A 141609-nucleotide genomic window follows, 5' to 3' on the forward strand; every position below is an offset into this window, starting at 1 on the left:
CCTGATCTTATCTTTCTGTGATTTTTTAGCAATAGTAATATTTATTTAACACATTAAACATGTTTCACACATAAACGTACTAGATGATAAAATCTATCTCCTCTGTCTGGTTAAGGCACATGGTGACTGCCCACATAACTGTTAACCTAGACTGATACATTACTTACTTACTTACTTACCTACTTTTTCGGCGCTTCAACCGCTTTACGGTCTTGGCCTGCCCCGAGAGTGTTCGAATCCTCTCACGGTTTCGCGCCTTCGTCTGCCATTCCGTTATACCCGCCTTAATGGCAGATGCCTCCACGCCGTCGCGGCAGGTTCTTTGAGGTGAAATAATTTCTAAGGCTGTAGAATGAGCGGTTGGCACCCAGCATTCTTGCGCACAATTCAGCTTCTATACTATTGCAGTTACTTTGACCCTAAATAGGTGAATTTAGGAGCGACTTCAAAAGTGCGTTCACCTATCTGTACGTCACGCCTACGTAAGTTTGGATTTGTTTTTGGTAGGGGCGATGATGTGGCCACCATAAGTATGGACTTTGTCTCGTTTCTCTGCAATCCAAAGTTTTCTGCCGCCCGCTCAACCTTTCGTAGGCTTCTGCTACATAGGAGAGTCGCAGACCAATGATGTCTATATCATCAGCGTATATCAGGATCTGGGTTGACTAATATAATATGGTTCCCGAAGTCTCCACCCTCGACTTCCGAATAGCCCTCTCTAGCGCTAAGTTGAATAGGAGACGGACAATCCCGTCCCCCTGACGCAGATCTTTGGTGGTATCAAAAGACCCTGAGAGTTTTCCACCTTCACCTGGCAAGTGACGTTGGTCATAGTCATTGTTTATTAATATGCTTATTGATTAATTTAATTTTAATTATTCTGATCAGTTTGGCAGGTATTCAACACCGTAATAGTTGTTGCAGTCCAAACAGTCTCCCATCTTGTATATGGGGTAGATGATGCCGAGGTTCCAATCACAAGGCATCGATTCGATCGAGGTTATCTTAGGTGTAACGTTGTTTTGGTGACCGTACGCCTCTCTGGTTTGCTCGAGTTTCCACATGTTTTGCTCCCAGATGATGTGCAATCGTTGTGACCGATGATCGTTGGGATAGTCAATTAGAGTAGACTGTTTAATCTCCCAACCCCGCTCAGCATCTACAGGGGGCCTCAACTCGTCTTACCGCCTGGGGTCCCCGATACCCTAAAGCTGCCATTGTCTACATCTACGGCCAAAAAACATCTCAATAGCTCGAATTATCAAATAGCCTAAAACAATTTTAAAGAACCAATCGGTGTTTTTTTTTATGGAGCAATGACCTAGAAACAAGTAGTCTGCACATTTATTTTGTTTATTTATGTCATTAATACGGTACGTATAAAGTCGTATTTTCAGCCCAATAATGCAGATTTACATTAATTGCCTCCATGCGACGTGCCTTATACCTGGCATATTCGGCTGATCTGTACATCTATTGTACCAAATAAAATTAAATAAAGTAAAATCATTGTGTGACCCTGAAAGCGAGCTAGCCAATGCCAGCTGAAGCAAGATTACGATTGAAACAACGACATCAAGCCATCATTCCGTATTTATGTTGAACAATGTTTCCAAAATCACTTCAAACAACTTTCTAATAATGAATTCCTGCTTTTCCGCTTTCCTATTGACCTTCAGTGAAATCTCACGCGCGAAACCTTCTTAAAACTCACGCGCGAAAAAAACTGCAACAATTCTTGAAACCATTGCCCATTTTCTCATTACCGGGGAACTTATTTCATGCACGACTCAACCGACGACTCAATTACAATTTTCCTTCTTGCTCAAACCCTCCCCCCTCGCCCTTCCCTCCTCTATCAAGTAAATTTTATTTCCGGTACACATTTTCAATTATTTTTTTGTTTCTGTATGTGAACCGTCACTATCCAATCTTCTGGCATAAAAAAAGTCAAACTACCTTTTGTGTATGGCTCGAACGGGGAGCGGTGAGAGTGGACATGGAATATTTTTTAATTCTCCTGTCTGTCGAAAAAAAATCCACAAAAATACCCTCCATCCTTAATGAAAGGAATCGATTGATTTGTAAGAAATTGGTTATTGCCGGATGCTTTCTTTTTTTTTTCTTTTCAATCTATATTAGCATTTGTCTTTTGTTTCTGCCGTCTGCTTAAGCGGCAATGCACACACAAAGAGACACACACACACTTGGACGAGTGTTAAAGTATTGTGCGTGTTGTAAAAGTGTTTTGTGTGTTTTAACACGAATTGAAGTAAGCCTGCAACCAGAGGCGAATTTATCCATCCCTTAACAGAACAAATTAGGGCCCTTAGATTCCTTAAAAATAATATTAAATGAATATTTATTTACAAATACCAAATAGGGTAAACGTACCTATAGTGGTGCTAGTACCAATAGTGGTGATATTGCACTAAAATGCGTCTCATACGATAAATTAACAGTAGTTAAGTTATCTAAGATAGTGTGAAATGTTCTCTAGCCTTTTACAAAGGATTTAAAAATGAAATGGGGCCATTCCGTTTCTTAGTGATCGAAAAATCCCTTACTTTGTGAAAGGTATCAACATTTTTCTAAAATCCTTAGGATTTCATAACGATACTCATATTTTTGTTAACGTTCTAAATGATCTCATAACAACGCAGTTATTAGTTTTTTAACATAATTGTTATCAAATGATATTGCTATAGTCAAAATCATTGGCTTTTGATCATATTTACGTATTTTTAAGTGTTTTTTACAATAGTGCCATTATAGGTACACCAAACAGGCATGTTCCTATAATGGTTATAGTTATAAAATCAATAAAAACAGGTCGTTTTAGATTTTTTCGAGAGTATTTTTGACATTTCGTACTGTTTTCACTAAAATAAGCAACAAAAATGAGTTTTCTGTAAGTAATTTACCTAACAAAGGCCAAAATTCGCTTTTTCTACTGAGTGAAAAATCGACTTCAAATCAAGCAAACTCTTCTGGGTATGGGTTGACGACAGGTGTTATTCAGTACTTTAGTCAATATTTTCATCAACCAAACTCATACATTTTTTAAGATCAAACTACGAAAGAAATCATTATCAACGCAGTAATCCTTGCTGTTCACACTAAAACAGCTTTAAACCTAAGTTATATTGATATTATACACTGTTTTGATGCATCTTTGTTTACCACTACTATAGGAACACAATACGACCACTATAGGAACCATACCACCATTATAGGTACAACGAATCAGTCACAAAAATATGTATTTTTTCGTAAATTTGATGTATTTCATGGTAAAAATGGTTGTGATTACGAAGATAAAACATATTCCAAATGTTATGTGTTAAAATATTCAGAAATTGTCCTTGCTGACACTTTAAATCCATTAAAACACCTCGGTACCACCACAAATTGCACCACTATTGGTACATTTACCCTATATAATCCTGAATTCGTTAAGGATTTATTTTCTTGAATTATTTTATATTATTTTAATGGTATTTAAAAATATTTTTCTTGTAACCAGGCTTGCATAATTTGTTTATTTTTAGATTGTCAATTATCCGTGTTTCCAGTCTTGATTTTTTCTCAACACCGTAATTAAATATTAGCCAGTGTTTGGATTAAGAAAATTTTCCTTAAAAGTCTTTCGGTACAAATACGCGTTTGATCATCTTTCTTAGCTAAAAGTATTTTATATATAAATGAACCAAACAATGAAAAGATAAACTGTTGTTAATAAGACTCCAGGCCAAATTTCAGTACTGATCCAGCTGGTATACCTTGATAAATTTGACCACTATAAAAATCTGAAGATTTTGCAGTTCATTTGTTCTGAAGATTCTGAAAAATCTGAAGATATTGCATCAATCACTTGAGAGGTGAAAGCCACTGCACATAGTTTGTATGATTTCCTGTTTCACAGATACAAAAAATTGCGCGAAATCCAAATGTACGACAATGATTATTCTGTACTTGTGTACTTGTTGTTACGGTTACGGTGTAAACTTGTCATACTTGCCATCGAGACCATCGACAAAGCTTTTAGAAAAATTGACCTATGTCAAGTTTGTCTAGGTCTTCAAAAATTATCTTCAAAGTTCGTTACATCTTTTGGTAGCTATAAACATAAGTTTATAACATATTCCACACACTTACTTGTAAAAATGTACTACTTTCAGATAGATTTAGTTTTCTGTTCGTATGTGCATGAATAAAAAAGCAAAAATCAATCGCTCAGAAAAGCGAACAGATCGAGGTTTATGTAGAGGCCCTCTTTAGGTCGGCTCTCCCGCGACTCAGTCCACTTATAGTAAAATCCACCTCTACGTGTAACTCAAGTGCCGTATTTCTGGTTTTATGTATTACAATACGAGTGCTTCCAGGATTGTTATTATGTCTCGCGAATGTGGTCCGTGTTGCAATATCAAGATGTAATGCTAATCCATAGCCCTTCTCCAAGAAGCATACCGAAAGATGAAACCATGGGGAAAGGCAAATCTTTCGAACATTTCCCCTCCTTGTAAAACAAAAAAAACACACACACGTAACATAATTCTTATCTGACCATGGCTGCTTCAGAAACTATTCAAATAAATTCCATCACGTGACATCGCCAAGTTGTCCATCTTGTGCGGCAGTAGACGAGACACCGGCCAACGTACTATTCGAATGTCGGAGATTTGAAGAGAAGCAACTGTGAACCAGGCAAATCTGGTGCAACTTATGCTCAAGAATGCTGAACCGTGGAGGGCAGTTGAGAACATCTTTTTTATCTTCAATTAGGCCACTGTGCCCGTTGAACTAAATAATAATAATAATGCGAATGGTTTTGAGTAAACTTGATCGTTAGTCGCGGGAGGCGCAGCTGACGGGGCTAGCTTAATAGTGAAATGGCTGTGCATTAATATACTTACGCGTGAACATTTACAGAACTTTCAAAAACATGAGCTGAAATAGCCTGTGTGTGTGTGTCGCTGCACTGCTCCTCTTGTGATGTTATACCGAAAGGTGAGTTTGTGGGAGAGTGAGTCTGTGGGTGCGAAAGAGTCAAGGAAAGTTGTTTACTGGAATCCCATGTTCCTAGGTTCTTCTGGGTTCTTCCCCTGGGTGTCGTACGAAAATTTGTCTCTCCTTGTAAAAAAAGTATGTGTATTAATGTATATATATACACACACATACACATCCAAACAGTAGAAAGAAACATTTCACTCTTTCTCCTTGCCTATTGTGCCTCCTTGCGCACACGTATGTGCGTGCGCTCGTCTATGTGTGTAATTAAGCTTACGCCAAAATTTTCAAATTTTCCAGAGAATATACATATCCTGTAATTTATCGCTAACGACGATGTATGTGTGTATCTTTATGTTTGCCGTAAACTATAACGAAGATTACCTTCCAGCTGATTCCCGATCGCACTGGTTTGGGCCTGAAGGATACGCAGTAAAGGAGCAAGCACGAAGGAGTAAATATAAACTGACCACAGCCGGTGCTTAAGGTTTTGCTACCCAACCGCCCCCAAAAAACACAACTGTAGCATCACGATTGTCTGCGACGTCTTGCCCCATAGGCGAACCTCTAGGGCAAATATGTCAAACATACGAAAACTTTCAATCCGGCCCGCAAAGAACTTTGGCAGTGATTTGAATGAAAAATATACTGTAAATTATAAGTTAAGAAAAAAGGGGTTTACTAATATTTATCCACTAAGGAAGAAGGTTTCAACATTCTGTCTTTATAGTTCAATTAATAAACTGTGAAGTAAGTTACATATTGTTGCTTGTTTGGGCAGGTATCCGCGAAGATGGCATGTAGCATGTGTTTAGTAGTTGTTTCTTGACGGCACCCTAAAGTTGGACTCCCCATATTTTCACCCATTATCTGATTTTGAGGCTTTCTGGGAAGTTCGGAAAGCATGTATCGGAATACCATTTTTTTTATTCATTGATGAGAGTACTCTTTTAGCTATAGTTTTGCAAAAATCAGGCTGATTTATTTAAAAATCTTAACAAAAAACAAGCATTTTAAAATGGCATGAATTGTATGACGTGGACTGTAAGTTGGTAGTCTCTTTTGTTTAACAAAATGGCCACATAGCCAGTCAATATTTGCCGATGTAGTTCAAAAATGTCGAATTATCGTTATTAGTCGGTAGCGTTTTGAGAATGCAGCATTTGTAATTCGTGTCTCGTTGCGCGAAGACGATAAACGAGGTTTAAAGAACTGTCCAAGTAGCCTCAAAGTCTGCATATATTTGGTGCATTGAATATGAATTACTAAATTTTCGAGTCAGGACAACCTTTACTAAAGTAAAGAATCAGTAAATTTCATGAACTGCTTTGGTTATAATAATGTTATTTCCATGATTCCTTATTTCTACTCAATGAAATATGTATGATAGACAATATTTTATTAATAGCTTTATTGGAGGCTACAAAAAAATATAGATAGGATTCTAGGTCGAAGAATAAGTCCTAAATGATTTTGCCCGATGGAAGACACCCACCTCCGTCCCCTCAACAGCGGCCCGCGGGAACATTTTTATCCCTAATCCGGCCTGCGATCCGAAACGAGTTTGACATCACTGCTCTAGGGACTGAAACGAAAAGGTAAGAAACAAAAAAGGGTAACTGTATACCAAGGAAGAATGGTGGAATGAGCTGGGAGGGGCGACAATGTTTACATGCCATTCTCGTTCACGACTCTGTCCGTGTGGATCTAGGCGTGGGAAAAGGTAGCAAATGGCGAATGGAGACGCCGTGGGTACGGTGCGCATTGTGAATGTTTGGCGCGTGGTTGTGGTTTGTTCCCGTTTCTCTTTTGGTGGTCGGTCAATTTTGAAATAGAATTCATACCACCGTACTACAGTGGAAGTGAGGAAAAGAGGGCTACCGTGAATGGTAGGGAAGAAAGCATGGCCCCGTCCTCGATTCGGCGGGTTGACGAATAAACAATTTTTAACGTCGTGAATGAAGTGCCTTCGTTCCGTTACATTTAGGCAACACTAGCGACGCTGTTTCCTGACCCACCGCAAACCCAGGACTGAAAGTTGCGCCAGTTAAATTTAGACCCCCTGCTTTGCCAAACACACTGCTGGCCATACACTCCCACGCGACTCTTGCAAACGCGTGCGAGCGCCCAACCAGGATGTTGCGGCACTGTGGAGTTCACCTTTCACGAAGCTAATTTTGTTTCTTATCTACTTTATCTAAAACTCTCTTTTCACGGGAGCAACTCAACACAACGGATGTTTTATTCTATTTCTAGTTTGAATACAAAATTTCGTCTCAGCTTTCTAAGTATGCTTACTTTTGCTACATTTTTACGTGACATTCCGCTGAGCATAGCTTTATGGGTTGTGTTCGTCCGTCACGTTGGGCGTGTATGCAGTCCCATGGGACCGACTAATCGTTGCGTATACATCGTGACATGCTTCTTTTGGCAAAGGGAGGAAAGATTTGAGAAGGAAAAGGGGTTAGTAACTTCCTCTCTAACTTTAAACCTGTCGTTCCAGTGATGTTTTTGCAAACTTTTTAAGGCATCTAACGCGGAGTCTGTATATTTCACTGAAAACAAAAAAAAATAAACAAACAAAAACGAACAACGGCTGTGTAGGCCGTCTGCCAGTTGCTTTTAGGTGAGTGAGTGTTTGTGTGTATGTGCTGTGAAAGTTTGCCACCTGTCGGAAGGATTAATTTTAATTTGCAAAACTCTCTCCCCATCCTGGTGTGGCCCGTATATTAAGTAAAACCTGCCAAAGCACTTGGTGAAAGAGTTCGCAGCCCATGATATAAAAGACAAGAGAAGAAGAGAGAGAGTAAGAGATAGAGGGAGAGAGAGAGAGAGTGAGAGAGAGAGAGAGAGAGAGAGAGTGAGAGAGAAAGAGAATACCAGAGCTGCCAGAGGGTCCAGAGCAGCCAGGTAAATCACAAGGAAGAAACGAATCATTGTTAAATTGAATTTCCAAGAAAGGGAGCGACAACAAAAGGGTCCTGCGTCTCGATTCCAAAGCATTTCTCTTCTCGGCCCTCCTTTTGCTGTTCAATTCGACCCCGTTTTCCTCTTAACCCTTTGACTTTGGGGGATTGCAAGAGCTCACCCTGGACCGAATTAGGAGGAGGGGTGCGAAAGCAAAGCAAAACCGAAACCATGCTTCATATGTCAGCCAAGCCGTAAATAATTAATCGCGTAACAAAGTCAACGAGCCGCTGAGCGGATAATAATTGAGCTTCACAGGAAGGACGTACCTCCCGGACCACCAAAACGCAAGAAGTTGGTTGAGGGTAGCTGAAAAGGTGAACTGAACCGCGTAAGCTGATCATTTATTCAATCAGCAGCCTACTGCTGCTTGTGCTGCTGCTGCTGCTGCTATACTACTCGAGAGTTTTTCCCTGGTCGACGTTGAATTGAGGAATAAGATATGAAGGAAAGAAGAAGTGAAGTGAAAGTTGGTGTGAAAAACGAAAATACCAAAGAAAGACATGAAGCCCTCATAGACGAGAATTGTTTGATTAATATTTTTGTGTTTGTCAAATTCTTAATAGTGTAGTGGGTATGACGTGATATTCCTAATTACGTTTATTTTATGTGTGTACTACCAGAATTGTTTTGTTGAAAAGATATAGCATGAGGTAAATTTAATAGAAATTTATAAACATAAAATAAATTGTCATTTTGCTGTTACAGTTGACTGTTTAAAATTGACGGTGATAAACAATGGAAATGGCTTACACATAGAGAATTAATCAATCATAAATAAATCACTAAAACACCGAGATTGATCAAGAGCAATCGATTTTTTTTTAAATACAAAAAAGCTATTCAAAACAAAAAGTGACAAAAAAAAACGGTACAACTCTAGTAAATTGAGCAACAAAGGAAAATGATAAATGAATAAACGTATGAAAAATAAGTTCGATTTCGGAAAAGAAAGAGAAAATGAATAAATATAATTTGCACGTTACAAATCGACGGAAGAGAACCGAAATCATGATAATTCAATTCGATAACGCAAACGAATAGAAAGGGAAAAAGATGGTTAAAGATTGAACCGCGCTGCGCTGATTCCACGAAAGATTTCAATTTACTCGCAGATTTTATTTAATTTTCACGTAGCCAGCAGCATCGGCAAATTAACCATAATAACAGCCGTTCCCCTACCCTGCCCAAACCAGCAGCCGAACAACAAGGAAACAAAAAAAGAAGAACAAGACATGCTTCCTTCCGGAACCGTCTATTCCGGGAACGTTTAAACCCTTCTCAAAGAGGCTTGCTCCAGACTCCTCTCCTTCGTCCAGGATTCTGACATTTACCGAGCAGCCCACTGACCTTGGCTCAAGAGCGCACTTTAGAGCGGTCTGACGGACTCGCTCATAAATTGAACGCAGCGCACAGTTATCTGCTTATCCCGTTGATTTGTGCCCCGAACCACCCCTCCCCCTTCCTCACACGCATACAAACAAACACATACCGCCCATCAGTTGGCTTATCAGAGGTTGCTTTCGTATTAGCGCATTAAGTGTGTTGCCTGGACGCCAAAGCGCGTTGGAAGTGCTTTTCCGTGTTGGGTGCGAGACCCTTTGAGATGGCCGGCGCTTGTGGACGCTCACCTTGGCCGCAGGGCACCGTTTGGTTCATAAACGCATGAGCAAGTAAACCCAAATCCTCTTCCGCCTCAATCAAAGACGTGCGTTAGGTGAGAGCGGGTTTTTTTAACATTATTCATCCTGATTGTCACAGCGCTCGGTTGGGCTTTTTCCCTCTTCTTTTCCGCGACTGCCTAAAAATGGTCAAATGTCTTTGAACTAGTAGCCGGAGGGAAGGAAAGGGAGAGGCCGAGAATAACAGCAAAGCAAGGAAAAGGATAACTTTCAATGCGTCACCTCGGTGTGGCGCACGTTGTCGGAACCATTCTTGCTTTCGCCGTACTGCCGTCATCTCATGAAATATGCAACACATGGCCCACACACACACGGCGCAGAACACTCGTAGGCAGCAAAACTTGGGAAAGAAAAGCCCGATAAATTGTGACACACATACAGCCGCGCAAAAACGTGATACGGCGAGTGTTAGATTTTCATCGGTTATTTCCCTGCCACACGGTGTTTTGCATCCCCTCCCCCTGGTTAGCGAATGGGGAAAGGGGCAGTAACGGTTTTTCGCACAAGTGTTCGAGACCTGTTGGATGGGGTTTCTTAACCGAAAAAAACAAAAACCCTTCAGAAGCAACCCCAAGGAATGTTAATTTTCCTCCCGTCATCTCACTTTTCCGCCATATCACCATCTTTTCGTTCCCTTCGTCTGACTTTCTGTAACGTATCGATGACGGCGCTTGTTTCATCGATAAAGGCTTAACCGAAGCAATCTGGCCGGTGTGTAAGAAATCCTAGAGGAGAAAAACAGTTGAGCATAACTTCAAAAAAAACAACAAAAAAAAAATAAAACGTGAAAAATGCTAAATCCGTGCAAACGCAAAGCAGCGTTCCGAGTTTTGAATCTCCATTGTTATAGACTTTGCTTTGCGAAGTTATTTAAGCTATTTTTCAAACTTCGTGGCGTTGGTGGCTGTTCCTCACAGTGTTGTTTCATGTCCACTTTTGGTTTGCTTGTTCTACATAAACATAAATATAAACATAAACATAAACCATCTCACAGTGGCTTATTTTCACTTTTAATGAGGATGTCTACTCGCGTGGCGATAATACTCTTTGCGCTAATTAAAACGGCACGGAATCAATGCCTCCTTGTCCAGCGCAGTATCAATGGCGCCTTGTTGACAGCGCTGGCGCTATAAACAGGAAAATGGAAGCGCAAAGTCAATTGTTGGCATATTGTGCATGCATCCGAGGCCTTGCTGCGGCATGCCATCTGGTTGTCTCGGCTGGTTAACGAGGCTCTGGACGGATTTTTAAAACACAATTATCTGATGCCCACAAATCCACGGCGCCGCAATGTGGTTGGAATAAGGCTGAAAAAAGAAAATTGGTAAGTACCGAGCAAACGCACTCCACACGGATCAGTAAAGTGTGCTGGTAAACAGTGTGTGTGGGTAGTGATTAAACGAGCGCTATTTGTGCCCACAGAAAGAAAACACAAAAAAATATTGTAAATTTTAACAAAAGAAAAAAAACAGAAATTCTCACATACACAATATTGCACAGCAAACACGCTTGAAGTACATGTTGAGATAACAGGCAAGAGTAAAAAAAGGAACTGAGGCGAACTGTAAATAACCAAACAGCACATATGCAGGGTTTGCCAAGTCATAAGCAATACGTCACTCGAGTTAAATCCCAACTCAACTTTGCCAATCGTGTGTTTAATGATCCGATGCGTTGCTTGTTTGCATCAGCTGTAAAATAAACACCCGTAACAAGCTCAGGAAAGGATTTATTTTATTTCAAATATATATACAGCCTATTTCTACCAAATTGATTGATTAACTAAGTGGTTGAAAGAAGTTGGACGATGTAGATCGTCCGACACACCAACTGACACCAACAATAGATAAAGATGCATTTGGATTGAATATGCGAAATTTCACAGAGCATTTCATTTAATGCAGGTTCGCTCGGCATATGCCATACCTTTAGGCGGATATTTTCTTGTATCAGTTATAGCAATAAAACCGCCGCACGACGAAATTAATTGATCAATCTGTCGGTAAGCGGTGTAAGACCCACCCCTGTAACCGTGAAGCGAACCAACATGAATAGATAACGGTTCGCTTTCGCTGCTAGGCGATAATGCTGGTGCAAATTGGATTATGGCCAGAAACCCAGCGCTGGTTCATCAAATTACATGCCAACCTTTCTGATCGTTACAGCCACCCACGCACACATCGGCACACAATCGCAGGTAGTTATACCAGTTGATTATGCGCTGCAGAAAGAACATGCACACCAGCCGCTAACCGATTTTCCTACATCCCTTTCGCGTGGACACTTTCTGCTGTTCATTGTTCGCAGGTGTGTGTGTGTGTGTGTGTGTGTGTGTGTGTGTGTGTGTGTGTTTTTCGTCTCATTGTTGTCCCCACATCCTCTGTGCATGTGAATCCATTTATTTTTATGCTCCCTTGGCGGGATGCACGATGCCGCCAGGCTTCAATTTTCCCGCGTGCGGTTAATCATTCAGCACACTGAGTTACCCGAGTACTCGCCACATAAGCCATCAGCGTCATCATCATCTTCACATCAAGCGCTCATAGTGTACCCGGCAGGATGTGGTGGAGGTGGAGGGGTGGAGAGGAGGGAGTTTCCGTCACACCACTCACCTCAAAACCCTCCCGCTCCCACCCACCCCTGAAGCCGTTCAACTTTCTTTTTACTTCCCAGCTCTCAGCCGAAGGGTCCCAGAGTGGTTTTGGCCTTAAGGCTATGGGTAATTGGCATACCGTACACTGCGAGCACGGTTGGTTGATGGAGATGAGGAGGGGGGAGGGGTCTAGCGACGCGTGGAAGCGTGCGAAAATTATGTTCTATTTATACACAATAATCGTAAAAAAGCACAAAAAGATGAGTATCGTTCCGCACAAATCCAATCCGATCCTGGCTTTGCAGCGGGCCCGTCCCCGTCCGTTACGTTCGGAAGGGAGCAAGGAGGGAAGGGAGGGAACGGGGGCTGAAGGTCGTAATACGCGGCTAGCGTCTGAAGAAACTCATCAAACGCACAACACACGGTGCGACTATCCACCTTTAGTGTGTCATTGCCTCGTCGGGACCGTTGCGCGTACCTTTACATTTTGCTTTGCGTTTGTGTCTCGCTCTCTTTATTGCAAACACCCCATGGTAGCTTATCCTCCACTTCGCTGTTGGGGGAGGGAGGGTGTAGAGTGTAAGACGCTAGTTTTGCACCGAGCAGCAGCAAAGGCCCCTCAGTCGCGTCAGCACCATCGATTTCTGGGGGAAAGGATTTTGGTTTTTTGTTTTGTGTTGCTTCTCTGTTCCGTTCTTGGTTGCTGTTACTTTGCAACCGAGAGCCAATCAAGCCGAAACCCAGTCGGAAGCGATGGCACAGATTAGTGTGCCGTAAAGTTTTCGCCCATTTCGAGTTCCGTCAGCTGGTGCCTGCCGTCGGGGTGGGTTTTTAATGGATGTGTACACGGATAAGGCACCGCAATTGCTGGCGGGAGACGCGAGAGCTGAGGAAATTCGCGCCAGATCGGGGCGTACATTTCTTAATTCCATTTCGCGCTTCGCAGCGCATCGAAACGTTGCCGCCGGGTGCTGGGGACGAAACGGAAATTCATTGGTTGGCGACGACGAGCGCAAGTTTCGTCAAAGATAGCCCCCTTCGAGCAGATAATGAAGTCACGCAGGCTGGCCTACTCAATCCAAATGTCGAACCCCCGACCCGGTATGTCAGGATGGCTTGCGTTGGGCGTCGCTGCTGACATCGATTACCAATGTTGTGTATCGCTGAGTCAGTACAGACAGCCAGTGTGAGTAACCTTCGCAATACGGGGACCACGGGCAGAGCGTCGGACATGGTACGGGAAGAGTCAACGGCACTGTCCTCCGTCGGGTTTTGCAAGAGACAGGACAGGACCTACATAAAGATGGATGTTTTAGAATGCAGTGAAAAAAAGTGTAATATCCACTCCGGTGATCCCTGACGACAGCGGAACATGAATTTCAAGCATAGCCTCTATTTCTAGTTATTCTCGCGCATCCAACTTCCGACCGGTGGAAATTGTTTACCCGTTAACCAATCAGAACAGATTGCAGCTCGGAACAAGACGAAGCAATTCTACGCCGGGTAAATTCTCGAAATTCATTCGGATCAGGAGAAATCAAGGAACAGCGGGACATAACAACAAATCTTAATTCGTTTCAAAGGAAAATAAAATGTAATTATTTTCCACCCTGGCAGTGGGTGAACGTATGCAACAATTCTGCCGCTTGCCGCGCACGCTAGACAAATGTGTCATAAATGGTGTTACGCGATAATATTACTCTGCGGTCGGTCGGTTGGAGCGAACCAAGCTGGAGGCAATGCTATTTATTGCCATTAGACATGCACGCACCAAGTGCGGCGTAAGACATCGTGATTTTTCGGTATACATTTACTGCGAAGAAAAAACCTTTTGCCACGCTTGCCCCGATGTGAGCCGATTCACAACCGGAGAAAACATACAAACCAGTGGAACAAACCTGCGGCAGTGATGGTGTGCTCTGGGCCACCAAAGTGTCAGATTTATAGGAATTTTTCCCCGTGCAAATCTATATTTATCTGCACACGCTCTCTCCCACACGCGCACGTTTGCTGCTGGCACGGTTACTTGCCAGCTTCCCGATCACTTCTACCCGCTCTGCACCGTCGGTTAAGATTATTGTTTTGGCATGAAACGGGTGCGCCTTGCGATTATACATTCGCGGGGTGAATATTTCATCGGAAACGACACGTAACGCGACAAATGGCGTATCATTGGTGCCGAAGAAAAATAAACAGAATTTAGAATAAAGAAGAAGAAAAAAAACAACCTGAGAAGAGAAAAGTATACTTCTAAACCAACTAAAACGGTGAACGAATCACGACCAGGCAGAACCGCCTACGAATTTACTAGGTTGCTAGGTTTGGTACAATGCTTTTCCCCTGCGCGCACATTACCTGAACTTTCCTCAGTTACGTAACACGAATATTGAATACTTTTTGCACCACCTCTATTGACTAAACGCACCGGTCAGCGCACCTGCAACTGCGTACATTTTTGTTTAAGCATAGCTTTATCCTATACGTCACAAGCATTACGTCATTAATGGATGTCCCCTTCGGCACTGTGTACAGTAAAGATGAAAAAGCAAACAACACTGTGTCCCAAACAATGGAAATGATTTTTTTCGTCTCCCTTTCCCCTTCCTACCCACCTGTGCGTTGACAGTGCGAACTGTCGCACACAAAGAACAATTTTGTCACCAATTGTCAGTATAATGCTGTTACCGGTTACGCTGTCAAACATTAAAACTAATAGGTAAACCTGCTTACGGATGAGGGAGAGAAAAATAAGATTATAATTGGTTTTGCCCGAGTATTACATGCTTTGGTTTGTTGTTGGCCGTACCACGAAATGAAGAAAAACAGCGTGCCGTCGGATGTCATCCTGTTGACACACGATGGTAAAATGTTAAAATGTTTAAATAAAGGCAAACAAAAGCAGGAGGAAAAATGGGCAAACTTCTCAGCGTTGTCTAAAACACGGCCACTTGTGTGAGTGAGTGCGTGTGTTGCAGCCAGGTTCCTCTATGAACGGGCGGTTACTATCACTTTTCTGTGACAGCTTTCGTTTACAATACAATTCACACGTAACATCAAAGCAAGAAAGGCACACTCAAGCGCATACCCACATACCGCGCATTCAATGGTATCGTCTTCGGGCGCCTGTAGTCATGGCGATGATCGGAACCTAAGGCACTTACTGTGTACAGGGGATATTAAAGCAAAGCCCACCAAAACACCAGATACTGGCGCAGTAACGCGGTACAGCAGAACATTCACCACTCTGTAAATAGTATTAGCGAGCCCTAGACGGTCTGGAAAAGGGTAGTAATGCTGACACACCACAAGCAGCAAACCAGAAAAACAGAGCTGTTCTATTTTGCAATGAAAAGATCAACGTGGAAAAGCAATACGCCGCATTCCACCAGCTCAAAATAATGACAGAAAGGGTGGGGAAGGGTACTGGATAGAAAACATCGTAATGAAACGATAATGTCGCTAGTCACAGATTCCATGTTTTTCATTCCCGGCCGACACGCTGATGAATATTAACGATTAATGAAAGGGAAAACGCCAGGGAGTTTTTCGACTGAAGGAGGTGAGGGTGCGTAAGGGTATCGGGTAGCTCAAGGGCAAAAAGAAATAAATGTGCCATTCCCCTCACCCGCTGGAGCGCTTCATAACCAACCAATCGAACACACCAGCGTCCCACGCGTCGCTCGCCGTAACCCATGCGACGCGACGAGAAAATTTCACTTAATGCTTTTTGGCAGCATTTCAGCCCCTGGCAAGGGGGACGGCGAGACAACTGGCCGCAACTGGAGGGGGGAAAAGCCCGGTTTTTCATGAATTTATTTATTATCTGCACGATTTTCCTTTCCGTATCTGGTGGCACGGCAGGCATGGTTTAGACATTTTACTTCACCTCCAAAATATGTCGATTAAATGGAGATTGTTTCGTGGCATGAAGAGAATCATGGGAGTGGGCAAAATGAAGGGAATGCGAAAACGTAGCATAATATAGAAGATGCTAAAAGTAGTCCAGATGTGCCGATAAGCGTGTTGTGCCGAGTGTCCGAGGTTTTTACTATGGCTACGTGCGAATACGCGCCATTACCCCCGCCATTCCCTGGTTAACAGATATTCATTCCTTCTTTTGCAGATTATCTTTTCTCTTTTACTAGCGTATATTTAGTACCCAGCGCGGGCTATTTGTTACCTTTAAAATGCTTACTTTTCTTCCATCTCTTGCAGAATTTTGCTGAATTTCACCAGGGCATCTATCTTTTCATCGTGTTTCATGTATGCAGTTCCGTGCCGTGACCAGGATTTGCCGATAGTAATACATGTTAAAGACTCTTCAGCTGCGTGTCTGGGACTTACATTACCCAGCCTCAGACCCATAGTTCCTTGCGCTTATTCGGCCAATGATATCACCCACCATTCATTTTGATAAACTGGCCAATTTCGTTCCTAGCTCGCCAGTGCTAGATAAAAGGGAATTTATCGCCAGCGCTGAAGGATTTGAGTGCCTTAATCCACCCTTGCCCTCTTGCTCTCTTCCTGTTTTTCTCTCTCTCTCTCTTTCTCTCTCTCTCTCTCTCTCTATCTCTCTTTCCCTCTCCCTCTCTCTCTCTCTCTCCCTCTCTCTCTCTCTCTCTCTCTTTTTTTCTCTCTCACACACACCCTCTTTGTACCTTGAATTGGGCATATTTATTGCTGTTAAATTCATTGAAAATGCGTAAAGACCGGCCTAATCAACGAGCGACTCCGTGTGGGCATAAACAAATCCCACTGAACCCTCCACCCCCACTCCTCCCCCCCAAACAAGGCAAAACAGTGGGCAAATATTATAGGTCTGCATCCTGCAAGCCCAAGCGGGCGCGTATAAAACTCAACAGCGGTTGGGGATGGGCTAAATTGGCAATGAAGATACCTATCACCCGAAGCCCGAAAGCTCATCCATTTTGCGCTTCAGATAGGCTCAAGAGCGCCTCTACTGCTGCCTCTAAAATGCGCGTTTCCCTGCAGCGTTTCCGAACGTTTTGCTGTTCGCGCTCCACCGTGGCCTTGTGGCGTCGAGCCACAAGTTTCTTTCTTAAAGTGCAAAAAGAAAATGAAACGACCCAAAACAACAACCCTAACCCGAAGGTAAAAAACAGAAACAGCGAAAGGCAACAAGGAAATGGAGCAACAACAACGGGAGAACGACCAAAACGACCTGTTTAATGACGTTGCCTATTAAGCAGGCTTTATAAAGTGAGCCAGTTGTTGTATTTTTTTTTTTTTTTGCTGTAAAACAGAACAGGACGAATAAAACAAAAAAAAAGACAAACCAACGTGCCGGGAAGATTTTATGAAGCCCTCACCCTCGCCGCGATACTTTCGCGGTTTCCCTCCCACCTCGGTAATGAGAAAAATATGAGCAAAAGGAATAAAACCACTTCCCGTGCCTTTTTTTGCGTTGGGATCCTTAATAACGCCTTAATGCAGGCTGCATACGGTGTAATTGTAATGTATGATGGAGGGCCGGGGGAGGCAAAAGTTTTTCAATGTCACATTACGGTTAGGGTGTCTTTGCTCGTGCGGTGAAGGTAAAGAGATGGTGGCAAGAGTTTGTATTAACATCGATATTCTCCTGCATCCTTTCACTTCCGCTCCCGCAGGCTGCCTGCTTTACACTTTACATTATGCGAAGGCCCGCACAGTTGCACAGGCTCCAACGCACACACGCACCGTAATTGTTGCGCCCTGAATCCATGCCGTAGAGTGCTAGCCGCTAAGGAGCACTCGATCTCTGGTGTGCTGAAGTGTGTCTCCGCCGATGGGGCCGGATAATGCTCGAGCGATGCTAAATTGATTAATTGTACGCTCGCTGGCGGAATTCGTTACGCGGGCCGATCTTTTTGGTTAGAACGGATGGGCGTGTATGTTTGCGCACGTGCTGGGTAGATTCTGTGACGCTCGGATTACCTATGCGAAGATGGCAGGCGGATCAAAGGAGCGTGCTAGAGAGCAGTACGTGCCTGCACGTTCTGCGCTAGGAGGAAATATTTAGGCAGATTTAGGTAGTGAAAAACTGTATACCTTTTTGCGGCATAGAGAGTGTTGTGTTTACCACGAGTGTAGGGTGTGAATTTAAACGCAATGAACGCGCGAAACATTGTAAACCATCGCCCTGACACGGTAAGTAGAAAAGGCGGGCACGGGCCGTGACATGCAGAAATATAAATCTCATTTCCACGCTAAACTAGTTAACAAATGCTGTATATGCTTGTTCTGGTTCATCCTACAGTCACCCCTTGTAGGCTAATCGGTCACACACCCCCGCATTCTTGCTGCGCGCCCACAAACTTAATAATTGTGTATATTTTGTCTCGCAGTTTTCCAATGCTGGAGCAATGTATTTGGCTTTCAGCACACGGGAACCAATGGTTCAACAAACTTAGCAAAAGCAGACGCGAAGAAAATTCTGCTACTGTAGGTATTCAAGAGGATGCTTTTAGCTTTGGTTTGCCTTTCCCTTTATTAATAGCATTTTCTAAGAATGTAATGTACCTTCAACGTGTTTGTTAATTCTTGCCACAATTTATTGACTGCTGCAAGGGCAATATTGCGAAACACTTTTCTGCTGCTGGAAATGAGCTAAACCTCAAAAAATTGTGTACAACTTTCAGACAACCTCCTTTATTAGCAAACATCATTGATAAAAGTTTTGAAATTATTCAACCTAAACGCTCTACCTAAACAAAACAACTTTAAACAATTCCAATTAAAGCGCTCCACGTTAATTTAGTCCGAAATCAAGAACTGCTGCTCGCTGATAATTGTCAAGCGACGCCGAGAATCAACCACCGCACGCATACTCCCATACATGCACATCAACACAACCAACAACGAATGACTGAATCAATTACTGCCCACAAGCGTGTTTTTATTGTCGGTTGGGTTTTAGCACAAACCACGATCAAACCAGTGCCGACCAACAGGCGCACTCGGGCCACTCGGGCGGTATTTTGTGCTAACAATAAAAAGCTATGGTATACCGTGCGTTCTGCAGATTGCATACCGGGCGCGGCGCAATCGTCGCTCCAATCTCAACACCCTCGTCCGGCACGTGTAAAGAAAGAGAAAGCATCAAACCGAAGGTGCATGAGTGGTGGCTGGTGCAATATTTTGTAGCATAAGATTCCAGACGAAGGACTAGTGATGGGAGCTCGGGATTGGATTCGTGTATCCACTCTAACATTCTTAATCCGGATCCGACTCCGAAATAAATAAGGGTTCGAATCCGGCTGTTCCGAACGAATACAAATCCAAGTCAATCCAGATTACTCCGATCGAATCCGAATAGCTCCTATTGAATCTGAATCATTTTATTACCGTGCTTAATTCGTAGAGCAAAATACTTACGCTACAAAAGCAAGGTTGTAAGCAACCATAGCTCTTATTCAACATTGCACAGCGGAGCAAGACCGTCAAGAAAGTCAAAAAATGTCTCTCGGATCAAGAAATTATCGTGTTTGTTACTAAGTAAAATAGTAAGTTAAGAAAAATCTGAAACATTATAACTCTATCATTTCAACTTTAGAAGTTACGACTGGTCAAAGTTGAAAAATCTTTCCAAACAACGTTTGGATGGGTTTTCCCCCATTATGGTACTATTTTCGCATAATTAGTTTAGGTGTGAATATTTGTAGTAGGTGGACGTTTAATATATAATTGTAAAATAAATTTAATAAATAAATAATAAAGGTAATAAATTTTATATACCTTTAATGAAAAATAAAACCACAATTTACGTTTGTTGTTTTAGCACTTCATTTTATTACATACTACAAAAGTTCGCACTAAAAACAACACATTTGGACTTAGTTAATAAAATAAAAAATAAGTACTTTTCTATGTCTTCCTTTTTTCTTCAAACCTCATTTTACTTGTAAGCTGTCAAAAGCTGTGGAGTTGAAAACGTTGCGTTAAACAGATCAATCAATTGCCAGTATTGATTTTATTCAAATATTTTTATTTATTCAAAAATGTCAATGGAGATAAAGTAGTTGCCTAAATAATTATTTTCTTTTCCTTTTAAATAACGATTTTTTAAGGTAGGGTTCTATGAGCACTTGGAAAATTGAAGATACCTATTTTAAACTACATGAATTATTAGTTGTTTTGGAGTTTTTTGTTGGATATCTTAAATGTTTTTTTTTTTATTCAAAACAATACAATAGTTCTCAAATATAAAACCAATTTTTTTCATCAATTGTATTCACCGTTTGCAACATGTGTATGTGACAATGTACAGCAAAGGGATACTGGATTTTCACGTTCAAGCTACGTAATGCAAAATTAAATTAATTAAATTTAACAAACGTATTACTAAAGGACGTCTGTAGGAGATTAACATTCATTTGGTCAAAAGCCTCTGATATTTTTAAAATTAGTGCAGACTAATAAGCTTGAGTGCGCAAAGCTAATGACAATAACAGGCAAAACACAAAAGTAAATTTTATGTTGATATTGGTATGATTCAAAATGTCAATAGTGTTGAGCTGCCATTGATTGTCAACCTCACGCCATTGATACCATTGGTTGTTATCCCACCCACTGCCAGTCCAAAACTCACGAAGTCATACAACAATCGAAAAAAGTGCGTTCACTCCACGTCCAGATAGCTCAGATCAGATAGCGGAGCTGAGAGTTTTTCTGCGCTTATCGACAGGTGGAGTAAGTCAGATAGTGTCTTCAGTTTAATTGCTCCTTTTCTTTCCTTCTTATTTGACAATATTGAAGGTTCTCCTCGGCTTCGGCCGTGGTAGTGGGCAGGATTTTTGTGTTTAGTGTACCGCCCTAAGAAGCATGTGTGTCACAAGTGTGAGGTGTATTGATAGGTAGAACACGCATGCATTATTGATCTACTTGTTCATGAAGACGAGAATTTCAATACTAAGAATTGGTCAATAGATTACTGTTACCACTTGAAGGTGTTCCGTATGGTTGTGATGCATATAATTCCTATATAACTGTCCCGGTCCCTATATACCTTTCTTGATCTGGAACCAATTATTTCTCTTTTCATACAAGAAATATGAAATAGGGCCTCCCGGATAACGAGTGAGTCATTGGAACGGATTAAATTCGATATGAGGGGTTCCACTGTATATGTTTTTCTTGTTTCAGTTCAAACATTGTGAACATAAGATTTTTTTCGCAAAGTCAGATTTACACAATTTACCCAAGAACTTAAACAGCCCTTCCCACTCCTCTTAACGCCCCCCCCCCCCCCACCATCATTCCAGAGTGGACCCGGATTCGAATTCGAAAGCAGCTGGATTCGAATCTATTCAAATCCGGCTGCAGGCCCGTTTTGTCCATCACTCCAAGATAGGCAAAGCGCGTCAGGCGTGTGTACATGTCGCGTGAAAACAACAGGAAGTTACAATTTCATCACTATTGAATTTAACCATTTCTACATTGACTCGCTCGCGTGATTCGTTGCGAGCCAAGCGTGGGACAAAAAAGGTTACGCCACTATTTACGCGCCCACACATTCCGAGGTTCGTGACGAAGCGGTATTTGGCGAGCTTCGCCGTTTCGGGCAAAAGCGTACGGGGGATTGCGTGCGATACCGCGGGGAGAATGGCATCGTTGAACCCCATCGGGTGTGTTTTCGCACACACACACACACACACACACACACACACACACACACACACACACACACACACACGTGCGCTGAGAAGTCCCCCACTAGAAAAAGGTCTCATGCACAGCAGAAAGCGATAGCGAAGACGAAGCAAAGGACAAAGCAGCGGGGAAAGTCACCGTCCTAAACTATGCGAAGGGTGAAGGGTGTCTTCTAAACCCCAGTGTCCTTCAATGTCCTTGCGGTTGGGTAAGTGAATTTTCACACATTAACACACACACATACACACACATACACTGCATCGATAATCATTCTGCCGGAAAAAAAGATTACACCCTTCAACGGGAGAGGTGCCAAAGGGCAACTGGAAAAGAAAATCCTTGGAATTTATTCTCAAGCACCCGGTCAATCATCGGAACGGGCGCCAGGATGCGTCGAAGCTTGAGGACAGGGAGGCGTGGCTTGGCTTACATCGATTACAGAACGCACTTCGTTTTTTTCGCCCGGCACGGTTGAGTGGTTGTTTACGACGAGCCGTTTTCCTTCCCAACGCTGCTGACGTCCACGGTTGGGTCCGTTTTGGCAATGCACTCCAGTTCGGCTCTTGCCGTGCGCCATTCCTGTCGTTCGGGATCCTACCAAACAGGGAAAGGGAAGGATGCAGGGAGGGGTAAAATTATGTGCTATCATTATGTCCTTTTCCCGGGCGGTGGGATGTTTTTTTTTTTCAATCTCTGCCGAACTTACCGATAAGACGCCGAGCGCATGTAGAGTGGCGAGTGCGGACCCCAGCTCCAGCAGCAGCTTGGCACGGAAGGTGCTGTAACCGGGCTCGAGCCGATCGGCCACCGCCAGCAAATCGCGGCACAGCTCCACCGTTCGCCGAGAGGCAGCTTCTGAGGGCGGTGCTGCAAGAAAGTGAAAGTGAGTTCAGCAAGATGCGGCCCGGTTTTTGATGCCTCGCGACAGCGTGCGTCCTTGGCTACCTTTGGCTGGGCGGGCGCTGCCTAGCAGCTGCGTTAGCGCATACTTCGCCTGCAGCATGTACGCGTTCCAGGGGTGCAGGGTGGTAGCGTGGCGGGCGAGAAACTCCTCGTAACCGGACGGTTCGGTGCGATCGAGCGCGAGCAGCTCCTGTTGCATTCGTTCGCAGCGCGCCACGTACTGGTCCGGCCGCTCCTGGTACGCGCAGCGTCGGTTCTGGCAGCGCCAAACGGTCCGGTAGTTGGTCGGTTCCGCCGCCAGCACAAGACTCGGCGTCCGGCGACAGTTGGGGCATCGGAATCCACCCGCGCTCGTGCCGTACTCCGTCGGATCCGCGCACCGCTCACAGCAGCAGTCGAAACACTTTGCCTGCCGAAGGGCAAGCCGGCGCTGAACCGTCCCGAGCAAGGGTTGCGTGTAGGACGCGTGGATGACACCACCGGCCGGGATGTCGACCGTCGCCACCAGCACCATATGCAGCTGGTCGTCAAAATAGTGCTTCGTGTTCGGGCGACAGTCGTGCGACAGCATCGCACCGAGCGGGTACAGCCCGCGCACCTTCACATGCTGCTCCGGCAGCCGAATCTCGTAGCAGTTCGTGTCCAGGATGGCACTCAGCTGCAGCACCGTCTGCTCACTGTACTGCTGCAGTCGCAGCACCTGGCGCAGGAACGGCACCAGGTTCGAGCGCAACACGCCGTACAGCGGACTAGCCAACCGTTCGTCCAGATGCGACTCGAACCCCTGCACCGTTGCATACCGCTCGGGCGCGATCCGTTCGAGCAGCAGCACGCGTAGCGGCACTATCACGCAGTAGGCCGATTCGCGCTGCTCGGGATTGGACGGGTTGGGCCGGATGTTGGGGCGGTAGCCGCTGCCCGCCAGCACACTGCACTCCGGCCGGTGCTGGACCGCCTCCTCGCAGCTCGGCCCGCAAAGCGGCCAACCGCACCGGGAACATTCGTGAAAGCGGCCGAGCCCGCGGGTCGCATCCCAACCGGTCATCAGATTGCGGTTGCAGCCGAGACAGAGCGGCACGTTCGCTATCTTCGGCCCGACCGCGTACGGCTCATCTCGGTAGATGATTTCACCCTGCTTGATGTGTCTCGTCGCCACTAGATGGCGCCCAAGCCGATCATTGCGTACAACCTGAAGAAAAAAAAAATTGGGGAGAACGTTGAGTGCTGCTTGAACTGCGGGAGGCATGGCAAGGACGACCACATTCCCCTAGGCCGCATTATGTCACTGGATCTTGGGTGGGTTCCTGTCATTCCAGCTCCTTAATTAACGATTTCTCTAAACTCCACTGCGAGCTCAAATGTCAAACGGTCCTTTCAGGGCAAGATTTCGGGATAGGGGCTGGTAGAACCTAACTGCCGTTTCTGGGAGCAGGCACCCACTGTTGCTATTTATGGCCCATTCCACACAACCACTCCTGGCCCGATAGGGAGTTGATTAAATATTCCTTCTCTTCCTTGCTTCCGACCCATGAAGTATCGCGTCAGTGTAGCCCTTTTCGAGGGGCGATATGTTTGCTCGAGCACCGCTACTACATTGTCACCGATTCTTTAGGAGCGAACATCTCGGCGGGACTCGGTGCGCGGAAACCGTCCCGAGAGAAGTACGAGGGGCTTATGAATTCTCCAGAATTTCTTGAGACTTGGAAAGGTCTTTTTAGAAGCGGATTTAGTATGTTACGGCACTGGGATGATAATTCAAGCAATTGCGTGTTTTGCTGTCCCTGCCGACGATTGGGGCTCATTTTGAGTGTAAGATTTCAAAAAATAGACACACAAGCACACCGAACACATGCACCCGTCTCTGTCAGGCCAAAGCGGATGTAATGAGGCTGTAGGCTTTATTCCCACTTCACGGAATTTAATCCACTCTCGAGAGAGATTGAGAAATAGAGTGTGAGGACATCGCACGAACAACGCATCCGCAACAAAAGAACAGCCAGGAGCGCATGGAAATGAGACAACGGCAAACTCATTAACTTTCCACTTCCATCCCCGTTGGTGGTCTAGCTGGCATATCCTACTTTAGTTGTTGAGATTTTAAACTGTAACATCAGCTCAAATAGCTTACCCGCTCCCCTTCCGTGCTGGATGCTTCAGATCCGGAGCTCAACAGCCGGCTGTTGTGCTCTGGGTTGCTTCCGCTTGTAGGGGATATGTCGTTTCTGTTACATTTGATCGTTGGCAGATTTGAATGGTGATGGACACTTGCCGCGCGATCCAAGCAGAAAGTATATATAGCTTATAGCAACTTTTCGTCAAGGGAAGAGAATCCCCCTAATGGTCCCACTACGACCTTCGCAACGAGCAGTGATTGAAGCTGACGGAAAGAAAAATAGTGACCGATTTGCTGCGTGTCACAGTCTGCCAAACTCATCGCCACCCGTGTGCTGAACAATTTTCTACCGATCAATGTGGTTTTTTTGTTTTACTTTTTTTCTACTAATTTGTCCACTTGTCAGCGATCCGCTTGCGTGCGTTTAGAAGAAAGAAAGGCTGACGTAATTCTGCCTGTCACTCCATTGGGACTAATTTCCTCGCAACGAGTGCTCAGGCCAGCGAGGACGGGGGGCAAACTCACTTTGAACCGACGACACTGGTCACGATGCTGGGCCTTCCAATCGGCCCGCTGATGGTCGCGGCCACAGTACCCGACCTGCTGACAGCCGGCACAGCGCTGCGCCGCTGGAGCACTACAGACACGGCAGACAGTGGATGACATCACACACGTTCGCCCTCGTTCGCTCGCGCGCTACCTAAAAGCGGACAGTGCGGACGGACAGACAGATCGCACTGGCCAGGCCGAACCAGTGCTGACAAGCAGGCTGACTATTCTTACGCGTGTCCGAAGAAAAGTGTTCAGTTCTGTGCTGGGAAACAGAAAGATGGCGAGCATGCAACCTTCTAGTGGCTTCAGATAATGCACGGCTTCGTGGAGAATTATTAGTTCCACTGGTTGTAACCTTCTATGTATATTATGCAGAAAATTTTGAGGTTGGAAAGGAAAGCCAGTGCTACTAACTGAGCACTCGTTTCTTATTTCTGGGCTCTTGGGCAAACGAATTACGTGGTTTTTCAATATGAATGTCTTGTACGCTTAACCCAAGGAAAGGCCTCTATCTCAGGGTCTGTCTGACCCTATGAGAAAATCTATCTGGCTCGTGAAACCATATTATCGGGAAAATAAGAGATTATTTTCATAGTAGCGGGTAAGTTTGAATCCACAAAAGAACAGAAATTTGTTTCACACCAGTACTGCATAAAACTAAATTTGTTTGTTGTAAGTTTGTTTATTTATTCATGGAAGAACGGTCCGGTTAGCTGTATGTTTAATTTAAATAGAAAGGAACACCCAAGCAATACGGCTTATTAGGACCGTTCCGTCTGATTAAAAAAAAAACAATCTCCTTTACAAAGTTTATTAAATGTCATGTACATGGGTTCATGTAACTCACATTTACATGATTTTTTGTGATGGTTTTTACCAATAATATAAATTATTTCTTCGCTTGGTCAATGTCAAATTCACAATATTTTCATGCCTTTATCTGTTTATCTGAACGAATCTTTTTCACATGAGTTGAGTAGACACATTGAGTTTAATTTCATAAGCCGGTACTGCTTGACTAACTACTAGTTTACTTAAACTTTAATTTGCAGTAGCTTGAAAACCGCAGTGAGAGTTCCCCTGAACTAATTGGCCACTTGTGCGACGGTTGTATTCGGAAATCATAACCGTATTGCTAGTTGACGTTAATGTATGCCGGTGGTGTTTATGCAAGTATACATTTTCATCTCTTTTTGTATGAAAACCATGCCAGACATAGACGCCAAATAGAAGAAAAAGAAAAGAATAGAAAATACGGCTTGTTATATTATTTTACTCGAGTCGAGAAATTTTCCTGCATTGCTTATCGAAATATGCTTGTTGTTGTAGAAGTCTGGTGACGAAAATCAATGGAGACGGGCTACCGAAATCTGTCATCACATCGTTTTCGATCATTTTCCCGCTAGGGTTTTATGTTCGTTAACGATTGGCTTGAAACCACTTTTGAATCGAAGGATCACGTATACGCATTCATGTATAAAACTCTTCTACTTGACACATTTCTATGGTAACTTCAAAGCCGTTTTTAAAAGAGGGGTAGGTTAGCAGCATAGTAAACCTGATTTCATTAACAATATTCAACTCGACGTCGAGATATCTCGATTGCAAGAATAAAATATTCCTGAATATTTTGTATTATGTGCTCCGAGGAATCCGCAAAAATTACGATATTTTTTTTATGATTTAAAATGTACATCCAATTATCCAATATAGATTTTGTAGCGTATTTGTAAAATAAATAAAACAATAAAAACACGAGCAGAGTTCCAAGGGTATGTAGTATTTCTTACAATAAAAAACTTTTAAATATAGTTTCCTTTTCCGAGATCTTCATATATTTTAGCTAAAATTATTGCAAAATGCTAAATTGTGTATGAAATGCATTCACCATCCCTCAAGGGCTGATGATGATTTTGGCTGAGCAGTGTCCGGGTTCAGTGCGCCGGCGTACTCGGCATGTTCATGCGGGTGGTGTAAAATCTCTCCCGAGACGGTTGATATGTCTTTAAAAATTCTGTTGCAATGCAGCGCCCTGCGTGTGTAGCCGCTTATAAATATAGCCGTACGATGGGAATTGGCGGAAAAAGATGGGCCCATGGTTTCTGAGCCGCACCGCTCAACTGACCAGGAGAGAGGTGCTGATGTGCTGGTGGTGTTGGTGGAAATGCACGACCGCCCCATCCACTCTTCACTTCACCTTCGACTTTCATTTCTACCCAGATTCAAACCCGTAATCCTCAGAGTTTGAAATCATTATCATGTGATGGCAAGCGTAGCGGGTAGCGTACGCGAAGCTAACAGCAGAAAGAGGAATGCAGAGGATAGAGTGGGGTGGGGCTCATTAAGAGATGTTGCAGTTTTTTTTATATCTTCGCTCTCGTTGCCTCGTCATCAGACCGAGGGCTCATCATAAAGGCGGTTAGCATCTGATCTTTATGAATGCTATTTTCTACACGTGCTACACACAAAGTGTGCGAGTAAAGAAAGAAAATTGGCCACATAATAAATCAAGCTGTTGTGTATAAGGGGAGCCACCCGGGAGCGTAATTAACGCCTGCATTACACTCAATTCAGATGCGTGCGCCAATTTTTGTTTACTAAGTTTGAGCTCCACGTGGTCAAATGAAGTGTGATACGAAATTTCTTCCAATCCATTTGTCTCATTAACCGAGGTCTATGTATTCGTAACAATGGGGCACTGAAGGTTACAAGACACGCACAGAATGATTGGAATTCGAGTGCCGTAAATGTCGAGTGTACCATTTTCCCCATAGCCTACCTTTTCCAGCGAAAATCTTCCCGTACGTGACCCGAGTGTGTAATGCGATCGGAAGCAGTAGCTGTGCGGCGTGATGCAATCACACTATTTTTACATATCACCTGGATTTCTGTTGCTGTTGTTTTTTGCCTTTGGGTCTTATCTTTAAAGCCCGCCTGGAGCCTGCCCGAAGGAACCCTTTGCCGAAGCTAATTCAAGTGGGGCACAATAAATCGGAAACCCGAATGGCACTTGTTTTGCCGGAAACAAGCCGAACAGTATCTTCCAATGGAAGAGGGGGGGGGGGGATGGGCACTGACTAACGCGAGCAAATTTGTTTTGTAATACATGTCCGCTTGGTTGGCGTTTTGAAGGACTGAAGACCGACCCGAAATTAATGCTCCCTCTTTCTTTCCCCCTCACAGATTGAAAGCAAACGACTCACCACGCGGTACAACGTTTTCTCCATGGATTGGTTTTTTTACTGTACACTTTCCCGTTTTTCGCCTTTGCTTATCTTATCACACACTCAACTCCACTCTCACGCACAGGGGGACAAAACATCGATCAATTAAATTGGCGTATAAATTTAGCGATGCATGTACGCAGGTTCGATCAGCATCACCCACGAAGGGCTGTCGGCTTCGGGTGCCACGAAGATATTTTTATTCCTAGCTATCATAGTAACCGAGGCGGGCCGCTTCCTGCACGATTGCCACGAATGCCGCGAGCGTTTCCTTCCCGACCGGCCGGATCTGGTCCGCCGGCAGTATGAACATGTCGGTGGAATCGGGCGGCCCGCGCAGCTCGAACGTCAGGGACACCGGTACGCCACCGGGACGGTAAGCCCAATCGATCGAGCCACCGCTCGACGGGTAGATCGTTTCGTACTTGCTTCCCCCGCGGTACGATGTTCCGCTGACTGCCGTCAGCGCGGCGATCCCTTTCTCTGTGATCGACCGCAGATGGTCGTAGTTCGGCACACGGTCCGCCGTGTGGCCGTACGGGAACATCAGCAGCTGCGAGTACGAGTGCAGCGCAATGTACGTCCGTATCCGGGCCGGGCCCACATTGTTCCGCACAAAGTCAGCGAGCGCGACCGCTTCCGGTTCAGAAAAAGGGCCACTGCCGGAAAAGTCGTAACTGCACGGATCGTCGCTCGAACCGACTCCGCCCCAGTTGCTGTCGAAGTTGCGATTCAGATCGACACCGCGGCACAGGCCGTACGGTTTGCGGTTTTTGCGCCACAGCCGGTCTCCGGTGAAGGTGAACCGGTACCCGTCCGGGTTTACGATCGGGAAGAAGAACCAATCGTATGCGGTGCCGAGCTCGCGCACGGTCGGGTCCTCCGACGTGACCAGCTCGTGCAGCAGAAATGTGGCCGTGGCGGGGGAAATCCACTCCCGCGCGTGTATGCCACCCTCGACCACGATCGCTTTGTTGCCGGGACGGCGCGACAGCTTCACCCCCCTGATCGGGCGCCCCTCGTAGCTGGTGCCTATGTCGAGCGTGCTTACCGCGCCCGGGAAGCGTTCCGCCAGCAGCTCCATCCAGGCGTAAATCGTCTCGAGCTGAAAGTAGTGCTCCCAGTCCATCTGGCTCGGGTCGGTGCTGGCCGGTTGTACCGTGGCCGCTTCCCGCTCGATTAACTGCTGCATGTTGCGCTCGAGCACGCGCCCGCTCACTGCGTGTAGCGCGAGCAGATCCTCAAAGTCCGCGACCTTGCTGGCGGACACCATGATCGTGAGCTGCTGGCCCGGTTGCCGCGCATGGCCGTAAAAGGTGCAGCTGTCGCTCTTCGCCTCGAGCTGCTGGAACAGCTGCACCTGCTCGTCCGTCGCCAGCTCGACACGGTACAGCCGGTAATGGTCGTACCGAGCGGCTCCATCCGCGGCGGCAGCACCTTGGAAAAGCGACGAAACAGTGAGTATTAGCGTAAGCAGCACGGCTTGAAGGAAATCCGTTTTACCAGACATCTTGCCTGCGACTGAGGAGAGGCTGCGCGAGTCCGGCTTGTTCGTCGGGATAGGGGTTTGCAACCTACAAAGAAAAAAAGGCACGGATGAACGAGATCAATCAAATTCAATTCAACCGTTCATCGGATTCTTCTCCTTGATGACCTTATTCTCTTACCGTGTCTCTATGAATTTTGATGGACACGCACCGTCGTGAAAGCTATCTTATCTCTCTGTACGTTTGTTTTATATTAAAAAAAAAAGAAATCACCACCAGACCCGTAAGACAATCTCCAATTGCAGTGTCGAAATACCAAGAGACGATGACGAAGGATTACTATAGCTCGCTTTTATCTCACTAGACGTTGCCGGGAAATGAAAAAAAAACACGCTCACTGTTTGTTTTGGTTGCACGTTGCGTTGAGCCCAAATAGAGATGTGTACGCCATGGTGGTATTTGATTTAAAAATATAAAAATGAACCATAAATTCTACAAAGTGCCAGGGCGTTTACTATGTACCACTACGCAGTGAAGTTTCTACCGTTTCTTAATAACCATTTAAACGCCAAAGTAACTGATCTCGGACCTATACCAGTTCTGGAGCAGATGCCAAACGCATACCGATTCTCGAACTGATTTATTCTCGAACAATGTTTAGCAACGGGTAAAAACTCAAAGAGCAAAAATAAATATTACACAGAAATATATTGCAATCTCACAATAGTTCTTTACTTGCAACGAATTGCAAAGTACCTAGTTACTTTTCGATACTTTCTCTTATATAAGCCCCATCTCTATAGAGCCGCAGCAACTGTACTAAAATTAAACGCTACTGTCAGCGGCACTGTGCTAAAAAGCGCGTTCGAGCAGCCATTCGAGCAGCTAACAAACTCCCACCCGGCGCGCTGGTTCACCTAATCGTCCGTAAAGGCGTCTATGATAATTCAGAGAAGTGATGGGAAAAATTAAGGTTTCGTCGGAATCGGTTCCAACATGCTTCAAAGTTTTCTGGAATCGATTCTTGACAGTAGATCCGGAATCAATTTCCCGAATCGGCTCTGGATTTGGTACCGGAATCGACTCCAGAATCGGAATCGGTTCCGGAATCAGAATCGACACTGGAATCGGACTCGGTTTCGGAGGCAGAGTCGGAACTGGAATCGAAATCGGCTTCAAAATCGGAGTCGGTTTTGCCATCTCCATAAGAATATGCGTCTGGGTTCAATGATGCTACTTATTGATAGCCGCGATGATTCAAAATTTACTTGTTAACGATACATTCTCATTGAGATTCCCGGACTGATTTCGTTTCTGAAATTTCTTATTTGAATTCAAGCACCGATTCTCATCCCGAAGCTAATTCCAATACTGTCAAATAATGTCAAATGGCACTCGATGGCTGCATGAAGCCAGCAAAAAGCAAAGGTTTGAAATTTCAATCTTTCGAACCAATCTTTCTTAAATGGTTGACAGTGAGATACAGTTGGGCTGTGTTGAAATACTGTGTCCAAGTTCTTCTACCTCATTCTTAAGAAACGAATTCTTCCACTTGCTGAGAAAATTAATGTAGAAGGTAACATGGGCTATTCAGATAAGCATCTCTAAGATAGGAAACAATAGACATCTTGGACCACGGGCATTTCTTATTTAGCTGACGAACACACTGCAGCCGAACGAATTGTTTGCCGAACCTGATAAGTAAGTAAAATAAGCCCTCATAAATCATGGCATACCGCCGCTCCACCGTACACTAAGCTTTTGCTACATTCCATTCCACCTGCGCCACCTAATTCTCTCCACCATTCCCCATCTACAGTTCCTGCCGCTCACCGTCATAATAGCCTAACCGGGTCGCCTCGCCAAGCATCGCAACGAACGCGGCCAATAGTTCTTCCGCGGTCGGGATGATTTCCTCCGCCGGCAACACGAACATATTGGTACTGTCCGGGGGTCCGCGCAGCTCGAACGTGTACGCGACCGGTACGCCCAGCGCACTATACACCCAGTCCACGCTGTCCCCGGACGAGGGGTAGATCGTTTCTATCATCGCGCCGGACACGTACCGGGCGCCGTGCGCACGCTGGATCGCGTCCACACCTTTCCGCCCGATCGCCACCAGATCGTCGTAGTTCGGCACCCGGTCCATCTTGTAGCCGTACGGGAACATGACCAGCTGCGAGAACGAGTGCACCGAAAAGTACGTCCGGATGCTCCACTGCGCCACGTGCCGCTCCAAAAACTCCACCAGTGCGCGCGTTTCCGGCTCGCTCGCCGCACTGCCACCAGCAAAGTCGTACCGACAGGGGTCGCTGCTCGCACCCGGCCCGTTCCAGTCGCTGGCAAAGTTGCGGTTCAGATCGACGCCCCGGCACACCCCGTACGGTTGCGTGTTTTTGCGCCACAGCCGGTCGCCCTCGAACGTGTACCGGTAGCCGTCCGGGTTGACCACCGGAAAGATGATCCAGTTGAAGCGGTCCACCAGTCGGCGCACGTCCGGCCGGTCGGAGGTGAGCAGCTCGTTCAGCACGAACGTGCAGCTCGCCGGCGAGATCCATTCCCGGGCGTGTATGCCGCACTCGACGAAGACGCCACTGTTTGCCGGGTTCGTGCCCAGCTTCACACCATACAGCGACCGATTCTCGTAGCTCGCCCCCAGCTCTAGCAGCTGCAGCTCCGGATGGCGCCCTGCCTGCCATCGAAGCCATTCGTTGATCGTGTCCAGGTGATGGTAGAACTGCCAGCCAAACTCTTCCGGCCTTGTGCCTTTCGGTTTGATTGTTGCCTTTTCCCGATCGATCAATTCCTGCATATTGTAGAGCTAGAATAAAACGCGCGAGCAGGGAAACGAGAATAAGAAAATTAATGCAAACACAACGTAGAGAGAGAGAAATAGGGCCCTCTCTTGTACCTACCAGTATGCTGCCCTGCAGCTCGTATCGCTGCAGCAGCTCGGTAATTTCGGCAATTTTGTGCGGCGCCACCATTATCGTGAGGTTTTGGTTCGGCTGCCGCGCATGGCCCATGAACGCGTAGCTATCGCTTTGCTTCTCGAGCTGCTGCAGCATCTCAACCTGCGCCGGCGTTTCGATCAGCAGCCGGTACAGCCGGAAGTGGTCGTACCGGGCCGGATCGGCGTTGGCCCCGGCGAACAACGCTAGTAGCGTCCAGCACGCCAGCACCTGACCGCAAGCTACCATTCTTGTTGGGCTGCGATCGCTCGATTTGCTTACGTGAGAGTGGATTTCGTTCCGCACCGAGTGACAGCTGCGTAGGGACTGTTGCGTTTGACAGGATGCAGGCATTCGTTTCATTATCGAGATAAGGACTGCGAAGAAAAGTGTGAGAAATAACGCAGGTAGAAAACTAACAGCACACTGAAAGTGGATAACGATACCAGTGTTGGGTAAATCTGACTCTGAGTAAATCTGAATCTCCAGAAATTCATGAATGGGATGAATCTGAATCTCCAGAAATGAATTTTAAACGATTCATGGATCTTTTTGAAGATTCTTTGGAGATTCATGAATCTTTGAAAGTCGATTCGTGATTCGAATCACTCAGCACTGAAGATTCATATGAATGAATCTCGACAAAAGATTTATGAAACCTATCGCTAAACGATACCACTTTTCAATGTTTTTAAATTTATCTATTTGGATAATCGGCGCAGGAACAACTGTTCGATTGTGAACGAGATCGATTTTTTGTTTTGCCGAGCAGGACTTGGTTAGAGTTTACAACAACTCCATGGACCAGCATTGGTTCAAGCCCATTTTCTAAATCAGCATTTCTCAACATTGAACAACCCTAAAAACCGTTAAAATCGTATATTGTACTATTTTTTAATTTAAAATGTCGTCATTACTCATACTTGTCTAGTGATTTAAGCTATTTTCCATTCAATGCTGCCTCGAATCAGTCGCTCCTACGCACGTTTCCCCCACTTTGGCGTTGCCCATGTTCAGGTTCGCCCCGACCAAAGGTGGCCGTTATGATCTCCCATTCCTTTTTGTTCTACATATCACATCGATGGAACACGACGATTATACACACTCAAAATATTAAAAAAGAACTAAACCTTACGGAATATGTAAACAACCCACTACTACCCCCGGTCCCTCATGCTCATGCCACCTGCGCCGGTCGCTCATCCCGCTCGTCTCTCGGCTCGGGCAGGCCGGCCGGTTCGTCGGCGTTCAGTTTCTCGCCCGCCAGTATCCGCTGGATGTCGTTCAACGATTTGCCCTTCGTTTCCGGCACGACCAAAAACACAAACACCGTACCGAGCAGCGAGATGCCGGAAAACAGCCAAAACACGCCCGCCTCACCCATCGCGTCCTTCAGGTTGGTGAACACCTTCGTCACGAGGAAGGCGAGCAGCCAGTTGAATACGCCCGCCACCGGGCTGGCGAACGCTTTCACATTGTTCGCGAACAGCTCGCCCACCATCAGCCACGGCACCGGGCCGTACCCGATCGAGAACATGGCGATGAACAGGCAGACCGCCAGCACGGCCAGCCAGCTGAGGTCGTCCACCTTGGCCGGATCGTCCTGCTTGAGCTGGAAGTACACCGCGAGCAGTATGGTCGACACCGCCATCATCAGGTCGGATACGAGCAGCAGGATGCGCCGGCCGACCTTATCCACCACGACGGAGGCGAGCAGCGTCGCCACCACCTGGATACCGCCGACGATGATCGACGCCGAGCTCATCTCCTTGCCCCCGTTGGCGCTGGCGAAGATGGCCGAGTTGTAGAAGATGACCGCGTTGATGCCGGACAGCTGCTGGAAAAACATCAACCCGAGCGAGATGGCCAGGGCGCGCACGGTCGCCTTCTGCCGGAAGGCGACCAGCATCGGGATCGCTTCCGCTTTTACCTTCTCGTCCGCCTGCTTCAGGTCTTCGATCTCCGCATTCTCGTCGTACTGAGCGCCCCGGAGCCATTTCAGCGAGCTGGCCGCTTCACTGTATCGTCCCTTTTCCACCTGGAGCGAGGGAAGAGCGAAGGTGAAATTAAATCGGCATGCGCTACTGGAGCTACATTAATTAGCCCCTACTTACGAAATAGTACGGGCTTTCTGGCATGAAGAAAAAGATCGCACCGAACACGAGCGGAATCACGCCGCAGATAATGCTCAGCACCTGCACGTCGACGCCGGCGCCCACCGCGTACACGAACAGTATTCCAACCGTCACCATCAGCTGAAAGAACGTGCCGAGCGTACCGCGAATCGACGGCTGCGCTATCTCCGCCGTGTACGTCGGTGCCGCCACGCAGAACGCACCGCCCCCGACGCCGAGGAAGAACCGGCCGACCATCAGCATCGCCACGTTCTCCGCAAAGATGATCAGCAGCCAGCCGAGCACGAGCGGCAGCACCATCGCCAGCATGGACCATTTTCGCCCGATCAGCTTCATCATATAGCCGATCGGGAAGCACATCAGGGCCGCACCCAGGTTCGAGATCGAACCGACCCACGAGAACTGCTCGTCCGACACCGGGAACCCGTACTCGCCCTCGACCGTGAGCGGTTTGTCGGTCGGGGCCGTCCAGCCGAGAAATGTACCGGCTGCCAGTGCACCGCCGGACGCGGCCAGCCCGGCAATGTACTGTGGCAGCTTGCGGCCAGACTCGCCGGCCACGTTGTTTACCACGAACTTGGACATTGCGTCACGTGCCTGTGTGGGGTAAGGAAGCGAAAGAAAAAAAAGGAAACGGAACGAGCGGGTTAGTAGGGCTTCGGGAGAGATTCGGGGTTTTTGGTTTACATCTTCAACCGTGCCATAGCCGGATCGGTTCGCCGGCAGTGCCGGTGTAATGAGGGGTTCCCTCTCGTCCTGCGCCGCCATGGTGTAGCAATGCGACACTGCTTTATTTAAATTAAATTATCCGTATCGGGTAGTGCAATCCGGCCTCCCAATAACCATTCCCATCGACATCACTGTTAGTCTTGTAACCACTCGTACGCCCCTTTGTTTACAGTTAGCTCTTTGTTTGGAAGTTTGACAGACAGTTGGCGGAGCTTGTTGTTGATAAAAGAACACAGGGTGACTCTTTACTAGTTGTAAAGCATGGTATTTATCATATGTTTACATGTTCCCTTTCAAGTGAAAATTACACGAAAAACAACTATCTAGTAAATAAGAATAATATTTACATTATCTCGAACGATAACCGCACATTTTCCAAGAGCCCACCGCGTCGATAATTACAGTCCATCGGTGTAATTATTTTACACAACGCGCAATGTGAACGTACAATTACTCCGTTAAAAGCAATTTTTGGGCATTACGCGCGTTATTTGCTCCTCGTTTGAAGTCGTTTTTCACGTTTCATATTTGCTAGAACCATCCATCCATAATGCTTAATTACCTTAAATGAATGAACCAATCATTCTGAATAATTTCGGGGCTAATGATTTTCGAAACTTTTCGGCAAAGCACTGCGCATTAAAGCACGTGCACATTGCCCGCTGCGTAGTGCAGCACATGAACAGGGCAATCGCAGCAGGGGTTTAAAATCGATATACAGGCGGTCCCCGAGATACACGGTTAATGGGGACCGAAAACGGCCGCAAAAAACCGCGTATCTCGAATTTCCGCGTAAGTCGAATCTCGTGATTTCTAGCCAAAATATCACTAATTTTCGTGTTAATTTGCAACTAGGGGGTGGTTTTAGCCACTTAATCAATCGTTTGATATGATTCTGAATGAAATAACAGTTTCAAACCTTTTGAAATAGTTTTTAACATCCGATCAAAACAGAAATTATTTGGCATTTTACAATAGATGTGTCAAATCAGTACAATTTGCTCAAAGAACTGTCAAATTTAGGAAACCGCGTATCTCTGAATCCGCGTATAAGAGGTACCGTGTATCTCGGGGACCGCCTGTACGTTTTCTGTTTCTCAAACATAATAAAGCTTATAGCTAAGATCTGTTTAAAGCTTAACGCTGCTTCTCAACCACGCGGTGGTTGTAAGTGCACAAAATGCTAAAAACCAGCTCGATGTGATTTGTTGGCCTAACAAAACCCCAAAAACCAACTGCTAACTGTGCTCGAGGAAAACGAGGAAGAAATAGTTAAGCCAGACGAAAATAATAACAATGCGTTTTGTTTTCCTTGGGATTTGGTACGGGTGTTTTACACCTATCAAATATTTTGGCGAACTGTGGGCTGAAATATCAGTGGTTTCCACAACTCTTTATTTATACATTTGCACACGCAAATGTGCTCACTGGTGTAGCTAAAAAAAGTGATATGAAATTGTTCCGCCAGGCTCTGCGCTCAACTTCATCGACAGCTGATTTCGGTAACCTTTAAATTCAGTAACACGGTGTTAAGGCCTTGAAATGAAAAACAGGAAAACATCTCCACACACCCGCCCCCCTCACCCCTTCCCTAGGTAAAGGTTGGGAAACATTTATCACTTGCTGGACGTTACCGTTAATAGCAACAGGTTAGCGATTGCATGGGCACACAGGGCATGAAACGACACGCGCTCTCGTGGTCGCCTTTATTGCGACGAAAAACGATTGGCAAAGCAAAAAAAAAAACAGTCCAGCAACGGAGGCTTAACGATGTAATGATAATGCAACACAATGCAATATCACAATCGATTTACCAACAATGCTAAACAATTTTCAACGGTTTATTTTTATTACGAACGAGACACATGCATACGAATGTGTGATAGTAACACGCGTCAAATAAATAGAAACACCTGTAGTACAGGTGGTACTCGATATACACGGTTCATGGGGACCAAAAACGGCCGCTAAAACCGGGTATTTTGAATTTCCGTGTAAGTCGAATCTCGTGATTTCCAGGAAAAATACCACTAATGCTTGTTTAATTTTGCAAGTAGTGGGTGATTTTATTCTCTTAATCAATTATTTGATATTATTCTAATGGAATATAACAGTTTTAAACCCTTTCAAATGATTTTTAACATTCGATCAAAAGGGAAATTATTTGGAGTTTTAAAACTGATGTATCAAATCAGTACAATTTGCTAAAAAAAACTGTCAAATTAGAAAACCGCGTATCTCCGAATCCGCGTAAAAGAGGTACCGCGTATCACGAGGACCGCCTGTATTCCTTTTTTTTTGGGGCGGGGGGGGGAGGGGGGAGGGCAAATATTCTAGCATAACCGCGCACGTCAGCATTTGCCTGATTGTCAATCAGGCATGCTTCCTTCGCGAGCGCCCTTCTAGCGGGAAAGTCGGTTCGTGCGTCTCTGCCCATGCACGCTTTCTGCACATTCACCCACTGCAAGCGTACAGGCATGCATGTGCATTCACATGAAGGGCAACTATTTTCTATCTTGTGCTCGCACATGCCACACGTGCATTCCAAGCGCTCCACAATGCACTTTCCACAAAACCGGTCTCCTGGGCGGATATTAGATTCCGAACCGCGGTACAATGCGCCCATTTCACTCGACGCACACTCCGTCACGCGGAATGTGAAGGAACAATGTAACGCTCCCTTGGGGAAGGGAAATAGAGAGCGCGGAGAGAGGTAGGGTGTAAACTGTGCAATTGCACTAGCACAACAACACTGCGGGAATGCATGGAAAGAGGGGGGAGGGGGGGGGATTGAAGGTGAGCGATCGGAAGTACGCTTCGCTCAGTGAGACAGTGACACGCGGGAACGATTCGAGGTGGTTTGTATCGGATTTGAACACTGCCGAACGATTTTCCCGCCATATGCACAAATTCCAGGAAAACCCGGCTAAAATAACTCACCCGCTTCAGCACCGTTTGCACCATTGTGTTGCAGAATTTATAGTGGTTTTGATTGATTGAGAACTGGCTGTGTCTGAAACTTCCGCCAAACCATAAGACACTAAACGTTTGCGATCCACTGTTGTATCGGGAAAAGGCTTTAAACACCACCTCTAAAAGAACGTGATCAACCTGATAGCGAGTGTCTAGATATAAAGCGTAAGTGCGAGTAGACCCCTTGCAATGAAGGTGTAACCCGTCGGACTTCCGTCGAGGAACTGAATCGCAACGATCGCCGCTCGGCACGTGAAACCCCCAGCCAATCGAGTTCGAGCTGCGTGCGATAGCAAGGGAAACCCCTGAGGAAGTACGCCGAGTGGCGCATCAGTTTTCCACGATCGACAACTATGTTCTTTCATTCATTTTTTTTTTTTTTCGTTTGTGTTTTGTTTCAGAGTTGAGTGGAAGGGATTTTTTCAGTGTGTTCCGAACTGTGTGTGTTGAACAAAACAAACCGCGGTTTGCAGGGGAGACAGTGGCAAAAGAACCAATACACAATCCTTGTCTACTAACAATTGTTGGCTGTTTTTTTCTCTTCCAAGTTGATGCACCGATAGGAATACAAATGAATGAAATCGTTTTTTATTTTGAGCATCAAAAGATGTTCCTCTTCTCCTCCGTTTACACAAATTAGGGGCGTTTGGATCATCTCTATTTGTTTTTCTTCTTCTAGCGTTCCAATAATAAAAATAAAAGTAACGTGCTATTGTTGCAAAAAAACACGAAAAAACTCACGTGTAGCGTATACCAAAGCGTCATATCGTCGGCCTTGTCCGTGACATCGGATTCTATTTTATTTTCTGAAATTGGTCACACGTTTTGCCGTTGTTTATTCAGCTTTTTATTGCGACGTAAATAGTAAGTCGCTATGCATGGAATAGCGAAATTATGATTTCATTTCATCAGAGCTTGTTGTTTGAGAAGACTTGAAATTTTAGGTTTCACGACAAAAAATCCACACACGACTTCAAGCAGGCTCAAAGAACTTATTAAGCTATAATGCTTTATTTGGTCGAGCTGACCCTATGGCCCAATTGTAGACGCGCATACTCCTGTACGGCCGGTGGTGGTTAGTTTCCCACCCAGACATATTCTGGTCATATGCTATTCGCCTTTAAGAAAAAGCCAGGTCGCATATGGACTGTTTAAATAAAATCGAAGGTACCACAGTCGGGTTTCCAACGACCATCAGGTCACATTCGATACGCCGCAGTGCTGCACAAACCAGCCAGACATCATAGACCGGAAGTGATGCGGTCGATTGCACACCTACCAGCATTGACCCCCTCTCTTGCACTTCAGCATTTTGTCAGGTTGCTGGGCTTCGGAAGTTTCGTCTCGAATAAGTGTGCCCACCACAAAGCGCGATCGCGCGAGAAGCAAAACGATGGAGCGCAAGCCCGTCCGACCATTGCCAAGGTCGCTTGCAATGTCTCTCGCTCTAAACCGAAGGAGCGAATGCGTAAGATTAAATTTTCACTATCTTGGAGGTGTTCTTGGAAAGATTCGCAACACACCCACCTGATGCAAAATCTATAGCACAGCAGCGTACTGCATATCCGGTATTAGAGCCTAGCTCGCATTTAGGACCACGTTCACATTTACGGTGATAAAAGTTGACCGTGTATTTCTTTACGGAGCGGTTTTGCTTCCTGCTTATTTGCCATTATTGAACGGTACTACTAAGCCATCGACATTAACATCCACATACAGATATCTCTGAACTATGTCCTAAACATCTGGGTCATATATTCAACCACTTCAAGCTTGGATGTTACAATAACATCCGGGGCCAGTTCATCACACCAAAGCTATCAGGGGTGCGTAAGCCTTAAAACCCCTGGGAATTACACCCAATGATAATGACACACTCTCAATAAAGTACCCAATATATCAAAACCATCTCGATGTACAACGATAGTGCTGGCTGTTTCATATTATAAGCGGCTGTACATAATTCGTCGATCATTTCGCTGACGGTGATAATAGCTAAAACGACATCGTACCGAAAAGCACTCGACTCGGCAATCAATTAAACATGACATAGCACGTGTCTCAGTAATTTTTATGATCTCCCTTACACACAGGACAACACAATGGCTCCAGGGTTGCGTATGTGTTGTGTATTTTTTTGCCGACCCAATAGATCGCTATGTTGACATTACAACAGGCTCTGACTAATCCCTGCGCCACTATCGCGCCGCTCGCCATCTCGGCGTATGAACGATAATGTACATCTATATCGTATCCGGCTTGCAAACAACAAAATTCTTCCTGGGAGTCGGCAGCAGAAAGGGCAAACTAATCAATGTCCACTTATCGGTTAGAGTCCGCAAAGTCAAGAGGATCTTGTTGAGCTGGGATGACTATTGAGCCACGGCCAATGGAACTACTCTCCCACGGTCATATCTGCTCCCGAACTTTAAAACCTCGGTTAGTTCATAGTGTGGCTGCTCCAGATTTTTATCACTCATCAACTATTAAATCTTCGCTATAAATGATGAATTCCAGTGAACTAAAACGTGCAATGCAACCAACTCTAGAACAACTAGCCACGGTTTGAAAGGGGCTGATTTACAACCCCTCTCCTTCTGTCTTCATCGCTTTCATCATTCCGATTGCTTTTCCTCCCTGGCGTCGATTCGAGAATGCATTTTTATCTTAAATAGCCCCACTGGGTCGAAAGCAATCCCCCTCCAATTCCATTATCAACTAATAAAGATTACGCAAAAGGATGTGGGATTTAGATAGTGCCAGGGTTGCTTGTGTGGCCGCTTGGGACAAGGTTGTACAGCGAACATCTTGCCTTTATTATGGACGACCGTTGGCGCTGGTGTAGCTTGGGTTTTGGGAAAGGGTATCATATCATAGCCATTTCACTCGCTATCAACCCTCCCGAGTCGAATACGCGTGGCCTGGACATTCGAGAACGCCGACCAATACCGAAACAATCGCGTCTCTGTAAGTAATTTCTGCTATCATATACCCCCTGGAATACTTACGGATCAGGTCCTCCTCCGATCTAGATTGGGCAAGTTTGACAAATTATCAAAGTGTACCTACGAGCGTGTCGATGCATCAGTGTGCAAAACCGAAGATGACATCTAAGGCCATAAATAATGTGCTATAAATAATTATCAAAGTGTACCTACGAGCGTGTCGATGCATCAGTGTGCAAAACCGAAGATGACATCTAAGGCCATAAATAATGTGCTGCCTGGAGCCGCCATTGTTCTTTTAACATCCACTAGAGCCTACTACGTAACGCCAATAGAGATTTTTTTTATCATGGAGCTACTACGAGGTTATCTCATCGAATGGAGGCACCAGAAACGATGCGATAATAAAGGTGACACTTCTCGAGATGGATCACGAATTTTCAACTGGCTCTAATTGAGCAGACACTTGTTGAGGCTTCGGGTAATTTCACTGCGAATGAGATAACTGTGGTCGCAGAAAGTGTTCGAGTTAAGAGAGAGCTAACAACCACAAAAACGTTGGAAGCGACAGCCCACTATGTATTCGCATGTCGCGTTTAAGCTTGCATAGTAAAATGACGCAGTCCTGTAAGGCAGTGCTTTTCAATCTTTTTAGGATCGCGGACCACTTGGTTTTCATAATACATTTTCCGCGGCTCACATCTATTGAGGACATACATTTTGTAGACTTAGATCAATGTTTTTGATCAAAAATATGTTTACATCTTATTCGAGACAAGCCAGTAGAAAATTTTATTTAATTTTTTATTTATTTTACTTCACATTATTACGGCTTCGGCCGTATTTTCAAAATTTAATTTTAATTTTGGGAAAGAATTGCACGACATGTAAAGCTTTTCATAAAAAATCAATTATTTCGCGGGTCACTTCTATTAACGCCATGTACCACAGGTTGGAGACCACTGCTGTAAGGGGTCCGACAGATGAAGGGAATGATGGCAGTGACCTTAAAAATGGTCCACACAATAACGGTGCAACGATAGCGGTAGCACGGTGTTTTTTACCTGCACTCAGCCCTTTCGCGGGAGGCGCACCTCACGCACTAGGGGGCTGCTTCCGCGTACAAGTCTCCGACGAGGCCATCCGCTATAGCGAGCGCGTGTGTATAAATTTACAAGATAGTAAATACACCTCATTGCGTTTGTTGCCTATTCTAGGCTGTGATTGTGACCAAATGGTTTCACGCATCAGAACACAACTTCGAATCCACGTCTCTACTCTCCAAAGACGAACACATCGCCTCTCCTTATTAGCAAACATCTCGGCGATGATCAAGTATAGGACTAAATGTCCCCGTAACAAACAAAATCCCCCGAGTGATCGATATCAACAAAAACACAGAAACATTGGACATTATGACGGGAATCCCGCACTTTACGGCAAACAACTTTTTTTTAAGCCAATGAATTCCCGTACCCGGATTGCTGAGTGGAATTTCATACACGTTAAAACTGGAATAGGGTGATTTTCTTGAGCCACGTATCGAAACGTTCGTGCCGAAGAAAGCACCGAACACCACGGACCTCACGTATCGTTCCACCGTACACACAGGTTAAGCATATCATTAAAGCAGTGGCTGGCGCGGTAGCCTCCGGGTATTTCCCTTCAACAGTCAGTATAAAAAACGGGGACATGGCAAATAGGCACAAAAAGAAAAATCTAAAATCGCATGCACTTCGACCAAAATCGAAGGGTCTTTCCATCTTCTGCACCTTACCACGTGGGATGGGAATATGACCGGGACGCTGGTGAGTTGGTTCTGGTAGGTTCAACGACCATTCCATACGTTGGTCACGGATCGCACGAGCGATAATTGGAACGTAAACCTGGGTTTTTTTACTTCTACTTGTGGTGTGTGGAACCTGACAAAGGTAATGAGCACGTCAAGGACAAACGAAAGTTACCCAACGGGAGGCTCGTTCTCGTCGTACGGGAGCCATTGAACTGCGGTGGGCCTCTGATCACTTCTTGTCTGTGTATCAATAAGAAAACCTAGCTCGTTCCCTCCTTCTTACTGCTGCTTTTCTAGTAACTCTCGGGGCAGATATTGCTAGCGAAGACCTTGAAACCATTACAGAAACGTTGAAAAATGTTCCAAGATTCCAACGCCAACCGATTCATCGAAGTGCATGCACTACCCCAACCGCGGGCACACGTTTTACTGAGATTTTCATATGCCTCCCTTTTTGTTGTTGAGCTCTTTATCGCTCCAATCCGTTCGTAATGCTCAGCTGATCTCGTGGCGCACCAGCGCCAGTCTTTTTGAAACGCATCGAAATAAATGTTATCGTTAGCTGACCAGCACGTAGTCACTACCACCATAAGACAACAAACACGCGCACTTTTACACGCTCGTGCACTTTCAATAACTAATATCTTGCAAGCGCGTGAAGCGGGTGGTTTCACCGGAAACCACTGTCAGCTTCTCAATATGCCAATCAGTGCCTGCTGGGAGCATTCGCAGTCATACGAAGGTCGGATATGTACTGCGTAATTCAACTACCGTTGTCGACATTGGACTCCAACGTTTTGAAAAAAAATCCCATTTCTTTGCGGTTTGCTCTGTACGGGCAGACCAAGTCTGCCCATGGCGAAGTTGTCACTTTTTATCATATCGAAGAAGGGCCGCGCTGATCATTAGAAACCACACTCACGTACCTGGTACGCAGGAGAACCCGCTCGCTCAGATCACTTCAAAGCGAATGTGTGTTTATAGAAGAACACGTCGTCCACACGTCGCAGACAGCAGCCTGCACACAGAATCACTACTAAAAATAGGAGTTTTGTCCGAACTAGTAGAGCCCTCGCCGCTTTAACAGTAGTATCGCCCTTGACCTGGCACGAGTTGATCGAGGAAGCATCCAAACGGGCACTGAAACCGTCCCGTACCGGTCGCGTCCGTTTTACGGTAAGATTATCAACCCTCGAACGCGCGTTTTCGTTGATGGGAGGGTGTTTTTTCCTCTTCTCCTGTCCCGTCTCCAGTCCGCGCCATTACCAAACTCTCCCATCAACTCCTTATCGAAGATAATTTCTATCGGTACCTATACTCGAACCCAATAAATAGAGTCTTATCAAATGGGTAATTCAAAGCGTACACCATCTCGCCCTTTTTCCACCACCTAACCCGCGCGAGTGTGTGTGTATTGATGCCCACACAGGTGCATTGATTTCCACTTTCCGCGCAGGATCCTCCACATTGAAAATGATGAAGCGCACCGAAATATCTTGGACATTATTCTAGCACTACCCCAACCCTCGGAAATCATTTGGGTGGCCTACCTCCACCCACCATAAACAACCCTTATAAATAATGTGGCCGGATGCGACACGACGGTGTAAAAAGAGGGGTGAGAAACATCATATCTAAACAATGTTCAATTCTTTCTTCGATTATGGGACCCTACACAACCCTTACTATTTGCAGCGGGATAATAGCTTCACTCCGGGACGTAGTAAATATCAATCACAGACACAGCACAGTGTGGGTACACATGAAGAAGCGGCTGAATTATTGAATCTATTCGTTCGCCCAGAACGATCATTTACGGTCTTCTTTCTTTATGCCGTAGAGATTGTGAGATTAGTATTTTACCACCCCCCAAGACAGGTCGAAAGTTCGAGAGGGTGGCAGCGTACCCACGTTGCTTTATGCGAAACTCTTGGACCCGGCTCGAACTTTCAGATGCTGGGGCAGGGAAACGAATTAAATGCTGAAAACTTTAAATGTTATACACAGTATTAATTTCAATAAAACAGTCGAGCATAGGGTTTCACAATAATATATCTTACAAACTAAGGAAGAAGGAAATGTTAAGGATGAGAGATTGATGATTTAGACAAGGACTCAGAAATACGAGATCGAAACTGGACAACTTGATTAAATGCGGCGCAAGCTCTCAAAAATGGATCTTTCTGACCAAAAACCGAGCGGATAAAAATGGGTGGTCTGTCGCGAAGACGACGAGAAGAAACGTAAAGAGGAATAGAGCATAGGAGCGAAGGAACATCGATATTGGAGGCCAGGAGGCTGGCGATGAGGTATGACTGCGCGTGTGAATGTCGAGATTTGATTTCCATCAAGCCCATCATACGACAGCGGAGATAATAAGAGGGCACAGGTACATTATATCCGTGCAGAAATCTACGAATTGCAATACGCGTAAACTTCCTCTGCACTCTCTCTAGTCTCTGCATAGCGGCATTTCCAGCTGGAGTCCACACAACACTAGCGTAATCCAACATTTATCGAACCCAGCAACAGTATAGTGCCTTCAGGCATAGCGAATCTCTCAGCTTAGAGGCAAGACGAATAATGAGACCCAGCGCTTTGTTCGCTTTAGCAACGACATGGTTGATCTGGCCATTGAGTTCTGAGTTGACTTATAGAAAATGGTTCCCGAAGTCTCCAGGAATAGGAAACAGGCAAGCCCGAACCTCTGGCGCAGACCTTAGCAAGAGGCTCTGATAGTTTTCCATCCACCTTCATGTGGCAAGTGATGTTGATCATAGTCATTGTAACCAGCCTTATCAGTTTGGCCGGGATTTCAAAAAAGCTCATTGCGTCGTATAGTTTTACCCTGGTCATGCGCAAATGAGGCTTTGAAGTCAATGAAGAGATGGTATGTATTGTGTCTGTATTCTGCCATCTTTTCCAAGATATTTCAAGATCTTGAGCAAACCGCTCATGATGCGTGAAACCTTTTTCATGCAACAAGCGAGGATAGCGATCCTTAAAACAACGTAAGTTTAGGAAAGTAATCACGTATCCGGTAAAGGTGAAAATCAAACAACGCAAGATAGGAGAGATATCAACATGGAAGAGTCCAGAACATTCATGCAGCTGAACAAACTTTAATCAGGACAGAAATTCATTTTGTAACACACCTTAGCATAGGAGAACGAAACCATTCCAGAAATGCATCAATCTAAAAAAACTCTTGGCAGAAACAAGATAGACGCAACGCACGATCGTCCCACCACATGATCGCGGTGCAATACACAGCATCTTCAAAATCCACAATGCCTAACCTAAACAAATAATTTAAATACGCGTAATTAAGTACGCGACGAACGCAAAAATTAGGAAAGTTTGCATTCGGCGAACGACGAAAGGAGTTGGAAATGGGTGGATAACGTATAGACGAAACATAAACATAAACCAATAAAAAATGCTCTAGAGAGCTCCAAGGATCCCGGCAAAAAGATTACGGATCAGTAAAGGACAAGCCAAATAGAATGTAAGGACATTTTTGAATAGTAACAAACACTTTCTTCTTAGATCTCAAAAAGAAAAGATCACGTGGGTTAGTGTCGGTAATTATTTCTTCGTTATCTCTTAAAAGGTGGTACTGCCAGCGCGTTGGCAACGGTCTCGTTCAGTCGTCTGATGAAAAAAGTCTTGGGAACGCCTCAAACTTCTGCAGTGATGTGTCAATAAAAATGCTTGAAGCAACTGCAGGAAGGGCACCCAGGTTTTCAACGTATACAATCGATGGCCCAAAGCCTTGTATATTGGTCATGGGTAGACATGGAGGTTGCCGCATATATGGAAGCATGCCAGAAGCATGCATTGTGCGAATGCGTTTAAACCACCACCAGGGGAAAAATCGGTATTCTGGTTAGCGACTGAATAGCCACAGGAACGGAGAACGATCCCCACGCTGTTATTAGAACAAAACATGCAGAATAAGCAAGAAGTTATGTTAGGACGAAATGCTTCGATAATTTCGGAAGCGGCGAATCTGGATAAACGTATTCAGCGCGGTGAAGTCGATTATGCCAAAATATTCGCGCGATAATCGTGGAAATGGGTCATTGCGCAATGCAATTTTATGTTCTACATTTATGTTGCAATTCGACGTGAGTTTGATCATGTGTTTTAAAAAAAGTAAAACCAAAAAAGCAGTATTTTATAAATAGATCGTTTTTGGAATGATCTTTTATCGGTTTGTGTCCAGGTCGAGACTTATTCAGTACCACACAGCCAGATGATAGTCGTCCTGGCTACGGGGGGCGGTTCATTCTAGGCTTGAACCCAAGACGGGTATGCTATTGAGTCGTTCGAGTAGCCGACTGTACCACGAGACCGTACACCTTACTATATCTAGTCATACAAACAAATTTTCAATCGTGCGCACGTTTATGTACCTGCAAGTTCTCATTGTTTGGTTTTGGCTTACGCTGCTATTTCACAGTCCATCTTTTTTCATGCTTAGCTAACATCTGTAGACACTTATTCTTTAGAGTAAATTTTACGCTCATCTCTTTTGGGTAGCGAATATATTTCTTGTCATCGCGAGTTTCCTTATTTCCACACGTGTTAAATTTGTGTTTTTGTTCAATTTAATTAAATTTGGGGCTCGGCTGAAGCTTATCTTAATAGCTTAGTTATTATTAAAAAAAAATCTTGGACAAAGCATTAGCGCTGTGTACAGTAAGAAAAAGATCAATCAATATTTTCTAAGTTTATGTTAGTCAACGTGTACTTCTTTGCTCTACGTATGCTTTTTTCTTCATCTACGTGAGCGTGACAGTTGGCATTACGTCCTGAGCGGACATGCCAGCCCGTAAGGTTTTCGAGACGTGACAGTCCTGTAGGTAAAAGTCCTCTAATTTGGATGGTCCTGCCTTTCAGGAGCTAACAGAATTGTCGAATAAAAATTATTTAAACGTCCTTCGATACCACAAAAAATGTTAAAAGTTACAGTTAAAAAGCGCTTAATTAAGTTAAATAGCCCCATCAGCATACGATACATGTCCCTATACAATTACATGAAATTGTATGCAAAATGTTATCCGCCTAACCCTGCAGCACACTGTCGTCGAACTCTACACCAAACAGTATCTTGCAGGCATCGATCGCAGCCGCCTTGCGAGCCAGCTTCTTCGAGCGTCCCTTGCCGATGAAGTACTGCCCGTCCGACCGCAGCCCGGCAATGAACTCGCGGTTTGTCTGGTCATTGTTGGAGCCGAGATCTTCGTATGCTATTTGTGGGCGCATCTAGGCAAAGAAAAGAAGCAAAGAGAACATAGACATTAACTCTCAACGGTTACTCTCTTTACGTGAGAGGAGCATCCTCCTTTTTTCTTACATATGCAAACAGTGCTGTTGGGTGGCGCTTGGAAGCGTCCGATGGTAAATCGGCCACGGTCTTCGTCACTTTAGGCATGATCCCCCCGCCTTGTTCGGGCTGGGCATTGGCGGCAGGCGCCGTCTGTCCACTGGCGGCGGTCACCACCTTCGTGCGGGACGGTTTTATGAACGGCACTTCAAACCCTTCCGCCTCCCACTGGGTAAAGAGTTTGTGAAGTGCAAACGCAGCCAGATGCTCCATCGGCAAGTCCTCCGACTCGATGCAATCCATCGGTTCAGTTTCTCCGGCAGCGGCGGTACCATCGTTGCCGTCGCCGTTACTGTTGCCGTTTGCTCCGTCCACGTTGTCATCGGTGTTGGAAGCGATGGTGGATTTAGTGGCACCTGCACTGCGCTGCTGCTTCACTCGCGCCATCTGCGCAAAGACGAGATCGCGCAGCGCTTTCTCGGACGCCTGGGCTTTGGCGAGATTTTTGTTGGGCGCCGTCGCCTCGTACCGGACGTTGTTGATCACGAGCTCTGCCTTGGTTTCCTGCCCGTTTGTGTTGATGGTGAACTCAGTCATGCCGGGGCCCTGCAACTCGTGCAGGGCGACGATCGCATTCTTCGGCATCAGCCACTTGCGCAGCCGGCGGAGCTGTCGCGCTTTGCGCTGTTTCTCTGTTCAAAATAACAATATAACGAATCATGAACACTTTCCAGGAAAGAAAGGACCAGAAGATTGAGGGAAGTGTGGGATCATTCGCTTGTAGACAGTCTGATCATTGTGTGAGAAATGGTTAAATCTTTAGCTTTGTTAACTATCTCTCATATTTGCGCAGTGTGTTTGTAATCATATCCCGTACTGTATTCGGTTGCAAGCTGCTTTGCTGTTTTGAATAAATGAACTACAGTGAATCTTGGATAAAAAAGAACATCAAGAGTCTAGGAAAAAAAGTCTTGCTTCCCGACTTTAGGAAGCTTTTCTTTTCAAGACTCTCACGAACAAATTGGAATATTATTAACTTTTGAAATACATTGAAAGTTTTCTTAATAGCTTGAGATTGTTTGTGCTTTGTTGATGTTTAGCTACTTTTGTTCTTACTCTAACACATTCTACTGCAACCGGGGGTTTCCCTCATTAGCAGTTTACTTATACTAAAGTCTCTATTATCTGATGTTTTTCACTGTATCTCATCGCATAAATATTTCTTATAACAGCTGCAACCTTTTCTTTTAAATGTTGGCGAAAACCAAAAACATTCCCTCACCCAACATACCGCTTTTCTTACGCTCCAAAGCGTTCAGTGGTTTTTTGATGAAAAACCGCGAGTCTTTCGCTTTACTGCCGCCACCACCTTCTTGTTGACTGCCTTCTCCGCCACTGAGTGAATCGGACGTGTTCATCGGAGCGTCTAGGGCCATAAAGTTGTGTTTCGCTTCCTTAATTTGCTGATCCGCTGTATCGGCGACAGATTTCTAAGTTGGGAGAAGATGGGCGAATCATTAGTGGTCACACACTCTCCGAGCATCCTTCCACGTGCTATCATTTTTGTCTTTCGTGGAAAGAAGGAAAAGCCTTCTCATCAATCTTCTCTATCTCTATCTCACTCTCTCTCTCTCTCTCTCTCTCTCTCTCTCGCTCTCTCACACTCTCTCTCTCTCTCTTTCTCTCTTTCTCTCTCTCTCTCTCTCCCACACTCTCTCTCACACACTCTCTCTCACACACTCTCTCTCACACACTCTCTCTCACACACTCTCTCTCACACACTCTCTCTCACACACTCTTTCTCTCACACTCTCTCTCTCACACACACTTCCTCTCACACTCTCACACACACTTTCTCTCACACTCTCTTGCTCTCTCTCACTCTCTCTCTCATTCTCTCCCTTTTTCTCTCTCTCTCTCTCTCGCACATACATACACAAGCGCGCTCGTTCACTCTTCCTTTCATTCACGCCTTCGATTTTAACCAAAATCCGATTGCGAAAACCGAGGAACCGTGGCCGGTTCTGGGACCTGTACTGGAATACCGTTCGTTTGGGAGGTTTTTGTGTATATATATATGTGTGTGTGTGCTTTTGCCAAGCCTTCTCTCACGCACCCAATTACGGCAGCGCGTGCGCACCCCGATGCTGGAAATACAGTGTGTGCCGAGGGAATGTCTTGGGCGTAACCGTATCCCGTACGCGCGTCTTGCTGCTGGCACCGCGCCAATAAGAGGGTGTGGTGTAGGGGGAATGGGGTGGGCAAGCAACACAAACCCGACCTGTCGGGCCCGGGGACCCGGGGATGAATGTGGCGTTACGCTTCCGCAGCAGCCACAGTGTGGCGCAGTGGCGCACAACCACTACGGAGACCCTGTGGCTTCACACCCGCCCCGAAAAGGTTTCCGTTTTCGGTACTCCCTCTCTCCCTGTGCCCGCTACTGCTCTCTAAAACAAAACAACCATCCAGAACGATCGTTTCCCTTCGGCCACCGCCGCCGCCGCGGTTCTTGAACATTGTGGAAAGCTCTTAATTGCTATTGAGGGAGATTATTAGTGCTATTTACTGTTCCAGCGATATACATACTTTACCCCCGGCGAAGGGGAAAGGAGAGGACGCTCGCCGTGGGGACGCGGCAATAGCCTGAGCTCCGGTGGCTGAAGTTGTGGGGCGACGCGCATTTGTCTCATCCGGACACAATCGCCCAGCGCTGTGCAAGCGCCTGCGGCTCGAAGACATCCACCATCCACTGACTGAAGGGAACACCATTAGTAGGCATTAGCTGAAGCATTTGTCGGTTGCTGAGATGATGGGGGTTGATGGAGTATTTTACCGATGCTCTCAACCCGCTGAAATACGGGCTTTCGACATGTTCCGATTCCACACAGAAGTTCCACTTGAAGCTAGTTTTGAGTCAGGCCCTGGAGAAACCATGCTAACGCTAACCACTTCACGTCCCACCCCTCGATTGGTAGCGAGCGGGCAGTATCTTCCGCCATGTATCTACCCTTTCCCTTTCCATTCCACATTGCCTACAACCCGACCGTGCATCAACCGAACCGGGTGAGTGTCCACGGTCAAGTTCATGGGATTGTGGCATACTTTTCGGCCTACATACGCCCCGTCTCTCCCTCACACCTAACTGAACAATGAGTGAATGGCGTCGGTGCACCATAGGCAAATAATTAGGATCCGGAAAAAAAACCCACCCTCCCCCAGAACTGCTACCAAATATTTTGACTAATATCGCAGGCAGCACCGGAAAGCTTCCGGCAGAAGCCGTGCAGCCGATTTAACGGGCCAAAAAAGACAGCACACACCATGCACGAGTCCCCCCACCCCCTTCACTACCCTACCCATTACAAACCAGAGCCATCTGTGGTGTTGGCCCTGGTGTTCCGTGCAGTGGTCGCCCAGGCCCACCCCGCTTTATACCTGCTCCATATCCAGCGCTTTATCTGCCGCTACGAAATGCTGTTTGTACTGGGTTTCGATTTTTTCCTTTAACTTGTCACCGAACATTTTCAGCAGCGCACCAAATTGTTATTTTCCCTCAGTACACACACAAACGCACGCGCGCGCTACCTCTGGAACGAATGCAAGATGGACGGTCCCGATGCTGTCAAAACCGGCCAATCGAGTGCAGCCGGTTCAACCGAACAAGAATGGTACGTTTATATGCCGGCGACGAAATGTCTTACACAAAAAAGAAACTGAAAGCGATGAGATACAAGGTAAGGTCGGCAAAATGAGCCAGACTTATGCGTTTTCGACGCGTTCTCGTCGGGAATCTATTTTAGTACAGCAATTCCAAACTACAACAACAACAATAACATGTCGAACTAAAAAGAGCGGAAGATCGATCGCACACCACACTGCTTCTAGCCGTAGAGTTCGCAACCATGGTTACACACGTAACCCGGCGCTCTAGCACCAATCGAACACGACATCGAACATGAAAAATGTATGGGATTTGACATGTTTGTCGTGTTTGTTTGTTTGTGTCTGACAGTGCACCTCCATATGATTATATGGGTTTGTTCGAGGGAGTTGGGTTTGTTATAGATGTCGTGTTCGATTGGTGCCAGTTGCGTGGTAAAAACACGAAAAAATAATTGACTGTTTTCAGTACACTGATGTACACAAATGTTATCCGTGTAAAAAAAATATTAGACCGCATGTCCTCGGCGCGGACCGGTGTGTTCGAGAAATGTGCCGCAGATTCAGCATTGCGTCCGATGAATTCAGGTATCATCCAAGGACCGTAAAGATATCAGGTCAAGTTATAAGCCCGTTTCGACAACTAGGTGGAAGAAGAATCGACGAAGAAAACTGACAGTTAGTTTTCCGCGTTTGGCGAACGCTTCAAGTTCTCGAAGGAAAATTTCCATTTTAAATCATGGGCTGTGTTCTAATAAACTAAAATATTCACCCAAATTGATCTCCACCAAATATTGACCATGCAAAACGTAAACATTCCATCAATACATATACAAGCGGAAAACCATCTGTCAAAATCGGAGCCCAGGGGGGGGGATCACCAAAAGCGCTATAACTACACCTCATTATACATTCCACCTTGGGTATCATCAACGTTTTCAAGCATCATACCGCAGTCTTGGCTTTGGCTAAGACAGATTCGGGAAGGGGTCCCGTGGTCGTGAGATAAAGTGTGAAATCCTGTATTACATTGTCGAACATTGTTTCAAATAAAAAAAACACGATATCCATTATCCATCTGTTGGTGGGATACCCCAACCAGTTGAGCTTCATCGCTTGGAGGAGAGCTTTTTCATTCCCTCTGTACTGTTGTATGGTTTCGCATTGAAGGTATGCATCGCTAGAACTAGAACAGCGATACGATTGTTTAAATACTAAACTCCAATGTATACCACCCGCACTAAAGCAAGTGACCCAAGTGCAATTTGCTCGAAATTGTTTTTTCTATATCTGCTCGATTAGTACTCGATACGCCTGAAATTGTGGATTTGTGTGTGATCAAGTGTGTTGAAAGGGCTAAGATTTGGTGAGTTTATAAATTAGTCTTTCTTCTATCCATGGACGATGCAAACGAGCTGATTTTACATTCGTAGCTTTGATTTTTTTTGGTAAATTTGCTTTTGAAATTTTGTGTGACGTTATTTTATAAAAAAAAACCGATATTATTTAAGTACAAAATGGCTTCATGACCAACTATAACTATAGAAAACATAATTTCCAAACAAATCTAGAAGAAAAACGCGAAAAAGCCGAATTACAGTTCATTTTAAAGGCCTTTTTCTAAATTCCCTTAAACTGGTGCAGGGACCCAAATAGCCAGAATTGTTTAAGCAGCTCATTTTTGCACGCTAAAGATCGATGCTCTAATTCGCCTTTTGCAGTAGATAAACAGCATCAAAGTTCTATGTGGGTCTTTCAAACAGCGCCTAAGCAGCTTCCTTATGCCACGATGCCAGGGATTATTTTTCTTTGTGTTTTATTTTCAAGCAAGCGTCATTGATGAAATAAACAACAAGATTTGTTTCGTTTAAACACATATGTATATTTTTAAATCTTTTGTATTGATGAATTACACAAAATTTTACACAATTTACTGATAATTCACAATCACTTCACTCAATATTCATTCTTCAATTAACGAATCTAACTTGTGCAGCAGCAATGAGATTATTGCCGGCGTCCGTCTTTGACACTTTGACAAGAGCCATCTCGTACCGATGTCATGCATTAAAAAGCTATAAAGTTCCACCAAGTTCGGTACCCTTTCTTAACAAGCATTCAAGTTCCACCATGAACCCTACACATAGTGCTAATCAGCCGCAAAGTTCCAAAAAGTACCATGTCCCTGTTAAAAAGCTCCATAGTTCCGCAAAGTACCGTCTATCTCTTAATCAGCCACAAAGTACGACATCGGAACGATTTTTCGTTAAACAGCCCTAAATCAGCTTTAAAGTACGAGCTGGCTATTTGGGAATGTTCGACATCGGACCGATTTTTCGTTAAACAGCTCCAAATCAGCTATGGAGTTCTAGCTGGCTATTTGGGATATGATTAGATGATTAGATGAAACTTGTCGAAACGCATTGCATGAAAAGGACAGCAATATAATGATGAGTTGTAATACGCCATCTATTGAGCAAACCAATGAAGCTATGGAGCTTTCGTTTTTTTCTATGGATATTTGATTTTCCAGTCGTTTAAGCTTAATATGTGGCGCTTGAGCACACATCAGGCTAATCAGCTGCAAGGTTCCAAAGAGTGCCGAGAGCTAGTTAAAAAGCGCCATAGTTCCGAAAAGTACTTCTTATCTCTTAATCAGCCACAAAGTACGACATCGGAACGGTTTTTTGTTAAACAGCCTCAAGTTAGCTATAGAGTTCGAGCTGGTTATTTGACATACAGCGCGCTCTCTCGAACGACCGTAAACGCTTCAATCGATCAAGAGCTTCGATCGGTTCTTCGGACGTTTCTGCTCGCTTCTTCTACTGGTTTTGGCGGAACGCGAGCTATAAACCGAGCTCAAAAACTGCTCGATTTTGTTGTGCGGGCAGCTTTGGGGCCCCTACGTCCATCCTTCAGGGGACCCTTGTCGCTAGTACTCTGTCCATACAGTATACATGTAATACATACGGCATACTACCCAAATAGCCAGAATTGCTTAAGCAGCTCATTTTGGCACGCTAAAGATCGCTGCTCTAATTCGCCTTTTGCAGTAGATAAACAGCATCAAAGTTCTATGTGGGTCTTTCAAACAGCGCCTAAGCAGCTTCCTTATGCCACGATGCCAGGTATTATTTTTCTTTGTGTTTTATTTTCAAGCAAGCGTCATCGATGAAATAAACAACAAGATTTGTTTAGTTTAAACACAAATTTATATTTTTAAATCTTTTGTATTGATGAATTGCACAAAATTTTACACAATTTACTGATAATTCACAATCACTTCACTCAATATTCATTCTTCAATTAACGAATCTAACTTGTGCAGCAGCAATGAGATTATTGCCGGCGCCCGTCTTTGACACTTTGACAAGAGCCACCTCGTACCGATTAAAAAGCTATAAAGTTCCACCAAGTTCGGTACGCTTTCTTAACAAGCCTTCAAGTTCCATCATGAACCCTACACATAGTGCTAATCAGCCGCAAAGTTGCAAAGAGTACCATGTGCCTGTTAAAAAGCTCCATAGTTCCGCAAAGTACCGTCTATCTCTTAATCAGCCACAAAGAACGACATCGGAACGATTTTTCGTTAAACAGCCCTAAATCAGCTATAAAGTACGAGCTGGCTATTTGGGTATAGACCAACGATCTACGGGGTCCCCAAATTGGCGGGGCCCTAGGCGACAGCCTACCCAAGTGACATTTTCGAGCAGATTGTTAGCGTTTTTCGAGTTGCTGGAAGCTTAAAGAGCAGGCTTAAAACTGGCTTAAAGAGCCCAAGTGACATTTTCGAGCAGATTGTTAGCCTTTTTCGAGTTCCTACAAGCTTAAAGAGCAGGCTTAAAACTGGCTTAAAGAGCAAGCGATATTGCAGAGTTTAAGCTTATTATAACAGTTGAAACGTCAGAGTGAAGCGTTTTTTCTGGTGCCATTTTGAGAATTGTCATCACGTTGTGCACAAGCTACCGACCCAAAACAAAAAATTCGTACTCTTCAATCCATACCAAACAAAAAGTTTATTATAAAACACTTTTCATGTTGTTTTCTTGGTCCATGCGTTTCACCGCTATTCTGATACTCCTAGATAGATCGTTTATTTATTCTTACTCAAGGTTTTGGTTGTTGTACACTGAGGACAAAACGGCAAGCTTCTTGTTTGTCCGGCTTCTACCGAAGTTCTGACATTAACTTCAACGCTTCAACACATCGTTGTTCACTCACACATCTATGTTTTCAAGCGTTTATATGAGGCAATGGGTTAAATCGAGCTGTTCACGAGGAGTTTAAGCTAAAAATGTAGAACAGTTGTCACCTGGGCAAGCGATATTGCAGAGTTTAAGCTTATTATAACAGTTGAAACGTCAGGGTGAAGCGTTTTTTTCTGGTGCCATCTTGAGAATTGTCATCACGTTGTGCACAAGCTACTGACCCAAAACAAAACATTCGAACTCTTCAATCCATATCAAACAAAAAACAATGTTTTACAGGGTTTTACAAGTCAGAATAGAATGTCAGCAAAACAATTTCAGAAGCTCAAGATGCAGTTTAGCTGTCAAAAGTTGTTGTTTCACCGCATCGATGCTATTTTCAATAGCGCAATTTGATTTTTAAATCACTCAAGTTGGTTTTTTAGAGGCCTTTCGCGTCGTTTTGCAAACTAAATCACGTATTTTGATATTATTTGTATACAAATCATTTATTTAGTGCGTTTATAGCGTTATATTTATGAAATTTTACGTATTTATTGTAAAAAATAATATTTTCTGTGCAAAAAGCTACGACCCAAGTGCCACAAATCCACTAAACGACCACTAAACGGCTTCTAAACGACTCAAGTTCTCTACCTAAACGGAATATAGAAAGACTTCGTTTAGCAGACGCCAAACGACTCATGCATTCTAAAAATAGCAAAAAAGCTGGTGGCGCTATCTGTTGGTGGGATACCCCAACCAGTTGAGCTTCATCGCTTGGAGGAGAGCTTTCTCATTTCCTCTGTACTGTTGTATGGTTTCGCATTGAAGTTATGCATCGCTAGAACTAGAACGGCGATACGATTGTTTAAATACTAAACTCCAACGGAAACCACCAGCACTGAAGCAAGTGAGATTTGAGCAATGGTCATTGGTGTTGATACCCACGTATCTAACCACACGACCATTTATATAGATTTTTGCTCAGAAAGTTAGAAGGCTATATAGGTCATAATAAAATGCAACTTGTCGAAACACATTGCAAGAAAAGGATAGCAATATAATGATGAGTTGTAATACGCCATCTATTGATCAACCAATGAAGCTGTGGAGCTTTCATTTTTTTTCTATGGATATTCAATTTTCCAGTCGTTTAAGCTTAATCTGTGGCGCTTGGGTAATCGAAGTTGAAGAGTCTAAATCTATGATATCGTTTTTTATTTGAAAAAATGTTCGATAATGTATTAATTTTACACAAAAAGTCGTTTACACGATATAGCCCAAATAGCCAGCTCGTACTTTATAGCTGATTTAGGGCTGATTAACGAAAAATCGTTCCGATGTCGTACTTTGGGGCTGATTAAGAGATGAAGCGGTACTTTGCCGAACTATGGAGCTTTTTAACAGGCACATGGTACTCTTTGCAACTTTGCGGCTGATTAGCACTATGTGTAGGGTTCATGGTGGAACTTGAAGGCTTGTTAAGAAAGGGTACCGAACTTGGTGGAACTTTATAGCTTTTTAATGCATGACATCGGTACAAGGTGGCTCTTGTCAAAGTGTCAAAGACGTACGCCGCCAATAATCTCATTGCTGCTGCACAAGTTAGATACGTTAATTGAAGAATGAATATTGAGTGAAGTGATTGTGAATTATCAGTATATTGTGTAAAATTTTGTGTAATTCATCAATACAAAGGATTTAAAAATATACATATGTGTTTAAACGAAACAAATCTTGTTGTTTATTTCATCGATGACGCTTGCTTGAAAATAAAACACAAAGAAAAATAATACCTGGCATCGTGGCATAAGGAAGCTGCTTAGGCGCTGTTTGAAAGACCCACATAGAACTTTGATGCTGTTTATCTACTGCAAAAGGCGAATTAGAGCAGCGATCTTTAGCGTGCCAAAATGAGCTGCTTAAGCAATTCTGGCTATTTGGGAGATATTCAATATCGGGTAGTTGTGGAATCTTTGGAAATTTGTGTGTAACGGTTATCAGCTCAGAAATTCAAAAATATACATCAATTTCTTCTCGATGACAACTTTTCAATGTCAAAATCAAAATCGTCGTATCTGCGAATCGTCGTAACTCGAGAGGGTCGTAACTCGGGGGACGCCTGTACTTTGTTGAAGGAAATTTTGACAGATGTCGAACATGCTTTGCTGAAAGGCATTTGAATTTGTGCTGTACAAAGCTCGTTACAAGCGTTCCCAAACGCCCTTTGAGCAAGGCGAAAACAGGGTTCTTATCAAATCTGGTCTCTTTAAAAATGTTACAAATTGCTTACAATCTGGTTGAAATATTGTTTTACTCTCTATTCAACACTTTTGTTTTTTGTTTGCTTTGAAATTGGCGGCCAACACATTTCTTTGTTTCACTCCCTCTTTGTACACATATTACCTATATATGGTATCAAGTTTTATGTTGTCCTTTAATTCTATTTTATTCAAATCATGCCAGCGATTGGGCCTTCCGTCGCATTTGGCAAGCACTCGTTACATTTTCCTCGCAGCAGCACACCGAAAAAAGCTGTTTATTATGACGTTTCCCGTTTTTTTTTTGACAACACCGAGCAGGCACACGAAAGATTCAGCCCTGTTGTGAAGTTTGCAGGGCAAAAGAGTTTTCCCCCCGAAACACAGCGACAACACTGGCGCAGGCCGAACGCGAAGTTTATTTTGTATCAATATTTGGCTACTCGATGCGACACATTTTTGTTGTTGCTTTCGTCTAGCTTGCTAGAAAGGCAGTGGAGGAAGACGGTGGGAAAATAGGGGTATCCTCCGGTCGCGCTTGCAAGCAAAATAAAGTCCATCCGGACGGATTCGTAACACGCAGCTGGTAAAAATAAGTTCCCCTGCTTCCAACTGCACAAGCAGCGACGAAAGTGAATCACCGAAGCGAACACACTCCGCCATTTTTCGGTGGGAAATCGCAGTGCAGAATCAGAAATATTGTTGGTTACGGCGTGATAAGCTGCGTGTATGTAAGAGTATTCAGATCCTAGGGAGATCGAAGAGGCTTTTTTATTTTACTTTTTGGTGTCCCAGTGGGGCCAGCGAAAATGGAGCACGGAGCTGTGTGTACGTGTGTGTGGTGTATGTGTGTGTTTTCTCCCCAACTGTTGGCGCAAAACGCCCTGTTCTCATCACACTATCAACGAAACATTTGAACTATTAAAAAAATGTCCCAAAATACCGATCGTCAACCCCCCCCCCCCCCCATTCGGATCGTCAATCAAATATTTCCACCCGCATCAGGAGAAATGAACGTGCGGACAGACTCTCTGTTCCTTCCGTGCCGTTAGTGGCGCAGTTTGCCTGCTGCCAATTCCACATATAACCTCGATCAACGTCGGATAGACGAGTAGCAGCAATCATTCTACGATATTTTGTTACATCACTCATCAGCAAAGTGGCACAAGCGGCGGATGCAGCCTAACATTATGTTGGACTGGCTGACGTTACAATCCAACAGCATTAACGCTCCCCCAATAAGCTAGAATAGAACGTCCTCGGAAGTGTTGTACCAATAATTAATAGTTTTTTCCTCTCTCCTTTTTGTAGATTTGTACCATCTGGAGTCTGGAACAAGCGGGTGTGGACATTTTAGCTAAAATCGAAACAGAACTGTGTGCATCGGAACAGGTGGCCGCTGGACCAGCGCCCGTCAACGAGCAGTGGCGTATCGGGACCGGGAACCAATGTAAAGCGGATATCATCCCGCTCTGGAGCAAAGCATCTCGACGCGGCACGGTTCGATGTGTATCGATTGGAGCAGCGAAAGAGAATGCTTCACCGGTGCCGTGGCAGATCGACGGTATCGTGGCCAAGGGCGCCCATTGCGGCCATCTCTGCTGGACGCTGACACTCAATGACACGCACGCGCGCCTGTACTGCTGTTCGCGCGCCAAAGCATGTACGCATCCGGGAGCAGCAACTGTTTTGCGGATATAAGCAACTTCCAGGAGCTGCGCTTTACCACGCCCGCCACCGTGCAGGAGCTTGACACGGTCGAGCTGAACGAGGCCGCCGATTCGCTGGCAGCCCATGTCTCGCTACATTTCTCCTCCCCGGGCACGTCCCCCAGGAGCAGCAGCAGCAGCAGCACCAACCACACCAATGCCAATGCCAGCATCAACACGAGCGTTGCTACAGCCAGCACCATCAACGGGTATCGGGTACCGGTGGACGATGTGGTGGCAGTTACCTGCCTACTGCCCGACAAGGCGATCGCGTACGAGCTGCCCAAATCACCGGATGACCAGCAGTACGAGCGGAGCTACACGCCGCCCGCCCACGACCTCGGGGCGTCGGACACCGGCGTCGGGCCGCCAGCGAAGCAGGCGAAAGGGCCGATCGCCCGCAAGCAGCACGGGGATGCGCGGGTCTGCTGCTTTGCGCTGCCCGTCGCCGAGGAGCTGCTAGGCTCGGTCACCACCTTCTACCCGTCGGGCGATCCGGAGAACGGGCAGACGCTGCGCACGAGCGCCCGCGTCAAGTACAAGATGCGCATGGACTCGATACGCAGCAGCACGCCGCCGCTCGCCGAGCGGAAAGACCCGGCCAAGCCGCTCACCTCGACGCTCTCGAAAACGCCCAGCCAGCCGAAGCAGATGCGCGTCGTGTGGAGCAACCACGACAAGAACCTGTTTTTCGAGGCGCTGAACGAGTACGGGAAGGACTTCGAAGCGATCCTAAACTATCTGAACACGAAGAAGCGCCGGAAGGATAATGGCGAGCAGCAGGTGTTCAAGTCGAAGGACGTCCGCAACCTGTACTACCAGTTCAACCAGAAGGTGATGAAGTACGTCCACTTTTCGGACGAGGTGCGGAAGGAGGTGCAGGAGCTGTACGCGCTGATCAACTACGGAGAGATGCGGCGGAAGGTGCCGTTCCAAAACAAGAAGTACTTCCACAAGCTGAAGGATCTGGTGTACAAGGGCTTCACGACGGTGCGCGAGAAGGGAAAGAACATACGCATCAAGACGCCACCCTGTCGGGCGCTGCGCAAGCTGAACCAGCTGGAGGAGTGGCAGGAGGAGATTAAGCTGCCGGCGAAGGTGGACGTACTGCTGAAGCCCTCGTCGATGGAGGCGTGGGGCCGGGTGCAGTCGCTCGCGCAGAATCCTCGCGTGCGCATCACCGTCACGATCCAGAAGCGGCTGTCCGCGTTGCTGCAGCTATTTCAGCAGAAGTGGCGCGCCCAGGACGTCCGGCTGGTCGATCGGCTCGACGAGATGAAGCGGCTGTCCGGCACGGTGTCGTCCAAGATAATGCGCCAGCGGTTGCAGCACGAGATACAGCTCTTCTCGCAGGTTGAGATTGGTGCGGCCGGCGCACCACTGTTACGCTTCGTGCCCGCCCAGAACGTCGTGATCCATCGGCCGATGATCAGCTTGACCGACTTCCAGAGCAACACCAGCATCTGTCTCAACTCGTACGAGCAGCGGATTGGCGTCGCGGTGCCGGGCGAGACGCTCTGCACCGGGGAGAAGCTGTCGGGTGGGTGCAAGGAGCGGCTGCCGGCTACTGGACGGCGCCAGCGCACGGACAGCAGCTCGGAGAAGGTGGGCAACGAGAGCAAGAAGCTCAAGTACGATGAAGGCGGGAAGGAGCCGGGCGACGAGAAGCCACCGTACGGGCTGGAGCTGCTGCCCCAGGACGGGCCGGCGTTTGCGGAGCACTTCAAGTCACCGAACGCTTCGAATGAGTCGACCGAGCTGAAGGATTTCCTCGGGTACGATGGAGACCACTGCGGGCCGTCCCGGGCGGCCGACTGTGACGTGCTGCTCGGGGCCGGGCGACAGAGCGACAACTCGAGCGATGGGTTCGCGCTGCTGGACGGGGAGCTGGTACCGAGCGCCCGCTACCACCAAGACACGGCGGAAAGCTCGGCTGGCGAGGAACCGGTAAAAAGCTCGGTGGGTGAGGGTAGCGGCCCCGGCGGTACCGAGATGGGGAGCAGCAGCGAGCAGACGTGTGTTACAACTCTGACCGTCACCGCCACTACCACCACGACCGCAACCACCACCACTACTGTGACGCTGAAGAAGAAGAAAAAGTACCATCGGCGGAAGGGCGAGATGGGCAAGCCGAACGCCGCCACCCTGCCGTCGGCAAACCAGTTCCGGCCGCTCGTGTCGGAGGAACAGATGCAGCGGATACGAGACGGGTGGACGCTCGGGAGCGTGGGTGATCTGACGGTCGGCGATCTCTACATCATGTTCGGGACGGAGATGAAGGTCGAGCTCGAGTACGACTGGGTGCGAGAGGAGACGATCCAGCGGGCTGCTCCGGTGGTGCTGGGGCCGGAGATGAAGGAGTGTCTGGCATCGCAGGGCTCGTCATCGGTCGAGGAGCGCGACTCGCCGAGGGAGCTGGTGGATGACGGTAAGCCCACGTGCGCACTAGCGGACCAGGAATGCCGAAACCTTGAGCTCCCGCCGAGCGCCGTGGACGAGGAGCTGCAAGAGGCCACGGTAAGTGTGAAGGAAGAGGTGAAGGAACCGCGAGGCTGCCCGGTCGACACGATCAGCCAGCGGCTGAAGCACCTGCTCTTTCTGGCCAGCCTGGCAAACAAGGACACAAAGAAGCGCACCGCCAGCGGTGCTGCAGAGCGTAAACCAAAGGTACGTAACGGCTCGCGTGTTCGCAATCGTGCGCTACAAGTTGCCACTGGAGCGACAAACTCGCCATGAGCAGCCCGCACTGTTTGGACTTTCGATAGCGTTAATTAAAATTTCAATATCACTTACCAATTGCAGCGAGCGGAAGGCGATGGCGGCATCATGTCGACGCAGGACGACTGTCTACAGTTCAAGCATCCGATGCTGCCCGTACGCAACCCCATCAACCATCTTGTGCCGGATCTTGTAAGTACTGTGTAGTTTCCCATCGACCGGCTTCCGCCTTGTGCTGCTCCGTCAGCATCTGACCATGTCTCCCCCGATTCCTTCCGATTGCAGCACGTTCCACCCCGCTACAAGCAGTCGCGCTGGTGGCGTTCGCGCGTCAACCGCCAAACGCTTCACCCACTTCTACCGAACATGGTGCGAGTGACACCCTCCGCAACAGTTACCTCAGCATCCTCATCTTCGTCGGCGGCTGCTTCGCCGGGTAGTTCGCAGGCAGCAACCTCACTTACAGCCCCGGTAGCTCCGGCTGCCCCAATAGTACCGGTTGACGCAGACGGAGTCGAAAGCAGCACTCCAGCTGAACCGTTGAAACAACATGACCAGCGCCAGCTATTCGGGAAGCTGTCGCAGCTGCCTGCGCCGCAGCGCACCAACGTCGTCACCTTCGACGAGCTGACGCTACCGAACGACCTCACTAGCTACACGCATCCAACGTCTTCCATCGTGCCGACCCCAGGCAGGAATGGCAGCAGCACCGTCCCACCAGACGGCGAACTAAACACGCCGGTCAAAAAGCTGACCGGCGAAGTGTTGCCGCCCGACCTAAGCCTCAGCCTGTTCGACCTCTCCCTACCCTCCACCTCCTGCTCGATGATGGCGAACCTGTTTCCCGATCTCGAGCCGTCGGGCAGTGGTGCTGCCCCGTCCGGAGACGCCCTGGCTCCGGAGGCGGTCATTGACGAGAAAATGGTCGCGGCGAATCTGAGCGAACTGTCGCTGTCTGGGATATTCACCAGTCTCGAACCCTTCCCATCACCGGTCCGTCCACCAATCGATCCGGATGTAAGTTTTGAACCCGTCACGTGTGCGGGTTTGGGAGCAGCACATGAATTACCGACCTCTCATGCTCCGTCTCTCTCTCTCTCTCTCTCTCTCTCTCTCTCTTCCTCTCTTTATCTTCCTCTCTCAGGTGGACATGACTATGATGAGCGAAAGTACCGTCGACTACATAGCACGCTTCCAGGATATTGCGGAAAAGTTTCGCACCGAGCAGCACCATCCCTAGTCTACGGGGCGGAGGGTGGCGGTACATCGTGTGCGCCTATCGCCCATCAAGCATCTATTCGTCCCACTCAGGCGTGAATCTCACCGTGCAGTGATGCAACCTGCGCGGTTGTGCGAAAATGCAGAAAACGAACAAAACGAAAAGCTGCCCCTATACATCTTACATGGAAAGGCCTGATTTAACGTAAACATGCCGGCGCGAGGAGGCGTTTTGAAAAGAGAGTAGCAGCGTGGACGCTTCACCAGCGACATCGACAAAGTTTTGGGCCAAAAACGCAGCCAACAATTGCCTGTTTTTGTTTTTTATTTTATTTTGGTCTATCCTGAAAGCTTTATGTCTCATTCACTGTACAATTTTCAGATAGTATTGTGTGTTTAATTTTGCTTATTTAACACACAGGTTGGAAGGACGAAGGATTCTAGGGTTGTTGCGCTATAAGCTACAGTGAAGGTCACCTAAAGTCGAACACCTCAATTTTCACCTTTTATATGACTTTGCGGCACCATGGACAGTTCCCTAGACCACCTCTAAAACTAGTTGATGGACCTTTAATACCTGATATCAAATGGTTTAAGACCAATATGGTGTTCAATATTGGCATGTTACGTGGTCATTTTGCTATTAAATGAAGACTGTCCGGCTTTCAGTGGACCACATAAATTACATACCTTTTATCACATTTGTGAATGGTGTGAAAAGATTTTAAAATATATCGGTCGGATTTTTTGCTTGTGCATAGCTCAAGATTGTCCTCAAAGACGTGTGAAGAAAATTTTCGGATAAGTGGTCCAGGTCCAGGTGAACTGTCCATGGTGCCGCAAAGTCAGAAAAAAGGTAAAAATATAAGGTTTCCGACTTCAGGTTGCCGCCACCGTAAATGTTTTTATTTTTCGTACCAAGCTGTATGTTGTCACCGTACTATTTCGACCACTGAAGGAAAGTTAAATCATGATCGTAGATATTAAGAGACATTGAGTCAACAAAAAAACTCTTTAATTAGCATGATAACTAGTTGTAGAATTACGACCATAACGTTAGAAACAAATTAAGTTCCGTAGTATCTTATGTATAGCCTTAATTTGCTTGATAGTGTTATTTTCTTGTTGTTTAAAAGTTTTTTTCAATACGTTTCGGCTAGAAGAGAGGAACTTGTATATCACGAATTAGGATAGGGAGTAGGGCTTTTGTGTAGTTAAAGGATTACCCAGCGCAGTCACGAATTCTTGCATTCTTTAGCCATGATGTTTATTTTGTTACCTTTTTTTGTTTGTTTTTTCCCCTATTTTTTCGAAAATAACGTTGGATGAAAGAGACGACCTGTATATCACGACACAGGACAGGGAAATTGCACTATATACGTAGTTACACGATTGCTTAATACACAGTAACGAATTTAATACCAATTATATCTTCTTGAAGCGGTGGTGCGGGGAGGAGTTGTGCCCCCACCTGAAAGCTATACAAAAGTATTACCAATTAACAAAACAAACAAACAAAGCGGGACATTTCGAGACTGAGATGACCCAATTATATCAGGAGTTTGTAAAGCAATAGATTTAATAAGCTTTAACGGAATAACGGGGCGTCACACACATGAGCAGGCAACACGTACAGCCGTGTACAACAACGGAAGGCAGTTATTTGTTGGCGTATCTCGTATTCGACGAAACCCTCTCAAACATTAGGCTATGTTATCTACGTTGTTGTATATTGAACGCAATGCAACAGAATGGCAGCAGCTGCAGCACACACCTTGTTACCGTTTTGTCTTGTTCGCTTTTTTTCGCCGGAAGCCCGGTAGGTCAGCACACAACGATAGAGGGAAGGGTTTGTCCTTTCTTTTTTTTTTTTCTTAAGAAGACAATTTATTTAACAGGTTGACCCTCACTGCTTTGCAGGTACAATTTATAACATTGTTTGCAAGTATATTTCATTTGAAGAAGGAAAAAAAGCTAATTCAGACTGGTATTAGTATTGATTTATGAACCAAGGGTTAAGGCATGAATCGGAACAGCTATCATGTTGTCTCTGTGTCTATAAAATCTTAGAAGTGGAAAACCAAACGTTTAGGTCATAATTGTGTTTATACGTGTCATCATGAGCATCTGAGTTTAAAATGAGTCAATTTTACGCTTCTCTCATACTGATAAGCTTCTCTAGTTGTGTGATATTGCTATCGCTATGCTCACGGAAAATGTTGCTATCACGGAGGAAATCCGGGGGGCATGGCGTTCAACGTGTTAAAGCTTCTGTCTTGAGTTTTCTTCATTGGGCGACTGTGTGCACAGCACGGTAAATTATTGACCTTAGGGGGTGCGCTTCAGAAAAAATGAGTTGTTGAGGATTCTTTTTCCTTCTGTTTCGACGATTAGCTGTGAGGGAAAAGATATTGGAAGAGGAATATACCAGGAACGAGATGGCAAAGATGTACAGAAAGATCCATTTATTGTGAACGGAATAAATACAACTTTAAAAAAAATAATTCATTCAATCCCCTGATGCAACCAATCTGTTAGGCTGGTGAGTTCTAGTAGTGTTGGGTACATCCGATTCAAATTCGTGCATCTCAATGAATCCTTGAAATGAATCACTAAATCTGAATTTTGGCTGCAAAGATTCATGAATCTCCAAGATTCATGACTCTCCAAAGATTTATGAATTTCCAAACATTCATGAATCTCCAAAGCTTAATAAATCTTCCAAGAACGAACGAATTTCTAGGGATTCATAAATTTCCAAAGATTGGTAGAGCTTGATCTTCTCATTATTTTTCTTCTTGGCGTAGCATCCTACGTAGTCATGCCAGCCTATATAGGCTTTCGAGACTTCTTGGCAAGTACCAAGCAGCCGGATATTGTGTTTTGCTACGGGAAGGCGGCTCATGCATAGGCATGTTTTTAGGTGGCACCGCGCAAATTCAATATTTTGAAAATCATACATCTCTAAAGATTCATGAACCCCTGGAAAGATATGAATTTTAATAAATTAATCTTTGAAGATTAATTTATCTTTCGAGATTCGTGAGTCATTGGAGAATTATGAATCTTTCGAGTTTGGTGCATCCTTGAAGATTTATGAATCTTTGAAGAGTCGTTCGAAATTCGAATCACGCTTCGCTGAAGATTCATATGAATGAAACTGAATTAAAGATTAAAGAAACTCAACACTAGTGAGTTGCGTTGGGCTGTTAAAGGTGCATGGCGAATGGTCACTGTAAAAAACGAAGAAGGAAATTGGGGCTTTTAAATAGCATTTATAAGCATTTTTTAGTAAATCTTTATTTTTCATCCAATAATGTTTTTTGGATAATCTTTTTTTTTTCATCTTTTCCAGTTGGGAATGCTGTGTGAAGTTTTTTTCCCTCCTTCGTAAATTCGGGGAAATGAACTACAAAAAAAAAACACTCACACCTTCGAGGCAACCCCCACGTTAACGACGGTATGTGTGTTGGTGATGGTTGCGCTGTGTAACGCGTACTATCTTATCGCCGCTATCTTTCCTATCGATATGTGTGTCTCGCTGCACTATCGTTCTCAAAAAAAAACTAATACCGCGGTCCGCAAACCAGAAAAAAGTGGCTGGAAGAGAGGAAGAGTATCCTGGGTGCCGGGGGGGGGGGGGGGGAGCGATCGCACCGTATAGCGACACATATAGGATGGCGCGCGCGAGCACGAGACACATGTAGCGCAAAGAGCGCAAGCATGTGCGTGGGGCTTGCGTGTGTGCGCGAATGCGCGACCCTTCACGTACGTCGCGCATACACGGTACTACGGACTGGTGGTACTGGTGGCGCGTGTGTTGGTCTGTGTGGTCGTCGGTCTCGATTTCTGCTCCGCTATTAGCGGCTTAGTGCTAACGGTGGTTCGTCTCGGTGTGGATCTCGGTACGGTCGTTCAGCTTTTCTCGCCCTGGGGCAGGGGAGAGAGGGAGATGAAGGTCCCGATGACAACGGTCCACCACGGTTCGCGCAGTGCCCTATGAATCAGCGCTTCACACCGCATCATCAATCAAACTTTTCCAAAACTCTTCCACTGTCGAGCGAATAGACTCTGCGAATAGTCAAATGCTTCTGAGCGGCGGCGTAACGGCGTAACGTCCTGCAACGCACGCATCTTCAGTATCCGTTCACCCCGACGCGCTAATCGAGCGATACAAGGGCCACGATGGTGAAGGACCGCCTGGCCGAGTTGAAAGGCGTAAGTGCAAAGAAAAAGCGAGAGCAGTGAGAGCGCCTGCAGTTTTGCGAACCGGTTCGTGTCCACCGTTCTACACACCGGATGTTCTACACTCCCACTCCTCGTTACTGTTGAAACGTTTTTCAATTAGTGCCAATTAGTGTCCATCGGTCCCGGTGTGGTTCGCAACGGTGCGGTTTAGTTTGTTTTTTGTTTGCCTTTTTTCCCCCGCTATCTAGTTTACCGACAATTGAATCGCGAATGCTTCGAACGACGTTTTGTGCACTCCAGATATACACAGTTCAATCAGCTAATTTGCGGGTGGGGGTGGGCCTTGGGTTGTTCTCTGTTGTTTCATTTCAACACCACAGAAAAGTAAGTACGCGAATCAAGGGACGCAGGATGGGGCGTCCGAGGTGGCCATGCCGCTCACCAGGTCACAGGAGGAAATTTTTGAAAATCTCGAAAAAGTAAGCCTTACGCATAGCACCATCCCAACGGCGACGATGGAAGAAGGTTACTAATCATGTGTACTAATTGCTGTCACACACAGTTTGCACAGCTCACTGCCTGGATACAGACGATACGAAGCAACATTGCCCAAATGCGGCAACAGATCGGGTCCTCAAAGTTCCACTACAACGACAAACGTAATAGTGATTGAATCGTGGCTTCAGAGCCATGCTTCACAAAAGCCTTAAAATCGTGCCAATTCTCACCATTGTTTTTTCGGGTTTTTTTTTTGCTACTTCCAACGCGCCCACGTACAGCCATCCGGGACCAGGTGGAGGAAAGACTGAAGGAAAACAATCAGCTCTGCCAGCGAATTTACACCACGATCCGACAGCTCGAGTCTGAGCTCGGAGAGGACTGCATCCGAACCGGGGTGCTGTTTCGCATCAAGAACACACAGTTCCTGGTGATACGGGACGACTATCTCAGCGCGTACCGGGAGCACGAGGAGTTCGTGGCGTACTACGAGCAGCGCATTATGGCTCTGATGAAGCTGGAAGCAAAAGCAAGTAAGCATTCGTTTACACCCTCTGCTGTATGGAGCTATCAACCTTCATTGACCGACGGGCAATTCCAACTGTGTTATTGTAGTGAGCTACAACATCACGGACGATGAGGCGTTGGAGCAACTCACCGGCAATCAGATGTCGCCGTTCGTAGGCAATGTAAGCAGCAGACCTAGCATGTCCATTAGAGAATCCCTATTCAAATCCTAGCAGTATTCGGTAAAGCATTCGATTTTTCTTTCTCTCTTTTCTCAACCACTGTATCCAGCTGCTGGAGGAAACGGAACGGGAGCGGCAAAAGCTGCGCGACATCATGACCCGCCACAGTCAGCTGGAAGCGCTCGAGAAGTCCCTAGTCGAGGTGCGGGACATGTTCGTGCGCATCTCGAGCCTGGTGATGGAGCAGGGCAGCCTGGTGCAGGTGATCGAGTACCACGCGCAGCAGGCCACGCTCAACACCGATCACGGTGCGCACCAGCTGCAGAAGGCGCGCGAGTATAAGATCAAGGCGCTCAAGAAGCGCACCTGTCTGCTGATCTGGGTCAGTACCGCTCTCGCGGTGTTGCTGTTTTTGGTCATCGTTTTCTAGCCCAAACCCCGCCCGTCTGCCTTATTTACATTTACATCTCCGCAGCTTTTGTGCGAGACACAATTTATTCACAGTGGGACACAGTCACGTAGGAAAACGCAGAGTTTTTCAAAAGCACATCGCTTACTTGACTTGTCGTGGTTGAACGTTAATGTTACAATGAATGAATTATTTGATTAATTTCTCGTACTGTACATCATCTTCTATTTCAACATAAAAAAATCCCCAAAATTACAATGATCTTTAGATGCTTCATAAAAAAATACAAAAAAAAAACAGAACAATCAGTCCTGCAATCCTCATTTTTTCGTAAAGTTGGAATCAAAAATAAATTATACACACTTTTGAGTACCGTATCGTAAAACGCGCGTCGCTAATACGCTTATGGTCCTTATGCACCCGAATCGCTCGACCACTCAGCTTTGCGCCATCTTCCGCGACTAAACGTTCATCAAGTTCAAATCGGCCAGCGATACATCGGTCACAAGATTGCCGGCCGCGTCCTTCAGCTGGTCAGCTGCTTCGACCGATGACGAGGAGGAGGGGTTGTTGTTGAACATTTCGATCGGCAGCTCACCCTCCGGTATGACCTGCGGCACGATCTGGCGCGACTGCAGATGCCGCTCGAGCTCCTCCTTGGTGATCTCCATCGCTACCTCGTCAACCGACACGTCCAGGTCCGAGTTGGAGGTGGAGGTGGCCAACAGTTCGGTCGGCACCTGGGACATCATGGATAGCGGGAACTGGTACGCGCTGCTCGTTGCCGGCTGCTGCACGAACGAGGGTGACTGGAAAAGGATGTGCTGGGAGAGTTGCTGCAACTCGAGCTGGTCGATCTGCTGCTGCCGGATCTGTTCCAGTGGGCTGTCGATGTACTGTTGGATCGGGCTGTAATTGTACTGCTGCTGCCCCTGCTGCTGTTGCTGCCCCTGCTGCTGTTGTTGTTGTTGTTGTTGTCCTTGTTGCTGCTGCTGTTGTTGTTGTCCTTGTTGCTGTTGTTGTTGTCCTTGTTGCTGTTGTTGTTGTCCTTGTTGCTGTTGTTGTTGTCCTTGTTGCTGTTGTTGCTGCTGTTGCTGTTGCTGTCCTTGTTGCTGCTGCAGCTGTGGCTGCGGCTGTTGTAATAGAGGTTGTTGCTGTTGCATCAGCTGTAATTGTTGCTGTTGCTGAAGGATCTGCTGCTGCTGCTGCTGCTGTGCTTGCAGCAGCTGTTGTTGGGTTGGCATTAGCCCTTGCACTTGCACCTGCTGCTGCTGTGTCGTTTGCAATAGCTGTTGCGGCGGTTGCATCAACTGCTGGCGTTGGGTCTGCATTAGCGGTTGAGGTTGCTGCAACGGCTGCTGCTGCTGGGCTGCCTGCAGCAGCTGCTGCGACTGCGGTATCTGTTTGATCAGATCCATGAGCTTGTCCTGCTGCATGTGCAACAGCAGCCGGTCTTCCGGGGTTAGTTGGTCTAGCACATCCTGCGAACTTTGGGCGAGCTGTTGTGATTGCTGAAGCAGCTGTTGCTGTGGCAGCGGTTGCGGAAGGGACAACTGATGTGGCAACTGCATCAGCTGCTGCTGCTGCTCCTGCTGTTGTAGCTGCTGTTGCTGTAGTGCCAGCTGTTGTTGTAATTGCTGCTGTTGTTGATGTTGCTGTTGTTGTTGTTGTTGTTGTTGTTGTTGTTGCTGCTGCTGTTGTTGTTGTTGTTGTTGATGCTGTTGCTGTTGCTGTTGCTGTTGCTGTTGCTGTTGCTGTTGCTGTTGCTGTTGCTGTTGTTGCTTTTTGGTAATCTTTTTGCCGCGACGCGCGGTAGTGACCGGTGGTTTCATTTGCGTGGACGTACTTTGCGAAGTGGACGGTTCGACCTTGCGCCGCTTGGGTTGTACCTCGACCCGGGCCGAATCTTCCGACTCGACCGTTTCGTCGCTGTCGGACGATGACAGCACTTCCCGTTCGTACTCCGCCAGCCGGTCGAGCAGGAAGGACCGATCGCGCGTAATCTTCAGCAGCCGCTTCTGGTTGGCTCTCAGGTTGTTCTGAAAGAAAACATTCTCCTACCAACAGCGGTGAAGGTGGGGGGAAAGTAGCACATTCGATTAGTTTCCGTGTTTCGAGCAGCGCCATGTGCCGCTTACCTGTATCAGTATCTTCACTTTTTTCTTTAGGTCGCTGTACATCGTCCGGAAGTCGGTGACAAACGTGACCGACTCCTCGTCATCGCTCTCGTCCTCGCCGCCGCTGCTCACGTCCACAGCCGAGGCCGATTCGGTAATCAGCGTGGGAAGCGGGCTGCCCCGCGGCGCCGTTGATTCTTCGCTCAACATCGACATCAGCGGGTTCGGTGGCTGCGGTTCCTCGTTGAGCATCGACATGAGCGGGTTCCGTTGCTGTGCTTCCTCGTTCATCGTGCGGCAGTACCAGCCCTCCAACATACTAGCCGCAACTTCTCGAGCCAGGGGGGAGGTAACAGTTGATATTGTTAATGTTATTGTTAATAACAGTTAATGTTTCGTCTTTTCCGGCCCGTAGCCAAAACAATGCGAACGATCCTTAGCACTGCTTTAGCTGGGCATTTAGTAGCACTTTGCAAACGGAGTGAGTTCACCGATGCAGCTTTAGCGCGATTCGAATCGTTCTCGCTGCTGTTTTTTTTTTGCCTTACAAATCCCGGTGCTCGGGTGCGGGCCAGACTGTGTAGGAACAAGGTTCCGTAATGAAGAACGATTTGACAAATAGCCAAAAGTTCGTTACAGACAGTTTGACAGCTGAAAGCCCTTTTTGATTCAAGTTTTAAATATGATTACAGTGATGGATATCGCAAGAAAATTGTCAATTGATTCTTAAGTTTCACTGGATAAGTACGTACGAATCTAGTAAAAATAAAACTTTGAGGATTTCATGAGTTTTCCTGGGCTTTCTGCTGTCAAATTGCATCCAAGATGGCCAATCCGATTTTGGCTAATATCTAACCCACGGTACATTTAGGAGATCAGGTGGTAGAATCAAAGCATTTTGACAATTCGTCATTTGACGTAAGGTCCCCAGTATTCAAAGTTTGTTTACATTTATTTAATTTGTTCAATTAATTTATCTACCACATTTTTTCGATTAAATATTTTTCAAAAAATATTTTATGCTTTGTGAGTCCTTATTTAACATTGAAACTCAGATTGAGGTGCTAGTTCGTGTTATTACGTATATTTATTGTATAATTCTTTGTGTTTTCCACATGTTTGAGGATAAAAACTAAGAAATCAATTATATTTCCTATTTTAACATTTATTCCTCAGTGTCTACGAGACACATGGACAATTTAACCTTTGAGTTGGCAACCGGATACCCGCCCAAGTGCCACAAATCCACTAAACGACCACTAAACGGCTTCTAAACGCCTCAAATTCTCTACCTAAACGGAATATAGAAAGACTTCGTTTAGCAGACGGCAAACGACTCATGCATTCTAAAAATAGCAAAAAAGCTGGTGGCGCCATCTGTTTGTGGGATACCCAACCTGTGGAGCTTCCTCGCTTGGAGGAGAGCTTTCTCATTTCCTCTGTACTGTTGTATGGTTTCGCATTGAAGTTATGCATCGCTAGAACTAGAACGGCGATACGATTGTTTAAATACTAAACTCCAACGAAAACCACCAGTACTGAAGCAAGTGAGATTTGAGTAATGGTCGTTGGTGTTGATACCCACGTATCTGACCACACGACCATTCATATAGATTTTTGCTCAGAAAGTTATAAGGCTATATAGGTCATTATAAGATGAAACTTGTCGAAACACATTGCAAGAAAAGGATAGCAATATAATGATGAGTTGTAATACGCCATCTATTGATCAAACCAATGAAGCTGTGAAGCTTTCATTTTTTTCCTATGGATATTCAATTTTCCAGTCGTTTAAGCTTAATCTGTGGCGCTTGGGCGGGTATTTTTTTCAGCTTCGAACTGCAATAACTTTTGCTTCATTGCTTTTATTGACCTGAAATTTTCCGTAGCCTCCCAACTTATGATTTTTTGGTGCATAAGTTGTAATTTTAAACAGCCTGTAAGTATTTTATTTTGATTTTTTTAACTTTACCACGTAAGTTGGCAACCAGCATACCCGGGTATTCCATACATTTTGTATGGAGAATGACGTTTCTCTTCTTCCTCTTTTCGTATAGTGCTTATTTTCGAGTCAAAATCAAGCGATTCCAAATTTCAATTTGACCGTTATTTTTATCAAAAAAATGAAAAAACTTAAGGAATAAATGAAATAGAAGAGAATATATGGTCGGCATTACTTGCTTACGGCATTAAAATATAGAAAGCATTGTTTACCTATGAAAATCGTGATTTTTTTACATCAAAACGTGTGGAATACCCGGGTATGCCGGTTGCCAACTTACGTGTGTAAATCTGGTTGCCAACTCTACGGTTAAATGAGATTATAACTCTTACTCACATTATTTTAAATTTTGTCTCTAAACATATCTTCAAATATTTAGTTAATATATTTTATTTTTTCTACAAAACCAATTTTTTTTTTCTTTGGGCTCAACAACCGTTGCCGGTCAAGGCCTGCCTGTACCACACTACTTGTGGGGTTGGCTTTCAGTGACTTTTTGGATTACCCCCCCATAGCAGGATAGTCAGTCCCACGTATGGCGGCACGGTCTAGTTGGGGCTTGAACCCATGACGGGCATGTTGTTAAGTCGCACGAGTTGACGACTGTACAATGAGACCGGAACCAATAGACATGAAAAAATGCACGCAAAAACCATGAAATCTATTCTATTTGCTATGCCTTGTGCAAGGTGGAATATAGAGGAGGTGTCTTCTGAGCGTTTGGCATGTTGCCATTTTGAGATTCAGTTTGACAACAGCCGTCGATATTTGTTTACAGGCAGCAGCTACATTATAACGTGTAAAATGTCGATTTATGGAGTGTGGATGCAAAATACGAATTTTTAATGCTAAAAAAATGTGTATTAAACGGAAACAATTCATATATCATATCTAAATACCAGCAACATTCGTCGCATTTGACAACTGCCGTCGATCCTGGTTTTGTGCTTTTTTCTAAAGCCTCGATGCCCAATTGTTCTACATGACGACACCTCCTTTCTACCCACTTTGGCCTTGTGTGCGAAAACCATTGGTTGACGATTTTAAAATGACGTAAAATCCCTCAACTATGGCGATCCCCCAAAGGCCCTTTTCCACCACCTGATATTTTTAATCCACCTTGATGTCAAGTGACGAATTGTCAAAATGCTCTGACCTTCCCCACCTGATCTCCTTAATCCACCTTGTTGAGAACACACACGCGCACTGGCCTTGCGAGTTTCCCACTATAGTACGTATTTTTCATCGTTTTCATTTTCGCAAGTCTACCGATTAGTCATCAGTGGTGAAGTGCTGGGATAATAAAGAGAACCGATACAGAGCCCCCCCTCCCCGCCACATGTGTGAACATATCGTGAAATTGGGCAGGAACAGCGACACGCAAGCAAAACGCACCCAAAACCGTGGACCTTAAAATCTTATCGATTTTTTTTCTCCAATTCGTTTGACTTGCTTCTTCCGCTTCCACACATCATCACCCTTACCAGTTCATACCACATCCACACAGTGCATACATCGGACGATAACCATTAGTGTGTACTACTGGGCAGCGGTGGCAACGACGGGAGTGTGCGCCTCGAGATCCCTTCATCGCATCATGCACTGTTCATTATTTCATAACATTGGCCACGATAACAATTACTCATCGCTGCTGCATTGTTGTGCGGAGGAGAAGGAGGTGCAGCTGAATCAATGTGTGGCCGAGCTCGCCAGCAGCGTGAACAGTTCGGTGAAGCTTGTTGCGAACCGTGTCGAAATCGACGACGCTAACCACTGTCTTATAAAAGGGAAGCGTTCCTGATCACGGCCACCCAATATAGAGACACTGGGGTGTTCCGGTTGCCAGCTCTAATAATAAGCGAGAGCGCGCGCACACGCTTCCTGTACAAATTCACCCTCCCTCTCGAAACCATCCCCAGATCCTTTCCATAGCGTCCCCTTACGGGAGTTTGCGATTGTTTGTTTCCGGATTGTTGAAAAGAAGTGTGTGCTTGTGTGTGGTTAATTGTAATTAATTCGCGAAAAAGGCCAAAACTCTGCCCAAGTTCATATCAGGGGAGAAAAAAACGCTTTCCTCCGTATAGAGTGATATCAGTGAATTTGTGAATTTGTGTGTGTGTGTCTGTTGTTTCCGGGAAAGCTTTTTTTGTAGGTGGGTTAGAACACAGCTGCATCCGTTTTTGCGGAAGGGGAGCTGAGTAGAGTATTCCGATTTTCTCAACTACCCCATCCCCACCCACCCCCGATCGTGGTTCCCCGTTGATGACACGTTTTTGTTTTCCGTTGTGTGTCTTGTTTTGGCGCAGAATCAAACCCCCCTCCCCATCCTCTTCCTTTGTTTTGCGGAAAATGCAATACCACCTTCCCACCTCCCTCTCAGCACCCTTCCTGTCAACCTTTCACACATGAACTTTAATAGGACACGGCGAAGCGCACTCTTCACGGGTTTCCCGATTTCCCTCAACGTTCGTGCCCACGCTTTCTAACCTCAAAAATTTGGCTCTGCTTGCCACTACCCTCTCTGCCTCTGCTTGCCAATTTCATGTCCCCCGTATTCCCATCCGCAGCCCAAAAGAAAACTAAAGACACGACTTGCACTTCTTCCAACCCTTCCTTTCCCTTTTTGTCTTATGCTTCTGTTTCTCCTCTTTGCGTTTCTTTTCCTCATCTCATCTGACGTATACGACGGGGTATCATGAATTACATGTGCCGCTTGTGCACTGTTTCTGCTACAACTTTGCCTAATGTTATGGGGTTCATATTTATGTATCTTCTAGGAAAGCGAATAGGGAGTGATTTTCATCTTTCAAACTTAGACGGGAAGAAACTTCCCCGTCTCAAGCTCTCGTCAATCAGCCACGAGTCGAGGAATTAAAATCACACCAGTGCACGACAGACGTACGCAATCAACCATGCCACGAAATAAGAAAAAACACGCAGGTGTGTATTGGTTTCACAGCTCCCGCTGTATTTGTAGTTGTTCTTTGTGAATTCACGAGGTCGCACACATTTACCAACGATGATGCCCCATTTCCCGCAAGGGTAGTGCGTGCGCTGCACCGCCCTACACACACACACACACACACACACACACACACACACACACACACACACACACACACACACACACACACACACACACACACACACACACACACACACACACACACACACACACACACGCACGCACGCACGCACGCACGCACGCACGCACGCACGCACACACATACGCACACGCGCGCATACACACACACGCACACGCGCGCATACACACACACACACACACACACACAGTCATACAACCGTGTCACTTCCAATGCGCGTTGAAGAACGTTACGTCCTTGAGCACAAGCGTGATCCAGTGGTGGGAAGGTTTGTGGCTTACCTCGTTTTGGAATGCAAACTAGTGACGTGCACACCCACGACTCCGTACGACTCCGGACGACTCCGAACGATTCCGAACGAGTCCGAAAAAACCCGGACGACTCCAGATTACCCTGACTACCAACGACAACGGACGACCCCGAACGACTCCGCATGACTCAGCCCGATTTCGGACGATTTCAGGCGACTCCGGAGAATGCTGGGCGGAACTATCTTCCGGAGTCGGTTCCGAAGTTATCGGAGTCGGATCGAAGTCGACTCCGGATTTTTGCCAACTTTACCCATCACTAAATGCAAACCTTGCGAGGTGCTTGCGTGTGGATTCCGTGGCCTCCGCTTACTTCCTGACCGTTTAAAGCGTGATTTGAAAAGCGAGTTTTGTTTTGCTTCAAGGACCGCCAGAGTTACAAGAAACAAGCTAGATCAAGCGAGTCTTTTTTTCCTTCAAAGCAGTATCTTTACCCCGAGAACAATACCGCTTGCTTCACTGTCGTCCCAGAATATCGCTTAAAAATCAGAAAAAGCTTAAAAAAACAACAAATAAAAATATTTTCTCGTTGCCATACCTCTACGCACACACCTGTTCTAATGGCGCATTAGTGTGTGTTGGTATGTGCAACATGGGGGATGTTGTAACTACATAGCTGTTTTTCGATGCATCATTTCTCACTCTGGGTGAGGAGGGGGGCCTTTTTGTACATCTGGGTTTATCCGCTGTAGATCACGAAGTCATGTATTGCGCGTTAATTTGTGTTTAAAATAATTTAAAACAAAGAGAATGATTCTTATTTCGGAATCGCATGTCGTTTTTATTGAAGAAACGCAAAATTAAATCAATTATTCGTGATACACAGGTTTGTAACATTTCGTTTGATAAGTTTAGTCACCAGGTGATGTAATTTTTTCGAATGATATTTATGAAGTGTGAAAAAAACATTGTTAAAAAATCAAATTAAGTTTGTCTGAAAAGATGAAAATCATTGGGAATTGGGAGGGAAGAAAGGAATGGGTCACAAGGTGAGAGCGATGCAAGCAGTTTGCGTGATAAGATAAGTTCCGCACAACAGCTAAACACAGTAGCTGTGCACGCGCTTACAGTTGAAATTTAATACCTTCTACCTTTCTCTCTCTCTCTCTCTCTCTCTCTCTCTCTCTCTCTTCTCTCTCGCTTTATTTTCTTCCCCTTCATCTCAATAGCCGAGCAGAGCAATGATCTGTCTGACGACGAAACGTCAAACGATAATGCGAGTACGTACTCGTGCCATTCGGAGACGCAGCTAGGCGACGGTGGCGGTCCGAACGGTAGCGTCGAGTCTAGCGAACCAGGCGAATCGGCCGGTGTGGAGAAGTACGAGGAGAAGCTGCTGCAGGCGATCGAAAACGCGTCCGACAAGGCCCAGCAGACGCGCATCAATGCGTTCCAGACGATCAACGAGGTACTGGTGCACCACTACATACCGGACTTTCTGGACGACCGCAAGGTGACGGTGATGGACGCGGTGGAGAAATCGCTCCGGCGTGGCAAGGGTGTGGAGCAGTCCTGGGCCGCCCGCATCATACCGCTGCTGGTGATTCAGATCGAGGCGCTCGAGGACATTGTCGAGCTGGTGACGGTGCTGAAGCCGGTCTTGCTGAGCACGGTCCAGGACGGGTCGGCGGCGTACGATGCTCGAGCCAAGTGCTGTGCGGCGCTCGGACTACTGTGCTTCGTCGGGGTGGACGATCTGGGTGAGATACTGCCATTGATGAAGGTGCTGCACAGCATTTTCGCGGGCAGCTTTCTGAAAGGCGACAACAGCCCGAGCGGTGCGAGCAATGAGGCCGGTGCGCTGCACAGCGCAGCTCTCAGCGCGTGGTCGTTGCTGCTGACGCTGCTGCCGCCGGGTGAGTTTGTAGCACTGCTGGGCGGCAGTGCCGGTGCCGGTGTGGTACCGTCCGTCCGCCAGCTGGTCGGTATGATGCAGAGTCCGATATTGGAGGTACGCATGGTGGCCGGTGAAACGCTCGCGCTGATGTTCGAGCTCGGCCGGCATCATGACGACGAGTTCCTGGAGGAGGAGCTGCCCGACCTGATCGAGGCGACCCAGAAGCTGGCGACCGATGCCCACAAGTACCGGGCGAAGCGGGACCGCAAGGTGCAGCGGGCCACGTTCCGCGACGTGCTACGGTATCTGGAGGAGGACATTTCGCCCGAAATCAGCATCAAGTTCGGGCGGCAGCTACTCGTGCTGGACACGTGGGCCATCCATCATCAGTACACTTGCTTGCGGACCGCGCTCGGGTTCGGCATGAATGTGCATCTGGCGGAAAACGCGTTCGTGCGCGAGGTGCTCCAGCTCGGCCCAAAGGTGGACGAACCGAGACGCCCGTACCGGTCGGAGAAGGCGGAACAACGGTTTATCAATGCGGCGGCGTTCAAGGCGCGCACGATTTCGCGCGGCAAAAATCGAGACAAGCGTTCGTTTGCGCTCAACTAAAGTGGATAGCGCTGCGCCTGGACGTTTGCGCTGTTAAGGATTTTCTGGGTACGATTGCGCAGGATGTGCCACTTTAAAGCCACACCTGTTGCTCTCTCTCTCCCTGTCTCCCTGCCTAATAATTGTCATAATTAACAGGGATTGGTGTTTGGAGGTAGCACTCCGGGGATGGTCGTCCTCCGAAATCAACTCACCTAGATAATTGTTACGATGCCGTCACTGGACACACAATCAAGGGGTCGAACATTTGGCTTAGCTCGATTGTTTTTTTTAGTTTTTGCTATACTGTTGCAGGTAATAGGTTTAGTGGTTCATCTCGTCCCTGCTCATCCCGTCAGATTTATGAGTACCTTCGAAACCACGCGAAGGTGAAAAATAGCAAAGCTGTGAGCGGCAAGATTGTTAACAGGGTGAAGTTGTAATTTTTGTTTTGTTAAAGATGTTTACCGATAGAAAAAGGGAAAAGCAGCAGTGCTCAACGGTTGCCTACACCTCCGATGCGAATTGTAACATTTGCTCGTGGCCAAGTTGACGGCTGTATATGTGCATTGAAAAAAAAAGAAAAAAAATAGTAAAACCTTTCTCGTGGCTCCTTTCTGCATCACCAATCTCTTCCTCCACTTAACACTCCCGCACGCGTATGTGCTTTCTGTTGCCTCTTCACATATATTAGCCCGTTAAAGGAAATTAGCAAATTGACTAGATGCTAACATAGTCGGCTAGACGAGGAGATGTATGTTAGCGAGCGAGCGAGCGAAAACAAGAAGGTAACTTTTCCCGCATCCGATTAAGTTTTTCGTTAACGTGTGTGTGTGTGTTAGGAAAAAAATGATAAAAATACCAGCAGCGACAGAAAGTGAGATGAAATATGTTCTCTAAAAACATTTGTGTAAATAATCGATTCTAACGATGGTAAATAGCAAAAAAGAAAAAAAAGGATTGTCAAAGGCAGATGCGGGGCACTAGTCCAGGAGAAAAACAAATGTGCACGCGCGTTTGTAGGACTCCTTGATAATTAAACAATTGAATAAATGCTAAAGCACGAAACGCTACAATAGGAAGAGAAGAGGAAACGACATTGCGAACCTACGATTTAAATATGTATCGGAAAATGCTCATTAAATTTTATCTTACGGGACGGATAAAAACCAAAACTTTATGTTTACGTTGTAAATTTCTTTTAGAACAAAAAGAAACCGGAATGATGACCGTCAGAAGTTGCAAAAATTCTTCTTAAAATGGTAATAAATTTGCAATAAATAAGAGCATTTAATTTAAGCCTTGGGCCGGTCTGGTGGTACAGTCGTCAACTCGTACGACGTAACAACATGCATGGGTTCAAGTCCCGAATAGACCGAGCCCCCATACGTAGGACTGACTATTCTGCTATGGTAACAATAAGTCTCTGAAAGCCAGGCTCACTTCACTAGTGGGTACAGGCAGGCCTTGACCGACAGCGGTTGTTGTGCCAAAGAAGAAGAATGAGAATTCTGCTGTGGTGGATCGAGGCTAAAAGTTAAGTTAATTTAATAAACCCTCCTGGATTTCTGCTTTTAGTGTTGGTTGTCTTACTTTGTATTAGCCAGATTCAATTTTGATTTGGTTACTCCGTGGTACAGTCGTTTACTACCACGACTGACCCCTAATGAGTCTAAGCCCCCATTCGTATAATATCCTACCATGGGTAATAGATAAGTCACTGATATTCTAGCCCAGCGGTCGGTAAACTTTTGAGGCAAAGGGCCAAATTTATTAAATGATCGAGATTCGAGGGTAAGAAGAATGCAGTTTATGTTATTTTTGCACCTCAATTATCACATTACGCAATTTTAGAAATAAGGGTATAGTCCAGTATAGTCTTCAACTCGAACGACACAATAACATGCCCGTCCTGGGTTCAAACCTCGAATGAGCCGTCCTCCCATAGCAAGGATTGACTATCCGGCTGAGTGGTAATGAATTAAGTTTCGAAGGCCGGCATGTCCGCGTAGGACGTTACGCCAAATAGACGAAGAAGTAGAAGAAGAAACAAAATAATTTAGTAATGATATCAAACAATGCGATGGATGATATTGATGTTTTTTCTGTAATTACAATTATGATTAAAATTACAGACAGCTTGAAACTCCGGACACTCATCATGTTTTTTACTGAATTTCTCCATATCCAGTCCCTAGCCATGTGTTGTATCGTTGTACTTTCACTCTTTATTTTTAATTTATCCGTACAATTACAATTACTATGTCTTCGCAATACCAGCAACGTCCGTACTCCGTCACGGTTCGTAGGAGAGAGCCCCGAACGCTCTCTTCCTTGCACCCACGATGCTATGCCCTCCACCCGAGCGGCACTCATCACTTCGTTCCCAGGGGCCGGCAACCTATCTTGTACTCTACAACATCTCCCCCTATTTAGTACCGGCGGTATTGCTCAATCCACTGAGGCGGTTTACGAATCCTCGTAGAACGTCGTAGAGGCTGTACCGGCGTTGATGAACCGCTATCTGCTGTAGCGAACCCCGGAGATGTTGCCGATCTTAGCTCTTCTGAGGACGATGACGGGGGACTCTCGGATTGCACCGCTGACGACGACAGTAGCGGTGAAGACGATGAGGATGATGGGGGTGATGACGATATAGCCAACGATGGCGATTCCGTATATTGTGCCCTAGCTATATCCGTGTTCATTTCAGCGTTTCCCTGCCTGCTAGCTTCCGATTCATTCGAGTTCATACCCCAAGCATCCAACAACACGTCTAACATACGGTACGAACGTGACTCATCAACGTTAAACGGACTTGATTGTTTATCACTCACTCGAGAACGCAACTGATTAATGTGGGATCGTAAATGTCTATTTTGTGTGGTAACAATCTCGTACATAACCGAGCCTAAACGCTTCCTGACTGTTCCGGATACCCATTTCCATTTGTTTCTAAAATACTGTTTTGCGTAAACGAGATCATTACATTCATATTTTCTTAATCGCATCCTATGTTTAACGTCTGTGCCCAAATCCATAGACGGTCGCAAAAGCTCCATGCATGTACGCATTTTACGCCCTATCATCACTTCTGCTGGCGATTGATTCCGTTCCAAAAGCTTATGCGGTATGCTTCGTCATTAAGAAAATATCTATTGCTTCTTGCACTGTACCACCTTCCCCCTCCATTTTCTTAAGTGCCCGTTTAAATGTATCCACAAATCTTTCCGCTTGCCCGTTGGATTGCGGATGGAAGGGGGCTGTTCGCAAATGCTCAATGCCGTTTAACGTACAAAATAGCTCAAACTCCGTGCTTACAAACTGCGACCCGTTGTCGCTTACTAAAACATTAGGCATTCCAAAACGGCTAAAAATTTCACGTAAAATCCTAATTGTTGCTCTTGCTGAAATCGTTGCTGTTGCCACTATCTCCGGCCATTTAGAATAAGAATCGATGACTAGCAAATAATACATTCCATCGATAGGGCCAGCATAATCAACATGTATTCGCTGCCACGGAGCAGTCGATTCTGGCCACGAGATGGGTGTGCTATGCGCTGGTGACCTTACAACCGCTGCACACCGGTGGCACCTTCTAACTTTTCCCTCTATCTCTCGATCTATTCCGGGCCAATATACATAGCTCCTTGCCAGCGCTTTCATCTTATCCATACCAGGATGGCCTCTATGTAGTTGTTGTAAACATCTATCTCTCTGTGGCCCTGGTATTACCAACCGCTTACCAAAAAGTAAACATCCGTTTACGATGGACAGGGATTCACTCCTGCTTTGGAAATTTCGCAACTCTTGGTTCTCTACTTTCTTACTAGGCCATCCTTTGATCACATAATGTCTAACATTTCTTAATACCGGGTCTTTGTTGGTTTCATTCAGCACTTCTTCTAATGTCAATGGCATTATTTGCGTTACGCAGCCAATCATGGCTTGCAAATCCCTCTCTGTTTCGATGCTAGCAATAACATATTCTGCATCCGGTTTCTCATGATTTGCAATCAAGCGCGATAACACGTCAGCATTACCAAATTTCTCCGTAGATACGTATTCAATGCTGAAATCATACAGCAGCAGCGTCAACGCCCAGCGTTGCAATCTATTCGCGGTATACACTGGTATTCCAGAGCGCGAGCCAAAAATACGCAGCAAGGGTGCATGATCCGTTTGGAGCGTGAAACGTCGCCCAAAGATCATTCGATGAAACTTAGTCACCGCATAAAAGGATTAGCAACTTCACGATCTGGCTGACTATAGTTTGTTTCAGTTTTAGTAAGAGCGCGTGATGCATGCTGAACTATTTTTATCGTGCCATCTGGCATTCTGTGGCTAATAGTGGCTCCTACTCCCACTGACGACGCATCAGCTGCCACTATTATCGGTTTCTTTGGGTCATAATAAGTCAGAAGGAGGTCTGAGCTTAACAACCGCTTAAACGTGTCAAATGCAATCTGACATTCTGGACTCCAATACCATTGCCCATCTTTTTTTTAATAGCTCATCAAGCGGGTAACGAAGATTCCTCATTTGCGGCACAAACTTCCCATAATAGTTTATCGCTCCTAGGAATGAGCGTTCTTCAGCAGGATTCTTCGGGGAAGGCATCTTCACAATCGCTTCAATCTTGGCAGGATCCGGGCGTTGTCCATCACGATCTAAAATATGACCAAGATATTTAATTTGCTTTTGGAAAAAGTTACACTTTTCAGGCTTTATTTTGAACCCATATTCCTGCAACTTCGCGAGCACCGCGCGAAGGTTTCCCATGTGGGTGTGTTCATCCGTTCCGCCAATCACGATGTCATCTAGGTACACCGCCACATCCTTTAACCCAGCTAGCATGGTCTCCATTAACTGCTGGAAGGCTCCTGGTGCGACCTTCACCCCAGGCGGAAGTCGGTTATAAGCATATAACCCTCTGTGTGTGTTAACCGTTAGCAGCTCTTGTTCCACTTCAACCTGTAGGAACGCATCGGTGAGGTCTATCTGGCTAAACATGGCCGAATTTGCCAACGTTGAAAAAATATCCTCCGGCAGCGGGATCGGATACTGGTGAGGCTGGAGTGCATCATTCAACCCCGTTGAGTAGTCGCCACATATACGAATGCTTCCACTCGCCTTGCGCACTACCACTATAGGCGCAGCCCAAGCTGAAAAATTAACACGGGTTATTATACCTTCTTTTTCCAGCCGGTCTAGCTCCTCGTCTACAGCGGGGCACATCGCATATGAAACAGGACGCTTTGGACGAAATACAGGGGCTGCATCCTTTTTCAGCTCCATCCTCACTTTTGCTTTCATGCAGTGCCCCAACTCGTGGGAAAATAATCCTTCAAAATCCCTTTTTACTGCCTCTAGACTAACCGTTGCTACACACACACGATTGCACACCGACGCCAATGGAACATCCCACAATCCAAAAACTTCCATCAAATCAGCACCTAGTAACATCAGCGGCTCCTCAGTGACTCTCATCGTACATCGTTTAACTTGCTGCTTCAAAGCCACATGAGCACAAAATTCTCCTAGGATTTTCAGTTGGCTACCCGAAGCCGTTTTTGCCTTCACGGATGGCGGGCACAATGGAGGCTGTCCTATGGTCCTCCATTGCTCGATTGATATAATATATTATAATATGGCCCGTGTCCACCATCATTTTCATTGGCTCACCATTCAATATCACGTTCACGTGACCTTTGCCCTTACTGTTGACCATGTTCACGAGGACTGTTCTCACTTTGCTGTGGGTTTTCGATGCGATAAAACGTGCCGCTGCCCCACAGTGCCCTTCCTTATGACCATATTTTTGACACTGCCTGCACTTGTAATTTCTATACGTGCACTTTTGAGCATAGTGCCCCTCACCACAAAGCCAACATTTTGTAGTGGACTTAGCCGGTTGCATATCACGTTGCGCTCCTCCGTTACCGCGGTTCATTTGCCACTTTGGACCGTTGCGATTATACTTCCCGTCAGTTACGACGTTTATTTGTTTCTCGCTCTCTATCATCACGGTGTCCTTTTTCAATGTCACCATCTTTTGGCACATTTCGACTAACTGCGTTAGTGTGGTAACTTCGTTGTCCTCTATTCTGCTGAGCAACCGCAACCTTACATCGGCGTCTCTGTCGTCCTTCAGCCCGCACACAAACAAAAAACATTTAAACTGCTCCTCTGTCAGCCCCGCAAGCTCTGCTTCAACGACACTCTTATTACGCGGCAACCGAACGTCACGTAATCTTCTAAGCCACTTTTCTGCAACTGCAAGCACTTAAACCGCTTGCTGACCTCTGACTCACGAGAACCAAACAGCGATTTCAGCGTACTTACAGTTTCCGCGAATTTGAAGTCTTTCGGCTTACGTGGCAGTACGTAGCTCGTGTACCGCTCATGCTCTGATTGCCCCAGCTTCCTCAGCAGCAGCCGCACCTTCGCGTCATCCTCCAGCTTACTGGCGTCCCTCTCGAACAGATCCTCATAACGCGAGAACCATCCGGCGAACGTCGTGCTCTCCGGATCGAAGTGAAAATCTTTCACCTGGCCCGCCAGCACATCGCTAAGCTGCTCTGACCCATTCACGGTCTGCTTAAGCTGCGCTGTCTGCCAAATCTCGCCTATCAGCTTTTCCTGCTGCTTCATAAATGCTTGTTGCTGCTCCAGCATCATCTTGTGCTGTTGGCGAAACAGCTCGTGAATCCAGCCGGGGCCAGATTCCGTTGGATCGACGCTTCCCGTGTCACCGCGATGGCCGCTGCGCGATGGCCTCTCCCCCTCACCATTGTTCGTATGCTGATTCTCTGCACCACTGGTATTCATTGTGCGTTTTCACTTTCGACGTTTGCACAGGTTCTTCTAACTCTCGTCGCCAATGTTGTATCGTTGTACTTTCACTCTTTATTTTTAATTATCCGTACAATTACAATTACTATGTCTTCGCAATACCAGCAACGTCCGTACTCCGTCACGGTTCGTAGGAGAGAGCCCCGAACGCTCTCTTCCTTGCACCCACGATGCTATGCCCTCCACCCGAGCGGCACTCATCACTTCGTTCCCAGGGGCCGGCAACCTATCTTGTACTCTACAACACCATGTCGCTTTTTTCATTTTACATGATTGCATCTGTTAGGAAAAGGCAGTGCTATAGATGAGTCCAACCTGGACGTATAAACGAAATGAAGTGAAATGACAGCTAAGGAAAGTGACAGTTGAAATGACAGGGAAACGGTTGCACGCGCTTCAGGGCAGTAACGAACGAAGCGAGCAGCAGGTGACACCGTTTTAAAGTTATTTGCTATTTTATTTGGATTTATTTGTATTTGTCTTCAGGAGAATAAATAGTTAAAACTAAAACTTTCGCCTTGTGGCTGTTCGCTCTCGCTCTCAAAACTGTGTTTACATTAAAAGCCTTTAAAACGGTTCCAAAGGTGAAATGGGCCCAAAAAGGAACGATCACTGCCAGGCTTGCGGTGATCAGCGGGATGATCCGGATTTTGTTGCATGTGACAAGTGCAATTTATGGTGGCATTTTTCGTGCGCCGGATTGACGGAACCCGCGGAAGCTGTGGAACAGCGGAAATGGTTGTGCGTGGCTTGCCAGGCTAAGGAACGGTCCGGCTTGATTCAGAGGACGCCGGTCAAGCACGCAGAACAAAGGGAAGCGGCAAATGCTAACCTCAATCTGGAGGAGGTTACGCAAAACGTGGCTGAGAAACATAACTTCAAACTGGTTGAGGTTATCCTACAAGCGGCAGAAACACCCATTGTCACTGGTCATTTAAATATTCCTCTCTGTTCAGCAAGGTCATATTTCTAATCAAATTATTTAAGGCATTCGTGAAGTCAATGAACGTACTAGGTGTTTCAAGCGTAGGTTCCTTAGCGTTTCTTAAATCTGCAAGAAGAGCGTCGTAAATGAAGTCAGGGTTCCCATATAACTTTTCCAGTCTATCCATTATGTTATCCAAATTGTTTTGATCGTGCATTAAAGAGCTGACGGCTTTTAGCGCGTCTCCCCTCAGGTGCTTTTGAAGCCTATTCAGGTTCTCCAAGCGCGTGAATCCAGCTGTTTGGGCTGTTTCGTAAAAAATCGATCGAAATTTTGGCCACTCTTTCTGAACACCATCAAAATTTGGTAATACCAGTAGTGAATTTTTTTAGGTGTTCATAGCCATCACCATTTTGTTCAAGGTAGCGGTTAGTATCCCCATCTCACTTGAAGGTTGAACAATTGTGACTTGTGGGGGTGCAGTTGGTGTAGTAGGAGACTCATCCAACCTGCTTTTGCTCAAACTTTCGATCCGTTTTTTTTATCTCTGTTAATTGTCTTTCTAGTTCGGGGCTATCATTTCTTGGCTGGTCTAAATTTGTTTCTATCCTTTTCTCGGGTACGTTTGTAGCGGTAGCAATTTGAGATATTGCATGGGTGGCTTGTTCTGAGGGTTCATTTAAATTGTGTCCATCTTTGGCCTTATGCTGATCCGTGCTGGAAAGTGCGACGAGCTTTTTTCCTTCGTGGTTCTCTAGTATCTCTAAATTCCTCTCCTTAATAGGAGTCGGTTGGGATATTTCCTTAGTGGTTTGTCCCAAAGGCTCAATCAAACTGTTGACCGTGTGCCGACTCGTGCTAGAAAGTGGAGCCAGCTGTAGGTCTTTATGAATTTCTTCTGCTACTGAATCCTTTTCGATAAGCTCTTTCAGATGCCAAGTGAGATTTTTAATTTCGGCATCTCTTTCGTCTACTAATTTTTTGAATTGTTCCTTCTCAGTTGATATCTGTTCTACTCGTGTTTCGGTATTCTTTTGTTCCTCCTGTATTTTTTCTACGCGTTGCAAGAGCTTCTTCTTTCCCTCCTCAATCTCTGCTAATTTTTTCTCAAGTAGATTATTTTCGTTAGTAAGCCTTTCTGCTTCCTCTTGAATTGATTTTATCTCTGCTTCTTTTTTCCCGAATAATGTTTCACACTTTGGGCATGTAAACTCTTCCGGGATTGTCTTTAATTTTAAGCATTCCTTATGGAAATACCTATCACAAATATAACAACCGATGAGTTTTCCCCACTCATTCTTTCGTGTACATAACCAGCAGTTACCGTTCGGATTAACCTTATATTTATATTCCATGACTCACCCCGGTATCTGCTGATGCAGAATACTGCCGCTGCGCTGGATCAAGTTCGCCCTAGGTGCGATGGGTTCGCTTTTGTTGCTGCCGGCAATCGTCACGCCGGGGAGGTCGTCGCGGGGTGGAGAGTGGTGTTCTGCTGGGTGTAGCTGGTGATCGGTTAGGTCTGGTTCGTCTTCTGGTGCTCGACTCTGTTGTTCTGGACTTAGACCGGTCGGTGATCAGCTGGTTCAAGGTCGCCTTTGGTGTCGTGGTTTGATGTCTTCATTTCGATGCGAATGGGTGATCCCTTTGGTCGCGGGAGTCACGGGAGCTCGTCGTCTGATGGTTGCGAGAGGGTGGCTTCTTCTTCAGCTGAATTCCACGGAACTCGTTTCCTGGTGCAGGAGGGTGACCTCTTCCGGTGATGAGTGCCACGGAGCCCGTCTTTGTTGGTTGCGAGAGGGTGGCTATTCTTCCACGGAACTCGTCTTTTGGTGTTGCGAGAGGGTGCCTATTCTTGTACGGAACTCGTCTTTGTTGGTTGCGAGAAAGTGGCTATGCTTCCACGTAACTCGTCTTTGTTGGTTGCGAGAGGGTGGCTATTGTACCACGTAACTCGTCTTTTGGTGTTGCGAGAGGGTGGCTATTCTTCCACGGAACTCGTCTTTTGGTGTTGCGAGAGGGTGGCTATTCTTCCACGGAACTCGTCTTTTGGTGTTGCGAGAGGGAGCCTATTCTTGCACGGAACTCGTCTTTGTTGGTTGCGAGAGGGTGGCTATTGTACCACGGAACTCGTCTTTGTAGGTTGCGAGCAGGTGGCTATGCTTCCATGTAACTCGCCTTTTGGTGTTGCGAGAAGGTGGCTATTCTTCCACGGAATTCGTCTTTTGGTGTTGCGAGAGGGTGCCTATTCTTGCACGGAACTCGTCTTTGTTGGTTGCGAGAGGGTGGCTATTGTACCACGGAACTCGTCTTTGTAGGTTGCGAGCAGGTGGCTATGCTTCCACGTAACTCGTCTTTTGGTGTTGCGAGAGGGTGGCTATTCTTCCACGGAACTCGTCTTTTTGGCTGTGATTGTCACACTCGAGGCTGACCTCGGAGTAACACTGGCTGGTGAATGCTAGCCTTTATTTCACACACGGAGCTTAACTCCGGAGTGAAATTTCCCTTTGATCTATTCCTCTCTGGAGCCACCAATTTGTCACACTGGAAGATAACCTCCGAGTGACTGTTGTGATCGAAAGGGTGTAGGGTTAACACTGACGCTTTATTACCATAAAATTTACCTATTTATACCTAAATGGTTACATGCTAATTGTTCTTACTTGCTAAAATGCTGCGTTGACAACATGCCGATCGACCACCGATCGTGCGCGTGCTCGCAGCATTGTTTATTATTAATTTATTTATTTATTTTATGGCTAACACAGCCAAACCGTCTTCGATCGTTTGATCGACCGGATGGCTACCGCGACCTAGTAAACTAATTATTTTAACCGCCAGCGACACCCATGCCTTCTTCAAGTGGGACAAGCTACAACGCGGTGAGCAAACCTAACCTCACTCCTGCTAAGGTATCCGACAGTGTGGCTAATCGGCTAGCCATTATGAAGCGGCGGCAGGAGGCGGAGAGGAAACGGATGGAGCTCGAGTTGCAGCTGAAGTTTGTGAAGGAGGAGGAGGACTTGTTGTCCGAGGAGTTGGGTGTGATTGCGATTTCGGGAGCATCGACTGTGACACCGTCCCGGCCGGATGGAGAATCGATGCGAGGCTCGCAGCGAGATGAGCGTGGTCTTGCTCCGCGACTGGAAAGTGTTCATCGAAACGTACCAACCGAATTACCCGAGTTTTCAGGGGACCCGGCGGAATGGCCCGTGTTTATTGCGCACTACGATTACACAACGGAGAAATGTGGTTTTTCCAACTGGGAAAACATGATACGGCTGCAGAAGGCGCTCAAAGGACCTGCGCTAGAAGTTGTGCGAAGCCGTTTAGTGCTACCGGAGGTGGTGCCACAAGTGATTGTGACGCTGCGATCGCGCTTTGGTCGGCCGGATCATCTCATTTCAGCGCTGATTGGGAAAATGCGTCGGATGCCTGCACCTTGCAGGGAGAAGCCCGATACTGTTGTGGCGTTCGGCGAGGCAGTGCGGAGCATGGTAGATCACATGCAGGCTGCTGGTCTACGGGCACACTTGACCAACCCGTTGCTGCTGCAAGAGATCGTGGAAAGGTTGCCGACGAGCGAGCAGTACAGCTGGGCACGGCACATACGAGGCGTGACGGAACCGGATCTTATCGTGTTTGGCGAATTCATGACGGAATGGAAGGACGATGCTGAAACGTTAACCAGGCTGGATTCACCCTCATTGAAAGCAGTAGACAGGAAGAAACCTAACACCAAGGGTTACGTGCATGCGCACGTGGAAAACCAGGGAGCGACCACATCGGGAACAAGAGCCATCCAGGTAGGACAATCTTGTTTTGTGTGTAACAAACGGGGACACCTTGTGAGCAAATGCTTCGCGTTTGGAGCAATGGCGGTGAAGGACCGCTGGCGGAAGGCCCGTGCACTTTCTTTATGTTTTAGCTGTCTGGAGCAGCACAACTGGCGGACGTGCCAAAACAGAGCGGTTTGCAGCATTGATGGGTGCACGCGCCGACATCATGCGTTGCTACACGGCGCTGAGGAGTCTCGTGATATCGGCAGCGAGCAGAATAATATAGAAAGCCGTGAAGGACGAATCGATGGTGGTGTCATTGCGGAGAGTAACCATCACCAATACGTGTCATCATCTTCGAAGGCGCTCTTTCGAATTTGCGATTGGCGGTTCCTCTCAGGACTAAGGAGGGAGGCGTTGGTGATCCAATCGCAGTAAAGACACGCCTTGGGTGGTGTATTTACGGAAAACCGGCGAATCTGGAGTGTGAACGGTTGTTGCATATTTGTGAGTGCAACGACCAAGGCAACATTCACGAGACGATTCGGGAATATTTCGACATGCGGTTGATTGGTGCTGCACACGGCGTCGAACAGGATCCAGATGAGCGGCGTGCGAAACAGATTCTGGACACTACCACGGCACGAATCGGGAAGCGATTCGAATCGGGATTACTGTGGAGGAAAGATGACATCGAGCTACCTCCTAGCATCGACATGGCACGTCGTAGGTTCAATTGTTTGGAGAGGAGGATGGAGCGAGATGGACATCTTAAGGAACAAGTACATCGACAAGTTCGAGATTTGTTGAGCAAGCAGTATGTTCACAAGGCTACGGTGCGTGAGCTGGAGGAGACTGACCAGCGGCGCGTATGGTATCTACCAATAGGGGTGGTTATCAACCCAAATAAACCTGGAAAGGTTCGGCTGATTTGGGACGCGGCAGCTAAGGCGCATGGAACATCGTTGAACGACATGCTGCTGAAGGGACCAGACGAGCTGAGCTCGTTGCTTGGCGTACTCTTCCGATTTCGTCTGTACGCAGTGGCGGCATGTGCAGACGTGAAGGAGATGTTTTTGCAGATTATGATACGAAAGGAAGACAAACACGCGCAGCGTTTCTTGTGGCATTACGAACCAACGGACGAGTTGGAAACCTACATCGTGGATGTTGTAATGTTCGGGTCTGCGTGTTCACCCGCAACGGCGCAGTATGTCAAGAACCGAAACGCACGAGAGCACATGGAACAATTCCCACGAGCGGTGGAGGGAATTATTGAAAGCACTTACGTAGATGACTTGCTGGACAGCTTCGAGACGGAAGAAGAAGCATATCAGCTATCCCATGACGTAAGGGAGATTTTTAGGAACGGCGGATTCGAGTTGAGGAATTGGACCTCAAACAGTATGGAATTGATGAGATGTCTTGGCGAAGCAAATGGCGACATCAAATGTTTATCATCCATGGGAGATGAGGCGGAACGAGTATTGGGAATGCGATGGAACCCTGCATCTGACGAGCTTGGATTTTGCACTAGGGCGTGCACGGCGGTGTCTGACCTCTTGATAGCAGAGAGGATTCCAACGAAAAGAGAGGTATTGCGATGTGTGATGTCCCTTTATGATCCTCTTGGGCTGCTTGCGATGTTCGTGATCCACGGCAAGATCCTGATACAAGATCTTTGGCGAACTGGCACGCAGTGGGACGAAGAGATTAACGACACACAGGTGAGACATTGGCGTAGATGGATTGATCTGCTTCCGACAATAGCAGACCTACGCATTCCACGCAGTTACTTTGCGGCAGCATCGAGGAAGATGTACGAGAATGGCGAATGGCATTTGTTTGTCGATGCAAGTCAGCACGCTTATGCATGCGTCTTATATCTGAGGATATTTGACGATGCTGGAGAACCTCAGTGTACACTCATCGGTGGGAAAGCTAAGGTGGCGCCACTGAAGCCACTTACTATTCCGAAGCTTGAGCTTCAGGCTTGCGCGTTGGGAGCGAGATTTTTACGCTACACGCAGGAGCATCATCCGATTAATGTGAGACGACGAGTGCTTTGGTCGGACAGCACAGTTGCGTTGTCGTGGATAAGGTCGGATCCAAGAAACTACAAACCCTTCGTGGCTAATAGGGTGGTCGACATACTGGAGAGCACATCGGCTGACGAGTGGAGATGGGTGCCTACTGACCACAACCCGGCAGATGAGGCCACGAAGTGGAAGGGAAAGCCGAATTTCGACTTTGGTGGCAACTGGTTTCAAGGGCCAGAGTTCTTACTCCATGGGGAGGATGATTGGCCATCACAGAGGCTCAACAGCGACAACCCGTCAGAAGAAATACGACAGGTAAATCTTCACGTGGAGGACTCTAACACCGGACTATTACCTATCCGGTATGAACGGTTCAGTCGATTGGAGAAGCTACAAAGGATGATTGGCTGGGTTGTCAGGTATGTAGGCAATCTGAGACGAAAGTATCGTGGCGAACCTATTTTAGGATGAGTTCTACGACAAGAAGAACTCTATGAAGCGGATAAGATTCTGTGGAGGCAGACACAACTCGAGTACTATCCGGAAGAAGTTCGCATTCTGAGTTTGGACGATAACAATGGAAAACCTGGAGGAAGAACGGTATCGAAGCAAAGCCACATTTACCATCTATTGCCGTTTGTAGACGATGAAGGCGTATTGCGAATGCGAGGGAGGATAGGTGCAGCGGCGAATGTTCCTTATTCTGCTAAGTATCCCGTTATACTGCCGAGGGGTTCCCGACTGGCTGAGTTGATGGTAGAGCGGTATCATCGATTGTATCGTCATGCGAACAACGAAACAGTGATGAATGAGTCGCGGCAACAATTTCAGATCCCGAAGCTGAGAGCGTTGGTAACGAAGACGGTGAAGAACTGTGTCTTCTGTAAGATCAGGCGGTCACTACCACAAGTGCCGCCAATGGCGCCGTTACCAAAAGAGAGGCTCACGCCCTTTGTTAGGCCATTCAGCTACGTCGGGCTGGATTACTTTGGACCAGTGTTGGTCAAGAGAGGAATATCGAACGAGAAGCGTTGGAACGCTTTATTCACGTGTCTGACTGTGCGCGCGATTCACTTGGAGGTGGTGCACAGTTTATCGACGGAATCGTGCGTGTTGGCGGTTAGACGATTTGTGGCTAGAAGAGGTGCACCGGTAGAAATCTTCAGCGACAACGGGACCAATTTCTTGAGTGCTAGCAGGCAGCTGCGGAGGGAGATCGAGGAGCGCAATGAAACTCTGGCGGCGATTTTCACGAATGCGCACACCCGTTGGACCTTCAACCCGCCTGGCGCTCCACACATGGGCAGCGTGTGGGAGCGTATGGTACGCTCCGTAAAAGCGGCGATTAGCACGGTGATGGAGGCAAAGCACGCACCCGACGACGAGACGTTTGAGACAGTGATCTTAGACGCAGAGGCGATGATCAACTCTAGACCGTTGACTTATGTTCCCTTGGACCCGGAGAACCAAGAGGCAATCACACCGAATCATTTCCTGTTGGGGAGTTATTCAGGTGTAAAGCAGCAGCCAGTGTTACCTACGAACTATAGGGATAGCTTGAAGGGAAATTGGAAGTTAGCGCAGCATATGCTCGACGGAATATGGAGGCGGTGGATTAAGGAATATTTACCGGTGATCTCGCGGCAGAGTAAGTGGTTTGAAAATGTGCGGGAGATTAGGGAAGGAGATTTAGTACTGGTAGTGGATGGAACAATCCGGAATCAGTGAAAGAAAGGAATAGTTATTATAGCGAATATGGCAGGACCTGATGGTCATATAAGGCAAGCGTGGGTACGCACCAATACAGGAGCAGTTAGGAGGCCAGTAGCTAAGCAAGCACTGCTCTACATAGCAACTTAGGGTGACCAAATGTGGTTGGTCACGGGCGGGGGAATGTTAGGAAAAGGCAGTGCTATAGATGAGTCCAACCCGGACGTATAAACGAAATTAAGTGAAATGACAGCCAAGGAAAGTGACAGTTGAAATGACAGGGAAACGGTTGCACGCGCTTCAGGGCAGTAGCGAACGAAGCGAGCAGCAGGTGACCCCGTTTTAAAGTTATTTGCTATTTTATTTGGATTTATTTGTATTTGTCTTCAGGAGAATAAATAGTTATAACTAAAACTTTCGCCTTGTGGCTGTTCGCTCTCGCTCTCAAAACTGTGTTTACAGCATCATTGAGTAAATCATCTAGAACCACTTAATGTCACAATAAATAAACATTTTACATCGGTCAATACGCCGCTGAAAGCACTCTTAGCAGTTTTGTTTCAAACCTACTCCAAAGTAATTTTGATTATATTCCCTTTTAATGGTCCATGTGCATTGAATTATACTGGAATCTATTGTATCTAAGTTATCGAGTCGAGTCGCTTCTCTTCGGAGGTTGCTTACAGACTGAGTTTATTCTACCAAAAATATCCATTACATATGTGTTTCACGCATACTTCTAATTAGATCTAACACTATCAACGCAATACTACTTAACGCTATATCTAATAACCTATACAAATACTAATAAGATATTTACAACGTGGTAACTGCCCCATCCTTCTAGTGTTGATTCTCCTGAATCAACTTTAGAGCCAAAAAAAAATCGGTATATAGTTATTTGGAGATGATTAAGTTTTTGACATTTGTTTTGTGTATTTTAAAGTTATTTTCATTTTGAACAGTGACACGTTTGTCATCTTGCACGAAATTCCTCTTAAATATGGGCTTTTCTTTCCCCTTGAAGACTTTATCTTTTACAAAGATTTCTTGCCCTACTTCTAACTGCGGAGGTACTTGCCTTAGTTTATTATGAGTTTTTTGTTGCTTGCTTTGAGCTTGTTTCAATTGTACAATTACCTCATCATAAATCCTATTTCTAACTTCGTCAATTTCTTCAACGGATGCTGGATTTTGAGAAATACCTAAAAGGATTTCTTTTGGAGTTTTCTTAGTTACACTATGTATAGTGTCGTTGTATTTTCCTACTACTATCGCCATACGCCTTTTAGTTGAGTAGTTAGGTTGCAGACGTTTTTGTATGCGATACATTTCGGTAATCGTAGAATGGAAGCGTTCTACTTGACCATTAACCTCAGATTTATTGCTTGGTGTGATGTAAGCTGTTATATTAAGGTCTAGCATTATCCCTCGAATTTCTGCTGATAGAAAAGATTTCTCGTTATCCGTTACTACAATAGATGGAATTATATATGATGTAATTGTTTGTTCGAAAGCTTTTCTAATATGAATCGTTTGTTTTGATTTAATGGGGATCATTCTTCCAAATTTCGAAAATTTATCAACACTTGAAAGAAAGCTTTCCCCGTCTATCTGGTATATGTCCAAGTGCAAAATCTCAAAAGGATGGTTTGGTATAGGTGTTTCCTGCAATTGTACTTTCAATGGTCGCCTATCATATTTGCATGTATTGCACGCATCGCAAACTTTAATGAAATTTCTAATTTTTTGTGTCATTTTGGGAAAATAAAATTTCCTCAAAATTTTACGTTTGTTTTCCTCTATGCCTCGATGGGCCCTTTCGTGTTCAACTTGTATAATGTTTTCTTGTTCTTCTGTGTTCGTAATATCCTTCAAAATATTTTGCGTGAAACGTATCTTATACATTCTTGTGCTTGAATATTCTTTGAAGATATTTTGAAATTTTCCTAGGATTTCTTCTGAACAATTCAAACCGGTTAATTTATTAGGAATGAAGTATTTCTTAATAATATCCGTAAGAGACTGTTCTGTAAAATTGTGCATTCTAATTATTACTTTTTTGAACCCGGGAAAAGGATAGGAAACTAGAATATCCTCATTAGCATCCTTCTCTAACACTATTTGAAGCTTGAAAGCGTTAAGAGGAGCTTCTGTACATTCAATCATGTCTGAGCTGTCTTCTTCAGCAGAATGCTGAGTTGACGTTAGGCTAAATATCTGAACGCGACTGAGCGCGTCGGCAACCACGTTATTTTTACCAGGTGTATACACCATTTCGTAGTCGTGTTCCTCTAAGTAAGATTTCCAGCGCTTTAGTTTGGTATTGACGTTTTTTGACGATAGTGAAAATGTTAGAGGCTGATGGTCTGTTATGATTTTAAACTTTTGACCGTAGATGTAGTTTCGAAAAACTTTCAGCGACCAATAAATTGCTAACATCTCTTTTTCAGTCGCTGAAAAATTTTCTTCTCTTTTGTTAAGCGTTCGCGAGGCAAAATGTATTGGTTTATCCTTCCCCACTTCACCTTGACTGAGCACGGCGCCTATGGCGTAGTTAGAGGCATCAGTTGTTATCAGAAAGGGTTTGTCGAAGTCTGGGTACGTAAGAATATCGTTTCCCGATATTACCTGTTTCATACTTTCGAAACATTTTAACTCTTCTGATGTAAGTTCGATTGGTGAAGAATCAGAATTATTTTTTCCTCGTAAATGGTTAGACAAGGGTTTAGTTAGATCAGCATACCCTTTGATAAACCGTCGATAGTAGCCGACCATGCCTAAAAAACTTCTTAATTCCTTTGTGTTAGTTGGTTTTGGCCAGTTTTTTATGGTCAATATCTTAGCTTGGTTAGGTCTTATTCCATCCAACGTAATTATATAACCGAGATATTCCACACTTTGACAAAGAAATTTCGATTTTTGTAGCTGAACTTTAAGATTCGCTTCTTCCAAAGTGGACAAAATTACTTTTAAGTTGTGGATATGTTCGGTTAAATTGCGTCCAAAAACCACAAGATCGTCTATGTAGACATAGCAAATTTTTCCTATGTGTTCACGAAACACATCGTCTATTGCACGTTGGAAAATGGCTGGCGCATTTTTCAAGCCAAATGGCATTCGTAAAAACTCATACTTTCCGCTATTAACAGAGAATGCTGTTTTTTCTATGTCGAGATCATTGACCTTAATTTGATGGAAACTAGAAGCAAGGTCGAGTGTAGTGAAATATTTATTCCCACCTAACTGGTCAAGAATATTTTGTATGTCTGGGATAGGGTATTTTTCAGAGATGGTTTTCTGATTAAGACGCCTATAATCGATCACTAATCGTAACTTTTTCTCTCCGTCAGAACATTCACTGTTTCCCTTTTTTTGAACGACCCAAAGTGGCGAGTTCCAGGCGGATCGTGAAGGACGAATAATACCGTCCGCTAACATATTTGAAATTTGCTGTTCCACTTCGTTTTTATAAGCGACGGGGTAGGGATAGCTTTTTTGGTACACCGGTGCATCATCTGTGGTTCTTATTCGACATTCGACATTAGTGGTACACGTCAGCTTTAAGTCTGTATCGTGAAAAGCATGACTGTGTTGGTTAAGAACTGTAACGAGAGATTCTCGCTCTTCTCTTGTTAGGTGTGCGATGTGTGTGTTAGATTCTACGTCAAGTATCTGATCGATTGTCACACTACTATACTCACGACACATTTTTTTCGGATAATAGAAAAGCAGTGGTATTTTATACTTGCTATTGTCCGGCTTTGTGAGTTCGATCTCTCGGGCACGTGTAATTAAATTGATATTGTGTGCAAATACTATTTCAGTCCCAATTATGCCATCAAAAAAGTCGTGAAAGTTGTACACCACAAATTTATATTTTGTTTCTAGCACTGGAGAGAAAATATCAAGAAAAACTACTTACGAAGCACTTCCTATCCCGGCAACACTTTTAAACTGTTTTGTTTCACTTCTAACTGTTTCACTCCCTATCACATTTGCCCACTTCTCCGAAATAATGTTTATATTTGCACCACTATCGACTAGGAGTTTAATAAAACCATGTTCTGTAGGCACTTTAATAAACGGCAACACTAACCCAGTGTTTTTTACCTTGACAGGCTGTTGGTATTGGAGCCTGTCCCAAAAAAAGTTGGGCTACACTGAGCTGCCGTGCTATCATTCTCTTGGTGAGCGTAAGCTTGAGCCGGCCGGTTTTGATAATGCAAATGTGTACGCATGGTACGATCTACTTCCATCGGCTCTTGACGCGTGTGCGTTTCGCTCGGTATTGGTGCGTGCGGTTTTTGTTTCGGAGGGAACTTTTGTGTTGGTAGGAAACCTTGTGCCGATGTACCTTTTCGTAATTTTTCGAGCTCTACACAAAGTTCATATGCCTTATTCAAGCTGTCTGGCGCAGCTGTTTTAACTAATATTCCTAAGTCACTATTTAATCCCCTTATAAAACTATCTACGGCTTTATCTTTAAAATAATCTAAAAACGCATGGTTAGGAGAATTATACTTAACATTATTTTGAATGTGGTTTGTAATAAATGTAAGAAGTTCGTTCACTCTACCGAAGTATAATTCGATATTTTCATAGTTCTTACGCTTAATTGTAGTAAGTTCGTAATCTAAACTCATCAAATCACGACGATCACTGAACTTCTTCACCAACACTTCTTTGATTGCTGACCAATCAAATCCTACATTACTGGCATGTAAAGCGTCCGATGCCGCACCAATTATTTTTCTACGCACTGTACGTTCTATTATTCCAAATTGCGTCGGGCAATTTGCAAATGCGGAATAGTAGTTGTATATTCCGTCGACATCCTCAACCCAGGTGTTGAGATGTTTCGGGTTACCGTCAAATTCCGGCAACATTTTAAGGATGTCAGGGACCTGTCCCATTTGTATGAAGAATTTCATTTCTTCTTGGCGTTGTTCCATTTTTTTTTTCTAACTAGATTCTAACTAGGTAGACGTAGATTACAAAAAAAAATGATCGAACGGTCTTTCACGATGAATAAATTAGTGCACCTATTCGCGCTACAACACCGCAAATCACCAGTTGGAAGGCAATAGCTCTAAGGCTGGGTGTCGTATTCTCTGGTTGAACAAAGACAGCTATAGGTAGCTTCACTCCAGTACTAGGAGCTTATACGTTTACTAATTTTTTTCTTTTAATTCGGGCGCCAGTTATCGAGTCGAGTCGCTTCTCTTCGGAGGTTGCTTACAGACTGAGTTTATTCTACCAAAAATATCCATTACATATGTGTTTCACGCATACTTCTAATTAGATCTAACACTATCAACGCAATACTACTTAACGCTATATCTAATAACCTATACAAATACTAATAAGATATTTACAACGTGGTAACTTCTATAACTAAAAACAAGAACGACGATACGAAAACGAAAAAAAACCAGCACCCAAACCGCGTCGTCGGTAAGTCCAATGTCCTGTCGGTCCAGGATGGCACAGACCCTAAGAATTAGGTGTCCGGATCATTAAAAAATTTAAAGTTAAAGAAGTTTAAAATAAAAATGGTGTTTTATGTGTGTGAAAGAGAGCATTTTTGACGAAATTTTAGGGCTATCCGGAATTTGAATCAAAATATTGTTGCAGTGTTATGAGTTTTTGCAATGTTTCGAGTAAATGTAATTGTAATTTTTTCTTCAAATTAAGGAGGATAGTGTCATTTATGTAAATTGAACATGGGTTTAGCTTATAAAATTTATATAGGTTACATACCAAAAATGTCTAAAGTGTTGATTCACCATTCACCATCCATGATTCACCATTGGTCTCGACTCAAAAAAAAATAGTTTTAAAAACTATTTTTTTTATCATTTTAGGATCGGCAACAGAGAGGCAAAAGTGTGATCAGTCAAAAATAAGAAAGCAAAAACTATATCGCTTCTTGATGACCCTCCCATGCAGTAAAAAATATTGGTGACATTTTGGTGTACAAAAGCCGCAACAACTGAAAAATTACCGAGACATCAAAATGCCCTACCAACAAGTACAGTCTGCTTCCGAGTTACGCGGTTTGTGCGTTCCCTAGGAATGCGCGTATCTCGAATATCAGCTTAAGTCAAATTTCGCGATTTTCGGCCAAAATGTAATTAATTACTCGGTAATTTTTGTTTAATTTAGTACTTTTATACACTTTATCACTAATTTGATACGATTCGACAAAAATGCAATTGATACTGCATTGCACGGTTCTTGAAATAAAGTATATGGATTTGACGTTTGATCAGTGAAATTTAGAAAAGCGCGTATCTCCGAATCCGCGTAAGTCGAGAATCGCGTAACTCGGTAACAGACTGTAATGCCATGACAGTTAAATTGATAAAATACCGCATATATCGAATTTCCGCGTAAGTCGAATTTCGTGATTTCCAGCCAAAATATCACTAATTTTCGTGTAATTTTACAAGTAGGGGGTGGTTTTAACCACCAAATTAATTATTACAGATGAAAGAGTACGATGATATAAAATGTAATACTAAAAGATCTTTAGTAATTTGTATTCAAATAGTTTCTTCCCGTTTTTCAAAATCAGTCAAATCCTTTTGCGGGCCGGATTGAATGTGGCGGCGGGCCGGACTTTGCCGACCGCTGTCGTAGTCCATTATTGATACAGGCAAGCTTTGACCCACAGTGTTGTTACACAAAAAACAGATTTTGAAATATTTATTCATAACATATTTCTTGAACAACTACGTTTTTTATCAAAATGAGTAAACAATAAGTAAGAAAATTATATTAAATCACGCCGAATGGTAAAAGTGTCTCGCCGTCTTGAGTTGAATCGCAAAACCCTCTACAGCTCGAAACGCGTGTAAAGGGACTGTTGCGGTTAGTGATGGGTCAAGTAGCACTTTTTACTGTGTGGTGCTGTGGTACCACGCTCAGTCTGCTGTGCTGTGTGTGCGTGGTATCACACTTAATGTGTGGTCGCACAGTAGCTGTGTTCCCGCACAGTTTTTGTGCGAGCATAGTTACACCGCGCTCTCGCATCAATCGAACCAGACATCATTCGGACGTCATACGAGGCGAAAACTTTGGCGTAAACTGGATTTCAGCCATACAACTCTATAATCTTTTGACGAGAAGTTTACGCTCTCCCATACAAATGAAGCTTTTTGAGTTTATGCTTTGCCGTTGGTATAACCCGCAAATCAGAGTCGAACAAACGTGAGGATTTCCCGTCAGACATCTCGAACAAACAAGACAAACATCGTCAAATTCCAAATAAATGTGGTGTCTTGTTTGATTGGTGGCAGAGCGCGGTGTAATTATGCGCGCACAAAGTGCTTGGTACTTCCGACGCAGCGTATCGCAACGCATTGCGTGACGCAAGCTGGTGCAACACATTTTACAAAGAAAATTAACATTAACAAACAGCAATAATGCCTATTATTTATAGGCTTTACAACTGATTATAATGTTAAATAACAACTGTAAAATCCTTTCCAGTTGTACCCAAAACAGTGCAAAGCATGTTTACGTTTTTTGCATATTGTATACTGACCCGCACACACCTGTTTTGCAGAAATTACGCAATTATTTTCTCTACATTTATTTTGTTTTGTTTATAAAATTATTTAGTAGTCCAATTACAAGCAAAATTGCGCTCGAAACAATTTAACGTGAAATAAAATCGATTTTCACCCGATATGGTTAAATTATTTTGACAGACGCATCACGTCGTGCGTCGGAATAGAATTTTTTCTACTTTGACGCTGCGTCGGGCGTCGTTAACGCACGCGTCTGTCAAATCCCATACATTTTGGCAAAATCGCAACGCATTGCGTCGGAACAAGTACCGCTCTCTAACTGTGCAGACCAAAAAGTGTGCGGAGCACAAAAAGAGTGCGGAGCACAAGCACTGTGCGGAGCACAAAAATTGTGGGGTGTACAAGCACTGTGCGATGCATAAAAATTATGCGGGGCACAAAAAATGTCCGAAGTGTGTCACCACAATTTTATAAAATGAGCAATTGCGCTTCCACATTTTACTGTACTGTGTGTGCGTGGTTGGCACAGTGCTACTTGACCCATCACTAGTTGCGGTTCATATACGAACCCCTGAAAATATGCATTCCGCAACACACTTATATTTAAAAATATTTGCTTTAAACCAGTGATGTCAAACTCCCATCTAGCAAAAGAACCCATCTAGATTTGGTGACAGATTGATTTACCTACCCCACATCCGCAACCCCCCCCCCCCCCACCCCTGCATGACAGTTTGGCTTCTAAGCTCTGGGTCGGTTCTTTTGCACTCCAGGTTCACGTTTCGTTCTTTTTAAAAAATGAACTAGTTCCGTTCCGTTCCTTTTTTTAACGGAATTCCTAACACTAGTACCGAGCAACTAATGACAGATCATTCGAGTTTCCATTGTTATTGTTTAAATATATTTTACGAGATCGAATGGTTCGCTTCCGATGTTGATCTGACTAAGCGGCCCGCGCTTAGTGTGCGTGACACATGATATGTACTCGTACCTTTAGTAGTGGTCGCCCTTCATAGGCTTCATGAACGGTTCTTTCAACCTCATATACCGTCTTCACACATCGATTGCGATACTATTCGGCTCTGCGAGTGCAAAAAATCAGACCAGTATCTAAAAACACTAATCGAAAACTAACAAGCGCTCTATTGATTTTCGAAACTTTTGCTCTAATCTAAGGTAGTTTAAAAGTTCAATAGAAATAGTTAATAAACATACATGCTTCAATTGTTCTTTGTTTGGAAGTGCTCAAATAGTTCGTGACTGTGCATAGTTTCCTGTATTTTCAACACACTTCCTCTATGAAATCATTTCATGCGTTGTTTATTGTGATGATGAACAAATTGTTTACCCAACGCTGATCGAAACTGCACTTCGTCGTGATAAGGCTCGTTTTTCGAAACAGACCATTTGGTTCAGGAAGAGAAACACTCTTGTTCTCGCGTGAGGTGAATTCTGACACCTTTGCTAACGAATCACGAGTGTCACACTCAGATTAATCCTCAAAACATAGATAAACCCGTAGCAGACACACACACACACGTACACATTTTGCAGGAGATGCTCCTAGACATCCGATACGACGACACGCGTTAATAGGGGTGTAATGTTTACCGAACGAGGCAAAACATAATCTACCACTGTGCACTGCGCGGAGAGGCGTTTTTTCCTCCCCCGGATGGATAAAAGCGCATCGAGCCACCCTACCCAACTCAGATGGTCTAGGGACTATATCGGGACGGGGTTTGGGTTGGTTCGTGTTTCCATTGTTTGTGGTACAAATTATACGTCATCGCGCGCAAAAAAGGGAAAGGGTCCGACAGACCGACCTGAGCTATAGCAGCTCGTGAAGAGCTCCCGTGGGACGTACGATTAGGGCGGATGAAGGGAATGCGAAAAATCGGGAAGGGGGACATGGGGTAATAGGGTAGGCAAAGTGTGTTTCATTTTACCATTTGGCCAGCTCACCAAAAGTGAATTACAGATGGCTTTTCGCTTCACTGCTTATGTTTTTCATTGTTTCTTGTTTCTTCCTCTCCCAAACAGCCTCTCCCAAGGGTCGTTGTGAAATTTCCAATTTTCCGACCGATACTGGTAGTAGACAGATTGCTTGGGTTTGCTGAAAATCCCTTCGTTAGGATTTTCCTTCCCGTGTGTGTGCGCTTGAGGGGAAAACAACCAGTCAACCCAACATCGCTTTGGTTGGTTTTCGGGAGTTAATGTTTTTCTTGTATGATTATTGTTTTGCTTTCGTTTTACGTTTTCCTTATTATTATATTAGTCAAAATCTTGACCTTTAATGCTTTCTTTGATAGTAAGTTTTTGTTTGAGTTTTTCGCCTATGTTTTGTAGTCCATTCTTACTGTTATACTCAACCCTCTTACGGTACACGTGACACGATGGCTGCTGCCGAAAACGATATCTCTTCATTATGTCGACTCAATCGAATTACACCGGCTTGTGATTTATTATTGTGCCGGAGGTCCTGTTTGGCCGGAAGGTTGCTGGCACCATTTCTTAATTTAATTACTTTCTAATTATTTTAGATGCACTTGAGCCATTCTTTGCTGGCGAACTGGCGAAAATCCTAATTCCATTATAACCCTCTTGAGTGCCAAGATATGACTAGACCACCCTCTGGTCTGAAGGGTACGTTGCGAGCAGTTTTTCACATACATGTACATACCGGTAGGGTCATTGTTTCTCTATCGTTTGGGAGGGATGAGATGTCTTTGTTTACTTAGTGAGGATATGTGTTTAGTCACGTCACCGGCAATGGCTAGTGAGGCGAAAAGGTTCAACGAGTGTTGTGTTACGTGGATTGCAGTGCCGCATTATCTCCTGAGATGGAAAACAAAAAAAAAATAATAATTTTCAACAAGTGATGCGCAAATTAGATAAAAAGAACATTTCGCGAACCGGAGTATATTTTTCTAGCGTTTTACATTAACAGGTGTTGTTTCTCATAACGCAAAATTAGACGATGGGGTTCGGTCCGAAATCGTAGGATTGAACAGTACTTTATTTGCAAAACAAAATTCCGACAGGAGTAGTAAGTGAGTAGGTAGTTCGAGAAGGATAAGGATAATGAGTCTATATTAATAGAAAAAGTACCGAATCGAGAAGTAAAAACAGCTCTCAACATAGGAACGTTTAAGACCATCAACGAAGCTACCAGGATAGTGAACGAGTGTGAAACTCGGCAGGACAAAGTACAAGTACTTGCTTACCAACGTTCACATAATAACAACATGTACAATATTTACAGAAAACAAAATAGGAATATTCAGAATAATAATCAGCATAATTACCGTCCAAATTCAAATCAATCCTACAAGAACAATTACAACAACCAAAATAACAGCAATATACAGTAACCGAAGTAACCGAACCTAAAAACATATATCATACTACGGCTCAAATACAGGAAGTTGAGGAAAATATTGTTTTAGACCAACAGGTGTCATCTCAAACTAATGGGTTTAGAATGTGTCTCTTCTTCTTCTCTTCTTTTTGGCTCAACAACCGTTGCCAGTCAAGGCCTGCCCTGTACCACACTACTTGTGGGTTTTGGCTTTCAGTGACTTATTGATCCCCCCATAGCAGGATAGTCAGTCCTACGTATGGCGGCACGGTCCATTTGGGCCTTGAACCCATGACGGGCATGTTGTTAAGTCGTACGAGTTGACGACTGTACTACGAGACCGGCTTAAATGTGTCTCTACAGTTTATTATTCTCAACTACTACATAACTGAAGCTAGCTGATTCTTTTATACCCGTCGTAAATGATATGGTCTACTTTGTTTTTCCAGCACTAACACAAGAACAATATTATCATTAGAGTTAAATGGTGTTGATTATATAAACATTAGATTGAGCATTGCAGATAATAAAACATCAATATTACTAATTCATACATAATCATCAATACCTTTATTCAAAGCAAGCATGCTAAAGAAAAATCATGAGCCAATACGTTCAGACTCAATATAGTATAGTATAGTATAGTATAGTTTATTGTGGAAGTAATTGGCCGAGCGAGGTGGCCTTATTACTTAATACTACCCTATAACTTAAATCTAGCAATACATAGCTTATCAGTAACCGAACAAATACATTACATAACGCACAGTACATTAAACAGTTTAAAAATGAGTCGCGTGATGCCAGTCAAAATTATCATAATTAGCGTTAATTTTATGAGCCATCGCAGTCATGGGATCATTTTCACTATAAGCACGTCTAGCCAGTTGAGTTTTAAGTAGTCGATAGTTACGAAATGTTCTAGAGGGTACATTTATGTTAATTCTAGCTAGTAGTTCGGGTGCGTCAGTCTCACCTAAAATTAGCTTAGTCATAAATTTCTGCTGAGCTACTTCTCGTCTCTTTTCAAGCGTCTCTAACCCAAACAGTAAACACCTAGTTTCATAAGACGGACGAGGATCAAGATTGCGACACGGGGTAAAACGCAGAACAAAACGTGTAAACTTTCTCTGTAATGACTCCAATTTTTTGGACCAAAAGCTGGATAAAGGAGACCATACTACAGAACAAGACTCAAGCAGTGGACGAACAAGAGACTTGTACAACATTAAAAGGCAGTGTGGGTCGGAAAAGTCTCTCGATTGTCTGCGAATGAAACCTACCATTTTGTTGGCCTTGTCTAAAATATCGGAGTAGTGTTGATGAAAATTCAATTTACAGTCTAAGGTAACGCCTAAGTCCCTAAAAGTCTGGCAACGTTGCAGTATGGTTCCAGATATATTATAGTTATGTGTTATGGGACAGACAGTTCGGTGGAACGACATACACATACACTTATCGACAGATATTACTAGGTCATTTTTCTCACACCAGTCGGAAAATCAGTTCACTGAACTTTGCAGGGAGATAACATCGGATGCTTCACGGATTGGAAGGAATAGCTTAAGATCATCCGCGTACAATAAACATTCAGAGTTGCTAACAGCCGAAGTAACGTCATTGAAAAAAAAGTGAAAAGAGTAGTGGTCCCAGGTTGCTACCCTGTGGAACGCCAGAAGAGCTCTCAAACACGGTAGAAAAGAAGCAATCAAGTTGTAGCTACCAGCTGTTAGGTAGGATCTAAACCACTCCACCATGGAAGCAGAAAACCCAAGACGTTCTAGTTTAGCTAGCAATAAGCGATGGTTGACACGATCGAATGCAGCTTTCAGATCCGTGTAAACAACGTCCATTTGAGCTCCCGAGGCAAAAGCCGCATGACACTTTGATACGAACTCAACTAGATTAGTTGAGACACTACGTCGAGGAATAAAGCCGTGTTGGTTCGTTGAGATAAGAGAACGGCATCTGTTCATAATCGAGTTTTGCACGACGATCTCAAGAACTTTGGCACCAGCGGGCAGTGTTGTAATCCCGCGATAGTTAATGGCAGAATTTTTATGACCTTTTTTGTACACAGGAAACATCACAGAAGATTTCCAAGCTTCGGGAACAGTGCATTGGTTTAGCGAGAGTTTAAAAATGCGTGCCAGAGGTTCTGCTAATATGTCACCACAGTTAACAAGGACTGCCGTTGGAATGCCATCTGGTCCAGGATTGAACGATGTTTTTACTTGCCGAAGAGCACGGATAACCGATGCCTCAGAAATGTCAGGTTGATGACGATCACAAATGACATTAAATGGCACATACGAATAAACGGATCAGAAGAGCTAAAGCGAGTGCGGCTCCTCCACGCCAAGTAGCGATCTAGCTCGGAACGATCTCGGCGGGAAATACATGTTGAGCTTCGAAAGAATCGCGGGCGATTTGATCCGATTGTCAAGAAGTCCTGCGACAAACAGCCTCTGAGCGTTGCAGTTCCGTTGCTTCAAAGTCTCGATGCCAAGCAACGCACAGCGTCCCACATAGTCCAGTTGGACACTCCAGGAGCGCAAAGCGAATCGCGTAAATTTGCGCTGGATCGACTCTAAACGAGCTAGGGGGCGAGCAGCTGTAGGCCACCATACTACCGAAGCGTATTCTAGCACTGGCCGCACCAAAGCGCAGTATAGCGTCATGATGCAGACCGGGTTAGTGATGTCTCGTGCTATTTGTTTTAGTAAGCCGATCAATTGGTTACCCTTAGTGACACCGTGCTCTAGCTGGTCGTGGAAGCTCAACTTTTCGTCAAGGAGCACTCCTAGATCCGTGACACAGCTTCTGCGCCCAATGGTAGATCCATTTAACACATAGTCATACACTAAGGGGCACCGCTTTCTCGCAAACGTAACGACAACACACTTCTCGACACACACAATTCAAGACCATTCAAAGAGCACCATGACTGGAAGGCACTTAGAGTGGCTTGAAGGCGGAGTTGGTCTGACCGGTCACGGATAGGCAGGAACAGCTTCGCGTCGTCTGCATACAGTAGGTGGCTGTCAGGAGGGAGCGACCGTGTTACGTCATTCAGGAAAATGACAAACAGCAGCGGTCGAAGGTTACTCCCCTGCGGCACCCCCGAAGAAGCATCGATACGGCGTGACGTATGGGGTCCCATCTTCACGCAGTATATGCGACCAGCAAGATAGGAACGCATCCAGGCCAGCAGCTGCACAGGCAGGTCAAGCGTTTCGAGCTTTGCGAGCAGCAAGGCGTGCGGAACGCTATCGAAGGCAGCCTTGATGTCCGTGTAAACTGCGTCGATCTGCGAGCCGGCATCGATGGTCCTGTGGTAGAGGCTAACGAACTCAACCAGATTAGTGGTGGTTGAACGCTGAGGGACAAATCCATGTTGAGCTGTGCTAATGTAGTTGGAGGCAGCTGCGAGGAGAGGTTCGTACACCAGGAGCTCGAAGACCTTAGCGCAGGCACAAAGCGATGTAATGCCACGGTAATTGCATGCATTTGATTTGCCCCCCTTTTTGTGCACTGCAACAAGCCACGAAGTTTTCCAGCAGGCAGGACAGATGCCCGAACGCAGCGAGTCGCGAAAAATCGAGGCCAGGATGGGCGCGATGGTGGTACCACAACGCTTAAGAGTGGAAGCTGGGATCCCGTCAGGCCCTGGAGCAAACGAAGGTTTCAGCTTGTCAATCGCTTTCGAGACTGAATTTTCATCGATGATCGGCAAGTTTGGGGCCATAGCATCCACCGGTACGTTTGATAATGCGTCGTCTATCTGCCTCTCATCAGTTACCGCTGGAAGAAAGGTGGCGGCAAAGCGCGAGGCAAAAATATCGCATACAGCAGACAGATTGTTGCCGTTGCGCCCGTTGTAACTGATGGAGCTAGGAAAACCAGAGGATTTCCGACGATTGTTTGCGAAGTTCCACAGTACACGTGAATTACCGCGGCAACGCAAAACCGTACGCCGTACGCAGGTAGCGGATCCTGTTATAGCGCCGATAGAGAGAGTGCGCAGTATTATAGTTGCGCAATGCAGCGGGACATCTACGCAACAGATAATCGCGATACGCTGCAGCTTTAGCCGTTTTGAGCCTGCGCAGCTTTCTGTCACCCCAAGGGGGGCCTCGTTTAAGTCGTTTAACCGGCGTGCATTCATTCAGGGCTTGGGCCATGAACCGCTCAAAATCTTTCACAGCGAGGCCAAGAGTGGCGTAACGGGAACATTCGAAGACATTTGCGAACGAGGCGATCATCGGCAGGAGCCTGTTAAAGTCCGTCCGCGCGTAGTCAAGGCGTGGTGTTAGCGCAGGAACGGCTGATTCATCTCGTCGTAACGGTATGGCCAACTCAAGCGCAGGGTGATAGGTGTCAATTGCTAACTGCGGGGTGATACAAAGTTCTAGCGGAAGGCAAACAGAAGCAACAGCATTATTTACAAACACCAGGTCTAAGACGCGTCCGCTGGTGTTAAGATGACCATTGATCTGGAAAAGCCCGTGTTGCTACGGTTGTAGCTTTATGTTTATTTCAGTTGCTGCTACAGAATTTTTGCAACTGTCGCTCGCGTATTCAGGGTTCCGCCGATCAGTTCAAAAATTGGTCTGTCTTTTCTCGTCTCTAGTTTGCAACTAAGCGTCTTCAATGGCGTTTTGTTTTTCACCAGCTGATCTACTTGACCCTGAGTAACCTCGCTTATCGACCTTTCTCGAACTTTTCCCTTATTGGTTATGTTTTTCAACATAGCCCGTTGTTTCATATTTGGGATATATGTTCGTCTTTATCTAATCTTTATCTTTATCTAACAACGCCATCTGGAGTTTCTTTTGCGAATTATTAGAGCTGTCCTTGACAGCTCGTTGTTTTGTAAATATTACGGCAGCTACTCTGCACGAGGTGCACATCGTGCCAACAGCCCGCTTCGATGCATCTCGTCCATAAACAGAGCGGAGAGAGCCGACCGCGTACGTGGCTCATAATGCAGAAATGGCAAATCCGGATCATGCTGAGCGGCTGACCAGGAGACGAGAGGTTGGTTGAAGTCTCCTAACAGGAGGGTACCGTCTCCGGGATGCATAATTGAGCATAATGAGCAAATGCAGTTTTCGACTTCACGGAGCGTGGCAGCATTTGCGGCAACTCTAGGCGGGAGATATGCAGCAATGATGAATAGTCGGGAATCGTGGTAAATCGATTTAGGTGGCACATTCGTATTATTGTGTTTCTTACGAAAACTCCAGAGAGCTTTGGGCCTTTTGATGAAATTCTTCTCCAACCGAGACAAGTAGCCACCGTAGCGTATATTATTGTAACTACGGTACAAGCGCGTTGTTTCGGTTGATCGGTTCTTCGTATATTTTTTTAATGCAGCTGCCTTAGCTCTTTTAAGTTTTTTCAGGTGGCGGTCAGACCAAGCAGGGCCGCTCTTTGGTGTGATAATTGGTACACACGAATCAAACGAGGATAAAAGAAAGCGTATAAATATCGATAAAGCTTCATCAACAGAATTAAACTGGCTAATTCTGAACTGGCTATTAAAATTGGTTATTAGCTCATCAAGCCGAGTAAAATTGGTTTTATAAAAATTCATCCTAGGTCTACTTGCCTGAGTCAGTGTAGGATTAGGCATTGTGCTTGGAATTCGAAACGTTAAATTGATGGCTGGATGGTACTGGTCAGGAGAGACTAGTGGTGTTGGGCAGGGGTGCAAATCGATGAAGTAAGTTGCGGCAATAAAATTTATATCTCACATTTCGTGCGAGCTCGAAGTGTACTAGATCTCAGCAGTCGATGAATCCCATAGTATGCACGATTTTACTTTATAATGCGTTTCCGGATTTTGCTGCTAATGTCGTTATCCGAAGTAACGACCGTCCCGAGTTGATGGCGACAATCTCGAGGTAGTAAACGAGTTCTGCTATCTCGGGATGGTCGATAATTGTCACATTGAGTTCAAATTTTCAATAAATATGCCTTTTACTTTATACTATCTAGTAGAAAAAATCAAATCAAATAAAACTTAATTAACATCATTTTTTATACATAAACACATAAACATCATAAGCCGGTCTCGTGGTACAGTCTGCAACTTATACGACTTAACAACATGCCCATCATGGGTTCAAGCCCAGATTTGACTATCTTGTTATGGGAGGAGGAGGAGAGGGGAGGCGAGGGTAATCTAAAAGATACTGAAAGCCAACCCCACAAATGGTACAGGCACCGACGGTTGTTTAGCCAAAAGAAGAAGCATTTGCCTCCAACAAACCCAGCTTTGTAGCTGCCGAAATTTGAAAATTGTAGCAAGGGGCACAAGTCTGCAGAACAGGCTCTGGGACAGGATCTTGTAGGCGGCATTGAGATCTATGATGGCTCCAAAATTCGAGCATTCCAGCATGTCGCCATTTTGGTTGAATGTCTTCCAGCTTCCACTCCACTGGTAGCTCTTCCTGCTTCCATATTTTCACGATCAGCTGATGCATTTCAGTGGTAAGCATCTCCAGCTCTATCTTGAAAAACTCGGCCGCCAGCCCATCACTGCCAGCAGACTTATTGCTGCCTAAGCTGCTTGATGGCGCTGGTAATTTCATCCAGAGATAGCGGGACCACCTAGTCAGCTGCTCCATTGCTGTCACTTTTGTTAATACTTTTATGCTGTTTTGTTCCTTTCGTCAGCCTCTCCTGCCTCTGCTTCATTCAGGCGTCCTTAGAAGTAGCACTTCCACCTTTCGATCTCCTCCCGCTCGCCTGTCAGGAGATTTCCTTCCTCACCCCGACACATTGCGGTTTTAGGAGCAAACACGCACCGTACCTCCTTCAATCTCGTGTAAAATAAGCGGGTGTCCCCCGACTGAACAAGCTGCTCCAGCAGCTGTTCGTCTAACTCTTCAAAACGACGCTACTTGGCCTGAAATTTTGCTGTTTCCTCAATCATCTATAGCAGTGCTCTCCAAACTTTTTAAGATCACGGACCACTTGGAATGCAGAATTGCTGCGCCCTATATCTATTGAGGGTATAAATTTTGTAGACTTAGTTCAAAGTTTTTCATTTAAAATATGTTTAAAGATTATTCTAGATATGCCTGTTAAATATTTATTTTTGATTGTGGAAAATAGATTGCAGTAAATGTATTGTAAGTAAGTAAGTAAATGTATTGTAACAAGATTTTCTTTAAAAAAAATCGATACTTTCGCGGACCACTTCAGTTAAAGCCACGGACCACAAGTGGTCCGCAGACCACATGTTGGAGGTCACTGGTCTATATTTCTCTACGTTATTCATTTATTTATTTATTCCATTAATTGCATCTGGCCTATACTTGTGTACACCTATACAGAGCACCAAAAATCACGCAAAATTTTAAAACGTTTGGGAAGACTAAAGGACAGATCCTACAGCAATCATTTAAAAATTTCGTCATACTAAACAACAGCACAGTAGCATGGTAGAGACGAGAGCGGTGGTCAATGGCTAAAATTTGTCGGGGTCTTAAAACTCTGCTCGGAACGTAAACATTTAGTGAGGACAACTAGTAGGGAGCATCGGTTAGTGCAGTCATAAATTTAACGGGTTGTGACGGGTTTCATGCTGTAGCAAGCTGGCGCATGCTGCATTCTTCTCGGATAGTGCTCGTCTGCACTGTTCATTCCTTTTTCTCTCTGCGTGGTAAACGACCGATCTTGTGTTCAGCTGCATTGTGTGCTGATGGCTCTTTCCACCATTCGCCAGTGGTCAGCGAGAGGCACCGCGGCGATGTTGTTGTCGGCCGGAAGCACTTTCCCGAGTGCTGTCGCGTACCCTTCCACCACATCAGCACGCTTCAACCGGTCCAGGTTGAGCCTTAAGTTGGGCTCACTCTGTTGCGATATACCTTTCTTGTTTTAGCACCTTTTTTTGTTACAAACTGGAAAATAGCGCTGTAAAAACAACATTTTTCAACTTTGGTAATGAATTTAAAAAATATATACTTTTGTCAAAAGTCACTGAAAGCCAAGCCCACTTCACTATTGGGTACAGGCAGGCCTTGATCGACAGCGGTTGTTGTGCCAAAAAGAAGAGAAGAATAAGATACTTTTGTATATCTTGTTTTTTCTCCAAATCTCATTTTACTTTTGGTCAACATGCTGTTAAAAATTTAGACTCAAATGTGAAAAAATGCATTGAAACATGTTTGGAGCATGCGCCGTTGCACGGTGCGTTGTACAAAAATCGATCACCTGCACTACCCCATAAAGTACAGAACGCCCTGTACTTGGTGATGCGGTGTGTTCGGTATTTTAGTACTTTTTGAAAATCCGCAGTATTTTTTATATACCTGACAATTTATAACAACATATACAGAAACTGTAATACATGTTTTGTATCTAACGCGGGTGGTTTCAGCGTTATTGTATTTAAAGTACTATACAGCTTAAAAGCGGCAATAAGCGGAATAGAAAACTTTGCGTTGATCTTAGATCATAGACAATTGAAAATATTCGATAAAACTAATTACATCTAATATTTCGTTTTCTTTAAAAATGCCAACCGATATAAAGTAGTTGCTCAAATCAATATTTTATTTTATTTTTTAAATAACGAATTGGCTATCGTAGGATGCTATGAGCACTTGGAAAATTGATGATACCTATTTATCTTTAATTACTTGGTTTATAAATGTTTGAAATGTTGTGTTGTTTACATGAACGTTTTATTATTAAAACCAATACAATGATTCTCAAATACAAAACTAAGTTGATGACGATTGTATTATTATTCTTCTTCATTGGCACACCAACCGTTGTCGGTCATGGCCTGCCTGTACCCGCTAATGAAAGTGAGCTTGGCTTTCAGTGACTTATGTGGCTTAAACCCATGTTGTTTAGTCGTACGAGTTGAAGACTGTACCAGACCGGCCCAACGATTGTATTCACCGATTGAAATATGTGTCTGTGGTGATGTACAGCAAAGAGATACAGGATTTTCACTCGTTAGAAAGACTTTGGCACCCGCTATAAAGACTTTCTCTAGAGCAGGGGTCTCCAAACTACGGCCCGCGGGTCGCATGCGGCCCTCAATAGCCTGTAATGCGGCCCAGGACGACTCGGTGGAGGTTAAAATAAATAGTTTTTTTAGTTTCCTAATTCATCAAAACATTTTTTTTATTTTTGAAAGACGAAAATTACGATTTGATAAAATAAAGCTGTTGATAATTGATATATTCAGTAAGTATTTTCTAATCAAATTAAGATTTGAGCATTCACTCATTCTATAGCTAACGTCAAAATGGCCCTCAACAATGTTATTTGTGAAGCAATGCGGCCCGCGAACTGAAAAGTTTGGAGACCCCTGTTCTAGAGTATGAAGACCAACACCTAGAGTAAGACGCAATGACCCCCTTGCTCAGCCTTGTTATTGGGCTGAATGTCTATATATTATGTGCCAACATATTTCTAACATTTGAAAAATCCTGTAAAAACACTTTACAGTGGCGCCATCTGGATTTCCAACGCATAAAATCATGTTTTAAAAGTAAATTGACCATTTTAAACAAGACTCGATGTGATATATATCGTAAATAATACAAAAATGACTTATGATCGCGGTTTGTTCGCGGCTGCCCCATAGTGCGTTGGTTGCTTTACCATGACCAGGAAATGGTCCGAGTCGATGTTTGCGCCTCTATAGGTTTTGACGTCGATAATATACGAGAAATATCTTCCGTCAATCAGAACAACCTCGATTTGGGATTTGGATGTCTGTTGTGGTGACCTCCAGGTCTGAAGCAACTGAAGCGAAGTGCATGCTGGAAGAAGGTACTGCGGATGTTCATGTGCTTTTTTTTGTTCCCAAGGTGCGGACTGTGCACTTTAATAATGCTCAGGTTGAATAATCTATCACGAATCTTCAACCTGCACATCCGTTCGTTTACCGGCCACCACCCAATCACTCTCTGTTGCATCGCACCTAGCACTATGAACGCAGTACCGAGCTCGCGCGTCTCTCCACCGCTCTGATAGATCGTGCATTTGATACGGTACTGACGCACCATTGTACCTTTCTAACGCACCTCCTGAAGTGCTACCTCGAATCCGTGGGCCCAGCCCTTATTGTACAGGTTACGGGTACTCCCATTCGATGAGAGAGATTTGCAGTTCCAAGTTCCGAGCTTCCAATCGTGAGTCCTTTGTCCTCACAGGGGTCTAAATCGGTTGGTCCGATACGGTTCTTCTATTCGAGTCCTGCAGCGAGCCAAGACGCGAGTAGCCAGCGCAGCCCTTCGCTGGAGGAAGCCGCTCCTAACATGCAGAACAGACGCTCCCAAGTAGAGTCATGAAAAACAATCATCAAATACCCCCCCCCCCCCTCCCACGCTAACAATTTGGCAATGCATTCCATCCACCCAAGGGATTGGGTTTCCCCGTATACCCAATCATAAATAATTAAGATAAAATGTACCGGTCCATACGACGGGAACATATTGGGTAGGAGTATGGGATGGAGAGCGGAAGGAGCTATGGAGCATCATGCAGCGGTACCACTTCTCTGGGAAGTTGATCCGGCTGTTAGAGGCCACCATGAACGGGGTGCAGTGCAAGGTGAGAGTATCGAACCTGACGTCGGAATCGTTTGAATCTCACAGGGGTCTTAGGGCAAGGCGACGGACTGGGGCATGTCATGAGGATGCCGGACTCGTGCCCCACCAAAAAGGTGTTCGACAGCGATCCCCAGTGCAGCATAAGGCGCAGGGAAGTACAGCAAACTCGATGGCTGGATCAGGCGAAACGAGACCTGTCGTAAATCAGGTATCTACATGGATGGGAGGTTGCAGCCAGGGACCGAGCATCCTGGAGAAATATTGAGAGAGAGAGAGAGAGAGAGAGAGAGAGAGAGAGAGAGAGAGAGAGACGAAAATTGTATGCTAACTACATCTGCTGTGTCCAGATATCCATTCGGGCTTGTCCAAAATCATTTTGGAACTTTATGGACCGTAAGATGAAACGTACTTCCCTCCAATCATGCATGACACTTGATGGTCGATTGTTTATTGACACGCAAGAAATATGTTATGGTATTGCAGAGCTGTTTGCACGTAGCTGTTCGAGCTTTCCCGAACAAAACCTGAAGGTAGAGGAAGCGTTACGTTTCGTGGCTCAGGACTCCGTTGACATTTCATTGCCTTCTTTTACAATCTATGATGTACGTTTAACGGCTTCAAAGTTGAAGCCCTCCTCAGCCTCTGGACCCGATAACATTCCGGGAATAGTGATTGTGCATCGACGGATTGGCTTCACCACTAACATCCATTTTTAATAATTCACTTCGCACTGGTTTCTTCCCTGACCTATGGAAAAAGTCATGGATGTTTCCCGTTTACAAAAAAGGCGACAGAACTTCCATCTCAAATTATCGAGCTATATCGATGCTATGTGCTCCCAGTAAACTGTTCGAATTATTAGTTCATAAACATATAATGCATGGCGCAATTAACATATTTACACCTTTGCAACATGGCTTCCTACCTGGACGCTTCTCCGTCACAAACTTAGTGCAGTTCTTGCATTTTACTTACAAGCAGCTAGACAAAGGGTTCCAAGTAGATACTGTTTATACTGATTTTCACTCTGCTTTCAATAGCGTCAATATCCATACTTTGACTATCAAACTTTTAAAGTTTGTTTTCTTATCAGCATAGTTAGGTGGCTGAATTCCTACCTATCGCGTCGTTCAGTACGTATTAAGATTGGGGATTGCATCTCTAGTGAATTTAGCAGGGTCTCTGGTGTTCCTTGAGGCAGCATTTTAGGGCCTCTATTATTTAATATCTTTATTAATGACATTGTTTACGCTATACCTGACTGCCCGGTTCTACTATACGCAGATGACCTTAAGTACATTTCCTGTGCGTAGTTCTAACGACTGTCTCCGATTACAAGGCTTTCTTTCTGTTTTTAATATTTGATGTTCCTTAAATTGTTTGTCATTCAACGTCAGTAAGTGCTCGGTTATTTCGTTTACTCGTGCGAGGACTCCTTTATGTTTTAATTATGTTCTTTATGAAACTTTATTGCCTCGATCTGAAACTGTTAGGGACTTCGGCATTATATTAGACACGAAACTTTGTTTAGGGAAACAATTTGACGATGTTATTACTAGGGCTAACATGACTCACGGACACATAATTAGAAGTAGCAAAATGTTTCATGACCCTCTCTGCTTACAATCCCTTTACTGTTGCCTTGTTCGTCCGTTGATTGAGTACGCTTCAATAGCTTGGTTTCCGGATCAAGTTATTAGAATTGAGAGGCTTGAGAGGATCCAGCGAAAATTTACCCGGGTAGCTATTAAGCTATTAGGTACATTTTTATTTGTAATCCCGGCCAAACTGATAAGGCTAGTTAGAATGACTATGACCAACGTCACATGTCAGGTGAGGGTGGATGAAAAACTCTCAGGACCTTTTACTACCACCAAGGGTCTGCGCCAGGGGGAGGGGCTTGCCTGTCTCCTATTTACCTTGGCACTATAGAGGACCATCCGTGACTCTAGGGTGGAGACTACGGGAACCATCTTCTATAAGTCAACCCAGATCCTGGCATACGCTGATGATATAGACATCATTGGTCTGCGGCTCTCCTATGTAGCAGAAGCCTACCAAGGGATCGAGCAGGCGGCAGAGAGCCTCGGATTGCAGATAAACCAAACTGATGGTGGCAACATCAGCGGGCCTACCAATAAATAATCAGAATCTACGTAGGTATGACTAACAGATAGGTGAACGTTCTTTTGCAGTCGTCCCACAATTCACATATCTGGGGTCAAAGGTCAGCAACGACAATAGCATGGAAGCTGAGTTGCGCGCAAGGATGCTGGCTGCCAACCGGTCATTCTACAGCCTGAAAAATCAGTTCACCTCAAAGAACCTGTCGGGACGGACGAAGCTGGGACTATATAGTACCTATATAGTACCGGTACTCACATACGCCTTTGAGACATGGACAGTATCCAAATCTGATGAAACCCTCCGCGTTCGAGAGGAAGATGCTCAGAAGGATACTTGGCCCCGTATGTGTGGAAGGACAATGGAGGAGCCGCCATAATGACGAGCTATACGAGATGTACGGCGATCTCACTGTCGTACAGCTTATCAAGCTCGCCAGGCTCCGGTGGGCTGGCCATGTTGTACGCATGGAAACGGACGACCCAGCCCTTAAAGCCTTTTTAGGCCGTCCACAAGAACAGAGGAGGCGTGGTAGGCCCAAATTGAGGTGGCAAGATGGCGTGGAGGCGTCCGCCATTAAGGCCGGGATAACGGACTGGCAGACGAAGGCAGAGGAGACCGTTAGCGGTTTCGGACACTCCTGAGGCAGGCCAAGACCGCAAAGCGGTTGTAACGCCGGATAAGTAAGTAAGTAAGCTATTAAGCGGCTTCTGTGGAGACATAACAACGTGCTACCAGCTTATCATACGAGGTGTCAGTTGTTAGGGCTTGAAACTCTTGAAAAGAGAACAATGGTTGCCCAAGGAATGTTTATGTTTAAAATATTAACTGGTAGAATCGATGCACCTCTATTGCAAAGTAATGCAAATTTTTATGTCCCTACTAGGCCTTTAAGAACTCGACAATTTTTAATAACTGATTTTCGTTATCGTCTTTTCTGTGCTTGGGATCCATTGTTATGGATGACCAAGAATCTTAATTTATTTTCAAATTTTATAGACCTGTCCTTTAGAATACCGAAATGTTCTAGTGTCATACGAGATTGCATTACGTCTAGTTTTAGGAACACATAGCTTATAAGACATTAGTTGTAATTGTATATGTAGGCCATGGAGGCTTGATACCATAATAATAAAAAAATAAATAAATAAACGTGGAGAATTACAGACGACTGAGGAAACAGCAAACCCTGCTCATCCAGGCCAAACAGCACTGTTTTTAAGAGTCAGACGAACAGCTGCTGGAGCAGTTTTCTCAGTCGGGGGACACCCGCTTGTTTTACAGGAGATTGAAGGAGGCACGGTGCGTGTTTGCTCCTAAAACCGCAATGTGTCGGGATGCAGAAGGAAATCTCCTGACAGACGAGCGGGAGGAGATCAAAAGGTGGAAGTGCTACTACGAAGGACGCCTGAAAGAATCAGACTCAGGAAAGGCTCGCGCAAGTGGCAGAACAAGGCAATCTCCACAGCAGCAGCACAGCAGTAGCAACAACGACAGCATCGGCGCAGATGACGAAGTGCCCCCGCCTTCTGGATTGTAAGCGCCATCAAGCAGCTTAAGAGCAATAATTTTGCGGGCAGCGATGGACTGGCGGTCGAGTTCTTCAAGATGGGGCCGGAGAGGCTTACCGTCGAAATGCATCATCTGGTCGTGAAAGTCTTTGAGCAGGAGGAACTACCGGAGGAGTGGAAGCTGGGTGTTATCCACTCAGTCTACAAAAAGGGCGACATGTTGGATTGCTAGCCGGTCTCATGGTACAGTCGTCAACTCGTACGACTTAACAACATGCCCGTCATGGGTTCAAGCCCGAATAGACCGTGCCGCCATACGTAGGACTGACTATCCTGCTATGGGGGGAAATCAATAAGTCACTGAAAGCCAACCCCACAAGTGGGTTGGCAGGCCTTGACCGTCATCGGTTGTTGAGCCAAAGAAGAAGAAGAGTTGGATTGCTTAAATTTTTGAACCATCACAGTCTTAAATGCCACCTGGAACATCATTGCCAAATCATTTCCATTGTCAAATGGAACATCATGCAGCGGTACCACGTCCCTGGGAAGTTGATCTGGCTGTTAGAAGCCTCTATGAACGGGGTGCTGTGCAAGGTGAGAGTATCGAACTTGACGGAAGCTTTTGAATCTCACAGGGGTCTTAGGGCAAGGCGACGGACTCTCCTGTCTGCTCTTCAACATCGCCCTAGAAGGTGTCATTCGAGGCGCGAGGCTAGACAACGACATCCGTGGCACGATCCTCTACCCGTGTCTCCAAATTTTTGGCTTCGCGGATGACATCGACATCATCGGCAGGACAATAGCGAAGGTGTGTGAGGCGTACATCCGACACAAATGCGAAGCAGGAAGAATTGGATTGAGAATCAATGCGACGAAGACGAAATACCTGCTTGCCGGAGACTCAGACCATCTGGGAAGCAGTTGACGGCGACAATATCGAGGTAGAAAAGGAGACCATCTCGGGATGGTCGTTATTTCGGACAACAACATTAGCAGTGAAATCCGGAGACGCATTGTACAGGAGAATCGTGCATACTATGCGCTTCACCGACTGCTGAGATCCAGAGGACTTCGAGCCCGCACGAAATGTGAGATATATCGCACATTGATTCGCCCGGTGATCCTCTACGGACACGAATCCTGGACCATCCGAGCGGAGGATGCAAACGCTCTGGGCGTGTTTGAGCGACGCATCGTCCGGACCATCTTTGGCGGTGTTTTCGAGCATGGAGCGTGGATGAGGAGGATGAACCATGAGCTTGCTGAGCTGTACGGCGAACCGAGCATTCTGAGGGTGGCGAAGGCTGGCAGGATTCGATGGCTGGGGCTTGTCATGAGAATGCCAGACTCCGGCCCCACCAAGAAGATGTTCCACAGCGATCCTCAGTGTAGCATAAGGCGCAGGGAAGCACAGCGAACTCGATGGCTGGACCAGGTGAAGCGAGACCTGTCGGAAATCGGGTGTCTACATGGATGGGAGGCTGCAGCCAGGGACCGAGCATCCTGGAGAAATATAGTTGACCGGGCCATGTCACATCGACGTGCTCTATCGTCAGTAGGCCAAAGAGAGAGAGAGAGAGAGAGATAGAGAGAGAGAGAGGAGAGAGAGAGAGGAGAGGAGAGAGAGGAGAAGAGGAGGAGGATGAGGGAGAGAGATTAGAGAGGAGAGAGAGAGAGGAGACGAGATGATGAGAGAGAGAGAGGAGGAGAGAGAGAGGAGAGAGAGGAGAGAGAGATGAGAGAGAGAGGAGCGAGGAGAGAGAGAGAGAGGGAGAGAGAGAGAGAGAGAGGAGTATGGCGTAAATCTGGTATTCTCACGATATACCCTAGTATCCTGTCGACCTTAGTCATCGTTTGGATGTTCGTTTCACTACACTGAAAGCAAAAAACTTTACTTTACAAACTGAAAGTTCTTTTCTTTAGCGTTTCATCATAACATACACCACGAAAATGCATATAAAATTTCACACAAACAATCTTGAAGCAATTTTAATTATTGTTGTAATGCTTGTTAACCAACAATAAAAGATCGCACACCGTAATTTTTGTCATGCGTATATTCATTATAAAGTTTGATCATTTCAGAAATTTGTACTTCAATGATTTGGTTTCATTTCATTATCGCTATTCTTTATGTTATTACACTGATAGTAATTCAATCACAGTTTGAATAATTAGTTAAAGATTACAAACAAAATAAGCAATTTTAGAGACAATTGTCTTATAGTTCTTATATCGTAGCCTTGAATATAAAAACTCATCGATTCTAAAACTATATAATATACTACGTTTAACGTAAAAGTCGCATTCGCATTTCGCTCTGTATATTTTCTTGAAAATCGCGCTGTTTATCACACTATTTTCCGGTTTCTGTATAATCACAGTATTTTAGAACACCGTTCCATTATCGTTCAATAGTGCGTTTATCTCTGCTGACCAAAAAATTCGCGTAAATTTCGTTTTTCGGATCGCATCTGAGTTCGCGCGTCCTAACCGCCATCGCTCTTGTTGCTGCAACGAAAACCTGCACCGCTCCCGTATAATGGCCCGTATTTGCAACGCCTGCACTATGGAAATTGTGGAGGCATCTATCAGCTGCTGCCTGTGCGACTCTCCATTTCACCAGCGCTGCACTTCGGTTCCTGCTGATCTGTTCCTGCGCATTGCGGAATATAAACAATTACACTGGTGCTGTATTGGCTGCAACAACGTATTTATGAATCCGCGCACCAAGTTCGTAAAAGACGCAGCCATGCAATCTGGCTTCCAGGCGGCAATTACAACAGTAGCCGAAAGCATCAAGACCGTTATGGAGCCATTGACTAACGAAATCAAAACTGGGTTTGCACGGATGAGCCAACTTGATCTAAAAACTCCACGTAGCAGTCACCCTCCCGCAAAAATTCGTCGCATAAATCGGTCAAAACGTTTGTTCTCGGAAGTCGCTACTGACAACCGTACTTTGTTTACATTTGGCGCCAGACCCATCAACACCCAAAACAATAACAACCAGAACCAAAATAATAAGCCGATCGATGATATGTATCGCAAAAATCGAGCTCCACCCATGATCACAGGCACAAACAAAGATACAACTACATTTCCGATCAAAATAGTCCCCGCTCAGTCTACGGTGCAGAAGTGCGCATTGTATATTTCCCGGCTCGCTCCAGATACATCCAGTGACCAAATAGTGCAAATGGTCAAACATGCTTTGTCCATTGAGGATGTCACTGCATATTGCCTTATACGACAAGGCACAAACACAGCAACACTCTCATTTCTATCATTTAAGGTGTTAGTGCCTCTTACTCAACGTGAAAGGGCTCTTTCCCCCGATACTTGGCCGCTTGGTCTATCGGTGCGTGAATTTGTCGACTACCGAGCTCAACAACAAGGTGCAAATTTTCGTCTACCGCCAATGAGACTTTCAACACCCACAACCCTATCTACAGCGCAGGATATTCGATCACCACAGCTGTTGGATCACACAATACTTTCAGCACACACTCCACGCACTTCACCCACACCGCAAACCCACTAATTATCAACACCGATAAACAATTCACACACATCACGCACACTCGCACGCTCGCTAATCAGCTGTACACCGCATATGAGCCAAACAACGCCGAAACAACTTTTGTTGATAATTTACGCACTCACCTGATGATTGTTCCTCCAACAACAAACAACTTGACCACCACTGAAGCAGTCTGTAGTAACGGCATCTCGTGTAGGCTACTTAACGATCGTGAACCCAACACTACGCAACTTCAGCAGCACTATTGCTACAGTACAGATCCTACACTCACACAAACGCACGACGGTCATGTCATTCCTGCAGGGGTTGCCTCCTTAAATAATACTGACGATTTGTTATTTTTATATCAAAATGTAAGAGGACTAAAAACTAAATGTCATGAGGTATTCGATTATGTTTCTACTACTCATTACGACGTCATTATCCTGACTGAAACATGGTTGGACTCCTCTATTAACTCGTCACAGTTGTTTCCGGACCATTATATCGTCTTCAGAAAGGACCGTAATGACAGAAATAGTAGGAAAACCAAAGGTGGTGGGGTTCTCATAGCTGTCGCCTCACATTTGCGAGTACTCTTATGTTCTACATCAGACACTGTAGAGCAACTTTGGTTAAAGATTTACAGCATTAAGAAAACGTATGTTATCGGCGCAATGTATGTTCCTCCTGACATGACAAATAACACGTCGGTTATTCACACAATCTGTTCAACTATTGACGACGTAGCGTGTAAAGCTAATGAAATGTGTTTGTTATTCGGGGACTTCAATTTGTCAAACCTGAATTGGATACCCGATGAAACAAATCCACTTATGCTCCAAGTTGACTACGAATGCTCGAGGATCACGGACAACTGTCGCCTTCTTCTTGATTGTATGAATAGCAACGGACTATACCAGATTAACAAAATTCATAATGCGTCGAATAACTACCTCGATTTGATCTTTGTATGCGACGATACCCTGCAACAATGCTCTTCACCGGCAATAACACCCTTCCCCATAGTTGCTATTGATGGCTATCATCCGCCTATAGAGCTATGCCTGCCGAACGGCTTAGCCAAAGCAGAACATCACACAACATCACATCAAGAATCAGGCATGCTCGACTACAGTCGCACAAACTTCTTGATTCTAAATGATCTACTGCAATCCTCTGACTGGTCATTCCTTGATGGAAACCCGGACGTAAACCATGCACTCGATATGTTCAATCGGAAATTTACGGTACATTTATCTGCCTGCTGCCCTATAAAACGCCCACGACAGGGTCCACCGTGGGGTAATGCTCAATTACGCCGTTTTAAAACGAAACAAATCTTCCTGCTATCGGTTTTACCAAAACAGTGGAACACAACAATCGAGATTGCGGTTCATCGCAGCACACAATGTATATAGAAGCTATAATAGACAACTACACTCTCGTTTTTTGATTCGTATACAGTTCAGATTAAGAAGAAAACCGAAAAAATTTTGGAGGTATGTCGACACAAAACGGAAAAACAGCTCCTTGCCAGCTATAGTTTCCTTTAATGGAACAACTTCGTGTACCAAAGAGGAAACCTGCAATTTATTTGCCGATCGTTTCATGAGTTCGTTTGCCACTGAAGCTCCTGGCTTCTCATTGGATGCTGCTCTCAACAACGTGCCCTCCGACGCTGTCGATGTTAATGTGCGTGACATAAACATCTCCAGAGATTCTGTGCTAAAGGCGCTCAAGCAGGTCAAACCATCCTACAACCCTGGACCTGATGGTTTTCCGACCGCAGTTCTTGCCAAATGTAGCGAAGTTTTGGCCGGACCTCTGGCTCGTATCTTCACACTCTCGCTCAATCAGCGTATGTTTCCAGGAGCATGGAAATCGTCCTACATGTTTCCTGTGCATAAAAAGGGGGATAAGAGCTTAGTGGAAAACTACCGTGGTATTACTACTTTGCCTGCAGGTGCTAAGGTTTTTGAAGTCGTCGTCCAGAACTCGCTCTTGAACTGTTGCCGCTCGCTGATATCAACACGCCAACACGGGTTCTTCCCTCGCCGCAGTGTGACCACTAATTTGGTGGAGTTTGTATCTCACTGCCATGCTGCATTCGCTTCGGGAGCCCAGATGGATGTCATCTATACCGACCTTAAGGCTGCCTTTGATCGGGTGAATCATCGCTTGCTGTTGGCGAAGCTTGCTCGTCTTGGATTCTCTACCCCTTTAGTTGAGTGGTTCGAATCTTATCTCACCAATCGTCGATATCGCGTGAAAGTTGAATGTATGACATCTAGGGAATTCGTGAGTTGTTCAGGCGTGCCACAGGGTAGTAACCTTGGACCTTTGCTGTTTCTCTATTTTTCAATGACGTTACTACTGTAGTAAGGGAATCTGAATGTTTATTGTATGCGGACGATCTTAGACTTTTTTTCCTGTGAGGTGTTTTGGTGATTGTCTTGTCCTGCAAGCATCGATCGACTCTTTTTCTGACTGGTGTCTGAACAACGACCTACAAATTTCTGTTGATAAATGTTTGTCCATGTCGTTTCACCGTTCTAATTGTCCAATAGTGTTTAACTACTGCATCTCCGGTACACAATTACAACGACACAGTGCAGTAAAAGACTTAGGAGTTACCCTTGACCGTAAACTTGACTTTCATGTGCACCATAACGAAATTATTGATAGAGCGAACAGAATGCTAGGATTTATACGCAGGCAGTCGAGAGAATTCTCCGACCCACATTGTCTTGTCGCACTCTACAAATCACTAGTCAGATCCATCTTAGAATACTCCTCAGTAGTTTGGTGCCCATCGTCGTCGTTATGGTCGAATAAGATTGAGTCAGTGCAGAAAAAATTCACCCGTTTGGTCTTACGGTTCACACCCTGGCGTAACGTAGCAGCAAGACCTAGTTATCATGCCCGGTGTTTAATTTTTGGACTCGAGTCTCTCGCTACTCGTCGCGAAACGGCGCAAATCTTGTTTATGAAAAAAATCATCCTAGGAGAGATAGATTCACCGGACCTTTTAGCTAGAGTTAATTTCCACGTACCTGCTCGTATTTTAAGAAACTTTAGGCTACTAAGAGTTGACCAAACTAGACGTGCATATAGCGATAATGAACCTTTGACTGCGATGGCTTTTAGATTTAATGCACATTATGACTCTTTTGACTGGAATGCCCTAAGTTAACCTGTTTCTCTTGCTGTGATACTCTGTGTTATTTATTTTGTGCTGATGTTACATTGTACCGTGATGCTTTATGTTATTATAAGTTTAGTTTATAAGATCAGTGATAAGGCCAATGATGGCCAATCACTTAACATTTACAAATAAACAAATAAACAAATACTATATCAATTAATCCTACTTTTTAGCAAATCATCCATTTACAATCTCTTGTCTATTGCTAAATCTTCTAACATAATTTAAGATGTTTGTATACAATCCGTCACAATCCTGTCATGTAACTAGATCTGCACCTTCTTTTATAGTCTTCTTAATTATGACGTATTTGTCTGGGGAGCAAGTTCATCAATTTCCTTCCATTTCGAAAATATATTCTCAATTCGATTGAGCAAAGGAGAATACTATGAAAGTCACTTCAATCGATTTTTTTTCCTCTTCAAATTGTTTGACTGTGTTGGTTTTGTGCAATACAATATGGTCCCTAAAATTATAGGATCTGTAATATTGTAAACAGTTAAACCTTCATTGAATTTTTGTAAAAAAAATTAGCACTACAGAAAAAGAGTTTGATTCAATGCTTCGTCATTTGATTTGTAAGCTACGACCAGAAACGTCATACAACAACAAATTGTTATATTAAGGATTCTAATAGAAGGCTGAACAATCGCGAGAAGTTTGGGATCTAATTTAATGTGGGCTGAATATTTAAGGGAAAGTGGGGTAGAATGGATCTGTTAAGGACTTTTGTCTGTATCTTATTGGTTAAATCACCCAACAACTATCACCCAACAACTATCAGAAATCACCCAACAACTATCAGAAGTTAACGCATTAATAAAAAAAACCATATGTTAAAAATGGAGAGCCGGTCTCATGGTACAGTCGTCAACTCGTACGACTTAACAACATGCCCGTCATGGGTTCAAGCCCCAAATAGACCGTGCCGCCATACGTAGGACTGACTATCCTGCTATGGGGGGAAATCAATAAGTCACTGAAAGCCAACCCCACAAGTGGGTTGGCAGGCCTTGACCGGCATCGGTTGTTGAGCCAAAGAAGAAGAAGAAGAAGATGTTAAAAATGGATTTTAAAAATGAACGTCAAAAGTCGTGAAAATGTATTGTGCACGGTGAAATGGTCAAACAAGACCAATAACAATGGGGCAAAATGGTCTTACATGAAATGTCAAAACACATCAGAACAAAGTGGCAAAATGGTCCACAACATTAGTTTAGTGTTTTAGTGTTTTGTTGGAAAATTTAGTAAAATACTTGAATATTTCAATCAGTCACGTGTTGTCAGTACTTTGGCGTTATATTATATAAACAGCATAGATATATTTATGCAAAGCTAGTATATTGTAGCGACCTTAGCTTATACCTCAGCCTCATCATGTTGCTCCTGTCAAAACATATCAACCAATTTGCTCCATGCTGGAACGACCATTTTGCTTCAAGTGAAACATTTTACAAACTTATAGCTCAATAGCTTATTTTATAAAACAAAATCATTGTTGTGTGTGTGTTTTTTTCTTTTCTTAACTTTTTTGTGGTACATTAACAAGTTTTGAAATGGAACAAGATAAAATTATATTTTAATTTACATGTGGAATAGTTGTCTCATACAGCAGCATAAGTCCAAAAAGATTCTGATAATCGTATCCTCGTGATCGTGATCGCCGTTTGCAATGTTCTTGTAACATCATCAGAAGGGCATTTTATCCTGGTCCTCCAACCATCTTCCTGGTCCATCATAAATTTGTATTTTTCTCCAAAAACATTGCTGTGGCTTTACATATTGGATCATCATCAAATTCATTATTTTATTTCACATGGTATGTGACGCTTCATATGTTTCGCATGACTTACAGAATATGAAAAAACATGTAATATAGTTACGGATGCGTTTACGATGTATTCATAAAATTACGACGAGCTCTAACGAAAGAAGAGCTAACAGCAGGAACTCAATCTCCAGATTGTTTGAAACGATTTGGGTCTGTTTCCTGCGTTACAGTTGAATCTCTTGCCATTAGCTTCGAATCGTGTGACGTCTCCTGCGAATCGCATTCGTGCCACTATCATCAAATATGTGCCTTCACATAATTAGTACATTCGTATTACCCTTTTATAGTACAACATGTGTTTATAACTGAAATAGGCAGTGGGGGGTTTATTGCCCCTTTACCGCGGCCCAAAATTACCTACTTTCCATGATTTGGTATCAGAAATATTTTTATGATACTTTATTATATCCTTCCTTTTGCGATTCCTTCCTTGCACAAAAGGCGAACATTGGGCACCAAAATGAACCTGTCACAAACAAACGATGAAAATGTGAGTTCGACATCTGAATTTGTTTACAACGTTTTCAGTCCAATTGGGTAAATGGTAGCTTTGAACATTGACGTTTTTATTGAAAAAGTTTCTAAATGAGAAGCAGAAATAATCGTTCTTTTAAATGAAAACCAACGATTGTGTGTAACAAACCAAGCATTAAAAATAAATTCAAATTATTTTAAAATAAAAAATCAAAATTTAATGCCGTAAAATGTAGCATTCGATAAGAGAATTCAAATAATATGAAAAAGTAGCATTAAATCCAGTGAACTTTTGCCTAGATTGAAACGGTCTGTTAAAAAAACGCTGTACTCTAATCAAATTGATTTGATATTAGGTGCGAAAAAAGAGTGAAATGGACGAACGCGTAATAAGCACAGCATTTGCTTTGCCTTACTACAGAAAGCAAGGATATAATTGCAAGGGAAATGATTGAGTTAATTGCATCATAATGCGAATTTGTTTGTAAGCAAATTAAGAGAGTACATCACTAATTCATTTGCTTACAAACAAATAAAAAGCCATTTCAGTTTGTTTTTACAAAACGCAAACAGTGAGCGTTCAAAATTAAAAAAAAAACTAAACATCTAGGCTCAAAAAATATTTGTCCGGGGGGTGCAATGATGTGCCCAAAAAAGAGTTCCACAGGCTTGCGATTGACTCACGACGATTCATCAAAGTGTTCTGTGGTCTTTAGTTCTATCGCCAAGCCCTATATAAGGGTTAAGACGTGGCCGCGGCGAACGCAATTTGTGTATTTGCATCCTTAAGGGTTAGTTTTTACGATGAATCTCACATAACCCACATAACTAACTGTCGCCGCAAACAGCCTTTTTAGATGAGTACCTTTTGAAGGTTCTCTCCCCGTTAACAAAAAAAGCATTGCATACAAATAATTAAACGCACGAAAACGTCAAATCAAATCAGTCTGACTGGCAAGCTGGCTGGTTGGCTGGTTGGCTAGCTCATTCGATTCCCGGGGTCACGCGCTGAAGTCGTGCTGCGGTATTGAATTATTTTGTGCGTAATCTGCGTGTATACTCTGTGCCCTAGTGTATAGTGTTGGGTTGGGTGGCGGTAACTATAAGCTTGTAACTATATGTTCAACTCATGGTCAGTTCTCGTGTCGAACTCACAGAGTTTTTCGATAGAACTCAAGACCGCAAGACAACTACGGAATGATCCATGAAAACGTTGACGAAACCGGGATCTGCAAATTTGTGGCATACTTTTTTGATCACATTATCACCTCCTAGGGACATAAGGTATAGCAACCGGGAATATTTTTTTCAAATTTTGGGCGCCCACTGTTTGGGTTTTGGAAAATCAAAATGTATTGGCTTTATATTTGCCAATTTAAACACTCCTTTACGAAAGTGTTTAGACATCTTCCTGAACGTAGTTCGAAAGCCGTCTGAGTAAGTTTAGGAAACGTTCGAAATCCATTTCTGTGAAATCGTATCCTTGAAAATGGCAACCTTACTGGCTGCGATTGCAAATGTAGTCCTCGCTTTGCTAAGACGGTTGAACAACCTGCGATGTGACGATTCAGAACAAGCGGTAGATTGATTATGATAACAAATACAACGGTTACCGTTAGTTGTACGTTACAAACTGCTGTATTAGATATCACGTTCAATCATAATTTTTAATTTCTTCAGCACGTTTCAAGCTGGATTGAGCTTGACAGTTTTTTTTGTGATGTGTTGAAATTCATGTGTAAAAACTAAAATTTTATTATGGAGCAAATACATCATTTGACAGCTGTTGAAAAACATCTTGGACGCGATGAATATAGGCGTGGTGCACATTTCAAAGTGACTTGGAAACCCCTGTTATGGTCTTATTTATCTGAAGTTGACATGAATGTATTTAAAAGGTCGCCTCTTTTTTTGTCCTTATTACCATATTATTATGAGTATGAAAATAATCTTGAAAAAGATCATATGTATTGATGTAGCTGACCGAAAGCCATGCGTAACAGTTGATATGAATTCAAACAACAGTGACGTGCGGCTTTTTGCTTGTAAACCGGTCTCGACGCAAAGTAAACAAACGCTATGTTGACATTTCACAATTTCACATTTGCATGGCTGAGCAAAAGCCTGAATCCAAAATTCACAGTGGATTGCAACGTTCCACAGTGCCATTGCATTCCTCTATATACCTTTGCAAAATTCCATTATGTGATTGCAAACCGCCACAGAATGCTTGCATAGTTTCACTAGTCAGTTGAAACATTGCACCAAGTGATTGAAATGGTTATATGATCGGTTATATGATTAGAACCCCTATATTTGAACATTCTGTTTCACCATATAACTAACAATGTTTCCTTGTTCCAAAGAAATCAACAGATGGTAATAAAAATGGAAACTTGTTGTATATTTCATGCAATTCAACAAAAAGGTTATACCAGATGTTAATATATATTAACAATCGATCCGCTAGCCCAGTTTGATTTCTAGTGAATCCCGATAGAGCACACTATTGTAGTGGTTTCGTGTGGATAGCCGTTCATCCCGATCGGGCCAACAATCCTCGACTACACGAAAATTCCTGATCGTGGCAAAGGTAACGACCTGTAGCTCTTATTAATCAACCGATTGAAAGTAGCAAATGAGGCCAATTGGCTCAAAGTCTCTACGTATAAAAATAAACAACAAAAAAAGGAGAGTGAAAAAAATGTGTGTCAAAAAAAGATCCACGCAGTGACCAGAGTGTTAAGAGCAAAACCACAGAAGTTTAAATCAATATTTACGAAGTTACACCAATGAGTATCATGACTGGAATCAACGGACTAATTTATATAAATTCGTTTACAACGCATCAGTACATAGCATACTTATCTCACACCTTGCGAATTAATATTTGGGAGACAATCTAACTTACCACAAGAATACAAAACAAAAGTAGAGCCAGTGCAGAACATAGAACATTATTATAATAAAATGAAGTCTCATAAAGTCAAGTCTCAAAAAAATCACATGAAATATTAAGGAAAAACCTTATTGAAGCAAATTTACAACGACAAGTGAAATTAAATGAAAATGTAAGCAAACTAAACATATGAATAGGAGTTTGTTTAACAAACTAAAAAAGAAGGAAGGTAGATCCAACTTATAAATGTACAGTCGTAGAAATCACAGATGAAAATTGGGTTATAAAAAATATTCCAACAGGAAAACCTATAACAGCACATAAAATATATTGAAATTTTTTTAGTGAATAATGCACTCTTTCGTACAAACCCAATCGTATATTTTTCAAAAAAGGTGTAGCATATCTACTACAACGCCTACTACAACTATATGGACAGCCATTTTTGGCGATTTGCTTATAAAATATGTTAATTATATTTTTGGATGATTGTTAAATACATTGTTAGTTCAAAAACCATTTTTCGAATTGTATTTATAGTTATGAGACTTCAACGACTCTAATTTCGTTTTTTCCTAATAAGTTGTGTAAAAATGGATTTGAAAATAAAAAAAAAATATACAAAGATGTGAAATAGTATTTTGCACAATTCAACTATTTATTGTTTTTATCTGCCTCTTCCGAATTTTCAACAAAAAGGCGAAAAACGACTAGAATAACGAATAGTTGTAGTAGAATAACATTGTAACACATTTTGGAAAGTTAAATCACACCATTGCAACACATTAATTACAAAGTACTCAGCAAATCAGACTACACCATAGCAACACACCCGAAAGAACGATTCATCTGGTACAGTAGGTAACCGCTAACTGGGAGGTAAAATTTGTGAGAAAAATGCGCATTTGCTATGCATTTCTCTTCTTAAGATTCCGGATGGTTCATGTTTTGACATTTATGTATTTTTAACTGAGAATCACAACAGTTAGCGAAACTTAGAAAAACTCCGGTAAAACACATCCAGTTAGCGTAATACACATATTCTCACGCGAGTTGTATGTATTTCGGATTAAATGATGCGAACGCTTTGAGTTCCAGATTATAACTAACTTTGTTCCTCATAGTTTTATTACTATCAACTCTTATCATAACCTCATCTTGTATGTATGAGTGTATGGCTTATCTTATATGGATATGGTGCTAGGCTATAGCTATTAGTGAATATAGTGGTATGTCACATGCACATAGGATGGTTAACTCGCGCCAAGGATCGTCACTCTTCAATAATCACACCGTAGGAAAATTTAGCAATTGCATAGAAACATGCTTGGTAACGTGCCGGTGGTTTCTATAATCTGCATATTTCCAAAGTTCATCCCTCTCTTCAGAGAAATGCTATGGTGAAATATGCAATGTGCTATTTTTTTGGGTTTGAGATTTTGCCGCAAATTCATTACAATTTAGTGTGAAGAAAAATATATTTTCACTAATCAATACATTTGATTTTACATCCTTAATTAAAAATTAATTAGATTTAATTTTGCGGTTATCATAACGTAGTATGATTGGATTCAAGCGCCTATTTTTATGGCGATGCAGAAACTGATTCCGTTTGGAAGCCGATTCAAATTTAGGAGCCAATTCCGATTCGAGTGCCGATTTTTATTTCGGAACCGATTTAGGATTCGATTCTAGAACCGATTCCCATTCCGGAGTCGATTCTGGAACCGATTCCGCAGTCGATTCCGATTCCGGAGCCGGTTACGATTCTGGAGCCGATTCCGGAATAGGTTCCGAAAACTGATTCCGGACGTACTATCCGGAATCGATTCCAGAAAATTGCGGAGCTAACCGGAATCGATTACAACAAAAACTTCATTATTCCCATCACTAGAATGAAGGCAAGGCGTCAAGAGTTCTTCTTCTACTATTTGGTGTAGCAAAATACGTAGTCTTGTCAACCTAAACACAGGATTTCGAGACTCAATAAGTACCACGAATACTCAGTCCTTACTAAGGGGTAACGGTTTATTTGACGCTTGAACCTATGATGGGCATTATAAAAGTCGAACGCGTTTACGGGTGTCCCGCCGGACCACCGTCATGTATTTCTGATATACGTAAACATGGGATCTTCACAAACAAATCAATTTTTCTAAAAGAGTTCATAAGCTCGGGTTAAGTATTAAAAGTATTATCTTGTTCCAATCACAATCTGTCAAACACACGTAGCACAATCTGTCATAGCTGTGTATATCCCTGACATTGCGTAAGTTCTAGAGGTGGGCATTTCGGATCTTTTAAGTGAACGTGAATGAATGTTCATCACGATGAACGAGAATGAACGTTCATCACGATGAACGTGAACATGATCTCAGTTCTTTCGTTCGTTTACAAAAAGCAATACCTGTGATTCGGTACACTTTTCTAGAATCGGTACAACTACAGGTTATTCGGTAGCTGTAGTCACCTGAACAGCAAGTCAGTATTGGCAATATGTCATATGACGCTAGAACGCATTCCGCAGTTTAAAATCCTGATTAACCGCGTTTTCCTGATTCTAAATGTGCCGATGTTGAAAGTTTTTTCTAAAGTTTTTTTCTTCAAAAAGATCGTTACTGAATGCACGCATTTTTTTATTACAATTACATATTACAACAAGAACGATCGTTATTCTCAACAAAAGATAAACGGAATCAACTGGATTAAAACAATAACTTTCAAACACTAAAACGCGGAACCTAAAGGCCGGGCTACATTGATCGTACTCGCAAGCGTAATTTTGATTTTCACTAGCGCATCTGGCGGCCGCTGGTGGAAGCTTTTTTTGGTCATCAGGGAATGGTCATGCTGGATCTCAAAATTAAGTAGTTTTTCCATCGTTTTTCATTGCAAAAATGGATGCAATGCGTGCAAAACATATGTATCTACGTTTTAAAAAACTTTTCTCCTCCGATTTAAGTAAAAAACATGGAAAATTAATGTATTTTCTGGAGCGGCTCCAAATTGTTTGGTAAAATGCTTCGGTCAGCCGCCGCCAGATGCGCTAGTGAAAATCAAAATTACGCTTGCGAGTACGATCAGCGAGTACGAATGTAGCCCGGCCTTAATGTACGAAACTTCTTTTGAGTGTAAATAAAACCTAATCCGACCATGGCAAGTCAGATACGTTCTGACAGTCCAAACTATGCCTGTTGGAAACTCGTGAGTGCCCAACAATCTGCCAGGTCACAGCGCGAGAGAGGAATTAGAAAGATGAAGAAAGAGTGAGAGGGAAGTCAATCGAGCGAGAGGAAAGATAGGGAAAACGATAAGTTTGGCGATAAAAGGGCAGGATGCGCCTGTCCTCGCCCTTTTAGTTGAAACGGAAACCTGTAACAGTGGACTAAATTTTTGATTTCAGCATCAGCACAATAAAAGCACAATAAGTGTTATCTAAAAAAATCCACACCGTTTTCAACAATGCCCTTCCTCCCTTGCCCGGATGGGACTATGCCCTTTCTATATCTATCGATTTCTCATTTCATCAAAAAAGAAACACCGACAAGGGCGGGTCTTAAAAAATGGGCTTAAAAAATCAATTTGGCACAACCCCGTTTTGCATGAGCACATCCCCGAAATGATGCCGGGCTACTGTTTTCGTTCGATGACTATCGATCGTCAGTGCAGCAGGGATTCAACTGCATTTAAACCCACGGAGGGAGCTAATTTTTTCCAACAAAATGAAACAAAACCAGGCTTCAGAGATTCAGTAAATCAAGTACGAAAGGGATTTTTTTACAAACGCCTGCGTCGGGTGAATTATTGGCGCGAACCCGGCCGTGCATTTAGTGCTTTTCCGTAGAGTCCGTATGATGCAGAGTTTGCTGTATTCAGTTGATTGGCAGGAGGAAAATAGAAAACAGGAAAGTAAACGATTCTTGTTAGTGGTCGGTGGGGTTTTGCTACGGCACTGTAAGAGTTCTTCCAAGTATGATCGTGTGCAAACAAAATTGACAAATCGCTTTTGGATATCGGAAATGATCGTGAATGAAGAATAAAAAAATTGGATAAAATCTGAACAAAAAATGTGAATCGATCTTGCCTGGTGATTTTCTACACCTCAATGCTTAACTTATTGATCCATCTAGTGCGTTACGTCTAGCCCGTTTTATTTGTCCTTCAGTTTTTCGATGTCTCCGATGAGACTTCGACTCTTCGATGAGAGTTTAGTGATGTCTCGATACCCAAGGTAAGATCTCTGAACTCCAACGTATCCAGTAAGGGAACCCTCTTAAATGTTATTAACACTCGCATAGAAATGAATTTCTCTGATCGCGTGGACGATCAAGTTTCGATGAGTCCGCTTCGAACAAAGTTAATTTATACTTCAGCTCATAGCAGCGAAAGACTGACCTACTACAACGTGTACGTAAGATCATCAAATTCAATCATAGCGTGAATCGAACTCAGAGTAGCAAAGCTCGGAGGCGGTTCAGAACCGTGATTGCGATTCCGAGAACCCATCCCTACTTGCAACCCTGCTAATGCTCCCAATTCTAACGTATGTGACGACATTCCAACATAAACGCAACAATCGCAGCCGTGAGTGCCATTACTGTACGTTTGTGTGTCTGTCTATGTTTTTGTACACAAGCACAAGCGGATCGTCAGCACAATTAACGGAAATAGCCGAACGGATGCACTCCGCTCCGCTGACTGATTATGACTGACAAACATATTGGAATGATTAAGAAACATTCCCGTGTATAGCGCGCACACGACGACGGCTAGTTTTCCGTTCGGCTGGAAAATCGTTCCCCCTCATGCAACCAGTAGCGCATCCCGCAGGGTAATAAATTTTGAGCAGCACTCACAGCGGCTGGCGCATCGTCTGCATGCAATTAGAAGAAAAGGTGATGAAAGTGCATCTTGCCCGCGCTACCGCTTTTTTCACGATCCTCCTCCTTCTCCGTGTGCCGACAAGATTTTCCACACGGAAAGCAGAACCGATGAACCGTAGCGTGGTACACAAAAAAGGGAACGGAACCGCTTAGGTTGTGTTGTCGCAATGAATAAATTATAATTAAAGCTGAAATCACAATTTTAGACCTGTCAGGCGGTGTACAGGCATTTACGCGGTTCTGTGTTCTTTTGGCGCTAGCCGCCGTTGTTGCTTGCTGCTGCCAGTAAAAGTGTGTGTGTGTGTGTGTGTGTGTGTGTGTGTGTGTGTGTGTGTGTGTGTGTGTTTATGTGTCTGTCTATTTGTGTATTACCATTCCTATAGAAGCATGCTCATGATCGAAGCATTTACGTGTTGCAAAACCATGGTTCAATTTGTTCTACATTCGCAAGCAATCAGTATCATTACAGTCGGTGTACTTTTAGTACTTTAAACAAGTACTCATTAAAAAAGAAGAAGCATGCTGATTTCGATCTGGATGACAGCATTTAACAAATAAATGCGTCACGGAACTCACATAAGGATAAATAGAAGAAAGAAGAAAAAAACTCAAGGGGCTTTCGCTTTGAACTATAAATGAGTGTTGCAAGTAACACACATCTAAAACTCGAAGCAAAAGCCCGTTGTGTTTTTTTATTGGTCTTTCGGGCCCGAATGTGACACACGCGCTCCGCAAGTTTGCAAGCGTGCTGTGTCAGCGGCACAATGCACAGTTTTGCGTTCCACTGTGCATCACCTGGCTGCGTTGTTTTGAGGATTTATGAGCCCCGACCTAGCTGACAGTTGGCCGGTGGACAGATCGGCTACGATTGATAAACGGATCAGACGGGACAGGGCACGATGTGCGTGCCTGGGATACAAACTCTAGATTCGACGAGCGCGCACGGGCCAGAATGTCAATGCAGCCTCGTTCATCCCGGTCTCTCATGATGATGTGCCACTGATAAGACTTCACTAAGGCGGCGCTCTAGTAGCCATCGAACAAGACATCAAACTCGAACAAACGTGTAGAGTAGGCATGTCAATCTGACGGCCCATGTCGATTATGTATACGGCCCGCAAGAATATTTGGAGAATTGCTGAAAGCATTGCAGGTTTGCAAACCATAAAAAGTCAATTAAGATTTGTTTGTGAGTGAATTAAATTTGACAAAGAAAAACGATCATTTTGTCACAATATGTTTTGATACTAACATTTTTGTACCCATAATATCTAACAAACTTGTTCTACACGTACGTATAGAGCAACTGAGGCCCTTAAGAAACATTAAATCGATGCAAGCTCAGTCGTATAAGATTTCGATTAAATCCTGAATTCTAGCACAGTTTTGTGTAGACTCCATTGCACACTGTATATAGAAAAATAGATTTGCGTCAACTGTCTAGAAACGAAACAGGAATGAAAACAACTACACACACACTTGGAACTATTTATGGGTTTTCGGAATTGCACCAACAGCTTACTATTTCATATTTCCACAAAACTATTTCGGATCATCGCTACTCCGGTCCGGATTCGTACCAAACTAAACTTACAGTTCCATTCGATGCCGTGCGAATCCGTCGCTACTGTGCAGAGTCAACCGGAACCATCGGAGGTGTCCGTTACCGTCCTGAGCCGCTTGTCTACAACCAGAATTGACTCCTGTCGGTTCTACCGATTTTGATGATCTCAACGTAAACTGAAACTTTTACTTGGCAATCGGAGTAAAGGTTTCAGTCGGCTCTGGATTACTTCCAACGGTTCCAAACGGCTATGGTATATCCTTTTGTCGCTCAAGCTTTGTCTGTGTGTATATTTTTGATGCGGCTACGAGAAAAGCTCTTTTCTGCAGTTGACAAGCTGTTTTGACAAAGTGGACAATTATTTGTCAATCCCGTTAGAATTGCGCCATTAGAATTATTATCTGCGCTTTCACAGTGCATATTGTGCTAAATAATTAGGCCTATTATTTTACTCGAATGACATTCGATTCCGTCAGAAGCACTCGAGTCGAGCGGAAGAAAAATTGGCATCGTTTTTGCCATTCAAATCGATGAAGGTTTCGTCGACATTTTTGTTCTAGCATCTGTGTGTTTGACAGTTGGTCGGCGTGTAACCGGCGGTCGGAATGAGTGTATTCAAACGGATTCTTCTTTAAAATCTTTTTTTTTTCATATTTTTTGGAAATGGGGTAAATATGATAGTTAACTAGATGTTTAACCAGAATATTTAATTGCAATCTTTTGGTAGGTTGGCGAAAGCGAAATGCCGGTTTTTTAACATATTTTTAAGATGTTTCTATCCTTGGAGTGTACTAAGTGTACATTGTGCATTTCTTAGAAGAAGAATCCGTATTTTGCAAATTATTTTGTTAAATTATGATAGCTGTATCCCACAAAGATTCGTGGTGTATAAACGCAAAAAGTTAATGAATCTTTCGGCCTGCGAATCACTCAAAATTTGTTCTCTGATGAAATGTGTTTTAAACAGCTGGTATAGTGCTATACAGGGTGTTCGAGATAAATTTGACAGTTTCTGAGGGAATAGGAAAGAAATTTTTATCAAACTTATGTAAAATATTAAAAAAAATATTTTTCTACAAAGTTTAGCTTACCATGTTTGCCGCATTTGTTATTCGAAGTACCCCCCCTCCGCGTCGATGGCCGCCTGCACCCGCTTCCGGAACCGCGCGCAAGCCCGGACAACCATATCTCTGGGATGGCCGCAAACACGGCCTTTATTCTGGCCACCAGCTCCGCTTTGGTATTGCAGGACGCCTGTTGGTGTCCCGCTCAACTGTGCCCCACACAAAGTAATCCATAGGATTAAGGTCAGGGGAGCTGGGTGGCCAAACGTCGGTGCTGGTGTATCGGTCGAAATTGGCAGTGAGCTATTGGCGTGTTTTTACGGCCGTATGGCATGGTGCAGAATCCTGCTGCCAAACGTACGGCCGCCTATTGGCCACCGTATTGTTTTTACGGTGTTCAGCGAACACATCGCCGCCTTCCGAATTTCGGCATTCGTATGGCCGGCACGAACCATCATAACACACGTTACGCGTTTGTAAAGTTCGGACGGGTTCCACATATTTACGGAGCTAGACATTTTTTTCACTTGTTCGCACAACTTTTAGCAATCGAATGGCATATCAATCATTCAATACGTCAACTCAACCCTGAGATATAAACCCAAAGGCCAGGTGTCAAATTTATCTCGAACACCCTGTATGCAGATGCACTTTCAGACACTCTCAAACAAACAATCACGTATGAAGTGCGCTTGAAAGCTACAGAAGGAAGAATTAAATTAGGGCCATTTCGAAGTTTGTGTACGTAGTTAGTCTGTTTTTTCATTATAAAATTGCTAGTAAAATATGTATTACTTCGACAAATACTTAATTGACACTTTGAGTGCCATGGCTATCGTATATGATAGCCAGTTATGTTTCCTGGGGTTGTGTTATGTTTCCTGGGTTATGTTATCAATATATGATAGCCAGGGATAACTGAATTTAAATCTTAATATCTTGTAACAGATTGGGCGTGTTATAATGAAATTTTTAATAAAAAAAAAAGATTATGAATTTTGTAATGAACACGGATTTTGAAAAAAAAACATTTTTCATTGATGCCCATAAATGGTAAAAATCGAGAATATAAATGTAGAACCTAAAAAATCAATTAAAAGGTAAAATATGTTAGTTATAAAACGTATTAAAATATAATGTTTGCATAATGCAGTGTATATTTTGTCATGGACATTTGTTTGAAATTTTCATTATTAAATT

The 141609-nt window shown here is 44.6% G+C and overlaps 10 protein-coding genes across 20 annotated transcripts; 3 read left to right on the plus strand and 7 right to left on the minus strand.

Annotated features, from left to right (window-relative positions):
• Positions 1–20100: 20100 nt before the first annotated feature.
• LOC121595244 (SET domain-containing protein SmydA-8) lies at positions 20101–25662 on the minus strand. Its single transcript, XM_041919056.1, has 4 exons — positions 25442–25662; positions 22846–23992; positions 22607–22767; positions 20101–22494 (listed from the first exon to the last, which is right to left on the minus strand). The coding sequence occupies exons 1-4, from the start codon at positions 25580–25582 to the stop codon at positions 22384–22386; spliced, it is 1560 nt and encodes a 519-aa protein (XP_041774990.1). The 5' UTR covers positions 25583–25662; the 3' UTR covers positions 20101–22383.
• A 3023-nt stretch (positions 25663–28685) lies between these two features.
• On the minus strand, positions 28686–30580 carry LOC121597590 (zinc carboxypeptidase-like). 2 transcript variants are annotated; one of them, XM_041923465.1, is made up of 3 exons: positions 30360–30580; positions 30196–30266; positions 28686–30129 (listed from the first exon to the last, which is right to left on the minus strand). In XM_041923465.1, exons 2-3 carry the CDS (start codon positions 30200–30202, stop codon positions 28898–28900), a joined length of 1239 nt encoding a protein of 412 aa, XP_041779399.1. In that variant the 5' UTR covers positions 30203–30266; positions 30360–30580; the 3' UTR covers positions 28686–28897. The 2 variants fall into 2 exon arrangements, with proteins under 2 accessions (XP_041779399.1, XP_041779391.1); XM_041923457.1 differs by having other exon boundaries at positions 28686–30266.
• Positions 30581–31805: 1225 nt separating this feature from the next.
• LOC121597584 (zinc carboxypeptidase-like) lies at positions 31806–33497 on the minus strand. Its single transcript, XM_041923443.1, has 2 exons — positions 33095–33497; positions 31806–33000 (listed from the first exon to the last, which is right to left on the minus strand). The coding sequence occupies exons 1-2, from the start codon at positions 33491–33493 to the stop codon at positions 31993–31995; spliced, it is 1407 nt and encodes a 468-aa protein (XP_041779377.1). The 5' UTR covers positions 33494–33497; the 3' UTR covers positions 31806–31992.
• A 508-nt stretch (positions 33498–34005) lies between these two features.
• On the minus strand, positions 34006–44866 carry LOC121597568 (facilitated trehalose transporter Tret1). Of its 3 annotated transcripts, none has more exons than XM_041923431.1 (3): positions 44631–44866; positions 35245–35862; positions 34006–35168 (listed from the first exon to the last, which is right to left on the minus strand). In XM_041923431.1, the coding sequence occupies exons 2-3, from the start codon at positions 35848–35850 to the stop codon at positions 34308–34310; spliced, it is 1467 nt and encodes a 488-aa protein (XP_041779365.1). In that variant the 5' UTR covers positions 35851–35862; positions 44631–44866; the 3' UTR covers positions 34006–34307. The 3 variants fall into 3 exon arrangements, with proteins under 3 accessions (XP_041779365.1, XP_041779357.1, XP_041779348.1); XM_041923423.1 differs by lacking the exon at positions 44631–44866 and adding an exon at positions 38935–39194; XM_041923414.1 differs by lacking the exon at positions 44631–44866 and adding an exon at positions 35953–36190.
• Positions 44867–48237: 3371 nt separating this feature from the next.
• LOC121597599 (double-stranded RNA-specific editase 1-like) lies at positions 48238–52937 on the minus strand. Of its 4 annotated transcripts, none has more exons than XM_041923485.1 (5): positions 52472–52561; positions 51623–51789; positions 50328–50526; positions 49067–49728; positions 48238–48975 (listed from the first exon to the last, which is right to left on the minus strand). In XM_041923485.1, the coding sequence occupies exons 2-5, from the start codon at positions 51773–51775 to the stop codon at positions 48775–48777; spliced, it is 1215 nt and encodes a 404-aa protein (XP_041779419.1). In that variant the 5' UTR covers positions 51776–51789; positions 52472–52561; the 3' UTR covers positions 48238–48774. The 4 variants fall into 4 exon arrangements, with proteins under 4 accessions (XP_041779419.1, XP_041779428.1, XP_041779440.1 ...); XM_041923494.1 differs by lacking the exon at positions 52472–52561 and adding an exon at positions 51870–52455; XM_041923506.1 differs by lacking the exon at positions 51623–51789 and having other exon boundaries at positions 52472–52937.
• Positions 52938–59462: 6525 nt separating this feature from the next.
• On the plus strand, positions 59463–67322 carry LOC121597555 (protein cramped). Of its 3 annotated transcripts, none has more exons than XM_041923392.1 (5): positions 59463–59878; positions 60459–63523; positions 63659–63766; positions 63860–64591; positions 64719–67322. In XM_041923392.1, the coding sequence occupies exons 2-5, from the start codon at positions 60809–60811 to the stop codon at positions 64812–64814; spliced, it is 3651 nt and encodes a 1216-aa protein (XP_041779326.1). In that variant the 5' UTR covers positions 59463–59878; positions 60459–60808; the 3' UTR covers positions 64815–67322. The 3 variants fall into 3 exon arrangements, with proteins under 3 accessions (XP_041779326.1, XP_041779316.1, XP_041779335.1); XM_041923382.1 differs by having other exon boundaries at positions 59463–59874; XM_041923401.1 differs by having other exon boundaries at positions 59463–59733.
• Positions 67323–68492: 1170 nt separating this feature from the next.
• On the plus strand, positions 68493–70659 carry LOC121594160 (syntaxin-4). Its single transcript, XM_041917184.1, has 6 exons — positions 68493–69010; positions 69361–69459; positions 69543–69639; positions 69760–70011; positions 70094–70167; positions 70277–70659. The coding sequence occupies exons 1-6, from the start codon at positions 68978–68980 to the stop codon at positions 70595–70597; spliced, it is 876 nt and encodes a 291-aa protein (XP_041773118.1). The 5' UTR covers positions 68493–68977; the 3' UTR covers positions 70598–70659.
• A 280-nt stretch (positions 70660–70939) lies between these two features.
• LOC121590232 (putative uncharacterized protein DDB_G0271606) lies at positions 70940–73301 on the minus strand. The gene is made up of 4 exons (XM_041909719.1): positions 72715–73301; positions 72289–72633; positions 71833–72231; positions 70940–71655 (listed from the first exon to the last, which is right to left on the minus strand). Exons 1-4 carry the CDS (start codon positions 73009–73011, stop codon positions 71038–71040), a joined length of 1659 nt encoding a protein of 552 aa, XP_041765653.1. The 5' UTR covers positions 73012–73301; the 3' UTR covers positions 70940–71037.
• Positions 73302–75843: 2542 nt separating this feature from the next.
• Positions 75844–81715, plus strand: LOC121591530 (interferon-related developmental regulator 2). 3 transcript variants are annotated; one of them, XM_041912158.1, is made up of 3 exons: positions 75844–75926; positions 77473–77635; positions 79277–81715. In XM_041912158.1, the coding sequence occupies exons 2-3, from the start codon at positions 77608–77610 to the stop codon at positions 80554–80556; spliced, it is 1308 nt and encodes a 435-aa protein (XP_041768092.1). In that variant the 5' UTR covers positions 75844–75926; positions 77473–77607; the 3' UTR covers positions 80557–81715. The 3 variants fall into 3 exon arrangements, with proteins under 3 accessions (XP_041768092.1, XP_041768081.1, XP_041768101.1); XM_041912147.1 differs by lacking the exon at positions 75844–75926 and adding an exon at positions 75933–76847; XM_041912167.1 differs by lacking the exon at positions 75844–75926 and adding an exon at positions 75933–76036.
• A 5012-nt stretch (positions 81716–86727) lies between these two features.
• Positions 86728–87366, minus strand: LOC121590276. Its single transcript, XM_041909778.1, has one exon. The coding sequence runs from the start codon at positions 87364–87366 to the stop codon at positions 86728–86730; it is 639 nt and encodes a 212-aa protein (XP_041765712.1).
• Positions 87367–141609: the final 54243 nt, after the last annotated feature.

This window comes from Anopheles merus, chromosome X (genome assembly GCF_017562075.2).
Source record: "Anopheles merus strain MAF chromosome X, AmerM5.1, whole genome shotgun sequence".
NCBI classification, from domain to species: Eukaryota; Metazoa; Arthropoda; class Insecta; order Diptera; family Culicidae; genus Anopheles; species Anopheles merus.

What these genes read in the sequence shown, in the direction of transcription:
- LOC121595244 (XM_041919056.1), bottom strand. Translation starts at nt 25,582, where the DNA reads ATGTCATCCACTGTCTGCCGTGTCTGTAGTGCTCCAGCGGCGCAGCGC. An exon ending in CAGCGCCCGCCCAGCCAAAG is followed by an intron (nt 22,768 to 22,845) that starts GTAGCCAAGGAC and finishes ACTTTCTTGCAG; the next exon opens with CACCGCCCTCAGAAGCTGCC. An exon ending in ATGCGCTCGGCGTCTTATCG is followed by an intron (nt 22,495 to 22,606) that starts GTAAGTTCGGCA and finishes CCTGTTTGGTAG; the next exon opens with GATCCCGAACGACAGGAATG.
- LOC121597590 (XM_041923457.1), bottom strand. Translation starts at nt 30,202, where the DNA reads ATGTCTGGTAAAACGGATTTCCTTCAAGCCGTGCTGCTTACGCTAATA.
- LOC121597584 (XM_041923443.1), bottom strand. Translation starts at nt 33,493, where the DNA reads ATGAAACGAATGCCTGCATCCTGTCAAACGCAACAGTCCCTACGCAGC. An exon ending in AGCTGCAGGGCAGCATACTG is followed by an intron (nt 33,001 to 33,094) that starts GTAGGTACAAGA and finishes GTTTTATTCTAG; the next exon opens with CTCTACAATATGCAGGAATT.
- LOC121597568 (XM_041923414.1), bottom strand. Translation starts at nt 36,033, where the DNA reads ATGGCGGCGCAGGACGAGAGGGAACCCCTCATTACACCGGCACTGCCG. An exon ending in GCTATGGCACGGTTGAAGAT is followed by an intron (nt 35,863 to 35,952) that starts GTAAACCAAAAA and finishes TACCCCACACAG; the next exon opens with GCACGTGACGCAATGTCCAA. An exon ending in CAGAAAGCCCGTACTATTTC is followed by an intron (nt 35,169 to 35,244) that starts GTAAGTAGGGGC and finishes CCCTCGCTCCAG; the next exon opens with GTGGAAAAGGGACGATACAG.
- LOC121597599 (XM_041923478.1), bottom strand. Translation starts at nt 51,805, where the DNA reads ATGGTGTTCCCTTCAGTCAGTGGATGGTGGATGTCTTCGAGCCGCAGG. An exon ending in TCCCCTTCGCCGGGGGTAAA is followed by an intron (nt 50,527 to 51,622) that starts GTATGTATATCG and finishes CTCCCAACTTAG; the next exon opens with AAATCTGTCGCCGATACAGC. An exon ending in TTTGGAGCGTAAGAAAAGCG is followed by an intron (nt 49,729 to 50,327) that starts GTATGTTGGGTG and finishes TATTTTGAACAG; the next exon opens with AGAAACAGCGCAAAGCGCGA.
- LOC121597555 (XM_041923392.1), top strand. Translation starts at nt 60,809, where the DNA reads ATGTACGCATCCGGGAGCAGCAACTGTTTTGCGGATATAAGCAACTTC. An exon ending in CTGCAGAGCGTAAACCAAAG is followed by an intron (nt 63,524 to 63,658) that starts GTACGTAACGGC and finishes TACCAATTGCAG; the next exon opens with CGAGCGGAAGGCGATGGCGG. An exon ending in ACCATCTTGTGCCGGATCTT is followed by an intron (nt 63,767 to 63,859) that starts GTAAGTACTGTG and finishes TTCCGATTGCAG; the next exon opens with CACGTTCCACCCCGCTACAA.
- LOC121594160 (XM_041917184.1), top strand. Translation starts at nt 68,978, where the DNA reads ATGGTGAAGGACCGCCTGGCCGAGTTGAAAGGC. An exon ending in TTTTTGAAAATCTCGAAAAA is followed by an intron (nt 69,460 to 69,542) that starts GTAAGCCTTACG and finishes TGTCACACACAG; the next exon opens with TTTGCACAGCTCACTGCCTG. An exon ending in TGTCGCCGTTCGTAGGCAAT is followed by an intron (nt 70,168 to 70,276) that starts GTAAGCAGCAGA and finishes CACTGTATCCAG; the next exon opens with CTGCTGGAGGAAACGGAACG.
- LOC121590232 (XM_041909719.1), bottom strand. Translation starts at nt 73,011, where the DNA reads ATGTTGGAGGGCTGGTACTGCCGCACGATGAACGAGGAAGCACAGCAA. An exon ending in AAGTGAAGATACTGATACAG is followed by an intron (nt 72,634 to 72,714) that starts GTAAGCGGCACA and finishes CGCTGTTGGTAG; the next exon opens with GAGAATGTTTTCTTTCAGAA. An exon ending in CACAGCAGCAGCAGGTGCAA is followed by an intron (nt 71,656 to 71,832) that starts GTGCAAGGGCTA and finishes CAGCAGCAACAA; the next exon opens with CAGCAACAAGGACAACAACA.
- LOC121591530 (XM_041912158.1), top strand. Translation starts at nt 77,608, where the DNA reads ATGCCACGAAATAAGAAAAAACACGCAG. An exon ending in AAATAAGAAAAAACACGCAG is followed by an intron (nt 77,636 to 79,276) that starts GTGTGTATTGGT and finishes TCATCTCAATAG; the next exon opens with CCGAGCAGAGCAATGATCTG.
- LOC121590276 (XM_041909778.1), bottom strand. Translation starts at nt 87,366, where the DNA reads ATGAATACCAGTGGTGCAGAGAATCAGCATACGAACAATGGTGAGGGG.